Below are 144,179 nucleotides of genomic sequence, written 5' to 3'. Positions count from 1 at the left end.
AAGTGAGGGAGTCAAGTGGTGTCTTCTATTCAGATACCACTGTGATTTTGCCCCTCCATTTGTTTAGGCTGAAGTCAGGTTGTTAATTTCCTGTTGCTACATAACAAATCACCACAAACTTTGAGACTTAAAACAGTACAGACATCTCTGATCTCATATGTCTGTAGGTAATATGTAGATTAAGAGTCCAGGCACAGATTATTGGGATCCTCTTCTTAGGGTCTCACTAGGCTTTAATTTGGGTGTTGGCTAGGCTATACTCTCATCTGCAGGCTCAGTTAAAGGCGAATCTACTTCCAAGTTCATTTAGATTGTTGGAAAAATTCATTTCCTTGCAGCTATATGACTGAGGGCCCTGGCTTCTCACTAGCTGTCAGCTTGGTGCCCTTAGGCCTTAGGTACCACCTGCAGTTCCCTGCCACATGGCTCTCTCCAGAGGGAGCACACAGCATGGCCGTTTGCTTCTTTAAGGCTTATAGGAAAATCTCTTTTTCCAATCTGCAAAAGCAGAATGGTAGATAGGAGTGACATACTATCAAGTTTACATATTTTATTAGCTAGAAGTAAGGCAGAGTCCTGCCCACACTCAAGGACAGGCAGATCGTAACACCAGGGCACGGAGATCATGGGACCACCTTAGAATTCTTCCTACCACACAAACCAAAGTACACTGAAAAGTCTCTAAGAAAAATAAGAGAAAGAGCAGGAAAGATGGACTTCACTGTAAAGCCCAGTCCCTTTCCTCCTCAGGCCTTTTCAGGTCTTTTCATACCTACTTTTCATGTAGGGGCTGCTCTTCTAGGCAGCCAAGGAGAAAAAGCTCTTCAGTCTTCAGAAGGCAGGAATAACCAGAAAGGGACCATAGCCAAGTGTACAACAAAACCACCAGGGCTTAGGAGAAACAGACACACAGCATCCTGTGGCACTCCTTGGGAGGTTCTGACAGAAAAGTCTGGAGGGCGACATTGGCATTTCTATTTGTTCAAAGTTCCATAGTTAGTACTGCTGAGCTTCTCCATATTTCTTAACATGGGAAAGCCTTTCCTTTTCCATTCACATATTTAGAGCCTATACAAGCCCCACTCGGCTTCCATGTTCACATGAAGCCTTTTCTGATTGTTGCAACACATGCTAATTTCTCTGTACCCCAAACTTCTATATTTGAATACTTACTTATAAATACTACCACATAGGCTAGTCACTTTGCAAGGTCTCTTTCACATCTTCTGGATTTTTCTTCGCAACCAAAGTGTTCCCTCTTCAAGGACAGAGTTCTTATATTACTATAAAGCAGATTTCTGAGTGTATCTCAAGTATACAATTTAGTTTCATTAATTGGCTAAACTCAGAAAGTAGGGATGGAGCACAGGCACTTCCTTTCCATAGTGGTACTTAACTTGGAGTCTGAAAACTATTGTTTTGGAGGAGAATATAACAGTATGTGATAGTGGAGTATTCCTGAACTCAAGATATTCATGTACAATGAGTTGATTTTTTTAATATGAAATTTATTGTCAAATTAGTTTCCATACAACACCCAGTGCTCATCCCAACAGGTGCCCTCCTCAATACCCCTCACCCACCCCCCCATCAACCCTCAGTTTGTTCTCAGTTTTTAATAGTCTCTTATGTTTTGGCTCCCTCCCTCTCTAACCCTTTTTTTTTTCATCCCCTCCCCCATGGTCTTCTGTTAAGCTTCTCAGGATCCACATAGAAGTGAAAACATATGGTATCTGTCTTTCTCTGTATGACTTACTTCACTTAGCATCACACTCTCCAGTTCCATCCACGTTGCTACAGAAGGCCATATTTTATTCTTTCTCATTGCCACGTAGTATTCCATTGTGTATAGAAACCACAATTTCTTTATCCATTCATCAGTTGATGGACATTTAGGCTCTTTCCATAATTTGGCTATTGTTGAAAGTGCTGCTATAAACATTGGGGTACAAGTGCCCCTATGCATCAGCACTCCTGTATCCCTTGAGTTAATTTTTTGGCCATATTTGTATATTTTGTGTACTACATTTTACATAGTATTTTTCTTTAAATTGAATCTTACTTGACCTCAACCCAAACAACAGTACCATGAAACCCTGTACTTCATATGCAACTTACACATTTTATATTTTTCAACATCACATGAAAGGATTTAATATTGAAATAAGGTATTATCCACGTACTGCCCACAGTTATTTCCTGTACCACCAATAGTGCCTGTGCGACTTGTGGGGAATTACTTGCATAGTGCAGAACATTCTATTCTCAGAATGTGGCTCTATTTCCTTTAGACCTTGGCCCTCAGAGCCATAAAATATAGGATAAGGACAATAATAGTAACGATTAATATTTCTTCTTAAGCACCATGTACCTGGTAGAGCTCTAAGTATTTTATACATATTCATTAATTAAGCCCGCCAAACAATCCTATGTTATTATCCACCTTGTTTTTTTTTTTTTTTTTTTTTTTTTTTCAGACAAGGAAATGAAGGCACTGAGAAGTTAGGTAACTTGCTCAAGGTCACACACCTGGTAACAAGGATCAGGGATTTGAACCCAGACAGTCTGACACCAGTGTGTTCCCTTTACTTCATGCACTGCTCCCCCGGTTTAATTGGTATTATGAAGATTAAATGCAAAGCAAAATACAACAACAACAACAACACACACGCACACACACATACACACACATACACACACACCCCTCATCTAGCACCAGACTTAACGTATGGGAAGAACTCAGTACAAATGATCTTTCTAGAAGATATATTTTGTTTCATCCTTACATAGGGATCTCAAAATGATGTCATATCAGTCTTTAAATCTCAGACTGGATACGTCTGTTGCCTTCTCCTGGAGGCAACTCAAGAAACTTCAGACAACTTTCCAGCGGGGTTAGAGAGCAGAAGTACATCTGATTTGAGGGATTTTACATTGATCCCTGACACAACAAAGGTGGCTTAAATTGACCTTCCTGAAAGTTTGCAGGTCATGAAGACCAATTAGTTGCTATGGTGGCAATAAGTGCAAATTGCTTTAGATTGTCGGTGAATGGGGAAATCTCCACTGGGTCAGTGCCCAGGGCAATGAGGTACTAAAGGCTCTGCAGGTGGTTTGAAGGCAGACATTAAACAAAAATCCACAAATGTGCTGGGCTTTGGCGCCCACTCCTGAATGGTGATATGCTCTGGTTTCTCCAGCCTGTACAAGGAAATCGAGGTGCTGATCTCAGCCTGTCCATCACTGTGTGGCCTAGATCAATTTTATTTTAAGGATTATACTGTCTTTAGACATGGTCCAACAATTTGGAATAGACAGAAGTGTTTATTTTGTGGAACTTTCGATTATCAGTAAAACATCAAGATTTGACTAATTAATGATACTTCCCCTCCAAACAGTCTTCATTTTTAAAGGCCTTCATTTAAATTAGCAGCAAAGAAAATATATAAATAAATGTCTGGTTGAAATGTGGAAACCAAATGTTCAGCCTTTAAGAAAAAAACAAAACCTAATTCAGAACTCAACCTGGAATGCCATTATGTTACAGTAACAGTTAAAAAAAAAACAACCAAAAACTTCTCCAAATTAATGATGCATATACTGTCACAATAAACAGAGTTAAGTGAGATAATTAAAAGTATTTTTATTCGGTTAATAAGATAAAATGTCACAGTTGAGAATGATTACCCTGAACTTCTGCAGATAGGGTAGGCAGAACACCTTGTCTTTGTAAAAACATAACTATATCCAACAATTGCAACATGTTTTATTCATATGGTGTTTATGTCTGGATATGTCCAAGCTATTTGCTAGGTGAACAGTCACACTTGATAGATCCAGGAGGGAATTTCTTGGTACAATGAACAAAAAGAGCTATTTTGTTCTTGTGCTCCAACCTCAGACCAAGAGAAAAAAAAAATCTGTCATAAATATATGGTCACCTTTCTGCCTTTAAAACTGTGCTGGGGCCTGGGGAAAGATTCTCAGAATGTAAAAAAAAATTGGTGACATTACATGGGAAACTTTCTGTTCTTCCTCTTGTAATAGTCAATCTTGTTTAGACAGTAGCCTCTGAGTGGCCTGGGAACAGTGTATTATGAGTGATAGCAAGGGATTCAGGGACAGGGGATCCACAAAACTATTATACAGTGACCAAGAACTGAGTTTTCTACTAAAACTTTACTATTTAAGCTTTGTTTTTTGGATGCAGTGATATACTCAAATGTCAATGTCAAGTGCCATATTCCAAACTACCTATGATAAAAATAAATCATTTAATACATCTACTTAAAGCTCTTTCACTCTCCCTGCCTTTCCTATGCTGCAAAGACAAAGATATAGTCTTTATAATTGGAAGGGAAAACAAGCAACATGACCTTTAACCATAAAGCTTTTTGTTACGTAGCTGTAAAAATTCAGCAATTGAAAGTAGAAGAGGTCCATAACAGAGGGGAAGGTCCATAAGCAACTAAGGTTATGCTCTGGGGTGTTGCTCCCTTCCACATTTCAAGGGTAATATTAGGTCACGATCAGAAACAAGAGTGGGTGGAATTTTTTCGTTGTTCATTTTAGTTGCAATGACCGTGGCAAAGGGCTACTTACTGAAGTGTGTTTGTTTGTGGAGGTAACTCCACAGGGAATATCTTAGATTATGCTTCAGGAATGGAGTTTGCAATGAAAAACACCATTTAAAGAAACATTGACATAGCATCTGAGCCCTGCTACCTTCTTGGTACAACTCAGAAGCTAAGTGTGTTCTTGAAAAGGAAAAGGTTCTTTTGTGTAGACTGTGCACCCCATATCAACAACATACTTGCAAATCCATGGTTGTTCACATCCCAGGTAGAGATTAAGTACTCAAGAGCAAAACAGGAAATGAAAAACTAAGACTATTACCAAAAGCTAGTACAGATAGTTGTTCTGCTGGTCATTTGGGACATTTGCAGTAGGTAACCCAAGTGGAGGATGTCTGTAAGTGGTATTGCCTGTTATCTTTCCAAGTTCTATAGACTGATGCTCAATGAACTTGACCACAGAAGTGTTTGACCTCTTCGAAAATGAGAATTGGGTACTAATGCGTAGGATCCTCAGAAAGTAAAAGGGTTCACAGTGCTAAAGACTTGGAAGGAGTAGTGTAATAAAATAGAGCACTTGAGGCAAATTGACCTTAAGGAGTGAACGACTACAAAAGTACAATTTCTCTGAAAAACGCTTCTACCTCAGTGAGCTAAATGTGAAGGGACAGGACCTGAAAAGAAGAATATGAGCCCAGATAGGCAACCACAGACCAGAAATAGCCAGACTTTGCAAAATTCCAAATATAGTAGATGAACTCAGACCTGCCTCTTGCTTAGGGCAACTGAGGGAGCTTTCTTGGGTTCTCTGCTTCTTGTCTATTGGATGAGAGACGGAGGGAAGGGGAAGAATTATACTTTATTCCTCTTTCCTGAACTGCATTAAAATTCAGTTACAAATTTTCTGTTGGGGGAACTGTAGGAGTTGTCTACAGTGTGGCTTCCTCTTACATTTGATGATTTGGGGTAGGTGCCCTGTATTGGTTTAGATGCCCAGGCTCCGAACACTTCCAAAGGATGGCTTTGTAGGTGACTATGGCACCAGTGAGTAAGGCTGACTCTATTTCAGGTCTTGATTTCGGGTGGAGGTGGGGAATTATCAGGTGTGGATATGCAATAAGATAAGGTATGGGTTGTAGTGGAATGAATAATTGGCATATGCTATCTGAAGCTGTCTGCTTTGGAACTCCCAACTTCATTAGGCAAAAGCATGTCTAAAATAAAATCACTCTCTGAGATACCATTTTGGTTATGGGAAAAAATTTAAATGCACACACACACACATGCACGTACACACACACACACAGAACTCTGGATTGCTTCTCTCTAGTCATTCTTCCTAACCAGACTTAGCTTCCTAAAGATAGAGACCAACTATTCTTCATTTTTCAATCTTGATTTTTCAATTTTTTGTGGTCCTTAGAGCACACACTAGGCCTAACACTTAGCTGGGGCCTCAAAAAATATTTGTTGAAGAGCTGAATGGGAAGGCCAAATTTAGTATCCAAGATAAGAATGATCTGCAATATTCTATGTTTATGTTTACTGCTTTTTTTACTTACTGAGATCTGTTTTTAAATTTTTTTTAACGTTTATTTATTTTTGAGACAGAGAGAGACAGAGCATGAATGGGGGAGGGTCAGAGAAAGAGGGAGACACAGAATCTGAAACAGGCCCCGGGCTCTGAGCTGTCAGCACAGAGCCTGATGCGGGGCTCGAACTCACAGACTGTGAGATCATGACCCGAGCTGAAGTCGGATGCTCAACCGACTGAGCCACCCAGGCGCCCCTGAGATCTGTTTTTAGAATTGTCTCTTGCAATGGAGACAGCCTCTTCTCTTTCCTTACACCATTTCTTATGCCATTCTAGTATGCCCACAAACCCTGGCTCCAACTTCCTAAAGAACTAGAATCTACGAGTAGGACTGGAGGTGGACTTGAAAGATGTAGAGACAGTGGTGGCTGGAATGCTTAAGATGTCTGCAACTTATTTCTGCATTTCTAGATTTACATAAAAAAGATCTCTGGGCTGATGGGAAGAGTCTTGGCTTCTCTGCAAAGAAGAGAAGATTTTGATGCCATAAAATCTGGCTTCAGAAGCTCATGTCCCCAAATACAGACACAGACACAGACAAACACACACACACACACACACACACACTCCTCAATCATTGTCCTGTGGAATGAAGATATTGATTAGGTCTTTCTATTAAGACATTTTTATTGAAGATTATACTGGGTAAGAACCCATTGGTTTACATGTGCGTCATCAAGTAACATCTTTTTTGGACTCCATATATGTGCGCTTGTTTGGGATTAAAGCAAGATGGCCAAAGCTCATAGGACCAAGCTGGAGGGCCCCAGCCTTGGCCTAGTTAAAGAGAAAATATCTGCCTATCTATCTTGTTCATAGATATGGACTGGAGTGTATGTACTAAGCAAGTTTCAAGGAGTTTAGAAGTATTATGTCAATAGCAATCAGCATATTGAACTAGGTGGAAATGTTCAGGGAGGGAAGTGCCAGAGGCAGTGATGGGTCTGGTTTTATTTAGCGCATTTAATAATGATCTGGAAGAGGGAGAAAACATTAAAATCACAGATTATACTAAATTGACAGGTGGTGTAAACACAAATGAGGGCAAACAAAAGGATATAAAGAATTTAGAACAGAAATGAGATTCCATCAGAAAAAAAATGCGCTTTCACATCTGTGCAAAGTATCTTAAATCAGCAATGGAAATTGTTTTAAAAGTCATTTAGCTCAGAAAACGTTCATAGGCATTGCTCACATTTATAAGTGCTAACCCCTCCCCACTCCTAAGCTATTTTTATTTCCCTGGATTATATTGTTTATTCTTATCATTTAAAATACAAATCTGATCATGTCATTCTTCTGGCTGAAATCTTTTAAAGGCTCTGGGTTTTCTATAGGAGGGAGTCAAAGCTCCTTAGCCTGTAGGAGACCCTTCCTTCACCATTTCTGTCCATCTTCCCAGCCACTTTCGCATGTCTGTCTGCTCTGCACTCCTTATTGCACCCAGGCTGAATTATTTGTAGCTCCCTGATTGCATCCCACCTTATTACTAACTGCACCATCTGCTCGACGCTCCACTCCTTTCTGTTTTCTGGGTTATCTCCATATGACCTTCAAGATTTAGTTTTGGCCTCTCCTCGTTCACAGGCTTTTATGCATAAAAACCACTTCCACTCCTGAGTTTGGTTTGGTGCCTTCTTTGCCATTGCCATCACCCATGCTGCCCACTTCAGACGTAACATGTTGACAGTGACGATGGCTGTGTTTACTGAGCACCTAATCATGTTCCATACTCAGTGCTATATATTTTCATGCATTGTCTTTGTAATCATCACTACCATCGTAGGAGGCAAAGACAATGACCTCAGTTCCATACGTAAGAAAATTACATATTTGGTTAAGTGACTTGCCCAAGATGGCACAGCCAGTAAGTGGTACAGCTGGGATTCAAACTGCTTCCCGAGTCTACACCTTAAAAAATTGTACTATTGGAATAATTTGGGTTTTTGTCTCTTTTCTCTACTTGTGTAAACTTCTTGGTGCCAGGGACCCTGTCGTGATCACCTAGCAGCTATAGTACCTGGCATGGTACACACAGCTTAGCAATAATACTGATGATAACATGGACAAGGATAATTAATACTTAATGAGTGCTGATTATGTGCTAAGGAGTTTGCATGTATTTTTATGGGCATTTTCCACAAACGTTGCCGAATGAGTAACATAAGTTTTAGCTTATATTGGAGAACCTGAGGCTTAGAGGGTTGAGAAACATTTTTAAGATTAGGGAGATCTGTCTTTAAAGTCCCCACTCTATTTTGATGTACCATTTTTCACTCTCATCTGACAGAAAATAGGCATAAAACAGTGGTAGGATTCTCCAACAATTGCCAGTAAACCCCAACTGAAGTGCATGGGAGAGATCACGTACATGCACGCACGCAGGCTCTCTGTCTAACTTTCGTTACGCCCGTTGATCTACTTTACTTGAGCCCGTTCTGATTCACTTTAAGCTTTAGTCTCAGGGGTACTTGCCTATCTTTATGGTTAAATGAAACAGAGATCCGTGCACCAGAGAGAATTAGCTCTTACTATTGTTACTGCTCAAAGTTTTTGTTTGCTTTTTATTTAGAAGGATCAGCAAGACCCAGGCCATGCATGGTGCCCATGAGATGCAGTGGAAGGCATGTTGGTCTAGATTGGAAGAGAAGGCTCTCAATCCAATCATGTTATTGGGGTAGTCACTTTACTTGTCTTCATTTCAGTTTTCTCACCCATAAACCAGCTTCCCAAGTGTTAGATTGGTGGCCAGCTCTTATCACCATCACCAAGGGAGTATTTGATAAATATTGAGTCCTGGGTTCCATTCACAGATTTGAACTCTGCAGGTTTAGGGCATGTGTTTTTGAAAGCTCCCCAGGTGATTTTGCTGCAGTGAATTTTTGTATACCACTGAAATAATGATTTTTGCTAAGATGTAATGTCATTTATTATCTGGGCTCACTTCTTGGAGGCTCCGCAGAATGTATTTTTGGTAACATTGGTAATTTATACATAGCAAAGGCGTATAAAGTGAGGGCTTTGGATGTAGTAGGTTCAGTGACAGAGTTTCATATTTATTACATTCACAAAAGAGGCCTGTGTTATTTGGAATGTTCTTTTTTTTATAATAATAAAAGTAATGGCTAATATGATATAGACGTTTTAAATTTTTTCACATACATTATTTTATTCAGTGCTCATTTCATAGATTATTTCCTTTTTACCAGGGAGAGAATGGACACTTCAGGTGTCCAGTGTCGTAGTGTAAATCAGGAGCATTGTCAGAATTTGATCTCGTATCTCCTGAACCCCAAGGCCAGCCATGATGTATTCAGTTCCTCAATAACTACTCTGTGGCCTATGACTGCTGCGGTAGGACTTCTAGTCTTCACATGAAAAGGAACTACATTTCATTTTCACAAAGCTTTTAGATTTTTAGATAAGAAGGATAGGATTTTTGATTGCAAGACGGCTGAAAGGAATGGATGGCATAATGCTGCTGAAGGCTTTAGTATGCCTCTAGCAATTTCCACAAATCTAAAAAAAAATTTGCTAGGCTTAGTGGAAAAACGTGGCTTGAGAACCACTGGTTTAGAATATGTGCCCTTACAGGCAAATCCTGATCTACGTGTTGAGGATCTCATTCTATGATATTGATTCTGCTTCCCACCTGCTCCCCAAAAGATTGTGTTTCTCCCTCAGCCCTTCCCATTTGAACAAATGGAACCACAAGCAGCCTAGTTGAACAGCCCCAAAACTAAGGGACTTGCTCATTTTGCTTTCACTCTGGTTCCAAATTCCTATTAATCACTAAGTCCAATTGGCTCTAGGTCCAAATATATCCTGCATTTTTGCATTTCTCTCCACCTCCCACTCTCCATCTTCCCTAATCCCTCCTCAAATTAGACCTCCATAATCTCTTTCAGAAACTGCAAAAGCCACCTACTGTGGTCTCTCAGATTCCTCTTTGGCCCCCCTGCAGGCCATTCTCCTCACTTAGCACAGAGACCTCTTTTAAAATGTAAATCCCGTGTCTTTCCCCTACTTAAAACTCTGCCAACAATTCCCATTACATTTGGAATAAAGTTGAAATTCCTTAACATGTGGCCTTCCCAGATCCAGTTTCTCCTGGTCCTTCTGACCCCATGTCTCCTTCTGAACGGCATCTCACCATGCTAGTCAGCTTCCTGAATATACCGAGCTTTACTTCTGCATCGGAAACCTTGTACTCCTTTTACCTGTGCCTGGAATGCATTTCCCCAAGATCTTCTGAAGTCTGGCTGCTCTCCTCATTCAGATATTAATTTGAATATCTTTAGATATCACCTGTTCTCCTCCCAGAGACCTTTGCAAATAAACTCCAAGTCACTAATTTTTTTCTTCTTTATAGGACAGAGAGAGGCCATGCTGTAATTTACACAAAATGTATTTGAATAGGTCTTGCGATCTAGGGTGAGTTACTTGAAGTTACACTTCAGGTGCAGAGAGCACTCTAATCAGGAAGTCCCTCCCCCAGAGGAGGGTAGGAGGCTGTTAGCTAGGGCTGTTCAGAAAGGCCACATTCCAGAGGAGGCTACTACCAGCACTCCACTATCTTTATCTATGCTAAAGACGGTTTGCTAATTAGCATAGTAAATGTAGGAAGGGGATTTTCATTGGTGAAATCAGTGCCTGTTATTTAGCATGATGAATGATAGAAATGGACTCTCACCGGCAAAATTAAAAGTGCGTGTGTCAAAACCATTTGGGGTTCATCCCCCAGTCTGGCGTGGGCAAAGCATAGAAAACTAGAAAACACTTTCTTGGGATTGGAATGTAGAGCTTGATCTTGAAATTTCCCATGTCTAGCTATTGTCTTAGAAGACTTCATTGCCTGATGCTGATCATGAGGATGGCAGAATCCTACCTCTGAGATATTGCCAAATCCATCTTGAGGAAGCCTTTCATGTAAGATGGTGAAAGGAATACCTAAAAGGACAGAGGTGGCACTCCATCAGGCCACAGAACAGGCTTCATTAACTGTGTGAAGCCTGTTTGCTACTACATTTTATTTAAGAAAGTCCTTATTGTGTGGTAGAATTTAGAATGAATCTTGCTTTCATTTATAACCTAATAGCAAGGTTGTAGAGGGAGTAGCTCACACTTATCTATCGCAAAGCCTATGACAGTAATTGTTATCTATCAAAAAGAACCCAAGACATGTGCATACCAAATGGGCTTTGGCTTGATTTATAAGAATTAGTAGATAAAATACGCCTTGCATGTTTGCTTCCTTGTTTAGTATCTCCTGCATGCCCTCTGGTGACTCCAGTGTAAATCTCCCAAGAGCAGAGGTCTTATGTGATCTCTTCCCAGAGCCTTGACCAGAACCTGGGATCTAGGAGGCACTATTTCAGTCACTCAGTAGCTATTTTAAATTTCAAAAAATCGAATAAAGGAGAGGGAATAGGAACGGTAAAAAGAATTGAACAGAGAAACAGGGGTAAGGAAAACTGGGGAGAAGAATGAAGACTAGATGTATGGAGAGGACAAAAGAGTCCTTAGTCTTAACTAGGCAATGGACAAAAGTAGTAGGGCTATGCTTTCTAGCATGTGTTGTAAAACGGGCCCTATGAGTTGCAATGAGGAAAAGCATAGTTAGTAGTTAAACAAGATTGATAAGGACTACATAAATCTCTCCTTCAAATATCCACAGTGCACAGGAGCATATTAAAGGCTCTGAAAGGCATTTTAGGGGACACACACACACACACACAGAGATCAAAACACCTTGTTAACTTTGTTTTGCCCAGTATTTCCCAAACTTATTTGAACATAGGGGTCTTTTTTCTCTGTGACATTTATTAACAAATTCTAAAAAAGGCTTTAGAAAAACATAAAGGTTGTGGATAGGAAATTGGCAAAGAAAATACCCATGGTTTCATTATGTTGTGAAGCTAGTTCTGGGGCAAGGGTCTAACCTTTCCTTCCCATGCGCCTCATGCGTGGAGGGCACCTGCAACTGGGTTCTGAAGCAGCCAGGGAAACAATTCTCAGTCTACTTCTACCTTCTGACCCACCCTTCACCCAGAGAAAGGAAGATGGGTTGCATGGCTGAACCCTCCTGAAGCAGGAATACTGAGAGATAACTAGGAGCAATCATGCACTGAAAATCGGATATGAACGTGCTACCCAGTGTAGCAGAAAAAATGAACCCGTGAGAGTTGCCAGTACAGTGAAACCCACTTACTACATCCTTTTAAAGATCAGTCTAATGCTCACACATGCTCAGTGCTTCCTTTTCTTGGCCCTGGGAGAAATATTATGAAGGTGTTTCACTTTAGTAGGGTTCATGAGTTTATGGCCTTGAGAATGCCCTTGAGAATAAACTCTAGGGATTGAGAGAGAGGAAAAGAAAAGCTACTTTTAATGGATTTTTTCTTTTCCATAATATTGCAACAAAAACATTTGAATTAAAATTTCTAAACTCAGTAAGTACCAAAAAAGAGATGACTGTTTTCCTTCCTTTATTATCTTTAGTTAACTAAACATCAAGTCATGTCAGAGAATTAAGCAAATATATTTTGGGAGAGATTCCTAAAATATAAATACTTCAAAATGCATATAACTTCATCATTAAATGTTTGAATAACACAAGAGACATATGAATGTGTGCAAAGGTAAAACGATAACAGAGAAAGTGTTCTTTCATAGCCCCTGAACTTCATATGTGCTTTTCTTTCAACTTGGAGCTCTTTGGTCTCATGTTGGCCTCACTAATTACCATTCATCCTTCAGTCCACAGTTTAGATGACATTTCCTTTGACAAGTCTTTCCTGAGCCAGCCACCTAGTCTAGAAGATTCTGGGCAGGTGTCTCCATTGTAACAACCCTTATCCCTTCATCCTCTATACAATTTACCATTTATAAACTCCATTTATCCATTTATAAACTCCAGAATTTTAGGGACCACATATATCTCATTCACTAGTTAGTCCCCAGAGCCTAATGAATTGTCTGGCAGAAAATAGATGCTTAATAAATTGGTTAACTAGACAGTTTTGGTTTAACTAGAATATAACCTACATTTTGATATTCAAAATTACATTTGGGGAGACTTACATCAGCATAAATATTAATTCCATGTTCATATATATACTAACAGAGAAAGATATATTCCTGGGATTGGCTCCAGGGTAATTTAACCAGAATTCAAAGAAAAGTTAAGTTTAAGAATGATAGAAATTAGAAATTAAAAACTTAAGAGATGAACTTTTTGAAGTAATCTTGAGGTTTGCAAGTTTGTAGAAATTTATTCACTTCATGAAAGCATTGCTTTTGGTTATAAAGTCTACAGATGATTGAAAGGCATTTTATTGTTTAAGATGTTTGCTTCATTGAAATGTACAAGAGTTTGCTTTGCAATTTTCTAGTCACATGATTGTAGAGGTCAAATACTTATGTGAAAGCTACAGAATGAATAGACAGATGAAAGATCTAGCTTACACACACACACACACACACACACACACACACGTTATTTTTCTTGAGACATTCATTTGCATGTGTGTTTCCATGGCTATGGTAGGGTGTATAGAGAGGGATGAAAAGAAAGAGAAAGGCAGGAAGAAAAGTAAAAATAAAGACATAGGCAGAGAGAGGAAAAAAATTAGGTTCATACCCAAATTCTTGAGTTCTAGGTATAAATAAATTAACCAAACAAAAGCAAATAGATATTTGATTAATATAGGCTACACCGGAGCCTCAGGGGTGTGTGTGTGTGTGTGTGTGTGTGTGTGTGTGTGTGTGTGAATTTATGCATATAGGAGTCATTTCTTGGTAGTCTACTGTATTCATTGGTCTATACATACATTGTGTCATAAGCCTGTAATCTTTGATAAAATTCTCCTCTATCCAGATAAAATAAATACTAAAGCAATTTGCTGATGACCAAAATTTGGTCGCACCTTGAAAAACAATCAAGTGAAATGAAATAGTTTGGAAATCTTACTGTAACTGGTTGCTATGTGGCAAATAAATCTTTACCAGCCAATCAAGATTATACATACAGAATGGTTGTATAGTAGTGAAAAACTGAAAACAAAACCAAGGATACGTAAAGTGGGAAAGTTGAAAGAAAGAGTAGGCTCCTATAGAATATGGATGATGCTGGGGCCAGAGAGAAGGAGCACAAACTATATTTTGGGGGAGAATACAAATTTTTGAAAGTCAAGTCTCAGAATGCTCTGCATGAGCATAGTACAAACTATCTTCACTCTATTCTAAAAAAAGCTGCTTGAGCATTTGGAGAGGTACAAAGAAGGAACAGAGAGATAGAGGAGCTCACGATGAGCTATAAATCTTGATGCTTAAATTGAGTGGGGGGAGTTGAGACAGTACAGTGCAGTACTTGTTAAAAAAAGTGACAAATGGTGTTTCCATTTGCGAAAGTCATTTACAATTGGCCATTAATAAAAGGGTTGGTTGGGATAGGGGGAGTCTCTTACAGAAGTTTTAAAATTTCAGTCATCAGATTTAGCCTATTTTATTTAATTCCACTTAACAGCTTCAAGTTGATTTTATTCAAATACGTATAAGGTCTCAAATGGAAAACACTTTGGTAATTTGCATGGCTATTTTCAAGACTGCAAAATCTAATCGTCACAGACAATAGAACCAGACTGTCGGCATTGGAAATAAGGGACAAAAATGACTGATGTAAATCAGCCCTTGAGAAGTTAGGTTTCTCCCAAGATAACCTAAATCAGTGCAATGTCCTTGCTCACAAAGTTGATGTTCACAGAAGTAGCTGATGACATTCCCAGAGAAACTGCAAGTCCTGCCTGGGGCCATGGTCTACTCACGACACAGTCTCCCTGTGGTGCTGTCTTCTACTATGAGGAAATAAACCTTTTCATCTTGTTGAAGAAGGGTCTCGACATGTTTTATTAGTTGGGGTTTAGTTTAAACTCCTTTTCCTTTAAGTGTCTTTGGGGTGACTGTTAGATTCCTTGCTCTCCTGATATCCTGGAGATCCACTGGGTGCTATAATTATTATAATTGTGGGCCATAACTGTCTTGTTTTGGGGCCATCTGCTCTTCTCACTTGAATAATCTAGTTTGTCATTGGGCACACATAAATCACAGACAGGATAGTTTTCTCTCTTCCTGACTTGACAAACACCAAGCACATTTAGAATTCAACCTTGTAATTAAGCAGAGCCCAATCTCCACAGGCAGGGCTGATACAAAAGGATTTGCAGCTTGGGGAAAGGCTCTTTGTGTTGACCTTGGATGGCAGACATTATAGCATCTGAGGGAATTGCTGCCCCTACGCTGTCCTCATCAGTGACCCTAAATCATATCCCCAGGTTATGTGGTTAGTAGGACAGTGAGCACTAAATTTGGAGTGAAAAGACCTCCAACTGGTCTTTGGGGTGTGTGTGTGTGTGTGTGTGTGCACGCGCGTGTGTGGTGTGGGGTGGTATGTGCATTACAACACATTTACTTATTACTCATTACCAATTGTTATCAATTGGTGATAAGAATAAACACATTAAATCTTTCTCAGTGTATGGGTATGTATTTGTATACCTGCCTTCTGTGTTGTGGTTTATAACAGGGGTACTTTCTCATTGTTTCCCCCATGCCTTTCTCCGTCAAAAACCTAGAGCTCTCCAATACCAACCGCATATAGCTCAGCTGACTCCTAACGGGCTATGTTTTCTGGGGGAAGATGTTGCTGTTTCTACCCTCTCAACATCAGAGGACAAGAGTAGACTTGTTACCTGGGCTGTCACGGAGGGTCCCCTCATTAGGGGGATAAACTGTCTTGATTTGCCCAAGACTGTTCCAGTTTTAGCAATGGGTGTTTTTTATTCCCAAACCCACAGTCCTGGGCTTGATGGCTCCTCAGTTCCTCGTACTTGGTCATGAAAACGGGAACAGTGTGAGGTGGTTGCTTGCAGTTGGCGCTCTTGCCTGGTGCTCTGACAATCTGCTTTGCCCTTAACTATTTGATTTTGATTGGAATGCAACTTGTACTTGCCTTTGTGCTATGCTCTAACCTGAGGGTTTTCAAGCTGTACCTCGTTGCACTCCAGGAGTCTATGGAGAGCCCGGCCCACAGGAAGTCAAGGACAGAGAGCTCTAGATTTCCTCTATTTCAACCAAAGTAGCACCTCCACACTTCATGTAAAATATTGGGCTCTATGTAAGATTAACCAGCAAAAAGATGTTCCTTGGGGGGCCTCACTGGCTCAGTTGATTCAGCATGCAACTCTTGATCTCAGAGTTGTGAGTTCGAGCCCCACATTGGGTATAGAGATCACTTAAAAATCTTTAAAAAATGTTCCTTAAACAAAATTAAAAAAAACGTAGCACTAACCAAACTGCTTAATTTATTTAGACTTTAATAAATAAGTCAGACTGCCTTTAAGAAAAGTGAAGGAATAGGACTAGCCTTCAATAAAATAGCTTTTGCTTCCCCACCTTCTTTTGTTGGGTATAAAAAATACTGCACTTGTAGTCAAATGTTGGTAATTGTAAACTATTTTCCCCAACTGTTCTTTCTTCCTGAGTATCTTTCGTTTTCTCTCTATAGCACAGGTTACCATGTAATAGTCCACATGTTAGCATTCTTCAGAATGTCAGGGATTGATTAAGGGCTAGGCCTGTCAAATACAAGAAAACAGTTTTAAAAGCTTGTAATTTCTAAGTTCCTTTTAATATGTCAGAAATGAATGGTATCCTGTGGGTCAGACTGGGCATTGGCATTGTTATTATAGGTTGATTTATGAAAGGGCTTTATTGCATAGATAACACATCTGCATTTTCTGGAGAACAAGTAAACATGTTGTAATGCACATATCATTACCCAAACACACACACACACACACACACACACACACACACACACACACACGCACACACACACCATCTTTGAAGAGAACCAAACCTTGAGTTAGAACCTGTATTAGAAGCAGAACAAAGTGCTAGCTCAAAGAATAAATAGCCAACTGAGATTGGTGAGCATTTCTTGGGTTTGGGTTATGAGAGAAAGGCCTAAATTCAGCTTAGGTTCAGGTTTATTAAAAGAGAGAAACTATATTTCAGGTCAAAGGAAATATATTCTAATGAAAACTCAAAGACATAGGAATAGCTATTAGAAACACAAGAGTGAGAGAGACCTAGCTCTAATTCATTGATTTGGTTCGTTTTTCCATTCATTCATTAACTTCCCACCATCATGTGATGATATTGTAACACTAGCCTTCTTCACTTCACCACCAAGGCTTCCTATGCTCTGTCATTCAGCTGGTTTCCTTCTGTGTTGGTCACTTCATTTTCAGTTTTTCAAACCTATATATTGGGAGATGTTGATTTGAAACATGAAAAGATGTAAGTGTTTATTTACATAGCATGGCTTCTAGATTGAAGTTAGAATTTGGGAATGGAAACTTGATGATGCTCTCTGCTTCTTCAGTCCTGTCATCCAGGCACTCTTTCCTCACACATTATCTCTTGAACTGTTTCCTCTTCCTTTTTCTCTCCTTCTGTTTCCTTTTTCCTCTGTGTGTATGCTTTTCTGGCTCTCATGTTCACTAAATGGTTGCATAGCTCTTTCCTTACAGACTGAAAACACAGGCAGCACAGTGAGGAATGATTTCTGAAGTAGGAGAGGGTCACTATCGTCACACAGTTGTGGAATGATGAGAAAACATCTGATGGAATCTGTGAAGTACATTATTAACTGGCAAGGGATCTACTACATTCCCAGATGAATCTAGAATATTTTAGTGGCTTTCCTGGTGTTGTAATCTGTCAGTTTTTAAATTTTCTCTTTTATCTATTTTTTTTTTCTTGCAAACCCAAAGGGTAGTCCCGGGCGGAAATAAAATGGCCTTTGTTAGGTTATGCTTCCAAAAGAACAGGGGGAAAAAGGGTTGTATGTGACTGTGTTATGATTCTAAGTGCTTTCAAACCATTCTGTTTAATTCTCTTTGTGGCATGTAATTCCTGAGGGACGTGCACCAAATTGATAAGCTCAGTGCTAAAGTGAACTGTCTCATCTAGTCCCCAGGAGCCTCTGACTGAAGTGTCAAAATACAATCGTGCACCAGTGGCATTGCTGTCCCGTAGAAGAAACACTTCAGCACACTGTTGACATCACAAGCAAATTAAAAGACTCGCCAAAGTTAATATTCTCACATTATAACAACATCTCCTATAAATTATTAACGCCCACACGATTTATTACCCATGTTAGGAAAAAAAAAAAGCAAGTTGAATCACGAGCTATGCTCCTTAATGATTTATTTTTTTGGTCTTCAATGTGTTGAGGTTTATAAATCATCCAGCTCAACTCTACACTGCACCAAGGAGAAAGCAGTTGTTAGTCAGGCCCTTCCCTCACCGATGATCACCTATGCACGGGGTGGTAGCATACTCATTATTTTAGCATCTATCATCAGCCTCTGTGTTTCAGACTGGCTGTTCCTTTTCATTACTATAATGCTTAAGCCTGGCATTGAATGGATATGATTTAAGGCTTTAGATGATAGATCTAAGCCTTTTCAGAAATAAATATTAACCTCATTATTTAGGCAGGGAGGCCAAACTGACTGGTTCTATTCCATCTCAAGGCTTCTAAGTAAATCAAGATTTACTTGGAAATCTTGTGCTCTTCACTCTGGCCCACGAGCTTCACCCCTAGTCTGCCTTGATTATAGTTCATGTTTTGAAACAAATAAATGTATTTTATTTCACTCTGAGTGGTGTATTTTATCTCTAGCTTTGCCGTTGACTTGGGTGAGGCATAGAAGTTCTCAGAGAACTTCCTAATCTAGTCAATGAGTGTATCATTTTAAATAATCTCTAAGTTCTCTTTCAGACTTAAAATTCTGATAGTCATAGTGTATAACTGGAAATCAGGCAGTGATTTCCCCTGCTGTTGGAGTTCCTGAGAGTCCTCTGAATATTTGCCTGAGGCATCTGTCTGCCTTTGCCCTAAATTAGCTCTAAGAGGCCTGGGGTCTATGCTGGGCCTGTCTGTCCCTAGTTGTCTGTGCTGGCCATAGAGCAGGAGAAAAATTTCAGGAGAACATGAACGTTACTTGAAAAGAAAAAAGTTACATATGGGTTAGGACGACTGAGGTTTTTCTAGAACTGTTGGGAAAAGGTTGTAAAAACTAAAAAAAATCTTTTGAGGTTAGTTGACAGTTCAGGCCTTTGGTGACCATTTAGCCTGACTTCTTTGCTTGTTGCACATGAACCCTTAATGAGGAGCCTCTAACCTTGGTATCTTCTCAGCCCAGCCTGGACACCCTTGGTGTGCAAGCACTGATCTGTGCTCCAGGAACAACAGCTCATATTTTGAAAATAGTGTCATGTCATATCACTGTCCTAAAGTTAGCGGTAAAATAAATACTTGAGTGTAAACTAATAAGGCATGTAAATACAAGTTTTTTTTAATAGTTTCTCTTTTAAAGGCAATTTGATACACATACTTCTTAGGAATTAAAATAATAGACATCAATAATGCATGGACTACACATTTAATTTGCTTTGCAGAAGTAAATAAACATGTCTGCATTTTTTTATGTGGCATCTTAAAACTTAGGAAACATAGTTTGAACCTCTAAAATGTGCTATGTTAGATTATGTATGAGAAGCTTGCACCAGTATCCCAGTTTCTGAGGTCACCTGCATGGAAGTCTGGCTTTTTTCCCATTTAAATATGTAAATTTGGGACCATCACTTAAGCTTAATGACTCAGTTTTCTCATCTGAAAAATAGAGAGTAATCCTCAGTCACTTCATAGGGCTGACGTGCAAGGAAAAAGACCTCATATATTTGTGAAAGTTCTTAAAAAAACTGTATAGAAGGAAAAATTACTGTTCTGATTTTAATTAAAATGAATGATGACTACACCCAATGGAATTCTCCATCCCTAATCCAAGTAGAAAAGTGGTATTCTGGGGCACTTGAGTGGCTTACTCGGTTAAGCGTCTGACTCTTGATTTCAGCTCAGGTTATAATCTCATGTTTTGTGAGATCAAGCCTTGCATCAGGCTCTGTGACAGCACAGAGCCTGCTTCAGATTCTCACTCTCCCTCTCTCCCTTTCCTGCTCATTCTCTCCCTCTCTCTCAAAATAAATAAATAAACTTTAAAAAATACTAAAAAAAAAAAAAAGAAAGGTGGTATTCCACTCATCTACCATGAACACCTATCTGAGATAACATTTCCATATTTCTTTCCCTGCTTGAAAAGATTTTGGGGGTGGCTAAGGTAAAGGAGGGTCCTTGCTTTTACCTTTCATGGTTCAGAAACTAATATGATGTTATAGAAAACTTAGATCATACGGTGGCCAAGGCTGATAGTTTTGCAACTTGCTTGTTGATTAAGTTCATCAAGCATTTATTGGGTTCCAACTATGTGCTATTCACACAGTCAGAGAGATGAGTGTACTAGGGGTTTACCATGAAAACAATTTTCCTGTGTAGGTATCTTTTTCCCAAGTGTTTGAGTGTTAGGATATGGTGAGGATGGGATCTATCTATCGATCTATCGATCTATCTATCTCTATATCTATAGATCTCTCTCTCTATATATATATATAGATATAGATATATCTCTATATCTATAGATATAGAGATAGATAGATCGATAGATAGATCGATAGATAGATATAGATATAGATATTTGGGAAAGTTAAGTTCAGACATTGGTTGTCTAAGATCTTTGTGCAGACATTTGACTTATTGTAGAAGTTGTAGGATAATGCCCCATTGCAGAACAAAGGCTTCAGGAGGCTTTGCTAAAATGTAAGTTTCACTCTGCTGATTAGATAGAATCATTGAACCTTATGCTACCCCATATATATACAATGGAATCTATAAGCACCCTCCTAAGAGGGGAGGCATTTAGATGAGGTCTTTAAGACTTAGGTATTGTATACCATGAATGAACATGAAAGGCTGGTTGGCATAAATAGCCATTCATTCTGTCAACAACATTAATTGAAAACTCAGGGGTGCATAAAGCCCCATTCTGGTTTATTGAGTAAGCCGCAAGAATACCTTCACATCTGTATGCAAATATTTCACAACTGTGAACACCCACTACTACCAGAGAGTGAGTGATGCTGGTGCGAAGAGGCTATCAAGTGGTGGCACATACGCGTTGGCCATGACTTGTCTACATGATGTTTGTCATAATTTTCTGCAATATACATGTCCTTTAAATATATTATGGTGCTTGTAAATACTAAAATTGTTCCACTGTCCTTGGCAATATGCCTCAACTGGACTGAAAGCCTTGGCGATGTATTTTGGCAGGATATTAGCATGTTTGCTGTATAAAGGATCATGGATTGATATTTCTTTGCATTCTATAAAAGCTGCAGGTTTTGAATAATTTTACTATATGTACAGGGCAAATACATCTCCAATTACTGTAAGACCTTTTCAAAGAATACTTTTCCATGGTTTCATATATTCTCTCTTCTCTCTCCGAATGTACGCTTTGAGCACAAGGAATGCCATCTATTTTACTGTATCAGGGTACCTACCCGCTCGCTTCCTGGCCTTGCCTACATTAGATGTGTGACTTTGGATTGATGAGTCCCACCATTGCTGAGGCTGGTCAGCCGACTTCATCTGGCCCTACCTACATTCACTCAGCATCCACCTCCGCACCTGAAGACTGACACCAGTGACTCTGGGGCTGAGGGTTTTTTTTTTTTCTCTGAGAATAAGCTCACTTTGCAAATAAAGCAAGCCAGAAATGCCCTAGAATTGTTTTCTCTGGTGGCCAATTTCAACCAAAGATGAATGGGGAGTTGGTAGATAAATACACCAGCTTGTTTGCCCCTTGGCTGGGCTGATACCAAGTTGTGTCCTACACCATCTTTTAGGGGACCCCAGCAGGATTGAGCTCCAGTTGCCAAATTGGAACTGCCTCGAAAATGCACTTTTTACTGCCTTTTTTCCACTCCCTGTCTCATTTCTCGCGCCTTGCCATTGTTTCCTGGGATCGGCTCCCGAATAAATTTCAATAGTCTCTCTTTATCTGGGTTTCACTTTCCATGGTTTCAGTTGCCTGCAGTCAATGGCAATCTGGCAGCAGACATGCTCCTTTTGAGGTGTTGTCGGAAGGTCAGCAGTAGCCTAGCCCTTTGTCACCATGCCTACGTCATTCATTTCACTTCATGTCATCATGGAAGCGTTTTATCTCACAGCTCCACAAGAAAAAAGGTGAATACAATATAACACAGTATTTTGAGAGAGAGAGACCACATTCATAGAACCTTCATTACAGCATCTTGTTTTGATTGTTCTATTTTATTATCAGTTATTGTTGTTAATCTCTTGCTGTGCCTAATTCATAAGTTAAACTTTATCATAGGTGTGTGGTACAGGAAAAAAGTCTCTGTAGGGTTTGGTACTACAATGGTTTTGGGCATCCACTGGGGATCTTGGGAACGTATCCTCTGCAGATAAGGGGGAATTACTGTGCCTTCTGTTAGAATACGCTTCTGAGGGAACCCAGTCAAAGTATTGAAGTTTCTCACATGTAAAAGAAAAACAATATACCTGCCCTACCTATCCACACAGTTACTGTGAGGATCAAATGAATATATATACATACATATATATGTGTATGTATATATATATATACATATATATACATACATGTATATGTATATATATACATACATACACATATATATGTGTATATATATGCTTTGAAAATTGTGCAACACTAATAAATTCATACATTTTAATTGTTATTATTGTTGCTGCTATTGTGTTTTACAAACTTTAATTCAAGGGCGTAAAATATTTGCAAATAAAATTCTCTAGCTGTGAGCTAAAGAGAAAAATATCTGAAATTAATAATGTAAGATAGGAAGTTATTGACAAAGGGTAAAGAATTCGCACCACGAGGTGAAGAGAACTTTTCAACTGCTACTGTAATACCACCCAACACCCACATAACCCTCTCCCCAAAATGACAGATGTCAAAGACAAAGGATTAAAAAAGAGACGACTGGCTTTTCCCTATTGTCACTTACTTTTCTAGGGAAGAATATCTTTCCATCTTTTCTTTGTTTGGAAGGTGCCTTTTCATTCTATTATAAATTCACAGGGCAGGGACCGACTTTAAATCTTTATTTTGTAGAGTGCTTTTAAAAGTTGATCACATTATTCAAATATTCAAAAAGATTAAAAAAAAAATCTTGCTGACCCAAGCCAGACAGTTCAAAGACAGACAGAAGGAAAGTTTAAGGAGCTGAAGTTTTACATGGTAGTGTCCTCTTACCAACCAAAAAAGCAAGTTGAACATTGAGCAGAGAATTAAAGACTATTCAACCTTGTGTGATACCTCCCAAATAAAATGTGTGGGAAATTTTTCAGGAAAAAAAAATGCTTTTTTTCGCTTCATACACTTTAACCTCCTTACTCAGAAACCTGTCTAGAAAAAAAAAAGTAAAACCTATGCATTCTGGAAGCAAAATGGGGGAAAAGATAAGTCAGATAAAGAACCGTGGTTGGCAATATATTTAACAGCCTAAAAAGATATGAAAGCAAATGCCAAAGCAATACATTCACATTGCAGGTTCGTGTAATTATATCTTGCCGACTAAATGAGTTTTATTAACTGAATGAAGAGCCGAGCATTTCACTTTTTGTCACACCATAATTTTCTTAGATATTAATCGATTGTGACCACATTTACTCCAGAACTGAATAGACCACAGTGCAAGTTTAGTTTTAGCATGTGGTTGACTCTGCCATGTTGAAATAATGATCTTTTGTAATTGCTAATGATTTCAGTGAAATTTAGCACATTCAGAGTTACAGGGATACTATTGCACAGAATGAGGTCTGTCATTAGAGTCACAATTGAGTTCCCATCAAAAAATTCCTGAGATGTTAAAATAGGGACAGTGCTCGCAATCTTGTGGCTCTTTAAACGATTTTACTCTCCTGCTTTTCCTGGGAGGTTACAGTTAAGTGTTTTCCTCTCTATTTGTTCCCAGGAAGCCTTTTGCTAATCTTCATTCATGTACTGGCCACTTTTTTTTTTTTTTTTTTTTTTTTTTTTTTGGTGATCTTTGGTTCTTAAAAGGTTCTTATTGCATTTCCCAATTTTAAACCACATTTGGACAGTCACTTTTTCCCCTACTCCCATAATACTTAGCTGATGCTGCTAGTACAGCACTTGTCATACTGGATTATAGGTAGTTGGCACAGTGGCTGTCGCCTGCATTAGACTATGAATTCCCTGAAGGCAGTAACCACCATTTCATTTTTGCATCGTTAGCACCTGTCACAGTCCCTGGCATTTAGGCGGTGCTCAATAAGTGTTTGGTGATTGAATCAAATAGACACAATGCAGTGTGTTGATGTTTAATGCATTTGTTGGCTCACATGACACCAGTTGTTCCTTATTATATTATACTTAAGTCCTCATGAAAAGGAGTTTTTAAACCAGAAAGGCATAATCACGTTTGAGTTGAAATAATTTAGTTCTTTAGCTTAGTTATCCTTCAAAAGTTGTTTGCCGTCCAATAGCTTATTGATTTTAAATATTTTCCTTCTGAAGAGCAGGATTTCAAAAAGATTTCTAATTTTTTAAGACAGACTTTTACATTGCCAAGGAAACGGCAAGACCCCATAATAGGTGAGACCAATCTTTCACCTGATAAGTGAATTCCTACTACATTATGATTCATTCTATTTAAGCCACTAATTTTAAATCGGAAAAGGAACTGAACAAATGTTTTTAAGAATCCCAACTGTTGAAAAGTTCTGCAATATAATCTAAAATAAATACACCAACTTAAATTTTCCTTATAAAAAGGAAGCTGGTTGGTTTAAAAACTATCTTCAGAATAAATATTTATGGAGCAGAATGACGACTTATCCACAGCATTGGCGTACATTTTCTTAGTTAATGTTTGATGAAGTACTTCCATTTACAATTCATCAGTGAATGAAAAGAAGAGTTTCATTAACTATTTTTGAAAGATAATGAGGCCATGATCCCTTTCCAGATGTTTCACTCGTCAAATAATTGTGATCTTTCTTCCAAATCTCCCTGTTGCTTGGTTCCTATTTTCTTGTTTATTGAGCAGTGCTTTATGAAGATGAAGAGAGGTACTGATTTATAAAGATGAAGAGAAGTAGAAATGCCAGACAGACGATGAAGACTGGGAAACGAAGGCATAATTTTACCTTCCCCAAATTGGAGGCTCTTGAAGTTTTATTACTAAAGGATAATTATCTCAGATGTGGAAAGAGAAAAAAAAATTTTTTTCTTGCTTTTCGTTTAGAAGCATAGGGACACTTCCGACTCTTTCTCCACAAAAGGGACTCAAGAATATGGCTCTTTGCAGAATTCCCTTAGGGGTTAAAAAAAAAGAGACTTGGATTTTTGCTTGAGAGCAGACTAATCTATTTTCTAGCATTCTGAAGTGCAGGGAAAAGAAATAGGTCCCAAAACACACAGTGAAATTAGGGATACACTGCAAAAGTTACGTGAATATAACAATAGGTAAGTTAGTGGTCACAATCAATATAACACCACCAATAATAATAGTAAAGCTAACATTTACTGAGTGTGTACTACATACCAAGTACTGTTGTAAACACTGCATGTAATAGTTCAGTTATTCCCCTACAATGACCATATGTGCTAGGTAGTGGTATTAGCACCATTTTACAGATCGAAAGTGGAGGCAGGAAAATTTAGGTAACTTGTTCAAGCTCACACAGCTAGTATGGGATGGAGTGGGAGAGAAACTGAAGCAGCTGGTCTCCATGGTGATTGCCATTATGCTACGTGAAAGCGAACACAGGATGATATGAGAACTTTGAGCAATTTGTTTTGCATCTTGGTACTGCCCATGTTTTCCTTAATTGCTCCCCAAACCATCATTTCAATTTTATCCACCTTGACTATGTTGGTTGTAGTATGACAGAAGGCCAAGGAAAGTGATAATCAACAACACCTATAGAATATATAACAAAAACTAACAGAAAGGGTTTGCATCCCTTTAAGCATCGTTAATATTCTTTCTATTTCAACCATCCTGTTTGCATTTAGAAATTAATGAAAATGTTTCACAGCTATTAAGAAGAGTTTAACTGGGGTAAAAGTTGCCCCACAGGAGGAATAGAGAAATACCCATTCTCCAGCTGTTGTAAGGGGTGGTTACTGAAGGCTCACAGCTGCCTTTATCTTCTGAGAAGGAAGCTGCCTTGCTTGGAATGTACCCCCATGGGGGCAGCCAGCAGCCAATGATTAACTGATATATGTGGAGTATAAAAGGTGGATTGAAGGATGGATTGAACTCTGGTGCTCCAGAGGATGAGGTTCTCACAGTTTTCAGCTGAGCACACATCCTTACTTGGCTTTTTCCCTTGCCCTCCTTTTTCTCCTCCCGTTGACTTCTCCTAAGAGCACTACCTCAATAAATCCCTTTTATAAGAATCTTTTTCTTCAATTTTGCTTTTAGAGAACTGAAGCCAAGATGGATTGTATTAGAACAGTCCCAGGAGGCAGAGTCTAAGACGGAATCCTGGAGGAAGATGGCAGTGAGTCCTCTGTGTCGCTGGTGGTAGGTACAATATTGTCAGTCCCTGACATTCTGTAGTAGTGTGATTAAGATCAGAGGTCAGCAAACTATAATCTTTGGGCTAAACACAGCTCACTGCTTTTTGTAAATAAAGTTTTATTGGAACACATTCATTAGTATTGTATTGTATCATTAGTATATGTATTGTCAGATAGAGCTGAGTTTTGAGACAGACACTATGGGGCCTGTAAAACCTAAAATATTTATTAGCAGTTCCTTTTTAGAAAAATCTTGCTAACTCCAGGCTAAAATTTTCATCCATGGTGGTAAGTTGGATTGAGATAGAGGTAGAAGGGAAAGCTGTAGTTAGTTTAAGGTCTTTGTTTTGTGAGGTATAAAGAAATTGAAACTGTAAGGACTGTGCATTTGGGTGACTGTGAGTACCATTCATGCACTGAAGAGAGAAAAAGACATGCTATTTGTTATTACTACTGTGTAACAAATTAGCACAAATTTAACAGCTTAAAACAACACACCCTGATTATCTCCCTGTTTCTGTGGGTCAGGAGTTGAGGGATGGCTTACTGGGTCCTCTGCTATAGGGTCTTTTAGAAGGCTAAATAACACGATCAATGTGTTATTTGGGGCACAGTCTCACCTGAAGGCTTGACTGGGAAAACATCTACTGGCAAGCTCCTGTGATTATTGACAAGATTCATTTCCTTGTGAGCTGTTGGCTGAAGGCCATCCTTAGTTCCTTGCACATGGGCCTCTCTAATATGTCCTATTAATTCATCAAAGCCATCAAGAGAGGGATTTTGCTAGCAAGAAGAAAGTGACAATCTTATGTAGCCTAATCAAGGAAGTGACATCCCATCACCTTTGCCATATTCTGTTGGCTAAAAGCAAATCTGAAGGCCAGGCTATACTCAAGGGAGTAGATTATACAATGGCGTAAATTCCAGGAGACAGGGCTCATTGGGAGGCATCTAAGAGTCTATCTGCCATATGGGCTCAGATCTGTTATTCAGACTTTAAAGCAAACTGTGGGAATCAGAAAGATTCAGTAGAAGCATTTAAAGAGACAAGTCTTTTAGGCCAAAGTCAGAGCCCTGAAAGAAAAGGAGTATCATCTTGAAGTTTGAGATAAGGGTATTTGGGTCATTGAAAACCCTAAATCTATATGTTCTTCTGAACACTTTTGGTCTGTCTCAGTGGCTAGTAAGATCTTTCTGTCTTGTTGGAAAAGAGATCCTCTGTGTTGAAGGCTATAATGAAGTCTCAGATGAGGCAGGCTCCTTACCAAGCAATCTTCAGGGTCTGTCTGTACTTTCCATCGCAGGGTTGCATGTCAACATCTCTCGACTAGGAAAGTAATGACCTACTAAGGGAGGAGAGGAGCTATATACCAAGGAAGTGCCAGGCATCGGCTGACATGTATGCCTAGGAGGGGACTCAGAAGGAGCTGGATCAACATGGGCAGAATATAAGCGTATGAACTGTTCACAGATATGGGGTTACTGTGTTGTGACACAGAATTTAACACCATAGCAAGGTCCTGGATGATATGTCTAATATAAGACTGGGATAGCTCTTGGTTTTTTGGAAAAAGTGATGGTTCACATGAAACAAATTACAGATCCCAGCACTGTAGTAGTAATAGATAGTGGAGGAAGGAAAAAACAGATAAGAAATAGAGATGGAAAATGGGTCCATTAAGTAAGACTGAAAAATCCATATTTGACTATGTTCCTCAGGAGGGCTTGCAGAACAGTCTGTTTATTAACATGGTGAAGAATCTGCTGATGAAGGGGATTCCAACACTAGAAAAATATAGTTCTTTTTAGACCAGGGATAGTTGGAGATGATGTTATAGGACTGGAGTCCGTTGAATAGCAATGGGGATGGTAGGTTCCAGATTACAGGGCAACACTGACTATTAGAAGCAAAGTGGGTGCAATCACCACAAAGGGAAGCAAGGCTGGAATGGCTGTCCTCTGGGTGAGGGTGGAGGATGTTCCAAAGTACCTGTGCAAATGGTTACCTTATGAAAGAGAGATGAGCAGACAATCAGGGTATTATTTGTATATATAATCAAGAGAGTTAAAAAAAATAGATGAGCAAAAGGCTGAAGATCAGGCCACTGAATGAAAATCTTAATCTCTTGCTCTGTCTTCAGACCTGAGCCAATTCTCAGACCTAGAACCCACTGACTGAAGGAAAGTCTGGGTCCCATGTGAAAGGAACTGCAACATTATGGGAAGTATGACTCCCTAGTCCTTCCCCCAAAGGACAAGAGCTATTTACTCAGGACACTGTACACTAGGGGAAAAGGGATATCCAGATCTGTCTGGGACTATCAGATAGATACAGGTATGAGCACCTAATGGATCCCTGTTAAAGTGGGGATATATAAATTTTGGGAAATAAATAGAGTCCTGACCCAGGTTCATTTCATGGTGGGTCTATTGGATCTACATGCTCACCAGTGGTCATTTACCTAGTCCTTGAATGTATAATTGAATGGATCTATTAGAAGGTGGTAGAATTGTACCATTGTTTTCTCAGTCGGCTATTGCATTAGCAAAAGCCATGTGGAAGTCCTTGAAACTAACTTCCTTGCCAAGTTAGTAAATCAAAATCAATGATTACATCCTAAGGAAAATTGCACAGATTAGTGCCATTCTCACAGATTTAAAGAATGCAGGGATGAGGATCCCCATGCTTCCTCCATGTTATTCAACAGTCTAGATGATACACAAACTAGATGGATCATGGCAGATGACAGTGGAATACTGCCAAGTTAACCAAGTTGTAGTTTCAATTGCAGCTGCCCTGTGGTATGTGATATATGCACTAGGGTAAATCAACTGGATATAAGGTATGTGGGTATTGTTCTGGCAAATATGTTATTTTCAATACCCATCAGGAGGGAGGATCAGAAGTTGCATTCATATGGATGAGCAACAGCAGTCTTGGGTCGTCTTAGTGTTTTTTAATTCTCCAGCTTAGTAAAAATATATAGTCTTCAGGGACTGGAACTATCTGGACATTCTGCATAACATCATGTGTGTGCACTATATGTATAACATCATGTTAATTGGACCAAGGGACTCACATTATGGCAAAGGGAGTATGGCAGTGGACACATGAGCCTAAGGTTCATTGGCCCTATTCTACTCTGGTACACTAAGGGACCAACATAGAGATGATCTCCTTTGAGGATGAGTACCATCTTTCAGGGTTTTGTATACACTTTACTTTTTTTTTATTTGAGAGAGAGAGAGAGAGAGAGTATGAGCTAGCGAGAGTAGGACAGAGAGAGAGAGAGAGAGAGAGAGAGCGAGCAAGAGAATCCCAAGCAGGCTCCATGCTCACCACAGAGCCCAATGAGGGTCTCGATCCCACAACACTGGGATCATGAACTGAGCTGAAATCAAGAGTCAGATACTCAATGGACTGAGCCACACAGGTGCCCTAGGTTTTGTATACACTTCAAACCAGTAGATATTATACAGTGCTCTATCCCCGATATGTATGTACTATATGAGTCCAGGAATCAAAGGGTATATATAAAATGAACCCACTCACTATCACTTCCAGTGAGCCATCTCTGCAACTTTATTCTTAGGTCTTAGGTCCCAGTGGAGGGAAACTCCCACCAGGGGATAGAGCAAGAGTCTCAGTAAACATAAAGCTATTGCCATATTACTTTGGGCTCTTTGTGCCAGTAGACTAGCTGGCACCACAAAAAATGTTACTATATTGGCAGAGAAACTGACCTGATTATGATGAGGAGGCATCAGTGAGGCCGCATATCAGAGGCAAGCAGCAATGTGTTTGTCACTCAGGTGATCTGTTGGGATGTATTTTGGTGTTCCCATACTTTGTTTAACTGTAGTAGGCAAGTACAGCAACAACAACCTGATCAGAGCACAGTAAGCTGGAGCTCAGATACCTAGAGCTGATGACTTGGTTTACCTTTAAAGGCAATCTATGTAGACCTGCAGAAGCACCAGCCCATAAGGAGGAGTATCGAGAAAGGGGATGGAGGAGGACGATGATGATTACGTCATAGCCTTGGAACAAACTGCAGTAGGGGAAGCGAAGCCTCTGCTACCTCTTCTTTTCTGCATCAGCCCAGAAAATGTGGCCAACCAGAATCTTGAAGCAGCTGTGCCTGGAAGCAGCAAACTTGATATAAGAAACAAGTGGGTCTGGGCAGCCTGAGGGATGGAGTGCAGGGCGGTTGTTGGTGTCTCTCCCATCCACTAGTGGCTGTGTTTGGCTGCTAACAGCTCATGGCTGTACTCTTGACGAAGCTTTGCCCTCAGTGGAACATTTCCAACTCAGCCGAGAGTTACCCTTCCTGGGAATGAGAGGCATTAACCTTGTGGTACAACTTATGTTCCAGAGTCCTCCAAGGGACCAGACCGAGCTAGTTTTCAGCAGAGACCACATCTTTCTTGGCTAAGTGCTTTTATACTATTCTCCTGTTCCTCTTCTGGAAGCACTCCCCTAATAAATCATTTTCAGAAAAATTTCAATCTCAAGCCCTATTTCTAGGAATTCTGACTTAGGATACTATCTTCTACTATTAAGTATACTGGAAAAATCTTTTATTCACCCATATCATTGTGACCCAAATTTGATAGGATGCACTTGGAAAGTTGTATAGATTGAGGTTGCCACCTCCTAAGATCTCTCCTTAATTTATTACCATAGCAGAGGCTCTTACTCATTTTGAATGCTCAACTTTACTATAACTGATGACCATTATTCTATTCTTGTTACTTTCCAAGACTTCAGTACTGATGTCGACTATCTTTTCAGATACAATTCTGATCATGTTACTCCCCTGATTAAACATTTTGGTGACTCTCCACTGTTTCCTGGATAAAGTCTCAACCCTTTAGCATGGCATAAAGTTTTGTTTATTGGGCTGCAATTTTGAGCTGAATTCCAGTAGACTCTTCCCCCACTCTACAGCCTATACACCATGTGCTGCAGTCAGACCGAACAACTTTTTATTCCCTGAATTAGGCATGCTCTGGTTTGAATCCATGCTATGCCTTCTGCCTGGGATGGCTCTTCTCACCTCTTTTGCTTGTGAGTACCTGCTTCTTTTTTGACACAGATTGTTTATCAACTTTTCTGTGAAGCTGTTATTGACCAACTTCTGAACTTTTTTCCAAACTTCAGGAAGAGTTAAGAACTCTTTTCTTTGTGCTCTTATGTCATTAAGTACTCACCTGTGCTATGATGTTTGTCTTATTTTTTGTGATTGTTTATTAACATGTCTTCTCCCCCAAACATAAATTAAAAAGGACCATATAATTTGTTTTTGTATCAGTAATAGTGATCACATTGCCTATCATAGTTCTCTCTCTCTCTCTCTCTCTCTAGATATGTATATATGTCTGTCTGTCTATCTATCTATCTATCTATCTATAAATTGATGAAGAATTTGGCATGTTCTTAGATAGCTCCTCAGTCTGACAGGCTGGTCAGTTCTATTCTAGTTCTTGCCTTCAACCATTTTCCTCTTGTTGGAGACTTAAACACTGAAGAGAGTCTTTGGACAACTGTCTGTTCACTTAAGCCAAATGACAGACCGACCTTTAGTCCAGTATCACATGAGTTTATGTAAATTTACCTGCTACGAATTCACATCAGTTCATATTCCCTGTGATTTGCAGCAAAACAGGGGCTAAGAAATAAGCTTTCAAGTAGCGATAGCAAGCCTGAAATTTAGCTCAGTGACATAAATGCAATCCTATGTTTGATCTCTCCTTCAGGGTGGTAACAAGCAAAGGAGAGCTGAGAGAAAACTGCTTTACCAGTGTAACCCCTTACCCCCTTCATAACTTCTCTACATTGTAGTCACTCTGGAGGCCAGTTTGTTGGGTGAGTGTTTCTGATTCATCTAGATTTCCATATAAGAAGGAAATGGTGTGTTCTAAGTTTTCAGATTTTTCTAAAAACATTTATTTATGTTTGTGAGGGGCTGGCTTGTGGATCCAGCCCTAGGAAGTTCAAATAAGTATACTTAAGAAAATCCCCAGTATACTATTAGAAATTGCATTAGTGATCTCGGAATAAACCAGAAGGTAAAAATGATAATAAAAGGCTCTGCTTTATGGGAAACTCGATGGTTAATGTGGCATAAAACCTGGTTATAAGAATCTGACCCGATAATATTCATTCTTTTCCTCCAGCCACATTTCTCAGCCTCAGCCGCTCCAGCTGCCTCTGACTTCAAAAGAAACTGAGTGAAGAGGGAGGGCACACAATAGAAGAAGTGGTCTGATTATCCCCCTCTGTTTGGAAATGAGTAAAGATCATAGATATGTTTTCTTCTTTCTGTGCTTTGGACTATGTAATGTCAATTACCTCAAGCAAAACCCCCTGCCTAAGATAATGCACAGATTTGGATTATACCAAAATTGCATAAAATTGGAAACAAGATATTAATAATAATCCATAATAGTGTGACAAAGTGGAATACATGTTTACTTTTATTGGCTTTAGCTGAGACAAAACAAGTAAATTGGTTTAGAGATTTAAATTTATATTTATTACACCCTGACCTTTTTTGCTCTTCTCTCACCACTTTTATATTACGAATGAGGTGATTAAAGAGACTGCTTCTCTTTTGTTCCATTATGGCACATCTTTTGCCCCTTTAAATGTCTTTGTATGTTTGTGAGTGAGTGTGTGTGTGTGTGTGTATGTGTGTGTGTGTGTACTGATTATTTTAACCAATGTTTGAAAATGAAGTTGGCGTGCTAGAGGTCAAGTGAGTGAGTTAGCCTGAGCTGGTAATTAAAAGACCATGTATGAAGTATTAACCAGAAGCCACTCTTGGACTTTCCATTCTCAACTCAAAATGAAACGGCAAGCATAATAATCCCATATCACCTGTGAAAATGATGTCAGGAAATGTTTTCTCAGAGTCAGCTACTGGTCAAGACTTACAAGTTAAACACAATAATGCAGGATCAAGATTCTGGAAAGGCCAAAAGTTCGAACAGGAGACCTTTAGCCTCTCTGCCTGCAATGCATAATAATACTTCCTGTTTGTTTGATAGGTGCTTACCATTCCCTGAAAACAAAAGCATTTATAACTTTTATGTTAGGAACTAAGTGTGTGCTCTGGTCCCGTTCTTCCTGTTTAGGATTCCTTTCCACAGAAGTGAATTAATATAATTTGAACTACTAAATGAAAATAACAAACAACAACAAAATCCCCATCGACTAAAAGCTGTCTTATTAAGCTTCCAGAATATTTGGGATCATCCAAACTATAAGAGAGTTATATATAATTATGAATGAGTTTCATCAAGGTTGGCTTGCTGTTTAAATGTCTTCAATAAAGACTCTGTTTCTTTACAAGAGTCTAGATAGACCATACGGTTCTGTATTAGCCAATCAAACCTTATAGCAATAACAATAGTTGGGGATTTGACCTAAAAAGTGCTTCAATTTGAGCTATTTCTGCTCACAAATAGAGAAGATTTCAGGTAAGTAATGTGAAGTAATGTTCGTTACTAAAAGAGTTTAGAAATATATAAAATATAAAGGAGGCTTTTTAAGGAATTGAATGATTTAGTAAGCCCCAAGCTTTAGTGGTTTGTCATTTTTTTAGCCAGTTTTTAGGTTTGACTGACCAATGCCCCAAGAAAGCAGAGCAAAAACTTGAATGCAAACCTTTCAACCAGGTGACTCTATAGTTTATAAGTGGCAGTGAATGACATTTCCTCAGGAAAATCTTGGAAATTACCAGTGTTGCACATTTTATTAATCCATGTTTAACCTGAAGCCTAGAAACTAGCACCCCTTTCTTCCTGTCTTCAAAATTTCTATTACCAACTGTACTATGTTGAAGTTTATATGACAGGCTGTTTCAACACTTTTGTTTAGTTAAATGGAAGTGCATCACTTTTAAAGAAAAGCCCTATTGCCAAAAAATATAAACAGCCCTAACTTTGATTAATATAAATATTTAAAAACCAGAACATTCTGCTACATCTTGCAAAAACAATTCTGATGTTGCTGATGGGAAAGAAAAAGTGCTTTCATGCATTAGACGAATCCAACAAAATACAGCTGCAGAACAAAATTTTAAGTAAATATGAATTGTTTGCCTTTTCACAGGGCTATGGTATTTACCTAAATGGAGTTATTTTAGAACCTTTTATGTTTTATTGGTAAAAATGAAAGGTTTTTGTTTTTGTTTTTACAATTTTAGTTCTGAAGTATTTGATTTAAATTTGAAAGAGCTCTAATTAAAAAACACCACTAAAATGATTCCTCCCGCCCAGTTCAGGGTTTTGCTAATAAACCACCGGACAAGAGATGTGTGAAATGAATAGATGAAGAAAAACGTTGACAGCAAAAGCAGGGTCTGGGGGGTGAAGTTAGTTTATTAGGCCCCGTTTGTCACGAATGGGCCTGCTGCACATATAAAAGCAAATCCCTCTACCTTAGAAGATTAATTCTGAAGGAGGCACTCTTGGGTCAAAGTATACATAAGCGTGTGCCTAATCTCAGAGAAATCAGGCTATTTTCTCACAGCAATTAAGCAGAGGTCTGGGGTTTCACCCACAGTGTATTTAAACACAGGATACAATTAAACCCCAAAGTATTAATATCTTTGCTCTGCAAAATTGCCCAGGAAATAGATTTTGCTCTCTTTCAAATGAAAAGCAAGGCAAATGAAGAGAATAACTTGATTCTTAGCTAAGTTGCTGGAAATAAGAGTGTCGTATTTTCTTCTAATTGCCAATGTCTTATGTACATAAAGACGGTTCTTACTCTACAATAGGGCAAGCGTTATAAGCTTTCTAGTTTCCTTTAGTCTGAATAACGAACCTTAGAAGTTTGCATGAAAATATATTGTTTTAAACTGTGATTAAATTTCTTATTTAGCGTATGTTAAAAACCAACTTCTTATAAAAATCTAAGAGCTCATTGTTTACCACCAACAAAATGTCACAACTAGGGAGCTTTGCAACCTGTGTAAAGAGTAAAAAAAGTAAATGTAATTCTAAAGCAATCAAGTGTTCAAAGGGATTGCTTTCTGCAGAGATTTTTCTTGAAGTTTTTTTTATTCATATACTCATCTCAGGGCAAGAGCTGATCTTCTAGAGAAAAGTATTGCCAGTTTAAAACACTGCTTCGAAAATGCTAACTATAAAAACAACAAAATAACTTTTATTTCTTGTGCATCAGTTCCCTGAAGGCAAAGATTTTAATAGTACAAAAGCTATATTAAATAAACCACTACCTTTGTTCAGCTGTTGAAAAAAAAAAAAAAAACCTCTGGTATTAAACAAATTTTACCCATATTATAATTATTGTTACTTCTCTTTTGTCTGCTTATGAGATTAATATTCCATTTCATTGCCAAACCCCATTCTCTTTGTCTTTTCTGAGGAAGGGTAGGGGAGGGAGGTTGCTCTTAGAATAGGAAAGGATAGAAATAGTTTTTCATTCGTGTAAGAGTTTCTAGCAAGACAGTTATTGGTATAGGACACAGTGAGAAATCTTATAATCCATGGCATATAGGCATGTTCTTAGAAATTAATAAAACGGAAAGAATGAAGCAAAATAGAATGAGTCAGGTGTGGAATGGGGTGTGTGTGTGTGTGTGTGTGTGTGTGTGTGTGTACTAACATATTTTCCCACTTAATACTTCTTTGTTACTTTTAAGAGGAGATGAGTACTTAAGGTAAAGTGCAGAAGGCAATGTTTCCTTGAAACCACATGATAAATAGCTTAGGCACTTTTTTGATGTGTGCTGGGCTCTGTGAGAAGGCATGCAATCTGAATTTTACGAAGGATTGTTTTAATAGGACCAATGACTTTAATAGTACTTCTTGCTGACATCACTGGCAAATTGGTCTACTCTGTAACCTTTAAAAGTGCAGCATATCCCAAAATGAGTTACTTATTAAACAAATGTTCTCTCTCTTTTTTTTTGAGTGCAACTGACCTTTAAATGATTATTTCTCAGCACTTGCAACAAAGAGAATCTCGCCTATCACCTTTACACTTTTGACGCTACGGTGAGTAGATCCATAACCTTTTCACAACACTTACCGTGCCACACAACATGGGATTACAAACGCTAATGAGCACCTTTTCTTTCAAGGAGAAGTCCTATTACTTTATTAAATTGTTGCAGTACACAGAAGCCATGGAAAAGTATAACAATAAATCGTTATTTTGATCAATCTGCAACCATTTTGGAAAAGATAACTCCAAAGCACCAAAGAGTAATTGGCTGCTGATAACAGTTTCTACTGACGCTTTCTCTGTTCAGCTTCGGAGGGGTGTGGGTATGGGGGAAGGGGATGAGCGATTTAAGTAGTTGTATTTGATTAAAACATTGTCTTTAGGTTCAGGCACTTATACAATTTTTGCAGGCAATTTGAACTAAACTTACAGACAACTAGCATAGTCCCCCTTTCACTAACTAGAAGGAAAAGCTTTGCAACTTCAGAAGTATCTATGGATGGTATAGATGATATAGATATAGATATAGATGATATAGATATAGATATAGATATAGATATAGATGATATAGATATCCTGCAGTGTTAGGGATTTTAAGACTATGCTATCCTCAGAAACAGACACTTTTGTAAAGATGTAATGGGTGCAATGAAGTTATGGTTTTCTTTACTTAAATAGAGATCACATATTCGGAAGAATTGATGTTTTCTGAGATCTCTTTACTAATGCAAGGAGTTCCATGTCACTTTAAGTCCCAATGGTCTTTCCTTGAGCAAATCACCTATTTATCCTTTTGTAAAACTACTGAATCTGATAACAGTTTCATTAATCTAAACATATTCCCCTCTTAAAAAGAAAAGCAATATTCCAATACTGAAAAAAAATCTGAGAAAAAGTTTTTTTATCTGAAGGATTCGAATCCTCGAACAAGCTAGTATATCCATACTTTATTTACCTATATTTTACCTGAATAGTAAGGCACAGGTAGTAACTTATGTTCACAAATAAGCTCTTTTTTTCTTGCAAAGCTGACCTTATTTATAAAAATACTGTTTTAAAAAGATGTTGGAGTCTTACGATTTTTAAATATCAGCCTCCATGGAATAAAAAGGCATTTTCACAAGGGTATTCTCTCTCCCTCCTCTTTCCCCACATTGCCTACAAAGTGAGCATATTGGGATGAATTACAGAGAAGTATGAGAAAATTTTTCCTAAATAATGAAAAAGAACTGTTCTTGAAATAACATTCACTTACGGTTTTCTTTTCGGCTCTGACTTGGTAGTATTTCGTAAAGCATGAGGGGCGCAGCCACAAGCCTTCATCAGAGAAATCAAAGTTAATGTCCTTTGGAAACATTGGGCTCTGAAAAAAAAATAATAGCAGAAATAGGACTTATTTGGTCCCCCAGTTTAATTTACGAGAAGGCAAATCAGTTATGTTATTGGCATGTAATCACAAAGAAAAATACACAGACTGAAGACTAAACCGACTCATTGTCAGGGCTTCCAGGATCTTATTCATTAATTATGGTGGCTGCCAACAGACAACAGAGGAAAATCAACAATGCTGGATAAAATAATCATCAAGGGCTTCTATGTCTGTAAACTATTTAAATTCTTGAAATTGAATATTTATGATGAGTGATGCTTCTTTAATGTATACCATATTGCCATCAGTTCTCAGCTCTGACTGCATTCAGAAAGCCCAGACGCACCGTCTTTTTTTTCACACCCACCTTTTCACTTGGCTTTGTCCCGGCCCCCTCTGCTAACACCCTTCCGTTAGAAACCTGGACGCCGGGAGTCACTTGCTGTTTCTCAAGTGCCTGCTCATTTTGTGATACCCCTCTCATCCTTAACAATGGTGCGGTTCAATATCCTATCCGCCTGTTCACAGGCGGCTCCCGTGTGAAATGATCGTGAAGTTTCTTTTGCACCCATCAATGCGAGGCAAACCAGAGTGGGCTTCCCTCCTTGGGGTTAGTGAACCCAAGTTGTCTGTGAGCACAGACAGCACTATGGCCCCAGATGTGACTGGTTAACTGTACAAGCAGGGAGGATAAATCCACATAACAATACTTCATTCACCAAGGAAATCTGCAATGGATTACAGCTTCTCTATGGTTAAGTCTGGTCTTAATTTACTGCTTTTATTCAGTTTTCAACCACAAACGAGCCCCTTATGAGGCATTCACTATGCAGAATTGACAACTCTTTTTATCTACTTGAAAAATATTTTTGGATAATAATTTATGGTTACAAAATATGTTAAGCAGTTTCAATAGTTATATTATATTCTTTCAATGCTTAATGATGCAGTATCCCCTGTAAAAATGGAATGCCAGGAAATCTGGTAATTTTACATACAGTATTTATCACAACAGAGCAATTTGGCCATATAGAAACACAAATTTAAAAAAAAACCCTGCATATTTCATAGGAAGTCTTTTAAAGACATTTTTAAGCTCTTAAATTGTATCTCAGGAGAAAATCAGGGTTCAGAACAGTGTCTAAAGGCCCTATATATATGGCTAAAAAATTATTTTGGCAAGCTCTGTATTTTATTTATGGATTATTATGTTTAAAATAGCATATTTTGAACACCCTTCAGAAGGAAAAAAAAAGCTGCAGCTCTCTCTGAGGACACAAGAGAGAGTTCATTTGCTATTTATATTTTATACATGAAACCAAAATGTGTGGGTAGGTTTGTACTTTTTCACCATCAAACGTATTCTCTTAATTTATATTCTGAATTAATGCCACCTTTTAAAAAAATCCATCTGAAGGTGCTCATTATTATTGGGCATAGAATGTTTTTCAAGGACTGATTGCCAGTCTCTGAAACCACTCTGGAAACCCCAAACAGGCCCCAAATCATCATATCCCTTTAATAAGTGGCAAGTGCCAGTAACAGAGTTTGTCAGTTAGGAGCACATCTCCTAATATTGCCAACCAGTGACTTTAGAACTGCAAACGGGACCGACACAGATAGGAAGGTATTTTATAAATGGAGACAATGGAAACGATGTGAAGGATGTTCTCTGGGATGATAGCGTTCCTTTTCCATCGCTTTGGATCAATTTAAACCGCAGGTACACAAAGCTTTGCAACTTCCCTTTTGGCAGTATTTGAGCACTCTCAGACTCATTGATACTAAGGGACTCTTCCCATGGCAGAATGAACTCCCTGTAGATAAACAAAGGAAAACATTCAACTGAGGTACTCGCCGTGTTTTCCTCATTAGTGGCTACACTGTCTTGAGCTTGGGGAAAAGCATCCTTGGCATTAACAGGAAAGGACATTGCTTTTACAAGGAAGAAAACTTTATGGTTTTCTAAAACATCTCTCCTCAAGTGCCATACGTAAATCATATTTAAAAAAAAAACAGAATTGTATGTGCTTCAGGGGGTAAAACTACATAAACGTGCAATAGAAAATAATGAACTGTATCACTTTGGTTAGTTAAGCAATTATTGCTTCTTTATAGACCCAAATGCAGTTTGGTTTTCATCATAAAAATGGGGGGGGGAGTTGGTTTTGTTTATTGTTGGTGGCGGTTTGTGATTTTGCTCGAATGTTATCATTCTTGTTATTTTAGAACGCGGCATATTCAGCCTTTAATATGGTAGCTGGGTTTCACTGCTTTCATAGATGTTCTGGATGAAGGTGTAAAATAAAAGGTTAGAAAAGTGATAAATTAGACAATAGAAGCGTCGGATTCAAATGGCACTTACTATAATTCCAAAATCATATATTAGAATAGTTTCATTAACAATATTATAGCTACTTCCTGCTGTTTATCTCAAACATATTAACATATAGATAAGAACACATTCTGTAACAGAATATAGAGCTTTGGATTTATGACAAACAACAGCAATGACCTAGCCTCATTAATCTGGGCAAAAATAGTTTCTGATCACCAACCATGGGTCAACAAGCACCAGATTCCGAGGAAGACTTTGGGGCATTCCCACCGATCTACTTAGTACGCAGACCCATAATGTTCCTGCACCCTTTACATTATACCCTGTGTACCCAGATGCTAGTGGCCTTTCTCCTTCCTCTTCCTGCCAAGTATTATATGTGAAGTTAGAGTGGGAGGGTCATTTAACAATGAATTTCCCCATTGTATAACCATTACGAAGCTATCCAGGCTAAATAACTTGTTGTTTTTTAAGTCACTGTGCAATTTCAAGGTTTTAATGGTCCTTAAAATATAATACCGTGTGTCATTTATTTCCTGAAGTAAAAGCTAGTGCCAGCCTTTGGAATTCATGTAAAACAAGTGGTTCAATATAGTTTGAGGAGAGAATGAAAACTTGATAAGCAATTAATCTACCCTGAATGCCTTCCTCATGGTTTGTGCCTTTTCTTACTGATTTTTTTAAAAAGCCAGATGTATTCAAAAGAAAATCAAATAAAATATACATCTAGATCTTTCTATAGTGCATTTGTTAGAATGAAACCCACACACAGGGAGGCAGGAAAGATTGAACATTTAAATAATTCAAAAATAAAGGTGTTTCTGGTTGAGTAGTAGAAACTTGAATTTTTTTTCCCCCTGTGCCTGGAGCTATGGGAGAAGGGAAAGATTTGAAATGGGAAACTGCATACATAAGCATAGAGAAGGGACTAATTTCCTAACAGGATAATCCTGCAAGTGACACCTGGTTGGGGAAAAGAACTTCTCCGAGTCTGGCTGCTAATTTGCAGAGGCCCAGGCTTAAGAGTTAAGGCAGGCCAGAGACTTTGAGACTCAAGACTCAACTAGAAAACAGAGCTGAGTCTGGTTGATGTGTCTGCCAGCCAGTGTATTCCCAAGGAGCATGCATGGTGAGACTACAGAGACTTGTCAGTAAAGTCGTATTGCCTGAGATGTTGTATAGGCTGAGGAGACCCTTGTCAGGACCGTGTGTAGCAAACAGATTGAAGACCCAGGAATCCAAGAGGAGGAGGGAATGCATCTCAGTGGTTAGCGGGGCCAAGAGAATGGCACAAATTCATGCAGGGTGTCAATAGTTGAGGGCTGCAGGTGAAAGGATAATGACTTCTCCAACTCAGTAGAGAGTATGGTTTGCTCCCTTGGCAGCGTGGTACAGGGAAAAAATAGCAAATCCAAAGATATAGAGATCAATGAAAGGCTGAAGAGTTGCCTGAACAAAATTAACAGGGACAGTAATAAAGTCAGAGAGCTTGCTTTTGAGTGAATGCCACAAGTGTCTAGGAGCTTCGCAAGGTAGCATACTTCAGAAGATATTCCTTGTAGGGAAATGATAACCATGCTTGAAGGGACAAGGACGGGATCCAACAGGATGGTGTGTATGTGTAGGACTGAGACTGAGACCATGCCTCTCTATCTCTTAGTGAGGAAGTACCTGGAGGCTAAAGAACTCTATAATACCATACTTATTGCGTAAGTATGACGATCACCTATGTATCCATATTACATACATCCCTATACCTAAATTAACTGCCTGGTAAAACATATAGGCTTCACCCAAATTTTTGAGTTAATCACGAACAAGAGTACTGGTTGCCAAAGTCCCGAGGTATAGAACACTTATTCGGGCACCAGGTAGAAACACCTGCAATGTGGGTGTGCCGGACTAAGCATTCCATCATATTTTTGGCCCCTAGCGAAGACCAGCCTGGATGGAATCTGCACACATTCTGTAACCCGGATGAGTACTACATGCCTATCATCTGAATGGGGTTAGTCTCTGATTGGAGTATTGCCAAGTAACCCAATTTTAGAATAGCACAAATTTTAATTATATGTTTCATTTAGCTGACACCTGTCCTTGGAGGCTGTCATTAAAATCTAACAAGCTATGATGTGGGAACTATTATTATCTATGATTTATAGAGAGGCAAAAATAAATAAGGAGAGAAATAAGGAAAGGCTGGGAGGTTTCGAGAAGCGGTAGAATTTAAAAGGCTAGAGATTCCACTGGTGAAAAAGAGCATCGTATCAACTCCCTTGAAAATTTATAGAAAATGAAAACCCAGATCACTGAATTTCTCATGTTTGAGGCATGATTTCACTAAATATCCACCTCATCCATCATTTCACGTTGTGGATATAGTACACCACTCTTTCCCTGGGTAAATTGGGGGAAAAAGTACATTTTAAGTAAAATGGTCGAAACTGAGAAGGCATCAGTTTTAAAAATAAGTTCTACCAATTGTAGCATCCCATACCATTTGTCTTGCACACCTAGTCTGCTCAGGAGGAAAATGTGGTGAGGGAAGGGTTGGGGTACAGATGAAACAAGAGACATAATATGCTGATAATCATAGAATTTGGACAGTGAGTACATGGGGGTTTGTTATACTATTCTCACTTTCGTGTAAATTTTGGAATTTTCCATAATAAAAATTTAAAAGAAATTCAGCTTAGAGAGGCATTTAGATACTTGCACACATTTATTTGGGAAAATTAATTCATTTTATACCCTGAAATTTGAGCGTAAACAGAAGAACAGAACATCTTATATTAATTATATTACTGTAGTTATGTTAATGATCCCACGGTAACTCTACTATTCTCCTAAGAGTGGAGAACCAAAGCTCCGTATACATTTTTCTACTCTCTGCATTCACAACCAATCTTTTTATAACAGCCCTGGGTTTCTAGACTGAATGCCAAATATGCTTCCCGTTTAGATCAAATTTAGCTTTAACTAAAATAATTAGCCCTTGGTCCTAATTCTAATGGAAATGTAAGACTCTTAATATTCAGTAATGGTAGCACTATTAGATACTGCTGCTAACAGTGATTTATATGAAATAATTAGCACACTGTTTCTGTTGTAGATACATGCAGAATTTGTCCTAAACCAAAGGCAAAACAATAATAAAAACTACTGCCTTTTAACCTTTCCACGAATTTAAATAAAAAACGAGCGCTGGGATTGCACATTAATAAGGCCTGTTAAGCTTGGAAGAATATTTTACATTCATCTGTAGTTCATCAGACAGGTTCATGACCTCAGAGGAACTGCTGTAGCTCCTGCAGGTCTTAAACCGGCATGGGAGAAGACACGAAATACTATTTTATGATTAGAAAATTCTACTAGAATTGACAGAAACAAGGAAACACACTCCAATATTGAGTATATGCTCTGAAATGAGCACATAGAAAAATAAAGATATTGAATGGATTGACTTTTATTCCTCCAGGCACCTTAAAAAGAAGCAACTAAAAAGACCTTTGAACATAATGCCGTAGTTTTATTCTTAATGCAGGAATTGTTAAGGGCCAGCCCCTACTGTGTGTGTGTCTGGAGGTACACGCGAAGGGGGATCACCGTCTTGTTTCCCAGTTTTCTAAGTTATATGATAATCACACACAAAAAATCATGTTTCTCATTAAAACTTTTTTTTGAATTCTCACCAAGTACATGTTTGAAAGTATCCTAGCGTTCGTTTATCCTGCCTTCCCTCGAATTTCCTGTTGAACGAACCGCGTTGTGTGAAAGCCATTGTCATTCGGCTACCACTAATAGCAGAGGCCCCACTAGAAGCAGTGGGGTTCGTGCAGTTGCATCCTCATCACTCAGCCTGAGAAAATTCCATCCACCGAGCTGATTCATGCTACTTCTTTGGATCTGCTACTGGCAGCACAATAAGGGATGAATGAAATAAGCACTCGGCAGCTGAATGCCCTTAAAGACCACTTGGGAACTTTATTTGGTGCCAGATAAAGTGACCTGCCAGTGTCAGCTGCGGGAAGCATATTGTACTGGGCTCTGCAGTCTGTCCCAGTTGCCTATTCATTTCTGAGGAAATTTTCAGGTATTGAATTTTAATCCATGATGCCCAATTATAATTTGGGACCCTTTTACATTAGAGACTGGGCTTCACCCCATTTGGCAATTAAGTCAGAGCTGCCTAATACATGATTTTAATTTCCGGAAAGCAGGTGCTTCCTTTGGTCAGTTACCAATCTCAGATTTTCCTTCATTCTTTAGCTCAAACTATTTTGATTTTCATACCCCCTGACCCCCCTTCTAGAAGTATTCACTGCATGTTAGATGATTTTCCTACTTAAGCCTGTAGGGATTCCCATAGGCTTCTTTTAAAAGTGTTTATGACTTTTTCAAAAATTCATTTTGTAGGTATCCATTTGATCTCCATTTTATAATAACTTGTTATATTGCCTTTTAAAGTAATCTGAATAAAGGTTTGTTTACATTGCCTAACACTTGCAGTTATGAAGCAAGACTCCCCAGAAATAAATATTGTCTGCATTAACTTTCTTTGTCTTCTATTTTTACCAATGTAGTTAAAGGCTTCCCTAACAATTCAAAAATGATTTTTATTTGAGTTATTTTTACAACTACGTGTCTTCTCCAAACAATGATTTATTGTTCAAAATAAATTTTTGAGAGAGCACCTTAAAATGGGAACAACTCACATATCCAGTGCCAGATTTGGAGGCAAATGCTCTATAAGTCAAATCCTATCCAAGAAGAAGTTCCCGACCCTCCACACACATACATGAAGATGGTGCAGTCTTATCTTCCAAAACTACTTTGTGCAAGATAGAGGTAGTACCAATAGAGCCGCAGAGAGGAGATTGGGAAGCCAGATATCGGTTTGTGCTGATAATGACAGCATTTTTATCCCTTCCGTTGCTGTGAATGAGCTGCCTACTTCACTACTTGCTTTGCCACATACGAATTATAAACTACTGTTGAACTATTGTTGCTGTGGCGGCCATCATAGGGTTAAATTTAACCCTTTGGTGGCCATAGATGGACCTGTCATTGGTAAGGGAAGTGAGTAAAACAAAACAAAGAAAAACAACAGAGTGGGAAAAGAAAGAAAAGAGGCAAAGTAAGAAGGAGAGAGAAAGTTGGAAGAAAGGAAAGAAAAAGGGGACTTAAGATGCGGACACAGTTGAGTGCTACCCTTGGTTGGCTTAATCTGCTCATCTTTTGGCTGTCCTCTGCAGGCTGAGAGCACAAATGCCTCCTACCTACAGGGACTCCCTTGAATACTGTTGCATAATTAGCTGAGGATTAGCAAAATTGATAGTCTTTAATGGGACCATGAGCAAATGTTTCTTTTTTTTTTTTAATTTTTTTTTAACTTTTTTTTTTTTTTTTTTTTAGAGACAGAGGGAGACAGAGCATGAACGGGGGAGGGGCAGAGAGAGAGGGAGACACAGAATCAGAAGCAGGCTCCAGGCTCTGAGCCATCAGCCCAGAGCCCGACGCGGGGCTCGAACTCACGGACCGCGAGATCGTGACCTGAGCCGAAGTCGGACGTTTAACTGACTGAGCCACCCAGGCGCCCCAGATGTTTCTTTTAAAAAGAGACAAGCACCCAAATACTGGATCTGAAAGATGCAAAATTAGAGAGATTTGCAAAAGCACTCAGTTACCTAACAAAAGTATTCATTTAATATTTCTCTTAAGGAATTAGCTCTCCCAGAATGTAATAAATGTGATTGGATTAAGACATGTGAAATGGTATGTGGTAGTGTTTCTCAAACTATGTTCTAAGAAACGTTAATGCCATGCTGGATACTAAGTGATGCTTCCTTAAAAAAAGCATGCCCTCATCAAATACATTTCAAGACACTAAACCATATTTGCTCTCTGAGTGGGTCACAATGCTTATTGCCGTATTATAGGCACTGAGAATTCCTGCAGTGCAGGGGCAGGGGGCGACCCATTTATGTTGAATGCAGCATTTTACAAAAACAAATTGGCTATGAAATTTTTTTTCTCCTTAAAACACTTAATGGTTTGCACTTTCTGGAACACCATTACAAAGCAGTTCATTCCAGGAACCGTATTGCTTTGTTGTTGTTGCTTTTGTTTTGAAGAGTAAAACTAGCTGAATTACAGGGTTAGTATTGACTTTGGGACGAAAATATTAAAGTTGAATACATCTGTTTAATGTGCAATTCATTAAGGTGGATATGAACCTTATACCTTATGCCATTGTTCTTACCATGCCTGTTTACTTTTCTGTATTCAGCCTCTAACCATATTAGGGCAGGACCCATGTTTTGTTTTCCACTGTATCTCTAAGAACTTGCGTAGTGCTTGGTACAGTGTTCGTATTCAATACATATTTGTTTGAATAAATAACACTGTAGTAGACATCTTTTTAAGTTATAGATGTAACCATGGTAGAATGTGGGTTTTAAAACAATAATTTGGGCCTCAAAGTAAAAATAATAGAAGTAAAAGTCAGAATAACTAAATTTCCCTGGTCTTTAATAGCTTTGTCAGAGGCCAATAAATTCCTCACCAATTACTCTATTGTCTGATAGATAGCTTCATTGCTCCTGTTAGCCGGTCTGTTTGGAGTCAATGTTCATTCTGTTCTATAATTTTCCAATTTGTTTTTAAGTCTTTATATCTTCAATTATATTCCAATAGCCATTTCTTACCTGCCCTTTACTTTTTGTTGAATGAATTCTTAAAAGCAAACTAATACTGAACATCATATATCACAATGTGCTCTCAGAAACTTACTGAAGAGACAAGAAAAGGCAGTGAAGGCCTGGGGGTGAGGCGTGTGTGGTATAGAAGGGGTAAAAGACATAAGATGTTTAATTCATTCAACAAATATTTACCGAGTGCCTATTCTATGCTGGGCACAGTGTATAGTCTAGACAATTCAAAGTCAGACAAAAATATGAAATATTCATCAGACAGATATCACCAGAATTAAGAATTTTCAAAATTTCATCACCCCCCCAAGTCAGTTTATATTCTAGAATGACTTGATATTTTTAGAGCAATGATTTCATGTGCAAATTGTTTGTCTTATCTATTTTGTTCTGTTTTTACAGCGGTTCACCTTTTCTATCTTGACAATGCCAACTTGCCTGAAATTGTACAATATTTTATGGGCCAGGACAAACCACTTAATATGATTCTGTTGCATAAAATTTAAAGTCCTTTTAGTTACCTTCAATCAAAGTAGTAACCGTTCAAAAGTCTACTTCAAGAATGGTGTTGACCAATGGTTGGTAAACTATGTCCTGTGGGCCAAATATGTCCTATCAGACATGTTTATAAGTAAAGTCTTATTGGAACACAGCTACACTTACTCACTTACATATTGTCTATGACTGCTGTTCTTTTGTTCAGTATTAAGTATAGACATGAAAAGCTGGAATGTCTAAATTTTATGTCTAAGTTTTTACATTCTGTGCCGGGATTATAGGGTTTGTCTCCAGAAGTATTATACTTCCAGAGTATATATTGTAGGCAGGCTCCAAGCTGATCTATTTCCTGATATCCATTTTCTTGTGTTCCCATCCTACACAGAATAGGGCTGACTTGTATAATCAATAGGACATTGTGGAAATTATGGAGTGTGACGTGACTTATGAGTCTGGGTCATAAAAGGCATTGTGATTTCTGTCTTGTTCTGAAAGAACCAGCTATTATGTCTAGGGGACACTCAAGTAGCTCCCAGGAAAGTCCATGTGACAAGGAACTGAGCTATCTGCCAACAGCTGATGAGGAACGGAGGCAATCCATGAACATCCAGTGAGTGAGCCATCTTAGAAGCATACCCTCAAGTTGCAGTAAAACCTTTTGATGATGGCAGCTCCTGCTGACATCTTCACCACAACCTCCTAAGAGACCTGGAGCTGGAACCACTCAGGTGAGTCAGTCTTGAATTCCTGACCCTCAGAACTATGAGATAATAAATGTTTACTGTTTTAAAGCCACTAATTTTTGGGTAATTCATTATACAGCAATAGATAACTAACATGATGTAAGAGAACGTGGGCTCTGATGTCACACAACTTGTGTTTGAAACCTGGATCTACCACTTGCTAAGATGCATGACTTTGGGCAGATTATTAACTCTAGTACTTAGTCTTCTTCTCTAGAAAAATGGGAATATTATTGCCCACATTTCACAGAATTGTTGTGAAGAATTCAAGGAAGTAATGAGTGAAAAGATTGTTACATAAATGTTAGTGATTGTTGCATAAATGTTAGTAGTTATTTTCTTTTCATTATTGTCAGAATGGACTCCCAACTATCCACCTAAAGATTCTTCAAACCTCTTTTGTTTTTTTGGCAACTAAGTGAATACATAGAAGTTTGAAGGACTTTTATCCCATGTACTAGAATTCATACAACTTAGAATACCTCAACTGAATGTGGGGGGTCAGTAGAGCAAGTAATTAAGAGAAAAGGCTATCGTCAATATATTGGAAAACAAGACATATATTAGTACTGCATAATATTTCATATAAAAATAATAGAAGGTGAAGAACACGCTGCTACCCAAGAAAACAGGTAAAATTATATAGCCTAACCCCAGCCACACATTTTCAAAAACAAAATGACAAATGTAATTTTTGGCCTTATTTGCTAAAGCCTAAACTACACATATTGGTTTTTGGTAAAAAATAAAAGATAAATAGCCAAATACTATGATGCTTTGCAGGTTGCTTGAGTTATCTAACCCTTCTTTAATCCAAGGGATTATTGAACAAAACCGATGTTCATTCAAAAACACTTATGAAATCTGTTGTGGATTACCAATATCATCAGTTAAACCTGTTTCAAATTTATTGCTTTCATTCAGGTTAAATAATAAAAGGGTCCATTTGTCCCACCACATGTATATACACGAATTCAGCTTTCATCATTCCCTACAAGTTTAATCCAGTGATTTATGTTTTTTAACGCATGTTCAAGGAATCTGTTGAAGAAACTCATTCAGACAGACAGAAGAGTTAGATGGGATTAATAGGGTGTATGCAGGATTTAAAACTGGTTGATTCAGTTCAGAGTAAGTTAAAAAGAGAAAAAGAATATAACACTGTAACCCTCCTTGAGGTTCTAATCATTTTAATGACTTTAGCAAAAAAAAAAAAAAAAATACAGAACAAAACAAAACAAAAAAAAAAACAGGCTAAGGTCAAGAAAGTTCGGAGACAAGGATCCCTGTTTCTAGCAATACATTACATGAAGAAGTCATTGCTTCAGCTGTTCCTTTTTTTCTAACAGTGAGAAACACTGCTATATTTTTCTTAGAAAAAGTCTGCCTTCTATATAAGTCATCATATTAATGATTAAATCTGAGGTTTCAGAATTCTTGATTTCCTTGGTGAAACCATTGTATTTCACGTAACACCACAACCAACAGCAAAAACTAGGAAAAAATCGGGCGTGCTGACTTTATTTTTAAATGTTTATAGCCAGGCAATGTATTACTTTTGAGATCCTCAGATAGCAACTGCTCAAATACAAAAAAATACTATGACTTAATCTCATTATTGATGACTTGAACATTTAAAAACATTCAATTTATGTCTTGCAAGAGCAAAAATATTGGAATATGAGGAGGAAAAATCTGTTTTCCCCAGGAAAGCGAAGTCCATTCCACGCTTTCAGGTATTTTTTTTCAGTGATATTCTAATCTTTATACACATTAAGAACTTCCTTTGATAATATTGTTTCATTAGTGTAAAATGTATTTTAACAAATATGCCCTTTTCCATTAACTTCTTGCCAAACACAGAGGACAAATGGAGACTTGATAAGCATATTTTAGTGCTTCATTGACCCCGATATGTATTTCCAGCCCTCATTTTGTTACAACTTTCATAGTTTAATGGAACACCTTGGGCCATGAAGTGTTTTGTGTTCATTAACTTTTAAAGAGGAACAGATACGCTATCTGATTATTAGCATTTGGGACAGAATATCAAGTGCTCTTCATATTTTTCTGATTCTACCCACATCACAGACTGGATATAGGGACATGGCAAATGGGAACTAGAATTCGGTGTGTCCAACCGAACTTTGTGCGATGGGGAAATGTACTATACCTGTGGGGTCTTCACTGTAGCTGCCGCATGTGGCTGTTGCACGCTTGAAATGCCATTAATACAACAGAGGTGCTGGATTTTTAATTTTATTTGTACTAATTTGTTTAAATTTAAATAGCCACATGTTACTGGTGGCTGCCACCCTGGACAGCACAGGATTCGATGGCTTATGGTCAGATTTTCAAGAAGAACAGCTGACTCCACAACAATTGATGATCTTAGTTTGTAGCTTTGGCCACTCTTATTCCTACATTGATAATGTCTAAAAAGATCAACCTTTGGTTGTTTTTAAATGCCATAGACTTAAATTTGCTAGAGAATGTCTGCTCTTTGTAGCATTTTGCATATACAGACACCATGAGATTTAACTGCTTTCTATGAAAAGTTGCACTGCTCAGATAAAATTTATATTTAATTGTTTTCAGTGTATTATTTATTAATACAACTGGGGTTCTTTCTTGTTCAATATTATCGTTAGTTTAAAATTTCCTCAAATAGGGGCCCCTGGGTGGCTCAGTCAGTTAAGCGTCCGACTTCAGCTCGGGTCATGATCTCACAGCTCGTGGGTTCAAGCCCCATGTTGGGCTCTGTTATGACAGCTCAGAGCTTGGAGCCTGCTTTGGATTTTGTGTCTCCCTCTCTCTCTGCCCCTCCCCCGCTTGTGCTCTGTCTTTCAAAAATAAAAACAAACATTTAAAAAAAAGAAATTAAAAAAATAAATAAAATTTCTTCAAACAATTTACAAGAATTATCTTCAAAATACATACAATGCTATCAGATCTTAATTTCCTACTTATATGAAGAGGTAAAATATTTATCTCAGGCAAAATATGCCTGGAGATACCTAATATCATAATTATTTAAAATGTCATTTGCATGATGTCTTGAGTTCAAGTAAATTTGTTGAGTGAAAGGAAAGAATAAATATGAAAGTTTCAACAGACTCCTGCATTTTTATAATGGGTTGGGGTTTGACTTATGTTAATATACCTTTGATCCTTATTACTTTATTTTTTTATTAACGTTTATTTATTTTTGAGAGTGAGAGAGACAGAGTGTGAGCGGGGGACAGGCAGATAGAGAGAGAAAGACATAGAATCTGAAAAGGCTCCAGGCTCTGAGCTGTCAGCACAGAGCCCAACGTGGGGCTCGAACTCACAAGCCGTGAGATCATGACCTGAGCTGAAGTCAGACACTTAACCGACTGAGCCACCCAGGTGCCCCTTATCCTTATTACTCTAGTTGTGAAATTTTTAAATCATCATTTCATCTTTTGTTTTTAGTTTCTACAGTGATGTATTGCAAGATTATGGGCAGGGCATTCAGCTTCAAGTTTTTTGTGTATTTGATTTCACTTAAATGGGTAATGACATTATGATCTGCTGGCAAGTTATTTAAAAACTCTGATTGACCAAAACTAGCTAGGAATAACCTAATAGCAACCAATACATATTTGTGGGAGTAGGAATATTTTTTAAAGTTCATTGAAATGCCCTGGAATTTCCTTTCTTGTATAACTCTGTATGCAAAATCCTTTCTTCGTTTGCTTATTTCTTTGGATTTATATATGCAACCAAATTCACAGAGTATGCTGTATCTCAGTACTCTAAATTCCTTATTTTTCTTTCTCAATTTTTGTTATCTACAGATAAGCTCTGTCCGTGTACCCCACAAAGGGCTGCAGTATCTTAACTATTCCAGCCCCCAATCTATTCTGCACTGTCAATCACATCACCTCCCAAGGTGCTTCACTGCACACAAATCAAGTTTGAGTCAAGTTTACTTCTAATCAATAGATCCTTATAGATTGTTTTAGTATACCTAAATCACTTCCCAGAAAATATCTTGCCATCTCATTTCTAATGGGAAAACATTAGATGTGATTTCAATCTGGGCCACTAAAGAAGAAAGGCTAATGTACTCTTCTGGTCCATCAGGGCCCTAAACTCCATGTAGTTCTTACATGAAATGGGAAAATGTTTTCTTTCAAGTCAAAGACACACACAACGGGAACATTGTAACTGGGGGGCAGTGGAGAATGAAAAAAAGGGCTGAAGGAAGTGCCTGCTGCTAGATTGTTTCGACACTGTGGAAAGCTTATGCATTGCCTTGAAATCTGCAATGTGGTAAGGCACGCGAGTTCTAAAGTGAAAAAAAAAAATCTGGAAATCTTTTTTTTTTTTTCCTTTTAGTAAATCAACAGCAAATGTAGCTACTGATGCTACTTTGAATGTGATAAAAACACAGTCCATTTATTATCCATATTCCAAAAATATTTATTGCTCTAATAAGACAGTTAAATAGTATGCTAAGCAGCTGTTCTTAACAATCTGTCCTGTTCTAGAGCTAAGGGGAGTACTGAGAAAATTTGTATTTAGATGTTGTGCTTTCCAGTTAACAAAATGCTCTCATACAGATCATCATATTTAATCTTTGTAGCAGCACTGTGAGAGTATGTCCTTGAACCGCAGTCAGGAAACTGAGGCTCTCATAGAGGGAGTTGCCTGTGTTCAAACAGCTGGCATTCTAGAGATGTATCTTTAAGCATGCACAGAAGATCCCAGAAACTGCCTTCTTCTCATTATAATGTACCAAAAAAATGGTTACTTATATTTACCATTTTACTTTTCTGTATTTTATTTTTTTTTGTTAACGTTTATTTATTTTTGAGAGTGAGAGAGACAGAGTGAGTGGGGGAGGGGCAGAGAGAGAGAGAGAAGGAGACACAGAATCTGAAGCAGGCTCCAGGCTCCGAGCTGTCAGCACCGAACCCAATGCAGGGCTCAAACCCACGAACCATGAGATCATGACCTGAGCCGAAGTCAGATGCTCAACCCACTGAGCCACCCAGCCACCCCTACTTTTCTGATATTTTAAATGAATATTTAGTTCTGGAAAGAAAAAAAAAAAAAGGAGAGAGAATTTTGGTCTAGAGGACTCCTGGGCAGACCTACACTGTTTCCTACGCTATGATGGAGTTACTATGCTGCAATCTGCATAATGTTAAGCTCTGTGTGAATTAGGGTGGAGGCTACTGAAGGAAGTTCACTGCAGAGGTTTTGCTAGAGCTGGGATGTAGACCAGAGTCAACTGAGCCCTTAGTACTCCTCTGAGAACACTTGAGTATGGTGGGCCACTTCTAAGATGGCTCCCGGTGATGCCCTCCTCCTAGTATTCATGTAAAATCCCCTCCCCTGGAGTATGAGGAGGTACCTAGTGACTTGCTTCTTATGTGTCACTTCTGAGATTAGTTTACAAAGAGGTGACTTCGGTTTTGCCCACTCTCTGTTGCTTTTTTGCTTGCTCATCTTGATGGAAGCCAGCTGCCATTCTCCAGGCTGCCTTATGGGAGAGCCTATGTGGCAAGGAACTGAGGGAGGCGCCAGCAAACAACTAGTGAGATACTGAGGCTTCTAGTCCAACGACACATGAGGAACTGAATCTTGTCACCAACCATTTGAGGGAGCCTCTTGTTGAATCTTGAGGTGACTGCAGCTCTGGTGATCACTTTGACTGCAGTCTTCTGAGGACCTGATCCAGAGGATCCAGTTAAGCTATGTCCCATTCCTGGCCCACGGTATTTGTTGCCTTACACTGCTAGGTTTGGGAAGTAATTTGTTACACAGCAATACATAACTAATACATGAACAGAATTCCTTTTCCTACCCTTTAGGTACACAATGCCCTTCCCACTATCGAGAATTAATTTTGGAAACGGATTTGATGTCAGTAAGTGAAAACTGCATAGTGGATAAAATCATTGCTTTGGGATTAGAAACATCTGGGCTGTGTCTGGATTTGCCATTTACTACTCTAAGACCCTAGGGAAGTTATTTACTATCTCTGATCCTCCTTTTCCTCATTTGTAAAACTATCTATACTATCTACTTCTACTTCGTAGGTGCTTCTTTAAGCGAGATCATGAAAACAAAACAAGAATATTTAGCATCTGGTAGGCACCCAGAAAGTATTAGCTATTTTATGACAATTATTCCTTAATTTGAATTTAAATATATTAACTGCATCTACTCATTTGGTTTTGCATTCCTAATATTCTTATTCCTATGGAAAGGACCATCAATGCCATTTTTGTAAATACCAATGAACAAACATAAGCCATTCCTTTGGATAGGAGGAACCTAGGTAATCAAAAAACTCCCACTAAAAATGGAAATCATAGTGTCCTAAACATCAGGAAACTGTCGAGGAATAACAATAAAAGCCATTCTAAAATATTTTGCACGACACAGAAATAATGTAAGTGCATGATAATAACTGGCAGGTAATGTCTTAAAATAGAAGCCAAGCTACAATGATTTTCACTAGATGCTTCTCAAATCCTATGGGTGACATGAACCCATTTCTTCTGTCACATTTCTGAAGAGATAATTGCAGGCAACAGTGTAAACAGCTTAACATTCACAGGTCGTATTGAGAAATGTTTATAGATATTGACAGCTAAATACAACATATCACAGCACCCCACACAATGTGGCATCTACCTAACAATGAACTTCCACAAATCAAAGTCAAAAAGTCGAGCTTTGCTTTGGTAAAAAGGAATATAGAATTATTTGTTGAATATGAATAGATGAATAATGAATGAAATGCTTTCCAGAATTATAGGTGTGTATGAAATATTACAGAAATAATATTAATGAAAAAAATAAAATTTTCTTTTATAATACTTAAATTTCTAGGCATTGACCCCTTGGATTTAGCAATTAAACAACAACCCAAAATAAGAAAAACAATTCTCTAAGCAATCTACTAGACAGGCAGTAAGCATAAAAAACATTTCCTAATATTCACAGAATGTTAGTATGAAATATTTTTTTTTTTAACTGAAAAACTCAGAGTGCCTGGCTGGCTCAGTTCGTGGAGCACATGACACGGATTGTGAGTTCGAGCCCCACATCGGGTGCAGAGATTACTTAAAAATAAAATCTAAAAAATAAACAAGAAAACTGACAAACTCATACAATTTACAAAAAAAAATTAAAAATGAAATTTGCTAAAATCGTAAATAGAAATATCTATTTGGAAATGGCAAATAAACAAATTCTCATATAAAATTACGTTTTCCAGCTGACAGTGTGTAATTTAATATTTGTGGCAAAGTGGAAACAGATAAAATTTACTTACATTTATGGGGCATGAGAAAAATTTAAGAGTAGGATGTAGAGAAACGTTTGCATTAGGAAAAAAGGGTTAGTTTCTCAATCTTTGTTAGTTATTTAGTATGTTAAACATACACAGTCTGGGTGTAATTGTTTCTAGTCTTCTAATGAAACTATGTGTGGGTGGAGCGGATATATTACACACACTTGAGAATGTATATACAGAAAAAGTTACTGGTATTTCTAATTATGTTATATTTCTTAACTACCTAAGAGCTTCAAAAATTTTAAATTACTGTATATCTTATTTACACACCCCCTCCTAAAGTTTCCGTATTCTGCTCATGTTTATCCTGTCTTCTCATTATTTGTTAAGTTGTACTTTACTTGACAACCAGAAATACATATTGATGATTGCGAATGTTGATTAGTTTCTTCGGAAGCCATTTATGCACTTGTTCTTGTACCTTGAAAAACTATGCATTGAAGAAATGCATATTTTAGCTTCTTCAAGAAAGATTTGAATCAGGAGTATTTTTATATAAGTGCAAACTTTTTGTCTTTTGTGATTTTCCCAGAAAGGCATGAAGTTTGAACGTCACAAAGCAAAGCAAAGGAAAATCTTGCTCTTCTAAGCTCTGGATGGTCTTTGCTCATATTAGAACTAGGCCAGGATTGGGGCGCCTGGGTGGCGCAGTCGGTTAAGCGTCCGACTTCAGCCAGGTCACGATCTCGCGGTCCGTGAGTTCGAGCCCCGCGTCAGGCTCTGGGCTGATGGCTCGGAGCCTGGAGCCTGTTTCCGATTCTGTGTCTCCCTCTCTCTCTGCCCCTCCCCCGTTCATGCTCTGTCTCTCTCTGTCCCAAAAATAAATAAAAAACGTTGAAAAAAAAAATTAAAAAAAAAAAAAAAGAACTAGGCCAGGATACAGAATGTTAATTGTCTCATGGAAATCCTATAACCAAAGTAATATCAGGTGCAAAATGAAGATTTTTATTGGATTTCAACAGAAAGAAAAAACAATGACAAGAGAGAAGAGGATTTAAAAAAATGAGAAATCTTGCAACTAATATTTATTTGGCACCTATTATGGGTCAGGTACACCAGTTCCTTGGGTTATATCAGTGAATAAAATCAACAAAAAACTCTTCCCTCTTTAGGCTTACATTCTCATGGGGGGAGGGGTGCTTGGTGAAGGGAGAGAGACAGTAAGTAACAAGCACAATAAATAAAGATGTGCCAAAGGTAAAAGAAAAAGTAGAGTTAGGGAAGAAAGCGTGTATGGAGGCAAGGTAAGGGTAGGGTTGACATAGGTGATATTATATAGGAGGGTGAGGGTACATAGGTCTTACTGAAAAAGTGACATTTGAGCAAAGACTTGAAGAAAGAAGGAAATTATCCCAACCAATATCTGAAGAAAAAGCATCTGAAGCAGAGAACATAACTTCAACAAAAGTCTTAAGACAGGAGCGTGTGTGACATACTCAAGGAACGGCAGGAAGGTAAATGTGGCTGGAACAGAGGGAGAGAGGGAGGATAGGTTTGTGGATAAAGGGCCTAGGAGACTATAGATAGGGTGGTGGTACACATCTTTGAGGAATTTGTAAGCCATTGTGAGGACTGACTTTGACTCTTGACTGATCAATTTTTTGTCCTTGCCTTTTTTTCCCTCCTCATTCTCCTCCTCCTTCACCATGATCTCTTTCTTTCTTTCTTTTTTTAATGTTTATTTTTGACAGAGAAAGAGAGTGCTAGTTGGGTGGTAGAGAGAGAAAGGGGGTAGAGGATCTGAAGCGGGCTACGCACTGAGAGCAGCAAGCCCAATACAGGGCTCGAACTCACGAACCGTGAGATCATGACCTGAGCCAAAGTTGGAGCTCAACTGACTGAGCCACTCAGGTGCCCCCACCGTGATCACTTTTATTGCCAAGGCATTTATTTACTGAATACTTGTCTTGATTTGAACAATAAGATTCTAAACTTTTAGGAGTGTATTTCCACAATTTTCTCCTTCTCATCATTTCTATTCAATCCAAATGTATGTGTTGGATTCCTAATATGGGCAAAATTGTGCATTAGGCACATTTAAAAAATAGACTGTAGGGGTGCCTGGGTGACTCAGTCGGTTGTGTGTCCAACTCTTGGTTTTGGTTCAGGTCATGATCTCATGGTTCTTGAGTTCATGTCCCCAGGTGAGCTCTGTGCTCACAATGCAGAGCCTGCTCCCCCTCCCCCCCTTCCCCACTCCCCTTCCCCCCACCTCATGCTTGCACGTGAGCACACACACACACTCTCTAAATAAATGAATAAATAAAGGACTATAGTCTATATACTCTGACTATAGAATATCGTCCTCTGGACCACTATTGCACACGACACAATACTAAGTGTTTTATATGTGTTAACTCATTCAGTCCTCTCAACAACCTATAAAATGGGTGCTATTATATTTTTCATTTCAAAGACGAGAAAAATAAAGCACGGAGAGATTAAATAACTCATCCAAGATATGCAGACTGCAAGCTAAAGAACTAAAACTTGAACTCAGGTATTTTTGACTCCACAGTGTGTTCTTGACCGTTCACAATACTGCCTTCTATTGTTATAATCCTTTACAGTACTCGTACTCTTTGAAATGTTTTCTTTACCCACTTGTTCATTCACCAAGTATTTATTACAATTCTACTGTCTTCTCAGTGCTGTTTGGCATTGTGGAGATAGGGCAGCTACAAGCCTCTATGGTAGCTTTGTGTGAATTAGAAAAAAACATCCTATTCCTGAAGGCATTTTACTTTCTTCTGGCAGAAAATTACTGTAACACTCTGATCTTTGAAGAGCAAGATCTCTAACCATCATTGCTTGAAAATTGTCATAATAAATATACAAATTTATTTTCAGGTCTAAAGGTAGACTATATCTGAAAGCCAAAATATTAGAGGTGTTTATGATGTAAATAGTATCCCTTAGATATGATGCCCTTGTAAAGTGCACAACCTGAAGTGCTGTACATGACACCACCATATGAGCCAAATAAAAGAAAACATTGCTCCCCAGAGATGAAAAATAGAACACTCATAGTAGGTCAGAAAACTCACTTCTTTTCTATAAGACCTTCTGGGTTCTTATTGATAGACTCTTTCAAAATCTTCCATAGGAACTCAAAAACTCAGCAAAGTTGCAAATTATGATTTGAACACTAATAAGACACTGAAGTTTTAAGGAGTGTATTCTGGCCGTTCTTTTAAAATCATCTCTGATTTTCATCAATTCTATTCAGTTAAAGAAACACATGTTGAATTCTGAACAAGTGCAAAACTGTGTGGTAGGCATATTTTTAAAAATATGGACCATAGCCTGTTGGGCACAGACCATATACTGTGATGCACCAGAGGGCTATTGAACTCCACATGATGCCAACTTGGTGTAGTATTTATATCCATCACAGCTGACATTAATCAGTTAGCTACTTAGAAGAGGATTTTCTCTCATCGAGATCAGAGCATACCTATGCCATTACTTTTATATTAATTAGCACTTATCCTCAAAAGATTTTAAAGTATGACTGGTTATTAATTGCATCTTCACAAATAATAAAAAAGGAGGTTTGGGGAGGCTAATAGTAGGGCCAGGTTCAGTCAGGAATTTCTGACTCCAAAGCCCACCGCGCAGACTGCCTGTCAGCATATGGTAGGAGGCTGACCAGCTCCCAGGCTCTTGCAGGTTGAGAGAAAAATAGCCGGTGAAGATGATGGAAGAGAGAGCACACGGATCTTACCTGTGCCAGTTTCCAGCTTGCTTACGCCTACCCAGACCACGCACAACTCCTATTGTTAAGCAGCCAATTCAGATGACTAAACCCTGAACTGTACTTTCAAATGCATGAAATAGTCCCAGAGTTTGCTGCAAGGTTCCTTACATCCCTTTTCTTCTCCATGTGTCTTGTTTTTAGGCTTAATACTGTGCTTCCGAAAGAGTAATTTGAAGATATCAGGGAGTATGAAATAAGAAAAACAAACACACATTCAAAGTTAACCGGGTGCCAAATACTATTATGAGTACTTTGTTATATTCTCTTTTAAGAAGTGAGAATGAGGGGTGCCTGGGTGGCTCAAGTAGTTGGGCGTCCGACTTCGGCTCAGGTCATGTTCTCACGGTTTGTGAGCTCGAGACTTGTGTTGGGCTCTGTGCTAACAGCTCAGAGCCTGGAGTCTGCTTTGGATTCTGTGTCTCTGTCTCTCTCTGTCCCTTCCCTGCTCATGCTCTCTCTCTCTCTCTCTCTCTTTCTCTCTCTCTCAAAAATTAAACATTAAAAAAAAAATTAAACAACAACAACAACAAAAAAGAAGTGAGAATCAGGTGTGGGTTTTTTTTTTTTTTTCCTAAGAAGAAATGTTGAGAGCTTGAACTCAACTTGGAAATATATCTGGAGCTGAAACTTTGGGTAAAGGAATGAGTAGAAAGGAATTTTTGTACCTCAAACTCTCCCATGTAGCAACATGGCCCTGGAGGCATTGTCAACAAAGCAGTGGATGAAACATTTCAGCCACAGGAATCAGTGAAAACATGCTTATGAAATTTGTTATGACTTCATAGAATTCCTTCATTCAAATGGCCATTTAGTTTTTACTTATTCATGCAGTCTCTAAATGACTTGTTTGAGAAATAATCTTTTGGAGATATCATCACAAAGAAAGCAAGAGTTTCTCAAAACTGATAAAAATCACTTAATTTTTTTCTCAGCTCCTTTTCTTCTTCTTTGTAAAAAAATCTGTGCCTATGCTCTGTTTTCCCTATCTTGTTGTCAGTCCCTATAGAACAAGGGCTAAGTTTTATACCTCTTTGAGACTTTTAGTATTTACCTTCTACTTTGCACACGGAAGACTTCATTCATTTACTCATTGATGATTTTTGTGAGCACCTACTATGTGCCAGGCAATGGATGGAGTGAGGGACAACAATGGCAAATAAGACACAGTTTTTACCAAAATTGTCACTGTTATGGAGAAGCCACACAATAAATTGGCAATTGCACTAGGTACAAATATAGCATGGGGCAATATAGTGCTCATCAAAATAGAGGGGTACTAAGCTCAATCTAAGTTGGTCAGGGAGGACTTCCCACAGAAGGTGACAAATATTCTGAGATCATAAAGAAAGTAATAGTTAAGACACAAAAGGGCAGGACAGGTGAAGGTCACTACAGGAGCCAAGGCCTTGAACCCACCAGCAAGAGCTCAGTCTGCTCTGGGACCTTTCAATAACTCCTTATGGTTAGAATGGGGAGCTCTTGCTTGATGGAGTGGCATGGCAAGCAGGAGACAGCTCACAAAGGGGATTCCACCAATATTTGTTTCCCGTGCTCCTGAGGCCTTTGGTAGGTGACACAATAACAGCTGCAATCCCTACAGGTGTGCCTAAAAAGCAGGTGTCTACACAGGCCAGTCATCACGACAAAGACCAAGTGCCACTCTCACAGAGGACAAAACAAAAGGTGTTCTCATTACCAGTTGAGTCAGAGAGCAGTGCGAAATGGGGGAAGAATCCAAGGCGTCATCTCTTTCTTAACCTGCATACTATAATTGAATTTTAGAAGAAAAGTGGCATCTACTCAGTAGATGGATATCTTTCAGATTCTGCAAACTTGTCTGGTTATCATGTCTGTGACCTTTAGATAAACGTAACCTGAATCTTATAAACCACCTATGCCTGCATAAGCCAAATACTTTTGTTCTATCTGCATTTTGCAAATCAAGCATCATCTGAGGGGATATATTCCCTCGCAAGTAACTTTTGCTTCTCTCAACCTTTCCTGGCTCTGAAAGCGTTTCTCCAATATGAGCTAGGTACTGAACTTTGAAGAAGAGTCCACTGTAATAACAGTAAAGTTTAATGATGCATAACTTTGAGAGACTGACAAATTTCCAGCCAAAGTATTGATTCTTACAGAATTTATGAAGCACATGCTGTATTCTGTGTCATTATGGTCCATTTTTGGCTGAAAGAATCATGTAAAATAGATTTTTAAATGAGTGGTAATAGCCAGACATAAAGAAGGTATTGATGTGTGTCATGAAGGGTGAAATAGCATGCCAGATTAAGGCATATAACAAATCAAAAACAACAGTACCTTCTACTACTACAAATATAAATTTGCTTTTCCTCTTAATCACCCCCTCCTGTGTACCACTTTGCACATTTACAATTTCCTTTCTTATAGACCTCTTCTGAAGAGCATTAAAAATGTGTAAAATTTTTGCATAGTTGCATATCTTGCTTCGTGGGATACTAAAAGTTCAGAGACTGGTTCCTAAAATTTGGCAAAGTAATTGCTCTTATATGTAAATACTGCCCTTTGCAAATAACGCTAAAAGCCTGTAATCTAAGCCTTATTACATGCATATAAATGGACTATTTAGTAGATCAATATTTAAATACCTTTATCAATTCAACAATTTTAAAACAGTACTGGAAAATTTCATTTGTCTTTCAGAAGCATGAAAGTTTATTCTTCCTGTATAACTTCCAGCTAAGCTCCTTTTTGTCCTCAAAAGATCGCATGGATGACATCCCTACATCCAGCCTGTTTTGAAAAAGAATAAAATTTAGTCCTATGGTCCTCTGCCGCTTGTTTTTGCCCTGTTCATCTCAATGCCTGTTATGAATTAGCTTCTCAAGAAACAATTGAAATGCAAGTCTTATTTCCCCCCAGTGTACATTTTGTTTTGACATACCGGGGGAAAAAAAGTAGCTTTCAAAAAGAGTAATTTAAACTTTGATTTTACGCTTCACTTTGGAATACATGTTTATTAAATGCGTATCTCACCGACAGAGTAATCAATACAGATTGTGTAGTACATTAGGAGGAAACCATGTCTGAGATTATTAGAAAAATTAAATGCTTTTAGTTTTGCTTACTTGAGCAATATGTGAAAATTAACAGTTTAAACCCTTTCAGTCATCTGACCAGGCTTAGCTTTAGTCAGAACTCATGCTACTGTGGCTGAGCTGAGCACTTTCTCTCGTTTTTTTTTTCTTTTTCCGTCTCCTCCCCTCGCTGCTCTCCCTTCCCCTGGCCTTCTCTTTTCTCTTTCCTTCTCTTTTCCTTTCTTTCTCTTAGCAAAGCTGCATTTACCCTGTCAGGTTAGCATTCTCCTGGTGAACATCAAATTACTAAAAGCCTACTTTTAAAGACTAAGATTTATACGAAAATATCTGCATTGAGATGGGAGACAGAAAGAAAATTGATTGAGCGGCTATGACTCTCTGAGAGGTGGTGCTGTGTTTCCATCACATTCCAGAAACCTCGTTAGAGTCAGAAAGAGAGGTTGCACAGGTCTAACCGTGCTAGGGACCAGTGGGTTCCACTCACAAATATATCTCCCCCACCTCCAGAAACCCCATGAGAATAAGCTAAGTCCTTTCTTGAACAGCTGCTTTTCAACAATTCAGGAGTTTATCAGCCTAATAAAAAAAGTAACTTGGCAGTAAGAAAAAGGCTGAAAGTCTCAATAGGCTCTCCTTCAGCCTAGTGGAGCCTGAAGAACTCTTCAAGGTCTTAGTCAACAGTGAACAGAGGAGTTTGAATGAGCACTCATCTATACCACAAACTAGCTGCTGAGACACCCAGAGAGAGGTCAGTCTTTACATAAACATTTTTCCCAGGCCACAGGCAAGTAAATTCAAAAAAAAAAAAAAAAAAATAGGCCAAGTCTAGATGGAGGATTAGAACAAAAGCTCCAGGAACAGGAAAGCAAGTCCCTTGCTCAGGACCATATCCCACAACAGTGCCCATTTATAAACTGCATTTAACCTGAGGTGTTTCAATTCATGATGTTTACATTCATAGCTTTTTCCACTGGACTTTTTTTTTTTTTTTTAAAGAACAATTTCTAGTTTAATGGATTGATGTGCTAGGAGAACTAAAATTTTAGAAAGCTATGAATTTTGGATTGTTTTAAAAGGTAGCTATGACTATACTCAAAGGTATTTGAAATGTGGAGGTTGCTCTTCAAATTTGGATCTTTATTTCCTTTTTTTTTTTTTTCAAACCCCTGCATTTGTTAGATACACCAGGCCGACTATAGACATATGACATGTCCATAAGTGTACACAATTGTAGCATTTGGTTGTGACAAACTAGTTTTACTAAAATGGAAGATTTAATAGATAAAGTGAGGAACTATGTCAATGTGATAGCATATTCGATTTTGCAAATGAGCTATTCCTAAGGCAACATGAATTGCTTTGCTTTTATGTTTCCACGATCGTTGATCGTTCGTTTCATTTGACAACTAACATTCAGAATCCATCTTTGATCTTGGAGGACTTGTACAAATCAAAGTACGATAAATTCTTACACTAGGGAACGTAAAACTACACGGACAGAGTCCTTGGCCTACAGCATCTGCAGACCCACCCAAGACCTGAGGTCAGGACTAGCTTTAGGTAGGCTTGGGAGGTGCTCAAACTTGTCTTCAGGCCTTTCAACACTGCTGTTTGCCACATTTACCACCGAGCATCAGGGATTCCAAAATTCTACTCGTCAGTTATGGAGGATTTGTTATGTGCCATACATTTTCATTTATTGTTTCTGATGCTTACATCAACTTGCAGGATCAGTATGTTATTTCCATTTCACGGATATGAAAATGAGGCTCATTAAATCTAACCACTTCCAAGGGGCAGAGCCGGATTTCAACCCCAGGTCTGACTTCAAAGCCCCTCCTTAAGCTCCTGACATCATTATGGCTCATCATGAGACCTGAGACTTCCAGGTGGAGTTCACACCCAAACTTGTTCTTCCTGTTTTGAGCTCCTTATTCCCTTTGGCTTTCGGGCTTTGGGGTTTTGGAATATAGACAGTAATGATTTTTTTTTTTTTTTTTTGGTGGTGGAGGAGGGTGGGAAATGACTCCACTTCTATTAACTTTTATTACTAGAATTCTATTTAGTTCCTGACAGGGACCTTTGGAAATGATACCTTTACCCAGAGGACTTGTAACAGGATAAATTTAAAGCAGCGTGGCATATTGTTGATCACGCAGACGACATGACTGCCAATTTAGCGTGCTGTTAAGATTAGCCATTTGTGTTGGCTCGACAATGTTGTGAAAACTCCTGTTAGCTTCTTGGAACTACAAAACATGTGATGAGAAATTTTTCTTATTTTGCTTTGTGACTATCTGCCATTTGATTTTCACTCTAAAACATAAACTGACATCTCTCGCGTTTGTAACAGAATTTTCCCTTTGTGAATAAGTCCCTCAAAACACACTTGGTTGGCAGAGCAGCCCATTGATCTGTTGAAAATCATCAGAAATCCATATTTCCATCAAAGACTCCCTCTCTGAAATTTACTGTGTGACTTTGGGCAAACCACTTAACCTCCATAAACCTTCAAATATAAAGTGGTCATCATGAGGATCAAGGGAGATAATTTCTACATAAAAGGGCTTTACAAATGGTTAACTATTACACAAACGTAAGGGTATTTCTGGACATCATTCTCAACCTGATTCATTCCTTCCGAAGAAGTAGTCCTGCAATATAAGGCCTTGACTTGAGTCTTCCGTGTGTGATATCCTTTTGACCCTACCCTATAAAGGAAGAACCAAGACTCTTAGAATTCTCTCTGCAATTTACCACTGCTCTGCCGATAATCATATGTCATGAGCACTGAACATTTTCTCCTTGGATTTCCTAATCCTGATTAAATGGTAAATCCTCAAGTTATTAGGTAGCAAAGGCTCATTTATCAAATCCTTAGAAAGAAGCTACTCTTTTTGGAATTTTTCCCTTTCCTATCAGTTCGCAGTTTATCTTTTATAATCGCAGATTGCTGTCTAGGCAGTCTACTTGAGATAGAAGGCAGGGAGTAACAGAACTATATGAGGAATGATAAATGATATCTCTCTGCTCCTTTCTTCTTATTTGCCTCCTTACATTTGGGGTAACAGGTACCTCTCCTTACCATTCATGATTCCTTCTCTAAAAGTACCTTAGTGCCCCCTGCAGGTTACATGAATTTCTCCTCCCACAATCTTGTTCATCCTTTTTGTTTTTTTTAACCCTCTCCTGAAACAGACTGGTTCTTCGTTTTTCTCAATGTGCTAGAATCTAGGACGGATGCCATTTATGGTATCCTCTGAAGTATTGAGAAAAATGACCCAACCGTGGTGATTTTGATCTCATGTGCAATATGACTGTAATAATGGATCCCAAATATTGGGTGTAACATGGGTCGCTATGAGACCATTGACAGGTGATAAGTTATGGAAGGCATTTCCAGGTGGGAAATCTGAGGTTTAAAAGGCTGAGTGACTCCATAGGGCTCCTCAAACTAGCTTAAGGTGGTTGCAGGGCGAGAGCTCAGGTCTTCCAGAGTTTACTCACTCTTTTCTTTACTGTGTTTCGAACAGTTCCTTTTCTGTATTTGCAAAAAGCATCTGTTTTGTCTTCCAGTTGTATATCTCAAAAACCTAACCCTAAGAGCTACTAATGTCATCCATCTGACTTCAGTAGATAACTGATGGAGTGGGGCTTCCAGTATGCCAAAAGGATCTGCGTGGCAATGCTAATCCAATTTGGAACCACAGCCTGGTGCTATTGAAAATGTCTCCGAGGTCAAAGATATAATTTAGTGAGAACTAGAAAGTGCAATAAACATGAAGGAAGGCTCATTTCTTGATTTACTTGAAAGTTGCCTAAAGCAAAGTACTCCAACACACAACCTTTTAAAGATCCTTCTACTGAAAAGACAGAAATCTATTGGCTTTTTCTAGGTTTTATGATCTTGAACTTCTTGAACATTTTCTGAACCTTCTGTTTCCTGAGCTGTCACTCATGTGTCCCCAAATTATTAATTGGCATAATCAATTCTGTGTTTATCTTGCTTCTTGCCCATTGACTCAAATTATTTATCATCTAAGAATTTGGAGCTCAGGAAAGTCTGTCTCTTTTGAAACTTAACTATTTTGGGATTTTGAATACAATACTGAATTCTACAGTACTGAATTAAAACGAATGCTACATTTTAATCTAAATCCTTGGAAGAAAAAGTAAAATTCTGAGATATAATAATTAAGCCCTGTAGATCAAAATGAAGGGTGAAAATATCTAGATATAAGTTCTGAAGGCCAAATTAAGGAAGACTTGGTGAAAATGGTAAATGTTTAAACCACAAATCTATGTTTGTTCAGCTTCCGGATTTCCTCTTACTAAATAGTTTTAAAGCTACTTAACAGCATTTAATTGACATTTTACTCACTATTTTACTTGCTTTAAGTCTTTCATATTCAAGCTCTCCCAATTACGACATGTACACAAAAAATTACCTTCGCCTGTTTCCAAATGGCTAAATGTAGTCTGATGTAATTTCTATTAGAATTCGGTAATATTGATACCGGAGGTGGTGCAGCAGCATTTGTCAAGTGTCAATTATGACTCTTCAGTGGGTTGTCAAATCAATTTTGTTGGTTGTGACCAGCATTAAAAAAAAAAAAAAACAAAACAAGAAAGAAAGAAAATGAGAGACAGAGAGAGGGAATGGTGTGGAACATAAGGAAAAGAGTGGATGGTAAGTATTGATTGTTATCTGAAACTCTGCTTTTGGTATGTGTGTACTTTGATTGTGAAATAAATTGTGTTTCTTACCTGAGTTGTAGTCAAACTGAGAAACACTATTCTAGACCACAGTGGATAAGGGCAAGAACTCCTCACCCACTGCGTGAATCCTTCTGTGCTTTGGTTTTCTTCTCTGAAAATATGTGTGAAAGAACTGTCACAACAGGGTTGTTGTAAGAGTTAACTAAAAGATAATGTTGGTGCACAGTATCTGACATGGTAAGAACCAAATATTGTTGTTATTTTAGTAGGAGTTATCATATTTGAAATCATATTTGAATCATTTGAAAGAATAAATCAAAGTGCTTACACTTCTCCCTCACATCAAGATCCCTTGCAAACTTCTACCTACTGAGCATATAGCCCCAGGAAAGAAGCTGGGCTTTCCCAAGGTTAGAACAAAGAAGCCATTGATCAGTTGTAGATCTCATAAACTGACTCTTCTGAAACAACAGTCATGAAATTTGGGTTGTAAGAAAGAAAAGAATTTTTGCAATTGCCTCCTGTCTTCTTTAACATACTGAGAGGCTGGCTGGACAAACAATAGTAGAGTGTCTTAAATGAGAGGAGGGTAGGCTAGGTTAGGAAGAAGGTAGGGAATGCCTGGCTTCTCCGTTACCATCGGATTCTGGGTAGAAGAAGGCAGGGAGGCAGGAATAAAAGGATGGCTTCAATTTTTCTTCTCTTCACAAATTCCTGGAGGTGAGGGTTGAGTGGGAGATTGGAAGTATAGAGATATTCTACAGAGGTTGAGGGGAATGACAAAGAGAAAGTGGCTGCTGCCCTCCAAGAGACTATTGGAAGCTATTACCTTATAGGTTTCCGCTTAAACATGGGGGCTGTTAGACCAAATTCAATTCAATGGCCTAACATGGCTTTGTACACAAAGGTCTAAGTTTAAGGCTCTTAGAGTCTCCCTCAGCTCCTGTATGGTATGAAGCTTTCCAGATGTTCCTGAGCATCCTGGAATGAACTAGAAGGATCTGGATCAAAGTAGTCGAAGGACCTGCCTGGCAACTTTGCCGAAGGTGGTTGCCTAAGAAGAATGAAGCCATCCACCACAGACCAAGGTCCAAGTGGAAGTCCCAGTCCTGTGTCAGGGAATACATATTGTCAGCGAAAGTGGAGATGGGGCCCAATCTCCAAGAGGAAATGGTGGCCCCTAGCGTTGTCAGAGTCGAGTGACCAAAATATGAATGATTATCGCTAAAGGCAGTTTTTAGCAATGGTGCATCAGAGTACCCAGGGTGTGACAAGTCCCTCCTGAGATATTACCAGCTCGGGGACTAGGCCAAACCAGGAGAACTTTGAAGATACCTCATGCACTCCAGAACTCCACCTCCCCTAAGATTACACATACCGCAGTCATTCTACAGATATCCAGGTGGAGAGGGCAAAACTCTGACAAGTGTTTCCCTGACTCATCTAAGCAGAAACTGGGTTACATAAAGAGATGGGTTGAATTACCAAGTTAGACTGAATTGGCAATTTAACTAAAACAACTTTTCTAAACTACCTGGTGGGTGTGGGATTGTGAAGAGAACCCAATCGTTTACAAAGAAATAAAGTATGCTCATTTCTTTGCACATCTGAGCATAGTCGGTATACCTTTCTGATTTTTCTGATATATCATCATTATTGTGTTATGTCATTATATCTATGGGAATTGAATTTTTCTAAGTCTTTATTTGCTCCGCTCTTTGTATCATAGAGTATTTTGAGTAATAACTCCTTTGACATGAATTAACATCTGATGTTGATGTCTCTGATGATGGTGGTGGAGATGGAGGGGATACAGTAAAAAGGACTTTCTATGTTCAGGGCACTGATCTGTCCAGAGCTACTTACTCCTCCTCTCCCATAACTGTCAGGATCAATGGCTGGCCGGGAGCGTTGACAGGCAGGGAGAGTAACGGGCTCACTGACTTCCAAGGCCAACAGACCCTCATTCAGGTCAGAGCCAGGCCCCTATGTGTCCTTGCGGCCTCTGCTTTTCATAGCACAGGAGGCAAGGTGACATAGCGGAAAGAACTGGAGTTTATCGGTAATATGCAGGTAGGACTTCTGACTCTATTTAGTTAGAATGGGCTGTAGTGATTAGAATCACCATCTCCTAGCTTCATGAACTTAGACAAATTAAGAAATCTTCCTAACTTTAGTCTCCTGTAAAATGGGGAAAAGAACTGAAGCTTCTCATGAGGCTGTTAGAATTGAATTGTGACAATTTATGTAAAGTGCACATCATACTACCTGGAACTGAGAATCGGTTCATCAGCCAGTCTTATTTTTTATCCTCTGGGGCAGCTGTAGGCATGAACCTCCCTACCTAAGTGAAATTCTGTAGAATACTTACGTTTTTTGAACAAAGTTTCTCTCATTTGTAAAGTGGGACTAACTTGCATTATGTGAGAGCATTCAGAGATTATAAGAAACACATGTCTTGCTAATGTCTTTCCCCTTCCTCCCTTGACCTGTGGCTTCTGGTCAGTGGGGGTAAGAAGTCCAGAAGACCCCAGCAGAGATGCAACGGGGATGTCTTTGAGCCTGTGTCTTTGTTGCATATCCAGACTCTTTTGGAGAACTAGTAGGTCTGGGACATGAGTAGGTGGCCTCAGAGAAAACAGATGAGAAACGGGGAAAGAGCATCACAAGAAGGGAAACAGAGAGTTGGTGCAGAATTAGAAATGAGAATCCCGCTGACCTCCAGGCCATTTGATACATCACTGTCAAGATACCTTTCTAGAAATTCAGATGTTTTTAAAAATTCTCCAAATAGTGGGTCTCTATTGCTTCCCATAGAGAGTCTGATTGCCTTGAAGACCACCTATGATAAGGTTTCAGCCTGCTCTTCAGGATTATTGCCAGCTGTCCCCCTTCATGTGCCCTTCCTAGTAGGGAAGGAGGGCAGGAAATTAATGAGGAAGTTATTATTGAAATAGAGTTGGAAGGGCTTCTTCACAACTTGGAAAAATTCATTTCAGGTGGAGGAAGGGGCGTGCTGAAATTAGAGAAAGAAAAGTCATGAATGACAGTAAGCTGTTTCTTACCAGATATTAAATTAACTCTGGCTGCAATGAGTTCAAAAAATGCAACTGTCCCCTGATTTATATTCCCTAGAGTCTAAGATATAACTGACTGTAACATACATCGTAAATCCTATAACAGAAAAAAAGAAAACATATCATTTATAGAACACATCTTGATTTTTAAAAAATACAGAAAATTCTCTTTTTTTTCTTCATTCAACAAATATTTACTGAAAACCTAGTATATGTTAGTCCCTATTCTAGGAACTAAAAGTAAAATAAAAGTAAAAATTCCTATCTAATGGAAGGAGTCAGAAAATAAATATAATAAATTACGGAATTATGTACCTGATAAATACAATAGGTAAAAAAGCTGGATAAGGGGAATTAGGATTACCAAGTGGGTAAGGGTGGACATTGGCCTTTTAAATAGGTGAGTGAGGGGCACCTGGGTGGCACAGTCGGTTAAGTGGCCAACTCTTGGTTTTGGCTTAGGTCATGATCTCACGGTTCGTGAGTTCAAGCCCCCATCAGGCTCTGTGCTCACTGCGCGGAGCCTGCTTCAGATCTTCTGTCTCCCTCTTTCTAGCCTTCTTCTGCTCACATACTTTCTCTCTCAAAAATAAATAAATGTCAAAATTTAAAAAATAAAATAAAACAAATAGATGAGAATAGTCCCAGTGAGAGGGTACCATTTGAGCACATGACTGGAAGGAAGTAAGAGAACAAACCCAGTGGTCGTCAAGGAAAGACTCTTCCAAGCAGAGAGAATAACCAGTGCAAATACATGCCAAGTGTGGGACCATATATCCCAGGGTTCTGTAGTCACGTGAACTGGGGACAGATAGTCCTGCCTACCGTATCTCCTTTCTTAGAGGCCAAAATAAGCATTAGCACATTATTTACGCATTGCGAAACAAAACAAAATGTTAACTTTATTTAACCCAGCATATCTCAAACTTGTTAGGTAACCTAAACTGTTGTGACAGACATCTAGGAAGATCTCCAAGTACACCAGTTTTTGAGTTAGAAAAGTATGGTTTCTCTAACCAGTGTTATTTTCTGAGAAATATCTACTATAAAATGTGAATAATCCATTGCTGATCTGAACACCCTTCATATTTTTTTGAGCTTTGGAGTATTGCTGTATGGTTATTAACTAGGCATTCAATAGCAATAATGACATGATTCTATTTATTGAATTGATAATCAAAATAATAGGCCACTATATTCTTGGATTTTATACCTCTTCCAGGAGTAGAAATGTTATATAAATGTGTTATTGACCCTACTGTTCTGAAAATGTCTTGCAAATTAGGACCTAAATGTTTAAATTATATCCTTGCCCTTGCACAGGTTTGAAAAGTTGGTTCTAGAGGAGAACACCCTTTTATTCACTGCTGAAGCAATACATGCTGGCTATAACCATGCCTCGCCTAACAGCAGAAGAATGTTCAGAAGCGTGCCCAGCTAATTGAAACTACAGGGGGCATTTAAGTAGGCAAAGTGTTATTACTCAGTTTCAAATGTTTCCAGGATATCAGAATTACCCTTCCCTACTCCTGCAAAAGGCATTCCGGGAATGGTAATGGTCACAAGTGTTAGACTTCTGGCTTCTTTTTATTTCTCTTATTCCAGTTGCTTCTGACATAGTCAGAGGGCCATCCGTGAGAACTGGAATTATCGTGAGGAAGGCAAAAGTCTGGTAGTTTCTGGACCCAGGCCACTGGCATGAGGCTATTGCCAGAACATCTCCGATGTCAGTAATTTTTGAAAATTTGCCTCAAAGATTAATTTAAGCAGCAAAAGGACCTTTTCCATCTACGACCTTTGAGTCTGAGCCAAGTTACTCTCAGTTTCTTTCAAGATACTGCTCTGAAAGACATTCCTAATACAGCTCACTGATTATTTTAAATGAGACCATTTGGTACATTGGATCATCTTTGCTTATTTGAATTAAGTCAGTGTTTTATAATTTCTAGAAAGAAAATAGCTTATGTTGGCCACCAGTCTCCTAGTTAGGCAGAAGTATTTGCAAAAGTGGGTCCTGTGAAGAAGCCAGAGTTCAGGATCTCTATAGACAGGTGTGAGCGAGAGCTTGGAATATACTGGTAAAGTCTAGATTGTTCTTTTAATCTTCTCACCACCTGCTGCAATCTGGGACCTACCCCATGTCCAAGACCTGGTCTAAATGAGGAAAAATATGATATGTGAAAGGAGCAAAATAACCTATTTGGTCATTATTCACATTCTGGTTATTGGCACAGGAAAATCAGGCTGTAAATACAATAAACGATAGCGATGATTTAACACAAAAACATTACCTTCAGATTTCTACATATTTTCCCTGTTAACCTAAAGAAATAACCATTTATTAGGTGTCAGAGGGTGGTTCAATGAGACTATTAATATAGTTTTTTATATGTTAGTTTTTCCTCCTAATAAATTATTAGTTCCCAGAAGGCAAGAACAATGCATCATATATCTTTACATTTCCATGCTGGACATATGGTGGGACCTCAAAATATAATTATTTGTTGGTTGGTTGATTGTATGTAGCATTAGGTACAATTAACCATTACAATTGCACTTTGTAAAGATTTTTCACTCTCTTATTGCCACCTCTCTGTCCATTTCTGCCTAGATTACTGGTTTCTCTGCTTTCTCTTTTGTTTCTTTTCCACCAAAAGCAAAAATGATGTTAAACTGAAAATTGACTCACATAATTCTGTTGTTTGAATCCCTTCAATGTCTCAACCCTTCCTTGGAAATAAACTGGAATACATCCAAATTTCTTACCAGGGCCTATTAGTATCTGTATGATCTGCTCCCTATTTATTTTTCCATTCTTGGGTCACTTTTCCTCTTCTTCACCCCTCACTAGTCTTGGGCCCTACTGGTCCTTCTTTCTACAGTCTCACTCCCTCCTCCTAAGTCTTATGACCTTAGCACAGGTTGTTCTCTCTGCCTGGAATGCGGTCCTTATCCCCACAATATGCATAGCCAGCTCCTTCTCACCTAAATGTCTCTGTTTAGGGGCACCTGGGTGGTGCAGTCGGTTAAGCATCCGACTTTGGCTTGGGTCATGATCTCATGGTTCATGGGTTCACCCCATGTCGGGCTCTGTGCTGACAGCTCAGAACCTGGAGTCTGCTTCGGATTCTGTGTCTCCCTCTCTTTCTGCCCCACCCCCCGCAATAATAAATAAACATTAAAAAATGTCTCTATTTGGTCTTTTGTGATTGCCCTATATAAAGCTGGTGACCTCTGTTAGTCTCTTGTTTAGACATTTTAACATTTCTTTCATTGCATTTCCTATAAACTCTAATTATTTTCTACCTACTTATCTGTATAAAGAAGAGGTTGTGCCGATCTTGCTCACTATTGTATCTCCTGTGTGTAACTTGGTGTCTGGCATATGGTAAGTGTTCAGTACATACTTATTTAAAAGAAAAATGACAAAGACAAAGTGAATTTTTTCGCTAAATTCTGTTACTCCCAGAAATAAACCCATGCATACGTGGTCAATTAATTTACAAGGGAGGCAGAAAATACAATAGGGAATGGGGCGCCTGGGTGGCTCAGTCGGTTAAGCGTCAGACTTCAGCTCAGGTCATGATCTCACGGTCTGTGAGCCCAGAGCCCCCCGTCGGGCTCTGGGCTGATGGCTCAGAGCCTGGAGCCTGCTTTCCGGTTCTGTGTCTCCCTCTCTCTCTGCCCCTCCCCGTTCATGCTCTGTCTCTCTCTGTTTCAAAAATAAATAAACGTTAAAAAAATTTTTTTTTAAATAAAAAAAAAAAGAAAATACAATAGGGAAAAGACAGTCTCTTCAATAGATGATGCTGGGAAAACTGGATAGCAATGGGCCCTATCTTACACCCTAAACAAAATGGACTCAAAATGGATTAACGTCTTGAATGTAAGTTCTGAAACCATGAAACTCCTAGAAGAAAACATAGGTGATAAGCTTGTTATATAGGTCTTGGCGATGAGTTTTTTAATTTGATACCAAAAGCAAACACAACAAAAGCAAAAATAAACAAGTGGGACTACGTTAAACTAAAAAGCTTCTGCACAGCAAAGGGAACTATCAACACAATGAAAAGCCAACCTATGGAATGGGAGAAAATATTTGCTAACCACATGTCTGATAAGGGTTAATAACTGAAATATGTAAAGAACTCACAAACTCAAAAGCAAAAAAAAAAAACATACAATCTGATTTTTTAAAATGGGCAGATCTGAATGGACACTTTCCCAGCAAGACATACAGATGGCCAACAGGTACGTGAAAAGATGCTTAGCATCATTAATCCTCAGGGAAATGCAAATCAAAACCACAGTGACGTATCACCTCACAGCTGTTAGAATGGCTATTATCAAAAAGATGTGTTGATGAGGATGTGGAGAAAAGGAAACCCTTGTGCACTGTTGGTGGGATTGTAAATTGGTGCAGCCACTGGAGAAAACAGTATGAAGTTTCCTCAAAAAATTAAAAATCAAACTACCATATGATCCAACAATTCTACTTCTGGGTATTTATCCAAAGAAAACGAAAACACGAATTCAGAAAGATACATGCACCCCCATGTTCATTACAGCAGTATTTACAATAGCCAAGATACAGAAACAACCTAAGTTTCCATTGATGGCTGAATGGATAAAGAAGACAAGGTATATAAATACAATGGAAAATTATTCAGCCATAAAAAAGAATGAAATCTTAGTATTTGTGACAATGTGGATGGACCTCAAGGGTATTATGCAAAGTGAAATAAGTCAGACAGAGAAAGACAAATACTGTATGCTCTCTGTTATATGTGGAATCTAAAAAAAAAAAATACATGTGGGGGAATGGGCCAAATGGGTGAAGCGGAGTGGGAAATACAAGCCTCCAGTTATGGAATGAATAAGCCACCGAGACGAAAATTACAGCATAGGGAATACAGTCCATAATATTGTAATAGCGTTGTATGGTGACAGATGGCAGCTACATTTGTGGTGAGCACAGCATAAGGTGTAAACTTGTCGAATCACTACGTTGTACACATGAAACTAATGTAACATTGTGTGTCAAGTATACTTCAATAAAACAGCACCAACAACAAAACAAGCCATTAGATAGGGAGAATGGATTGCTTGTTGCCAGAGGCAGGGGTGAGAGGTGGGATAAATGGGTAAAAGAGGTAAAACGAAAAAAAAATATCATTTGGACACTTTGGGCAGTGTGTATTAAGAAGATCCAAGAGTAGGAGCAGGAAATCAAATAGGAGATTAATGCAGTAATGTAGAAAAGAGACAGTGGCCATCCAACCAGGATTGTAATCGAAGAGAGAAGAGATTGAGTTTGGGAACAGGTCTAAAAAAACAAAAACATGCCCTTATTGCAGACAAATGGCAATTGTATGGTACAAACCTGTGATGACATCAAAGTGTATTTAGTAACCCCGTCAGCATATCACTGACCGATCAAAATGTTCTTGGTCAGTGGCCATTAAAAAGCTCAAAACTTCTGTGTTCCTGATGTACTTCGTAAAACGACTTTTGAAAATACAAATCAATCCCCTGCAATGAATGGACTAGAAAATATTTAGGTAGGAAAATAAAGTTTTAAGACTGAGATGAGTCGTAAGATGTCCTCTAAGCATTATAGTATACTCTAGATTTTGGAAATTTGAAATAGTCTATTCAACTCCTCTATTTTCATTTTGCAGCTGAAGAAAGAATCATAGATGTTAAATGATCTGCCTGGGATCTCGAAGCTGGTCAGAAGCACAACCGGAATTAGAATGTCTAGTTTGGGGTACATTTCATCATGCCACCTGTCTGATAGAACAATATCTACTAGATGCTTAGAGTTACCAACAATTCATAGTTTTGGAATCTCAAAAGTAAACATATTAAGTTTTGGGAAAAGCAGAAGTTGTCTGTATAGCTTTGGGGATTTACCTTTGAAGGGAAGGATTATTTATGTCTTTTTTTCCTTTATCTTTTCCCTTTCACTGTTGACATACAGATGTAATGGCTAGAGCTACAGCAGCCATGTTGGATCCATGAAATGAAATCCACTTATATTGAAAATGGCATAGTAAAAAGAGAGCAGCATCCTGGATCCCCAAATAATCAATGATTTAGCCATCCTGGCATGCCTGGGAAAACTTTTACATGAGAGGGAAATAAACATCTGTCCAGTTTAGGGTTCCTTTGTCTAGCAGCCTAAACTCATAACAAGTATATGATTTGGTACCTTTAAGCGGCATGGTGCCCTTAAAAAAAAAAAAAAAGGCTTGAATGTGCAGCATTGAGGTGATGGGTGGAAATGATATTAACGGTTAGAAATTCAATGATCCTTCATTAGACCATTGCAAATATTTGGTAAAATTGTTATCTGTGATATGTTGGAAATTAGACCAGGCACCAACATAGCCTGTAGTTTTAGAATTGTCTACATGAGTTGTCCTGTTCCTGGGAGACATTTTGGAAAATTTTTGGAGCTGTTTTTGGTTGTCACAATAATTAGAGGAGGGAATTTTGTGGTCAGGGATGGTAAATTTCTTGCAATGTAGAGGAAAGCTAACACAATAAGAACTGATCTACATCCCTCATGACATCCCTCATGATGGTTTTTATTTTTTTTCCCAGAAATGCAAAGACACTGTAAATTGAGGGAGGCTTTTATGTTATCTTATTCCAAACTTTACTAAGAGTTGCATACCATTTCGAAAAATCACCCACTGTAATGCTGTCTCAACATAACTCAATATCCTGGCATGAGGCTGCATTTGTAGCTATTGTACAGAGATTCTGTGTATAGGTATGAGCATCTCAGTACTTCATAATGTCTTCTAGGGTGGTTGTGCCTGATCATGTGCTATGAATCATTTCAGAAGTTATGTGTGAAAATTTCAGATTATGCCCTCCAAAGAAAGCATGAATTCCCTCTATCCTTTTCTCTTTTCCTTCTGGCTGAAGGTAAATATGATAGCTGGAGCTGGAGCAGCCATATTGGGTCAAGAGACAGAGCCACAGTTGAGGATGACAGAGCAATTAGAGACAGCCTGCATCCCTGATACTATACAGCTGCCATACATCAACAGTCCTGCCCATCTAAATTGTCAGGTGAGAGAGAACAAAGTTTTATATTATTTGAGCTTCTGTGTTTTGGTCTTTTTCTTTTTCTTTTTTCATTATAGCAGCCTGAGTAGATTTTATCTAATATAGATGTGAAGAACAAAATATAAGCAAAATGGAGCACAAATCACACAACTTGTTGTTAAATAACCAATCCCAGAAATACTTTCAATGACAAATTAAAAAGCCAGCATAAACAGAATGCCAACAACTTGAAAAAAAACATTAAATTAATTAATTTTCTTTTCACTGTAACCAAGAATACAGAACTGACATAAAAAAACACTTGAGAATAGAAAAAATAACAGGTTTATTCAATTCATAATTTAAAAGGTATAGACGTATGTGTTTTAGGCATAAGCATGATACTTTTGTTCTTTTTATATACATATATAAATATATGAATAGGCATCAAAAATTTCCAAATATATACGGTATCATGCCAAGCTTCCAAATGTATGCAGTAGATAAATTTCACAAATTTAAAAATAATAATTTGAAAGCAGAATACAAGCAGGTTAAAGATTTGGAATTTTTAATGTGTTTAACAAGTAGTTTAAAAAATAAACTTCTTTTGTATTTAAAGTGCACGGTGATCTTTTTTTGGATCATTATCCTTAATTCATATAGTTTTGGCCTACTGGGAAGTTTCTATTTTCACATAATGACAGTTTCATAATTTTGTTGTGATTTAAGGACCAACTATATTTACACAGTTCCTTGTTCAGTGACTTGCATTCAGTAAGCACTCACTGAATGTTTGGTTCCACGAATCTTCAATGATAATATTCCTGAATGATGGGCAATTCTATTGGCTCCCATTTTATCACTATATCAATTATAGAGCAGACCAATTAAAATATGCCAACAAAAGAACTCAAAGAATTCTATCTATAAGTCTGATCTTGTCCGTTAGAAAAAAACAAAAAACAAAAAACAAAACAAAAGAACAACAACAAAAAAAAAAAAAAACACCAAAGGAAACAAAGAAAGAAATGAAAAAAAAAAACTGGAATCTTGGTAATCAAATGAGTTTCCAAGAGAGCAAATTCTGAAGACAGAGATGAGAATAGAAGTCGTGGCTGTTGATTCCCCATTTCAATGCTTTGTTTTAGCTGACCACACTTCCTCCCTCTGTAGAGAAAATCGATGCACAATGAAATTATCTGTATTCATCTCTGGTAAATAAATAGCAGAAATCTTTCTTGTTTCAAGACATCAATGTGAAAGAGTTGTTCACATGAAGAATTTGGTTTGTTTTCTTCAACAGCTCTTCAACTGTCCATTTTGCCAATTAAAAAAAAAGTACCACTTTTTCATAAAGTGAACACACAGCAGCAACCACATAGATGCAATGCAACATTTAAAAATTAGTTAGAGATTTCATTCAAATACGTTTGACATATATTACTCAGAAACAAAAAAATGTTTGCATGTTTATGCAAACTTGTAATTTAGAAAGGAATTTGGAAGGCTTTTAAAATGTAAGGTAGATGAGCAGTAAAGATAGCAATTATCAGGTGGGTGCCTGTATTTAGCAGCTAAACGTACCACCCTTAAATTGCATATCTAAGATCCATGTGCTTACATCTGTGAACAGATCAAATCTGTGAAAGTATGACTCTATTTACAGTGTTTGTATGGGTAGTTAAGGAATTTTACAAATTATGTCTGCAAGTACACTTAGAATGCCTATGATGATGTTTTTACATGTGTAGAGTGTTAGGCTTTTTCTGGGTATTTTATACTCTGCCTCTCCAATTTGTATTTGGATTTCAAACCTACTTTGCAGGAACTGTATCTAATTCAGTGTTCTTTGCACCATGGGCATACTACTTGTACTAAATAACTGTTTATCATCCTCGAGCGCCTTAAAGTAAACACAACACAATTTCATCTGCCAAAACCCTGCTATGCATTTATATGTTGCTTTTAAAAACACATAACCCCAAGTAAATCACTTAAACATGGTTTGCTGTACAATTTTGGTCTGCTGTCTGTTTTTTCGTATTATTATTCTTCCAATGTTACATATATTTTCATGTCATCTCCATCTTTATGTTGAGATCAAGGCATTTTTACTACAAATTCAATTCTTTGAAAAGATAAGAAATTTTTGGTCTCTGATAAACCTTTTGCCATTCAGAGAAAAGGCTGAAAGAAAATATAAAGAAAGGAAGGGAAGGGAAGGGAAGGGAAGGGAAGGGAAGGAAAGAAAGGAAAGGAAAGGAAAGGAAAGGAAAGGAAAGGAAAGGAAAAGAGACCCCCACATTTACACACTCACACACATGTACAGTAAAGAAGGGTCATCTCATTACAGAGCAACATTCCAAAGATAGAGGCATTTAGCTATGGAATGGTTAATAACAGAGCTTTAATTTGAAAGAGATTGGAAAACCAAAGAGATATTTAAAATATTTTAAAATCACTCTCACATCTTCCTTTGTTGCTTCTTTTCAGTTCTTTCAAAGAAACTTGACAGCTCTAGGAAAACAAAACCCTTCAACAATTCTTGAAGCTTAGAGTCCCAGGCCTTAGAAAAGAACTCTTTCTACGTAGTACACATTTAGAGCTGACTTGAACTGAAGTACTAAACAACAGCTCCGTAGCAGCTATTTCAAATTACTGAGATTCATCCAGAAATGCCAAAAATCTTAGAACCAGCAAGCCCTGATTGTGGTTGAGAAACAAACAAAGGGGGAAAGAGAGAGAGGGAAACTTCTCAAAAGTATGCTTTTGTCATTGAATTTTTTTAATCACAATTTTCACCCAGTATCTGAAATAATAATCTTTACGATAGCTTACTGTTGATTCTTTAACCTTCGAAAACATTTTAAACAATAGTGGCATTTTTCTGTTCTTACCAGACACCGAGTATTCTCAGGCATAAACCATGTAAAGAATCTCCAAGATGGAACCTGATCGTTAGAATCCTAGACTTATACAAATAGGGTTTGTGGCGTGTAGCCAGAAACTCACGAGTTCAAGAATCAGAAGACCTTGCTAGGTATCCGCCTCCAACACTAATTCAGTCTAACTTGGGTGAGCTATTTAATCTCTAACCTTACTTCTCTTATCTGAAAAATGGGAATAGTATTATTTGTCTTGTCTTAGCTCAGAGTTGTCGTGGAGATCAATTGAGATAATATATGTGAAAGTGCTTTGATGCTGCTAAACCATGCTGTAGATGAAGACTATTATCCTCTAATACAGCTTCAATCAAAAGATAAGGTAAATGAAACCCACTGTGCTCTGTGCTCAGGCGACACCTACCTGTCAATGCATGGCAGGACCAGAATTAGAACTTGGGTTTACCCAAGTTTTGGTCTGTAAAAGGAGATTTTCCTCACATTTTCATGGCGAGGCTTTGCCTGAAAAGCCCATGACCTGAAAGTGCCTCATGTATTCCCCTTCTCTTCTGAACTCATGTGACCATCTCTTACGCTAGGAAGGAGTCAAGGCCTGCAGAAGGAGCAAAGACATTCTGCCCTCTGATTCTAAAGTGCCTAAAACAATGACTCCTCCTTGGTGTCCCTTAGACGCCTAGGGTGAAGTTAGGTGGGAGGAGGGATTGGACTCGGAGCTATTTCCAGAAGAATGTACGCCAGCCTTGGTAATGGAATATATTATACAGCTCACACACATTTCTATTGCAATGCTTCCAATGTGTGTAGCTGCTATTAAGATTATTCAGATAAAATTCATCTGAAAGCATTACGGAATTCAGAGTGGCTTCTGGTATTTTATATTTTTTAATTAAAGAATTAAAATATATACAACTACTCAAGAAAGGACAGCCCAGAGTTTAAAAAATTGGGAAAGTTTGGCCTAATCCATTTCTTCCTATGCCAGAATAATGTAATTAGTAGGTATTTGTTGGAAAACCAATTCAGGGGAACATATTTAAGGGCAAATGTATGTGAGAGCTCCCTCCAACAACAACAACAACAAAAAGTGTGTGAGTCCACTTTTCTTTAAAAGATGATTATGTAAATAATTCTAATCACTCTTCAGTTGGTCATTATTGTGAAACCAATTATACTCTTTTAAAAAAATTTTCATTTTTAGAGAGAGAGTGAGAGAGGGGGAGAGGGGCAGAGGGAGAAAGCAAGAGAGAGAATCTCAAGCACGCTCCACGCTGAGCACGGAGTCAGACGAGGGGCTCGATCCCATGACTCTGGGATCATGACCTGAGCTGAAATCAAGAGTTGGACACTCAAATGACTGAGCCACCCAGGAGCCCCTAAATGATACTCTTTTATTCATTGATTTCACATGGCTTTTTGGGGTTTCCAGATGGTAAGAAGGACCACTAAATTATTATCTGAATTTAGTTTTTGTTCAGGCTGAAAAATTCCTTGGAATAACTTGGTGAGATGATAAATATACAGGCCAAATTATTATTCATAACAGTTTAATGCTTAACCTTAGACTTACACTCAGTGGAGGTGGAGATGGCAAAAATTTTAAAAAAGGAAATATATGTTCTGAATTTGGTACATAGCTCTTGCAGATCAACATATCCAGAAACTCTCCGAGCAGGAGAACTTACAAAGTAAAGGAAAAGTTATAGTAGTCTTATTTAATAGGCTTCTAAGGATTTGTAACAAAATGTCAATTATGTATAAAATTTTAAATGGGAAATGGGAAAAATGAGGATGAGAATCACTGGACTAATTAGTAATAATAATAGAGGTACAATTTATTGAACTCTTATGCACATTTAGGTTTTATAATAACCCTGAAGGGTCACAGTATTAGCACTAGTATTCCCATTTGCAGACGAGGAAATTAGAAATAGTGGACCAAAGCCATGGAGTTTATAAATGGCATAACTGGAATTCAAACTCAGTTCTAACTCAACTCCAAGTCTAGGGTGTAAACTCCAGGTCTCTGGGATGAGGAAATGGCAATAGAGAAATTCAAATAGTTTTTTTGCATCAGCTGAACCTAATATGTGGCTGTGGTTCAAAGATGAAGCTTATAAAAATTTAAGAAATTAGATGTAGGGGCTCATGCACGTGAGGGGTTCATTGACCTTCCTGATAAATCCATCTTGCAGTTGTTTCGTTTCAGGAATTCAGCCAACACCTAACACAGGCCTTTCTTTCCAGTTAGGATTCTCCTTCTAACCTTAAATCAAAGATACCACTAAGCATTTGTGCTAGGCCTTAGGGTAGTGGTACTCAAATTATTATTATTATTATTATTATTATTATTAATTATTCTTTTGCTTTTTTCTGTTTTAACTTATTAAGGGATATAACAAAGTCCCTTCCATAACAGTGGTTCATTAAGACATGGATTCCTGGCAGGAAATGTCATTGCTCTGAAGTGAGACTCACACCGAGAGGATACGAGAGTGCTTTTCTTCTCAAAACTAGTACTGTGTATAATTTGTTCAACACCCTAATTATTTATTGCCTGTCCACTATTTATTAAGTATGCTGCTAGTTCCTAGATTACAACAGAGAACCACAGAGATAACTCCTACCCTAAAGAAACATTTAATTCTTGGAATTTCTGTTCATTATATCACCTCCTCTCAAATATACAGGTTCAAAACCTTAGTGAGACCCATGCCTCTTTTCTTTCCTTCTCCACATATCTAGTCTATTGTGTTGGCTTTTTCCCATGAAATGTCTTTTGATTCCATCCTAATTCTCCTCTTCTGCTAGTACAAGTCTTTGTTTCTTCAAACTTTGATGATCAGAACATCTTCTTTAAGTTTCCTTCTTATTTCAACAAATATTTATTGTGTACCAGGTCTGCATCAGGGAAAGTGCTAGGTACTTATGCTTCTACACTCTGTTCCTTTCCTCTCTGATCCATTCCATACATTGAAAATATACTCCCCTTGGATCCCCTCTAGAGGTTTTGTCCCAGCATAATAAGACTGAACGCTGTGAGGCTGAGTGTGGTGAAGAAGATTGCAGGGATGTTTTTGAGGTGGTACCATCCAGAGAAAGGAGCAGCTTGAATGGATCTGAAATAAGGTGCTGGACCTCATCCTGGGCCCGCACTGATATGAAAAGCTGAAGCCCAGGAGATGGGAGAGGGAGGCCCCTTCATTCTGAGCTCCTGGGCCTGTCTCTACTGGAAAGATGCCTGGTGATCAGTGAGTATTTATTAATTGATTGATTGCAGTGTGTGCTGAGTCACAACTCCATTAGCCCTGCAGCAGTCATGCAGCCCCGATTTACACCTTCTGTCTCCTCTTCATTACTCACCCTCATGCAACAATCAGGCTGATCTTCCCACTTCCATTCCCTTCTGTGTAGGTGCCTATTCAACTTCTCTTGTAAGCCCTGTCTTTCTCCTTCCTGCCCTAAAACAAAATGCAGGATACTGCAGGTGTTCCTCAATTGTATCCAGTCTTCTGTCATCCATTAGTGACTTCCATACATGGTGAGACTGCGGGCTTTGGGGTCACAACTGCTGGGATTTTATTCCTGACTCTATTATCTTCTGGCTTTGTTACACTGGGAAAGTCAACCCACCACTGTAAGACATAGTTATATATATACATACATATGTACATGTATATATACATGTACATATGTATGTATATATATGTATGTATATATATGTAGGCATATATAATTTCCTACACCCAACATGGGGCCTGAACTCATAACCCTGACATCAAGAGTCACATGCTCTTCTAACTGAGCCAGTAAGGTGCCTCTTAATATCCTAATATTCATCTTTATCAGTATCTTGAGGACAGCTATGCCATTGACTTACTTCCTTTATATTCCCCATGGCACCACGTACAGACTGGACAAAGAGTAAGCATCCAATAAATACTTAATTGTATCCAATATGTATTGGGTAGTTCATTTTAAAACATAATGCAGTTATTCTCAGAAGTGTGCCACCGGGCATCTGAAACACGCTGTCTATTCTTGCTACAGTCCATTATTAGCACCAACTTTATCCTATCTTCCTGGCCCCTCATCCTCATGCCTCATGTTACAAGTCACTAAACATTCTGGATTCATACTTTAGCATCTCTCCCAAATCTCTTCCTCCCTTGTTGCTTCCCCTGCCCTTCACCTCTACACCAGCTGTTTTGCTGCATAGACCTCCCCCTGTGGATCCTTAGCTCCAACTTCCTTCCTGGATTCCGTCCCCCCATCACTGCCAGGTTAACTCCCTAAAACAGCATTTTTCATCATGTCTTTCCTCCACTGCTCATTTACTTACCCAATAAAGCCCACACTCCTCCGCTTGGTTTTTAACGCTCTTCATAAATCTCTTTTCACCTTTCCTAGCAATGTTTACATTTACCTCCATGTGCTCTCAGTTCTAGTCTGGAAATCTTACTCACTGTCCTCGTAACACTCTCTTCTCGTTTTCTGTCCAGAGTTTGGCTCCTGATATTTTCCGCATTTGTAATATCCTTTCCTATTCTCCTCATCAATACAGATCCTGCCATCCTTCAAGATGGAGTAAAAATTCTGTTTTATCCATGGATTTTCTTTCTACATCAACCAATAATGAACGGCTGGTCACTGGAATCCTGCAACAGCTGAGTGCTCACTGTATGCCAGGCACTATGCTGAGTGCTTAAGTTACCAATAAGAACAAGAGTCTGTTTCTATTCTAAAGAATCTTCTATTCTAGGAGTGCCTGGGTGGCTCAGTCGGTTAAGCGTCGGACTTCGGCTCAGGCCATGATCTCGCAGTCCGTGAGTTCAAGCCCCGCGTCGGGCTCTATGCTGGCAGCTCAGAGCCTGGAGCCTGCTTGGGATTCTGTGTCTCCCTCTCTCTGCCCCTCCTCCGCTCATGCCTCTGTCTCTCCCTCTCTCTCAAAAGTAAATAAACATTAAAAAACTTAAAAAAGAAAAGAATCTTCTATTCCAAAGAATTTCTAATCCCCATAGTACTCACTGGGTCATTCATTTTTGTATGCCCACTGCCTATTTTATCACACTAACGCTGCTTTGAGATGAGGAAACTGAGGTTTAAGGAGGCTATATGGCTTGCTCAGGCTCATACAGCTGATAAATGATCAACTTCATCTTTGATGTTCCTAAAGGCAGATACATGTTGGCAATTTTTTGGTGACGTAACCATATCTGGCAGATCAAACGCTCAATTTGCATTTCTTGAATAAAAACATTTTGATTTTTATATATGGATTTTTGTTTTTGCTTTAGCAACTTTTACAGCTAGAAGTGATTTAAAGACCATTGGCTTTTGATTTTTTATACCCCTAAAACATATCCATTAACTTGGTTAGCCAGAGAAATGTCGCAATCGGGGTCATCTCAAAATGGTCAATACAACTCTTGCAAATAAGGTAAATATGCTTATCAAGCTGTCTAAACAGGTGGACTTGTATTTGCTTTGCCCCTAGCAAACTCAGAATTTTAAAAACAAATCGGGGAAAATAGTCTGATTTAATTTTTATTTCCCAAATATGGAGAATTTGTATATTTGAAATAGCTTCCTTGGGGCAGTACTGATGCAGGTAATGGTAAGGTAGGCCATTTACATCAGCAGGAGCTGGTTTTGAAGCAGAAAACAATATAAACACTTCCCCAAGACAGACAACATCTTTTCCCTCTTGAACATATATTCACTTCAGAGAAAAACCTTAGTAGAAAGGAGTCCTAACTGGGGCTTATAAAAGTTTAACAGAATAATATTAAACATTACATTTCTTTTTTTACAATTCAAAGTAATTTTCCTTTGAAGATGCGTATGACATTTTGTTTTCTCTTTCATCATGTTTATTTTAAAAAGGTTAATTTTATTTTATGGCCACATATCTATTTGCAAGTAGTTTGCTACTTATCAAGCTATTCTATCTAGATAAATTTGTACAACTTCCATGTGAAGGGGGGCATTCTTGTAAGGAAAATATCTACAGTACATAAAGTGCAAAAGAGCTGACCAGGGTTTTTATTATCATAACTCGTATCATTTCTGGACCACTGTCACTAGACATTAATTCCCATAGGGTCAAAAGTTATTCTGCATGCCTATGTGCTGCAAAGTTGGTTTCAATTATTAATAAAACAAGCAAATATTAAATGAGATGCACTATATGATACAAGGAAACAAAATAAGCTTGCAAATCTGTTTAATTTTATCTCTTTAGCTTTTATATACTTGTTTAAAAATGAGACATAGAAAATTCTCTGTACATTTAAACTGGGAAGATACAAAGGTATCTCCATGGTCTCATCCTTTTCAATGGGTGCCACTGGTTGTACATCAAAGTGAGGATATACTGCTCATTATTAGCTCGCCATGCTTCTTTCCTTCTCATTCATCTCTTCTTAGCTTCACTGTCAAGTAAATATCAACCCATTTATTAGGAAAGGATGTCAAGTAACTCGAAAGTCAAAAAGAAATCATGGCAAGAGTTAGAATATTTGAGTCAGTGCTGTGCTGGGAACTGTCTAATCACTGGCTCCACCCCCCCCCCCCCACCCCGCCACCAACCCCCACCCCCGCTCCATGGTGCTAATAAAACCCTGGTTTGTAGTGTTCACGGATTTCCTTGGTGTAAATGTCTCCATCAGCCAATTGCAAGCTATCAACACAATGCCACTGAAACGGAGAGTTGGGAAGACATTTTATAAATTACGTCAGAAAGTATACTTAGGGTGTCCATTTTGACATTTTCCCACATGTAGAATATTAGGCTCTTTCTGGGTGCTTTTTTTTTTTTAAGTTTATTTATTTTGAGAGAGACAGAGAGAGTATGAGCGGGGGAGGAGCAGAGAGAGAGGGAGAATCCTGAGCAGTCGCCACACTGTCAGCTCAGAGCCGGATGCTGAGCTCGAACTCATGAAACTGTGAGATCATGACCTGAGCCAAGATTGAGAGTCAGATACTTACCTGACTGAGCCACCCAGGCACTCCTCTGGGTGCTTTTTAAACGTTGCTTCTCTAATTGGTATTTAGAGTCCAAGCCTACCTATTTGAAAGGAGCTGACTCCAACACACCATTAAGCCATTCTCCCTTTAATTAGAAAATACATGCTTGAAACCAGTCACAACTGTTAGTCACAAACTAAGGTATTTAAAGTTTGTTACAGTTCAATTTATTTTGAATACTAATACCCACAAAAGATTCTGATTCAAAAGATACAAAGGGTGTGAGAAGTCTATCATCCCTGTATCCTAGCCACCAAGTTTTTCTTCCTTGAAAATAAACAATGTTGTCGGTTACTGTATCTGTGTTGTGTATCTATACAAAAACATTCTATTCAGTGTATATATCCCATCCCCTATTTTTAAAACATAAATGGTAATACACTATACATACTATTTCTCACCTTTTGTTGTTGTTGTTAATACATATTGATAAATGTTTTATATTTATATAAATTCTTTTTATTCTTTTTAAAACGGTGTAAATATTACATTGCTGGATTGTTCCATTATCTCTTTGAACTGTCTCTGATTGATGTGGATCTATTAAGTTATTTCCTGTTTTTTGCTTTTATACACATACGAAGTTCACATTATGGCATTTTATATGTGTGGTTTTCCACATGCATATGTATAGTCTTAAATACGTCCTCAGGTCAATTCCTAGAAGTGGAATTTCAGTTTCAGTGTTACCAAACAGTTGTATCTTTGCTAATGTTATACATGGGAAAAAAAAATCTCCAGATGACTTTGATTTTTATTTCCCAGATAATGAGTGAGATTGACCATCTTTTATTTTATTTAAAAGGGCTTGCTTTTCTATGAAGTTTCTATATATTTCCTTTACCATGCGTTATTGGGCAATTTTTAAATCTTGATATATGGTAAAGATAAGTTATGGATCCAAATTATTTTTCTTCATATGACTATCCTACTTTTTCAATGTCCTTTATTAACTAATCATTCTTTTCCCCACTGACCTAATGTGCATCCTTACATATTAAATTCTTCTATGATTTTGTATCTTCATGGACTTTATAAGCTATTCTATTCATGTTTGTGCATGTCCATGTATTTGTGTAGTAAACATGTGCATGTCAATATTATATTGTTTTAGTTAATAAAGCATTACAAGACCTTTTCATAACCGGAAAATGTAGTTCCCCATCATGATTTTTCTTTCTATGACTTTTCATGGTAGGGGGTACCTGGCTGGCTCAGTTGGTAGAGTGATGAGTTCGTGAGTTCTAGCCCCAAGTTGGACATACAGCTTACATAAATACATACATACATACATACATACATACATACATACATAAATATTTTTTAAGGACTTTTCACGGCTGTTTTTTGTGTATTTTTTTGAAGGAACTCTGGCATCAGCTGATCTTGTTTCAAAGATACTTAGATTGATATTTTATATTAGGATCAATATTTACAGGTAAACTTAGAATAATGGACATATTTATGATGTATGTCTTCCTACCATGAACATTCGATTTTATGCTTCTCTACTTATTCAAGTCATTTCTGTTCCACAGAAGCTTTTAAAGTTTTATCCTACAGTGTTTGCTCATTTTTTTGGTTAAAATTTTCCCCAGATTTTTTTTTTTTTCTGTTGCTATTGAGAAGCCAAACTCCTATTGTCCTACAATTTACAGCTTCTGAATGACATAGTTGGAAAACTGAAGCCTTCCTCAGAACATATTCAGAGACAAAATTTCTATGGAACCTTTGAATATAAAAAAACGACTAGAAATGAGCCAAAGACTTCTTGTTGAATAAGAGTTAGGTTTGTCTACTCAGTTTATTGGACTCGAAAATGGTGACAAATCCCACACAGATTAGCTTTATCACTCTTACAATTTAATAGGTAAAATATTGATTTTATCTGTCTTCCCATAATTACATGGTAGCTCACTGGTTTCATCATTTTAAACGTTGAGTTTTTTCCTCAGACTTTTTGGTTTGAGATTCCTTTTCTTCCTCAAAAACTCAGCAAGCAAGCAAACACAAAAGATAACAAAATTACTGCTTACACTATGCATACCTCTCATTTTTGAGGTGCGTCTCACTTGTATTATAGGTCAGCCTGGGGATTCTATTCCTCCTTGATATGTGCTGTTGGCCACTCCTGCTACCACTGAAGCAGGCTTGGGTGTGTGCTCACTGGATGCAGACGAAGTTGTCTTGAATGGACATATTATATACATAGTGCCCCTCCAATAATGATTCTTCCTTCCCCTATTTCAACATGCTTCTTGATCACAAGGAACCAGCCATTTTTTGCCCCCTTTCCTCAAGATTCTTGGTCCTTACCATTCCACCAATTCCTAGCATTGATTTTATTAAATCAGCACATAGTTTATTTAAAAAAAAAAAAAAGTTGTATCTCATCTCGATGCCGATGACAATGTCTTCTCAACACTGCCCACGGCAGACAGAGGTTAATACACTCAGGGGAAAGACTACTAAATCATACTGCGTATTTTGTATACTCAGCCAAAAGAAAAGAAGAATTTAATTCCTCCACATCATCTTTTCTTATGTCTCAGTAGCCTGACACCTTCCTCAATCACCTAACTAATGTGCGGAAAGAATGAAAACTCTTTGAGAAATCAGTGACCCAGAAAGTTACAAACCAAAAATTATGAAGCATCAAATGACATGCTATTTATCATTTTTCTTCTTCATAAAATTCACCACTTAGACACTCTGCTTGGTGGTTATATATAAAAATGTTCTCTGACTGTGTGGTTCATATGATTTTAATATGGTATATACACATAAGTGTAAGATCTTTTTATTATAAAAGTATTACTAGCTTATTAAAGGAGCCTTAAAAACAGAGAAGTGTAGGAACAAATCCTGGATTCATTCGTGTTCCTAAATTCAAACACAACCTCTCCTTCAAATATTTTGAAAGCATGATTTTACCCATATATATTCTATGTAAAACTTTATCCTGCATAACACATTAAAAGCATTTTTCTTTTTATAGTGTATTTGAATGGTAAAATAGTTTTAAAATAAAGTAATATGGGGGTGTCTGGGTGGCTCAGTTGGTTAATTGTTTGACTTCAGCTCAGGTCATGATCTTGCGGTTTGTGGGTTCCAGCCCCGCATCCGGCTCTGTGCTGACAGCTCAGAGCTTGGAGCGTGCTTGTGATCCTGTGTTTCCCTCGCTCTCTGCCTCTCCCCCACTCATGCTAACTCTCTCTCTCTCTCTCAAAAATAAATCAACACTAAAAATATTTTTTTTTTTTTTAATTTTTTTTTTTAACGTTTATTTATTATTTTTGAGACAGAGAGAGACAGAGCATGAACAGGGGAGGGGCAGAGAGAGAGGGAGACACAGAATCTGAAACAGGCTCCAGGCTCTGAGCTGTCAGCACAGAGCCCGACGCGGGGCTCGAACTCACGGACCGTGAGATCATGACCTGAGCCGAAGTCGGACGCTTAACCGACAAAGCCACCCAGGCGCCCCCTAAAAATATTTTTTTAAATACAGTAATATGACAGACTTCTCCCATCATTATATAGTCTAATTAGCTGTAAGAGACAGTAGAATACAGCAGTAAGTGCATGGCTTCGGAGTCAGACAGATGTGGGTTCATCAACCATATGTGTCTTCCTCTCTACATTCTTTGCTTTTCCCCCAAGGATTGAATTGCTGATTTTTGGCTGAGAGTATGACCTCCCAGGATGAAGATGTCATGTCCTTGGCTTCTTACAGCTAGTTGTTCTATCCAATGTGATGTGAGTGAAATGGTGTATGAAACTTCCTGGCTTTATCTTGAAAGTAAGGGAATATGCTCTTCCTTGCCCCTTCCTCCTTTTTGCTGGCTGGAATGCAGATATGAAGGCTGGAGCTCAAGCAGTCATCTTGATCCCAATGGCAAAAGCACACTCCTGGGATGAAGCAATGGAAAGCTAAAAAAGCTTGGTTCTCCAAGGACTTTGTGGAATGCCATATTCGCCCCAAACTGTCTACTATCATGGGTTTTTAGGAGACAGAATTTTATACATGTGATTTTTTTAAAGTCTATTTATTTTGAGAGAGAGAAAGCACGAGCAGGGTAGGGCAGAGAGAGGGGGAAGAGAAAGAATCCCAAGCAGGCTCCATCCACGCTGTTAGTGCAAAACCCGATGCAGGGCTCAAATTCACTAACACCGAGATCATGACCTGAGCCAAAATCAAGTGTCAGATGCTTAACTGACTGAGCCATACAGCTGCCCCAAGACTTTTATACATGTTTAAGTCTCAGTTAAGTTGGGGAAATTCTAAGTCACTCACAGCTTTATGTAATTCTAACTAACACAATTCTGTTAGTACCAAATATAGATGAATGGTGGTTTCTGCCGAAAGGGTGTGTATTTTTTTCCATAAAAACAAAATAAAACAAAAAGTCCTCAAAGGCAAGCAATACGAGGGTAGCTTGGCGGCTTACTGCAATGGTCGGGAACCTAGATTATTTTCCTTGTTTACTTTGTCATTCTCACTTTTTTCTCTAATCCCTTCATGATCCCCAAATGGCTCTTTCAGCCTCTAGCATCATCTTCTTACATAAAAATGTATAAAGGCAAGAAGAAAGGGAGCAGGAAAAGAGAAAAGGAAAGGTTGTAGGAAGCTGTTTTCAAGAAATCCCCAGCATATTTATTCTTAAATCTCATTGAATTATATCATATTCCCATCCCTCGGTTTACGAGTTGCAAAGGAGGTTGGGAGGTTGAACTACCCTAATCAGTTTAGACTGCCCTTGATTCATCTCTTGGAGCTGTTTACCTTTCTCCTCAAACAAAATCAGAGCTCCATTAGCAATAAAGAAACTAGAATGCCAGAAACATGAGTCATTAGCTGTATCTGTCACACTTGCCGTATGACCTTGACTTTGTGGCATTATCTATGCAATGGAGTGACAACGATACCCAACTCTTAGCAAATCAGAAGAGATTGCTCCTACTGGTTGCTACGTATATGGTAGGTACCATGACTATTACTATTCCCTTGAGTTGATGTATCTGACCCTATGCCAAGGACATTTCGGGTTAGTTTTTGCTTTTTTTTTTTGGCTATTATATATAACTTTAAAATTAATATCCTTTATACAAGGTTTTCCCCCCTCTCTCTGCTTAGGATTCTTTTCTTGGGTACATTCAAGAAGTGTAATTACTGGGTCATTCAATATTAGTGGAATAAATTATGGCCCTTCTGGGATACCACAAAAATTGCATAGAAATCAGGAAGCCACACACTCCTTATACCTTCCTTGGCAAGGATACTGGGCTACACATAAAGAACACTCAGTTTTTGGAAACCATTAATACACACAAACAGAATCAATCCTGAGACATGTTTATTTTGCTATGGTTCCGACCCTCCTCACCCCCCCCCCACTTTTTTTTTCCAAATAGAAATCAATGTTCATTAAACTTGTCTTCAAATTTCTGGGTTGAACTTTCTACCTTGTCATTTTCTGTGTGACCTTGGGCATGAGCATAATATCTGTGACTCCATTCACTCATCTGTAAAATGGGGATAATAAAAACAGCCTACCTATCTGCAACTGAGTAAATACATAAGGGAGCACTTTGGAAACTATAAAGGACTCTAGCTATATATATGATTATTAGTATCTTTGGAAAAGTTTGAAGATTAAAAAAAAGAATGCTCTCAACTTAATAAAGCAAGTACTTTTGTGTTCCAGACATAGTTCTTAGTACTCAAATTATATTGCCCCATTTAATCATCACCGTACCCTTAGGAGATAAACACCATTATTATGGGCACTTTTATGAAGAAACTGAGGTGCAGAGAAGTGAAATACCTTTCCCAAGTCACTCTAGATTTGAACCCAGGCAGTTTGATGCTAGAAAGCCTAAGCTGAACCACAATGCTACACTGTTTCTGCATGTTTTTAAAAAACACTAAGATGGGGGCACTTGGGTGGCTCAGTCAGTTAAGCTCCCGACTCTTGATCTCTGCTCAGGTCATGATCTCACAGTTTGCAGGATGGAGCCCCGCATTAGGCTCTGTGCATTAGGCTCTGCGCATTAGGCTCTCCCTGCTTGGGATTCTCTCTCTCCTAGTCTCTCTGCCCCTCTCCTGCTCGCGCTCTCTATATTTAACATCAGATTGGAAGACTTCTGCCTGAGTAACAGCCTGTGTAGCCAACACTTCCCCTTCCCCTAGATAGATGGCCCTGAGTACAGCCACGTTAGGTTACGCGTAATACAAACTTGAAGCAGGAGCTAACAGGATATCTGACTCAGGTTGGGCTACTTCTCTTCTTGTGTGTGATCAGACATGTTCACAGGTGCTGAGGACTAAAGAGAAAAGAGCAATCAATCTATCCCTAGAACCAATGGTGGAGAAGGTGACATTTGTGTTTGATGTGCTTCTCTAATATTTTATAACCGCACGACTCCCTCTGTGTCTTCACATCTCCCTCCCTGCTCTTCATTTTCTCTTACCTGTTCTACGCCTGCCCGGCTAGTGCCTGTTGCTCAGAGCTAAGCTTTCCATCTTTCAGCTAAAAACCCAGTTTCAATTAATTTCTTCTTTAAAGGAGTCTAATCAATGAACTTCTGGACTAAGGTGTTAATAACAGAAATGAAGCAATGTGCTGATTTTCTTTCCAGAGAGAAATGCATTTGAACATATAAGGGTGATAGCTGAATTCGGAGATGATAACAGGGCATTGACAGCAACTGGTGGATGAGGAAGGGACTGTTGGGTGGGATTTGGAGAACCTTTCAACTCATGCAACTGGACCTACTCTGTCTCAGACAGGAAACAAGTAAAAGAAAGCTAGGGAAAAAAAAAAAAAAAAAAAAAAAAAAAAAAAAAAAAAAAAAAGGAGCAGAAGGTGGAGGGGAGAGACCTCTCTGGCAGGCAGAGAATTATTCTGGTTTTCTTTAGGAAAGCAAATGCCCGGTCTTCAAACCTCCCTTGCAGTGAGGAGTGACAATGGCCAATGAAATATTCACAGTCTGCTCTGGATTTCTCACGTGGGTGCTTCACCTCCCTCCTGGTCACTTCCTTCTTCTTTTCAGAAACGAGGACATGGGATTAAAGAAGCAGCAGCAGCCATATGTTGATGGCTGAAGGAAAAGGCTAAATTAATCCCAAACAGCTTGGTTCTGACATCCTTAAGCCACTAATCAACACCAACAAGGCCTACCCCTGAGTGTGGGATTATGTGGGGAAGAATAAGTCTCTTATTTATTTAAGTTACTCGTTTTCTATTATTTGTAGCAGAACACAATTCTTAATCAATATGACCTCTGGCTGAAATGGGCTAAAGGCATTGAAAGTGGCCTTCAATGACTACCTTGCACCTTCCCTAACTATATCTAAAGTATCTACTATTGATTAAGCACTCACAGCGCACAAGGTGGTTTGCTAGCACCACTGACTTCTTCTACGACAGCATGAAGGTGATATTATTAGCGTCTGACAGAGGATGCTGAAACTCAAAGTCACATAGTGAGTAAATGGAGGGTAGATGGGAAACACTGGGTCTTTTTCTGAAAGGTATATGTATTTTTCCACTTCTCTCTCCTGTCCTGTCTCCTAAGCAGGGATAGAGTGACCGCATTCCCTAGTCACTTCGTTCCTATTCTTCCACAGTGATGTCACAGAGGATTATGCCCCCAAATAGAAGCTGGTCAATGCTGGCCTTATAAGAATTTTTATGAACACTGAAAACGTTCCTTACAATTAACTTACTTTATCAAACCATCAGGGTTTGCTATAAAAATGATCTGTATTCATGGAAAACACATTGGGCTCATGGGTAGGCTTAAAATAGACCCTAAAGGTCAGGTAATACTTTGAAGGAGTGATAATGGTCTTGAGTAAGATAAAGGAAAATAATAATGCAGGAAGATCAAGGAAGGAAATACCGGAATCTAAATATGAAGAAAGAGTGTTGGAACAACACCATTTTAGCCCCTTTGGACTTATCAGCCTACTTTTCTTTCATGGCTACCCACCACATGCTAACTTCCCAACCTTCTGGCTGTCTTGCCAAGGTGGCTGACTGGTCCTGACAAGGATCAGATGAAGTCATGAAGACAGGGCCCCACATCCATCGTCATTTTAAAAGAAAAAGAATTTAATGTGCGTGCTATTTTTGTAAATATGCTTCATAAGCCTTCCCATTTTGACTAATCATTTCAGTTCTGGACATTTATCCTAAGGAAATAATTACTGAGATGGGCAAAGATTTTAAGTTAAGATGATTATTTGTCATATTGCTTATGTAACCAATATATCGGGACAACCTGAAAACTAGTATTTTGAATCATCAAATTTGAATGATTATATTTGAATGTTTGGATGATCAAATAGTTCATTCCAACAGTGCAACATCACAGAGTCATTTAAAATACAGCATAATCTTCTATTACTCTGCACTGCCAGTGAATAAGGCAGTATGCACTATGTGATACCATTTTTGTAAAAAATAGAGTGCATGCATGTTTATGCACAGAAAATACAATAGAGGGACATATATATGGCAAATGTAAATGATAGTTATTTGGGGAAGAGAGGTTGCAGGAATTTTTATTTTCTTCTGGTTGCATACATTTTATTTTTCCACATTGAAAAATAATTTTTCCACATACCAGTTTTGCTCTAAGAGAGGAAACATTGAAAGTAAAAATAATGAAACTATGAAAGACGGTGCCCATGTAGATCACACAACAAACAAAGCGAATGGTCCACTCCTACACTGTCTGTAGACACTGCCATCAGGAAACACCAGAAGATTGTTATTTTCTGCTAACAGAAAACACCCCCCACCCCCCACCCCCAGGTGCTTGGCTCCTCAGAAACATAATGCCTCTCTCCAAACAGAATCTGGTTGGAAGACACCACTGCCACGTTCTAAGCAGAGGCAGAACCACATTATTAGCCATGAATAAAGGGAAGCAATCATTTTAGAAGCCCTTAAAATAGCACTAACAGCCACAAATGCAGATTCTTTTAGACTCCCTTCCTTAAGACACTGATGCTGCAGTTTAAATTATTTATTTTCATTCTTGCCTCTCCTCCTCCGGCTGTTGTCTGTCTGGTGATGGGGAGGGACACCACTGACCAGAAAATAGAGCCTCTTCTGCACACTGGCAATCAGAGACCGAAGGAAGCTTGTTGGAAGGATGGAAGAAAGTTAGAGGCTGTCACCACGCATACCGTTTGCATTAGATGAGAAACGATGTACTGTTAATACTTAAATCGAGAAGGAATAGCAGAGTAAAAAAAATATTCGACCCTGTTTCTTTTCCTTGTCCCACTTTCTTTTCACCACGCCAGTATCAAAAGTCTATCTATATGCTGCATATTCCCAGGAATATCTGGCAATATCTGCAAGTGCACAACTTTGTAGACATGGCAAGACAAATGCTTTATTAAATGTTATGCCTGATGCCGAATTTTAAGTTTGTTCTCTTCCACCCAAATTTAATATTTGGAGGTTTCGGTACATATAAGCTTGACAAATCAACTTTCTGTTCTTGAGTTAAAGGCAAATAAAAAGCATTCCGAAAACTTCATGAACATCAAATGTCAATTGCAGCACAAGATTTTGATACGACTGTACGTAAATCTGAAACATATGGATTGAATTTTCCTTGCAATATTCTAGTGTTTGGAAGGAAAATCTGTGCAAAAATGTGTTGCGGGTTTTCTGAAACCCCCAAAGTTGAAAAAACATTTTGATTTATTTAGATTTAGAAATGGGATAACCATTTTGCACCCCAGGAAACTTAATTAGGTACCACATTCAGTTCTGCACTGCATGGCACAGGGGCCTGAATGAGTGATCCCCTCTTTTCAGTTGTATTGAACGGTTTTAAGTCCATTTGAAGTATGGAATCTAATCAGTGGAGGAGCCAAGAGGTTTCCTTGTGGGGCTCTAACTACCCCATGTAATCTCCATCAGCTTCCCCTCAAGTCACCTCCAATAAACATACAATAAATAAACAATAAACAAACCTAAGATGCAAACCCAAACAACCACACCACTTAAGTAAAAACTGCAAGGTTGTTACACAAACTAAGCCTCCAGACAAGTTTCCCTAGCCTACAGAAAATTCCTGTGTCTCCACTGCCTGAAGTACAGAGAAACACTGACGACCACCCTGATTTTGCTTGGCTTTTTCGGATCTTGTCTCAGACCTGAATCCTTTAGCTTGACTTAACTGCATTCCTCTCCAACCCTCAGCAAAGTTCCATCCAGGAGCCCATGTCCCAGCAGGTCACACCATTCTGTTACTCTGCTGGGTCACGGGGATTCACAAAAGGTACCAGGAAGAAGCCGGCTAACATAACATTTACAGGAAGGTTGCACTGCCACGGACTACTCTACCTGATCAGGATGCGGGTTGTCCTTCAAAGACATTGATTTGCAACTGCATTGTAGACATGTCTCCTTTTCCAGGTTAGAAATCTTTTCCAAATTAGAGATTCAGTAAATGGAATTGGGTTAAGACTTCCTTTTGCTTGCCTTTCTAAAGATGTTACACTTAAACACAAAAACCAACACACAAGGAAACAGTGTAAGCTTTTGATTCAGGAAGTTTTGCACATAGTAGAAGTTCAATTAATGTTACTTCTTCCTTCTTATTTCCCTGAATATTCTAATAACCATATTGCCTGGAATTTTGGTTCAAATCATCAAACAAATAATCAAAGCCAAACAAAATAGAAATCAAATCATCAAAAACAACACCCACAGTCTGTTAACAAAGTTCTCAGCTTTTTTTGATGCCCAGGGATACAGAGAGACTCCAAATTTCCACTCCAAAGTCGTGACCGTTGTGCAGGTTTGTCCTCAGCAAACTGAGAGACTGTTCAGGATTAATTACGAAATGGAAGGTCTCTCTCTCTTTTTCTAAAATCGGTAAGCACTAAAAAGAGAAAATGACCCAATAGAAAAATTTAAGGAAGATAGATATTTTAATTTTCACACAAAAACATACATTTTTCTAAGACCACAATTACATTACAAAATGTAAAGATTCATGCTTTTTTTTTTCCTCTGTCAGTTATCAAACACTGGCTTGAGAGATACTTGCTGTTACCAGGCATTGGGGAGTAGGTAAAAAAAAATTAGCCAAGAGAAAGCAATGATTCTGATTAAGTAAATTCCATTGAACTCTTTCTAGTAAGCATTATTCAGGTCATGAATGCTAATTTGTCCTGCAGGGGGCTGTGGGTAATTACCCAGAAAAACTATCAGCTTTATTGAGTTGCTACAAAACAGTATAACTGCATGGTACACTGTAAAAGAAGACAACCTTGATGTGTACTCACAGAAGTGGGTATTTTTCCCCCCCACTAGGAAGATTTTTATAGCCGAGAGAGAAATGATAATAAATGGCATTTCGCTTAGAAAAATAAAGCCACGTCAGCGTCACTTCCTGTTTAATAGTCAAATAAAATTCCTGACATGCATAGACATGTATCTGAGAAGTGCCACCAAAACACCCAAACACTTTTAGCTTTCTGCATATTTAAAATTGTGTAGAATCAGAACCATCTTAAAAAATGAAGCAAATATGGCACATTGGCCGTGTTCCAGCAACTACACAGAACTGCTGACATTACTAAAATCTAGATAATTTAGTCCCATATGGGAATCCATACCACAATTATGTTGTCCCTGCTCCGACACAGCCCTGATTTTGCACTTCTTTAAGCCTGGTTTTTTATAATCTTAATTCCCTTCACCAATAAAGCAATTTGCATTCACATAGTCTTCCTGGCTAAGACAAAAAGGAGAAGAAATCTGTTACATGACCTTGGTCTCTTTACAGTTGATTACAAGGAAACAAAGTCTTCAACTAACCCGTTCTCTCATCTTTTTTTAATTGATGTGAAACATCACACTATAAACTGTTGAAGGCTACCCGCAGCAGGCTGGAGACTCACATATTAAGATGTAGGAGGCTCACATGTTTAAAATCACTTGGTTTGCTCATTTAGCACGATGAGGTAAAACTCATGCTAAGTTCACGCAGATGTGCATCACGGACAAACACCTACGTATTAAAGAGATGGCATTCCTCTACGAAAAAAGGCACAGAGCTATTACCAAATGTTGAGATTTAAAAAGTTGTTTTTACAACTCTCCATCCTCTACTGAAATAATTTGAAAAATGTGCTTGCTTGGTTCACTAAGGCCTACCCTGACACTTCATAAGTTTAACAAAAAATAATCATTTCCAGAACATTGTTTTCTCTGTAATTTGGTCCAAATAGTGTCAAAGTCAAATATTCACATGAAATGTGTTTTTCTTTTTGCCTCACCTTGCCTGCCTTAAAAGACGAAGCAGCACAGAAGAACCATGTGGCAAGTATAATCATATCAAACAATTAAACTTCAGTGGGAAAAGTGAGATTACTAATTTAAAAAAAAACTCTTTTGGTCACCCTTTTTCCCTACACAAAGAAAATAAAAGGTGCAGGTTACCTATACTTATTAACAGCAATGCTTTTGGAGGACTAAAATATTAAAGGAACAATCCTAAAGGTCCCTAGTCATCTGTGTATCGAGGAGTCTGTGATCTTCTTTAGTTGTGGTCTTAGTTAAAAGGGCGACAACATCCCTCGAGGTACCAGTAGGTACCATTGATTGCCAATGATGATTTATTTGGGAAGGATGTTACCCCACATTCGAAACAGTTGAGTGACAGTAGTATCTGGCTGTCGCTACCTGAGATATTTCATATTATTTTAGATTTAATATAATGTTTACTCTGAAGGGTAGGGATCTATTTTGTTTATTAAAACTTTTTTTTTTTTTTTTTGGTCCAAGACCAGGAACTATTTCCACACGGTCTTTGTTTAACGTTCACATTAAGCACCAAGATGTAGTTAAAAATGTGAAGCTTTGATTGTGTCCCTTGCTAATATGATTAAGCTTGCAGGGCATGCTCTTCATTTACTTTCTTGTGAAAACTTGTGAAAACTTGTATATACTCACATATCAAACCCAGAAAGCTATTTTTTCCTTGTCAAATAGTTTTTTAAAAGGAGCCTGAAAAAGGCACTGACTATGAAAAAAGACAACCCAATAATGGAGAGTTCAAACTGTTCATGTGTACTAATAATGAAATCCACCAAAGTATTTTTCATTCTTGCTACACCTTGACAGTGACAAAAAGGAGCCAACATAACTTTTCCCCCCCAGCGGATTAAAAGCAGCTCTCGGTTTTCACTGTAACTATAACCTATGTCTAGTAATGGCCTTTCAGTAGAATTAAAAAAAAAAAAAATCAATATTATCACCAATGCATATCTTCTCTGGTTCTAGCCTTGAGAATATAAAATTGTTTTTTATCATGGCTCATTTTAAGGGAAAATGAGTACCATATGTATTTCATATATAGTATTAAAGAGTTTGAATGAGTGTGTTTGTCAGGTTAACACTTCTGGTTTTAATAAGGAATTTTGTTTTTCAGCCCTCTTTTCATTGCTCACCTAGGACCTAATCTGCCATCCATACTCTGAAAAAATTCCCTCCAGACTGCAAAATCGAGCCGCATGAGGACTTGTCAAATGTGCGTTCAACTGGAGGATAGACACCTGAGAAATATTATTATATTCAGCTTTCACATTATCGTTATCACGCCCAACACATCTAGCCCAGCCCTGTAAGTAATAATTATTAACATGAATGTTAGTTCAGTCTAATTTAGTTCATTAGCAGGATAACTCCTTTGATTTCCAAAGAGGCATCAGGACACTTGAATCAGTGGGTGGTACCGGTGTGTTTATTACCATCATTCATGTAACTTTTGCTCCTGACGGTGGTGTTTGTTGAGTGAACAGACGCTGAATATGTAGCAAAGCTCCACAAACTTCCTTTTCTGGACTTGAATGTGTGCAGAGAAAGCCTCGGGGTCTTCCTTCATCCGTCACCCTGGAATTCCCTCTGTCGGGCGGACTTGCAAGGATTAAGAAAGTTGTCCCCAGCATGTATTTCACTAAATCCTCACATCCCATTCAGCACGGCTGCTGCCCGAACAAGTTCCTCCTGTTTGCACACAAGAAATGGCTGGTGCAAACAACTCAATAGAGAGCCTGCCTGGCACAGTGAGGCAGGTGTCAGTTCAGCTTGGTGCCAGTTGTTAATCCATTTGCTTTACATAAAAGATGGAAAAATAGGGCTTTGTTACTTGAACTAGTTCTTCAGGCTCTGTGTAAAGGAGGCTTTTTTCATTCATGGTTTTTTTTTTTTAACAGTTTCTAACATCATAATGCTTCTTGTTAGGAATCTGGTAATATGATTTCTTCCACAATGCAGACAGGCACCAGGTTTACAGTAAATTCATACGAACTGTCTGTCAAAAGGCTGTGTATTCCACTTGGGTTACAAAGCACGTACGTGAATAGGGCAGGAGGTCAAAACAGTGTAGGATGGCAGATAGAGTGCTAAAGAATGAGCCGGGAAGCAGCTTTTTGTTTCTTACTAATATCGGCGGCATCGTTTTTGGCATGTCACTGATGTATTTTTTTCTAAGTGATTTCCCACGAAAAAAAGACAGTACACCTTGAGCTGAATGAGAGCTGTATTGTGCCCAAGAGAAACAAAGGCCACTAGACCCTAAGATGCAGTTAATGGGGTATCAGAATTACGAGCAGGCCTGTTGGCTTTGTGTGTTGTTGTGCATTGATCTCCGATTCATTTTGGCAGTTGTGGTACTCCATTACTCTAGATTTTAATCATTCTGCAAGACAGGGATTTGATGGGTGAGGAATGTGGCAGTGGTTGAAAGAAAGGAGGAAGCAAAGGGCGACTTTAATCAAAGTGCGATTTTAGCATGAGAAGAGGGAAAGAGGAGCTACGATATTGCATTGAAAGATGGAAGAACAGTTCCTCTGGTGGATCGCACACTTCTTGAATGGAGCCTACAGAAAAAGGGCACATGGGCTGGGAGCAGTTTGAGCTTAGTTGTTCAAACTAAGTCCTGAAGCTATTTTCAAACTAATATTTAATATATATTCTTGGTGAATATTTCACCTTCTAAAGGTTATGTCAGAGGTAGATCTGGAAAATAAATGAAGAAACAGAGTTTGTAACATTTCTTGGGAGATGGCAATACCTCATCTGTGGTCCCCACTTTGTGCTGTATAAAGGTGATATTCCGCATACAACCCGGGCACAGGGCCTCAGGATTTAATGCTCTGCTGCCACAGTCTCGAAATTCCTATTTTTCAATAATTGTGGAGTATGCTTTATTATGAGCCGTATAATCAGATGGATATCATGTGACACCAGCCAGTGAAAGTCTTGTATTGAAACAACTTCTTTCTTCTCCCTTTCTTTAATCCAGATTTGATGCTGTTAATGAATTCCATTATTTAAATTGACTAGTAAGATTGGAATCAATTTGATTTATCAGACTATGTTTCCCACTAATTAGGCCTTCTTTTTAGCCTCCTTCTGTGAATTTCATTCCTCCCCCCAGTTTTTCCTGATACATAATTGACATAGAACACTGTGTGAGTTTACGATGTACAATGTGGTCATCTGATTTGTCTACATTGTGGAATGATTATCACAATAAGGTTCGTTAACACATCCATCACCTCACATAATTGTACTTTTGTGTGTGGTAAGAACATTTAAAACCCATTCTCTTCGCAACTTTCAAGTACAGAATAGAGTACTCTTAACTATAATCATCATGCTGAATATTAGATCCCTAGGACTCATTCATCTTATAAGTGGAAATTTGTACCCTTGTCCAACGTCTCCCCATTTTTTCCACCCTTCCAGCCCATTCAGTCCATTTTATTCTCTATTTCTATCAGCTTGGCTTTTTTTTTTTTTTTTTTTTTTTTTTTTTTTTAGATTCCACATATAAGTGAGATCATACAGTATTTGTCTTTCTCTGCCTAACAGAGTTCACTTAGTATCATGCTTTCAAGGTCCATCCCTGTTGTTGCAAATGGCAGGATTGTATTCTTTTTTTATGGGTGAATAATATTCCATTATGTATTCCAGAAGTGGAATTGCTAGATCATGTGGCAGCTCTGTTTTGAATTTTCTGAGGAACCTCCATACTGTTTCACATGATATATGTACCAATTCAGATTCCTATGAACAGTGCACAATGGTTCGCTTTTCTTACATCCTCATGAACACTCGGTGTCTCCTGGCTTTGTTTTGTTTTGTTTTTTTGAGAATTGTCTAGAATTCTAACAGGTGTGAGGTGATATTTCATGATGGTTTTGATTTTAATTTCCTTAATCATTAATAATGTTGAACATCTTTTCTTGTCCTCTTGGTATTTGTGTGTCTCCTTTGGAAAAATGTCTAGTCGGGTTTCCTGTCCATCTTTTACTCAGATGATGATGATAATGACCATGATTGCTATTGAGTCACACGAGTTCCATATATATTGTGGATATTAACCCCTTACTGACATATTGTTTATAAATTTTTTTCTTTCATTCCCTAGGTTGTCTCTTCATTCTGTGAATTATTTCTTTTGCTGTGCAGAAACTTTTTAGTTTGATGTATGACATTCTTAATATTTTTATCTTTGGATTTGTGTTGTATGAAGTCTAACAGAATGGTGGAGCATGGACAAAAACCAAGGAGATACACGCAATACATGTGTCTCTTGTTCCTTATCTCCCATGAACAGAGAGCATCTGTGGTACCCAATGAGCACTGAATTCCAGTGGACCCATCATGTGTGTGTGGAAGCTCACTGAGTTTCAAAGTGAGCACAAGGGAAATGGGTTATGTCTGTTACTGAGATGGTGGTGATATGATGACATAGAAGGGAAAATGTAGGGCAACACCTAGGTCTTTCCTGTTCAGCCTTCCTACTCTTCTGTGAGGTGGAGAGTGATGGTAGAATGTGCATAAATCAAGAAGTGAAATAAAGCCAACCGAGTTAGCTCTGTGTTGTCTTTCCACTATTCTGGTAAGAATAAAATGCATATACATATCTAATATACAAAATAGGAGTTGTGTGATTTCAGTGATTCCGTGTGACTTAAATGCTCTTGTAAAATGGGCATTGCGTGATATAAAATTGGCAAAATTCATGCTGATAGCTTAAAATTTACTTAGTACGGCATGAAGTAGCAAATAAACACGAACATAAGTCACACGTATGAGACTATGTACAAGAGGAAAAGAAATCTGTGTATTTTAGGACCTTTAATACCATCCCCCGCCCTCACTTTTTGAACAATATGACCCACATTTTAATTTTGCACTGAACTCCACAAACTACGTAGCTGGCTGTGCAACTAGGAAATATTTCTACCAAGGAAGTAGAAAGTGGGATGTGTCCCCAAGTACCATAAGGTAAACTTTCCAGATTTCTAAATGACTTTACCTTTGAAGGAGTCATTCAGTACTGATCACAACGATAGTAAATGGAACCCCTTCTTGTGATATCCAGAATCAACTCAGGCAGCAAACCTGTCAGTCCCCTGTCATTGCTCCACTCATCACAGCTCAGCAACTTGGTAGCTACCTTTCTGGTTATGACAAATAGTGTATGACCAGTTCCTACTGGTCATGCTGCCTTCTCATCAAGGAGCAAGATAAATGGCCATCATACAATTTGAAACGGAGGACTTGAAAGTAGCACATTTCCATAATACGTGGCCACGGAGGAGAATGCCACTAATTAGAACCCAAGGAGCACACAATTTATAAATTAATTAGTAAATGAACAATCCCCTAGAAGCCCCAAATAGTTCATTTGCCACTAGAAGATGAGCCATTTCCCCATCCACATGAGTAGAGTCAATCCCTTATTAGAATTGCTTAATGCTAGTGTGTCTATGCAGAACTTTGCTACCGATGTCAGCCTTCTTCAGTTGAAGAGAGAGTGCTGAGGGGCTCCCTCTCAAGGGGAGTGTTAGCTCTCACATTCCCCTGGTGCTGCCATTGGTCTGCCAGCAACTGATCAAATCAACACATGTCATCAGTGCCTCCTGTCATCTTAACCCAGACCATTTTCTCTAAAACAGCAACGCTCTCCCCTTGCTATTTGAAATGTTTTCTTCAGTTGCGCTTAACTCTTTCTGACACATTATGTACAGCACTGTCTTCTCATTGTCTGTCTTCTCTTAATCATACAGTTGGCCAAAGAAAGTCTTTTTTTTTTTCACTGCCATGTCCCCAGGGCCTAGAACACTGCCTGGCTGGAGTGCGCCCTCTGTGAACACTTGTTAGATTGATGAATGGGGGTGGGGAGAGAGAAGGAGTGGTTGAAGGTCACAAACAAGTTTGGGAAAGACTGGATTAAACGAAACTCAACTATCTTCTTTATCACTGGACTTAACAGGCCTTTGATAATAGCTCAGTGTTGCTTGTCAATCTCCAACAGAGATCTAATGTAGCAGTCAATTGGACCTTGGGACTCTCCCTCCCTCTTCCCCCCCCCCCCGCCCCCGCCCCCCCTGCTTAGAACAAGTATTCTTTGGAACACATTTTGGGAAATGTCATCTTAAGTGGTAATTTATTGACCTCACAGAATTTTAAATGAACCTTTTACCAGAGTAAATCCACCTCTTTCCTTCAAGTTCTTAATATTTTATGAAGCAGCCTTTCTTGGGCTAATTAGAAAGGTGCTGCCATTTGGGTCCTGCTCTTTCCAGACTCATCATATTCTTGGATTTCACACTAAAAGAAGTTTACTCTTAACCTGTATTTGATGCAAGTGCCACAGTGTTGGTTACTTTGCCCTACTGGTTTCTGCATTCCCTCTAATTCTGCATGCTCATCAGTCTGTGTCTCTCAGAATAGGAACAGAAATTCCTCCAGGCAGAAGGAAAGGACCCAATTCACCGGTCATGATCTTTAGCACAACATTCAGGCCCATCTTGTGTATAATGCAGTGCTTTCTAAATGATACTAACGAAAATGATGTAATGATATTGATCCCACATCAAAAACTGAGGTAGATGTAAGAAAGTAAAAACACAACAGAATAGAAAGTCAGGTGTTTCTCAATTCCTGGTTTCAGGATCCTGCTGTTGTAATTGATGTTAATGTTGAAACAGAGACATGCTCTGTACCTAGATGAGTGAACCAGAATACACACATGATCAGGCATAAAGCACACTTTCAAAACTGGGTCTAAACTATTACTAAACAGGATGTCAAGTTACAGCAGCCGAAATAAGTTGTACTGTACCCCGAACACACACAGAAGCTGGCCCAGACAGCTAGTAAAATCTCAGAGCAGGGGCACCTGGGTGGCTCAGTCAGTTAAGCATCTGACTTCGGCTCAGGTCATGATCTCATAGTTTGCGAGTTTAAGCCCCACATTGGGCTCTGTGCTGAAAGCTCAGAGCCTGGAGCCTGCTTCGGATTCTGTGTCTCCCTCTCTCTCTCTGTCCCTCTGCCACTCACGCTCTGTTTCTCTCTCTCAAAAATAAACATTAAAAGAAAGGGGAAAAAAATTACAGAGCAGAAATATTCCAGAACAGTCTACCAATACATTATTAGGAGGTACTTCTGGACAAATCATCAGATGTCCTTGGTAAAGCTCATAAAAGTTTACTCATAATTTGAGCGCTAAAATGCCGTGTTTGTATAAAGAAGCGAACAGAGTAAATTTTATAAATGTAAACACTTTCTTACCGGCATTTTTCTAATACGGGCATCGAATCTATCGTTACACAATGAACTTTGCAACAGCAGTGAACTTTGCCCCAGAAACTAAGGGTACTGATGAGCACCTCGGGTCTCTATACCAAAGGGTATCTATGTAATACATAGGAATTTTTGACCTAGCTTGAACATGTGACATCAGTTTAAAACCCACGACTTTGAGATTTTACTGTAACTGAAGTTAGTACATTTATATTTGTCCTTTCTGATAGTTAAATTATTAGTTCTAGATATCATCTAGCTTTGGGGGGGCGGATAAGGACTTTATTTTTTTAAGACACTTTTTTATTGTGGTAAAATATATATAACACGGGCACCTAGGTGGCTCAGTCGGTTAAGCGTCCAACTTCGGCTCAGGTCGTGATCTCACAGTTCGTGAGTTCGAGCCCCGCGTTGGTCTCTGTGCTGACAGCTCGGAGCCTGGAGCCTGCCTCGCATTCTGTCTCTGTCTCTCTGCCCCTCCCCTACTCGCTCTCTGTCTCTCTGTCTCTCTCTCAAATATAAAAAGTAAAACATAAAAAAATTAAACATATATATATATATATATACACACACATAACATAAGATTTACCATTTTAGCCATTTTTAAGTGTGCAATTCAGTGACATTAAGTGCATTCACTGTTTTGCAACTATTGCCACTAACCGTCTCAAGAACTTTTTTCATCATCCCAAACTGAAATTCTGTACTCATTAAACTATAATTCCTCATTCACCACTCTTCCCAGCCCCTGGTAACCACTATTCTACTCTTTGTCTTTATGAACTGATTATTCCAGTCACCTTACATAAATGGACGCATACAATATTTGTCCTTTTGTGTCTTGTTTATTTCACTGAGCATAATGTCTTCAAGGTTATCTGTGTTGCAGCTTGTGTCAGAATTTTATTCTTTTTGAAGGCTGAATAATACTCCACTTTATGTATATACCACATTTTGTACATTTCTCTGTAGATGAGCATTTGAGTTATTTGCATCTTTTGGTTATTGTGAATAATACTACTATGAACAATGGTGTACAAATATCTATTCAAGTTCCTGTTTTCAATTCTCTTGGGTATGTACTGAGAAGTGGGATTGCTAGATCATATGGTAATATAGATTTAATTTTTGAGGACTGCTGTACTGTTTTCACTGTGGTACGTCGTTTTACGTTCCCATCAGCAATGTACAGGGCTTCAATTTCTCCACATCACTGCCACCACTTGCTTTCTGTTGTTGTTTGATAACAGGGAAAATTTGCTTTACCTATATGTTTCATTAATATTTTTTCTTCATTTTGTTTAAAGCTCTAGTGATATCATTTCTAAGTTACTGAATTGAGATTTTTTTTTCAGTCCACAAATATATTATTCCTTCTTACTCACCAGATCTATTAGTTTTTCCTTTTTAAAAAAATTTTTTTAATGTTTATTTATTTTTGATAGAGAAAAGGAGAGAGAGAGAGAGAGAGGGAGGGAGCATAAGAAGGGGAGGGACAGAGAGAGAGGGAGACACAGAATCTGAAGCAGGCTCCAGCTCCGAGCTGTCAGCACAGAGCCCGACGCAGGGCTTGGACTCACAAACCCCAAGATCATGACCTGAGCTGAAGTCAGATACTTAACTGACTGAGCCACCCAGGTGTCACTAGTTTTTTCAAGACTGAGCCACCCAGGTGTCGCTCCATGTATTTGTAATGGAGATTATGTACATACGTGTGTGAATATATATGATATATATATCATATATATAATAAACATATAATTTATTACTGTCATGTTATTTGTTTTTGGTATGTCATCAATACTGCCATAGAATGATGAAAGTGAATACAAAACTCCTAGCAGAATTATAAAAACAATAGTACAAATACTTTCCTTTGACAGTTGATTTTGTATGTGTTTGTAGAAGTGGTGGGTTTTTGTTTTGGGACTTGCTACTGATGTCATTAATATATCTCTTTTTAACTTTTTGCGTTCAGGTCAACATTATGCTGCCTCACACAAGCTTCATAAATACAGATGCTTTCTGCCTGAGAGGTTCTCACAAGGGCATAGATTCTAGGCTCCAATGATGAAACATTACTTTTGTTAGAACCAATACCAGCAAGATGCTCCTATTAAATAAGACAAACAGGTAGCTTGACGTTTTGTGATAATTTTAACAATCGGGTTCAAGTCCATTCCCTCTTCTAAATTAAGTGCAAAGAGATTCATCACCTGGGCCAATAATTTCATGGCAGGTCGTGCAGACCTCACCATATAGGCTCCTGTGATCACGTGTGTGAATCATAGCATTTATGCCGCCTAAGGCACTGGCGTATGAAAGCGCAGCCTAGACCCAGCTGATTAAGCTGTAGCATAAAACAACACTTCAGTAGTCAGGAGCATGACAGCCCACAATGGTTTATTGGACCAAAGAGTATAACATTGTAATTTACTTCTCTAATACATGTCATGTTCTCTCTTATTGTTTCCCCTTATGGAGTGAAATATGTAGGTAAGAGATTGCTGTACAAGCTTCATGTGTTATGCCCCTCCAAAATTAGAGGGTAACAAACTGTCTTTATTATCCTGTGCCTTTGGTAAGCTGCCACAAATCACAGAAACCACTGCAGGTGAGCATCTAGTGGTTTAAAAAGTCAAGGCAAACTAAAAGACTTCATGTCTCTGCCTGAAGCTATTTTTGAACACTACAGTACAAGCTAGACACAATTATTATACTTCCTGGCCCTTCTTTTTTATTGTACGTTCCGAACCATTTTTTTTTTTCTTTCTTATTGACAGGAAACCAGGATTTATGAAATCTGGCTCAATGCAAATATTTAAAGACTTAATTTTTTTTTTCCTCTCCCCAAACATAACAATGTAAGTTGAATGGTGTTTTGGTGAGTTTATTTTTCTTTTTAAACTGGAATTCATGGCTGTTCTCCAGCTGAAAACGGCACTAGTCACAGATAATTTAAAGAGAATAGCTTGCTTGTTTGTCAAGCAAACATGTGTAATCTGATGAAATTATTAATGTCATAGTGTTAACTCTCTTCTCATAAATACAGTTAACAGTGCTGACACTGCAATTATGCTCCAATGTTCCGGCTCTTTGCTTATTCTCTCAATCTGTCAGTCCAGTATGGGGAAGACAAATTGTGGTGGGCACTTGACAATGCACAAAAGAGATATAAACCTCTTCTGATTAAACCTTGATGAAAGATTAAATGGTTCTGAATGCTTGCCAGATTCTTGTGATATGACATTTTTAACCAGTGGTAATAAAGTTCTATTCAACAGAGGTTTTTGAAAAAAGATTATAAAGATGACATATATACATATGTCCATATATATATCATACGTACATATGCATATGTTAGAGTAAGAAACAGCACAGTCATCTCCTACTCTGGATTCAGACTTTACAAACAAGATGATATCAATTCTGATACTGGGCAGATTTTTATAGCCTTCTTCTTTTTTTTTTTTTTTTTCCTAACAGAAAAGAAACAACACATACTTGAACATTACCAGGGTTATTGTCCTCTAACCATCAAATTGAGTGGTCCCTACTTTTATTCTGTAAAATTCTCATTAGAATTTTTACCATACCTATTCTGTTAGCAGTCAAGAACGAATAAGATTTAGTGTATGCACTAAAACTTAGTTCACATCTTTACATTTTTGGCTTTGGATCAAATGAAAATGGGCCAGTTCATAATAATGACCAACAATTATATAGCACTTACTATGTCCCGCTAGGGGTCTAGGACTTTATAGACTTCAAATCATTTAATCTTTATATGATGTAGCTACTAGTATTTTCCTCTTTTTTAGATGAGGAGACTGAGGCAGAGAAAGGTTAAACAACTTGCCTGAAGTCACACAACTAATCACAAGTAGAGCTGGAAATTGAATACAGATATATTACAACATAAACTTGTGATAAACCTGTAGATTGATTCATTAAATTCATAAAATAATTATAGCGCATATTTTAAAAACCTATAGCATCATGGACCGATCATTGTTAGTATTCATATTAAAAAGTACGCTCAATCAAAAAGTCTCTTTAAATAAAAAACAAAAGAAAAGCTCTTGCATTTCAACACTCTAGTGCCTGGAATAAATGCATGCATTAAATGTGAAAGAAATGGGGAACCCAGACCAGTTGAACCTGGCTACCTAGACCTTTTGGTTGACTTACTTGGAGCAGATAAATTGAAATAATAAAGAAAACTGGCAGCTTTCTACACTGTGTTATTGCTAAAAACCTTGTTGCAAATTCAGAAGGAACCTATGCGTATCATTCCTGGCCCTTTTGTTCTCTGTGTTTGTGACAGAAATAGCGTAGTTGTGCTTTCTCTTTTCCACTATGCACAACGTACTGCAAAACTCGTTTGAGAAAAGATCACCTTAGGAGGATGGAGAGGGTTTTAAAGACAGTTAATAGAGGAAAAAAAACTTTGTGTCAGGTAGAAAGACAAAGGGGGGAAAATCGTTTTCTTTTTTAATTGTGCTAAACAGTTGTTTCCCTCTCTGAAAGTTCATTATATTTATTTGTCATCAGGGTAATTGAGCTACACTTGTTGCTAAGTCTGTTGCTTGCCTTCTGATGAACGGATTCATTAAGTTCATTTCTAATCTCTGTCTTCTAAATTCAATAAGCACTATAAAATTTCTTTCCTTGTATGGGAATTCTAAGGTCTTTTTTTTTCCTCAACAGCTTGAATTCCTGTATTCTGATTAAGATAGATGAAGTATTTGCATTCTATCCATATTCATAATCCTCTTTCAGAGTCAACCTAAAATACCACATTTGTTGCCCAGGCAGACACAGGCAATGTGTTCTGATTGCTCTGCAGCTTTTTGTTTAGATGGATAAGGACCTATCCCTTTTCAAATTCAACAGAAGAGGTGGTCACTAGGTGAATTCAGGCTGTTAAGAAACCAGACCAATCACTGTTTCTTTTGTGTGTGACAGAAACTGTAATTAATGATTTCCCCCCTTTTTTGCTAAAGAAAAAAAAAAGAGAGATGTGCAGTTGACAGACATTTTATTAATAGTTTCTGCCAACTTGCCATGCATAAAAGGTTTTATTGGTTGCAATGCCAGTGTAAGAAAAGTTCTTTTTGATGAAACGTTCAAGATGGTTGTTTTATGGATGAAAAATGAAGGCAATCTGTCTACTGCCAGTGAAATTTGGGTTTCAATAATAAAATTAAAACTATTGTGACATTTCCTATTGTGTTATTTAACCATCTGCCTCCTACTGGTCCAATCAATGATAACATTACCTGGGTCCTCTCTTTTTAACAAGAAGACCTGCCAATATTGTGTCTCATGGTTAATTTACGAGGAGATTTATTATTGATTAAGGTGTTTATATATTTGGTGACCGCTGTTCTTCCTATAAAGGAGAAATACTTTAGTCTCATGGTTGAGGGTTAAATATTCAACCTCGACAAAATGGATGTTTGTGTCCCTTCAGGAACTAGAAGTGTAGGAACCATACACGAGGGCAACAAGAGATGTATGCCGATGACAAACTCTCATCAGGTGTGTAATATATGACTCTAAGTCATTATTTTCTCGTTCAGCATTTAATTTAAAACACATCTTCCAAAATGTTTTCTCAGTATTGACACATTAAATTCATAGTTACCTATATTAGAATTTTTCCCCTTTTGAAATTGTTTCATGCAAGTTTTTATTTAGAGTAGTCGGGTCGTTTCAGTGATTTCTGCTCATCAATCAAGAGGGGGAAAACACATTTTACCACATGGATTCACGATAAAGCAGTGAAGGTGTCTCACTGTGACTTATTTAATCTTCCGTTACAGTGGGGTGAGAAGAAAAGGGATATTCAATATTTTAATAAGTCTTTGGACTTTGTTGCAGCCCAAGTGGAATTTGATCAAGAAATGTGAAGGATAAGATACTAAAGCATTCTAATCATTGACCACCTGCAAATATACCTGCTTTATTTTGCTTATAATAATCATCATTATTAATTTAAACAACACTCCAGTATTTGCCCATATCTTTTACAAACTTTAATTTTTAAAAGTCTTAAATAGCTCACATTTTAGAAGAAGGCAGGCAGCTGGAAATGTGCTCTTTGCACATTGATCTTCAAGCAGTCATTCCTTTTCTCTGGGAATTTTTATGTAAGCTGCCTTATTGGGAATATGCTAATGACATCCGCCATGATTACTGATTTTCTTTGAATCGTTATTCCTCTGTGGGCAAAGCAATCAGAAAGGGAGAACAGGAGATTTCCTTCTTGCTTGTGTGCCTTCTTCAACCATCTGCTCTATCCTGATTCATTTGAATACGATCTGCAGTTTTTAGATCCTTTGCTCCAACATTTCTGAGGCATTTGAAAGCTTAAAAGGAGTTAATAGTTATCTATCGATGTCACAAATGTGGTTCTCTGTTGTGTTCTAAGTGCCAACTTGCCTACCCAGGGTTTACATGGGCAGACTAATTTTGTTAAGTAAAAAAATGGTAGTGTAGATTAGCAGTTTCATTTTATGGAATGTGTAGTTCTGAACACTTTTGCTATTGATGGCCTTGAGCACAGGCATTGAAAAAAAAAAAAAAAGGTAACTAATGTATTAAAACAAAGTATTCCAGGAACAGAATTGTTGATTCTAACTCTCAAGATGAAGAAAAACTAAAACTGGAGAACTAGAGAGAGAGAGAGAGAGAGAGAGAAGAGGGAGAGGAAATTTGTAAAAGAGAAGTTGTGATGTACACTTTTTAGAGTAATGTTTGTAAATGTTCAGATAAGAATTCTGGATTAAGGATGAAAACTTCTGGGTGCCATCCCGTCCCCCCCACCACCAAAGTGTGATTTACTCTCTCTTAGGAAAGTTACTTAATTTCTCTGAGCTTCTGTTTCCTCTGCGGTGACAAGAAATGAATGTCATGTTCCTCTGCGGTGACATGAAATAAATGTCATAGGTGATATTTAAGGTTTTCTCCACCAGTAAAATTGTGTGACCATATTATTTATTCCCATGAAACACATTGCAGATGATGGGGAAGTTACTTTATGGATTTGGTTTGCGCATGGGCATTTGATCTTGCCCAGGGAAAAGCCATTTCAAAAGTAAATCATCCACCTTTAGAAGAGGGGCTCAGAGCCTCCAGATTACGCTTTTAAAAACGATGAGTATAGACAAAATTTTAAAAATGGGACACCATATCTTGCTTCAGTTTACACGGAATGGATAAATTGCTAAGGATGTTGCTGATTGATAGAAGCAAGTCTTCCACATCAGTGAGTGAAAATCAGCAAGATTCTGACACCCTAGCAAAACAGAGCTAACTTAATATGCAGAACTGCCATTTAGGCAAGAGAGTTTGCAAAACTTGATGCTATTAGGTCAGGGAACATTGTCAAAACACGAAGGAGAAGTGAGTTGGGGAATGTTGACACTCCCTTTCCCTATTCAGCTCATTTAAAAGTGAAGAGAGCTATTAATGTAAAATTGCTTCAGAAAGTGCCTCCATCTTGTCCTTCGCACCCAGTAATTCCTCCTATTTTCTTCACATCAAGAACCGGATTGAGAACAACCCAGCTGCCACCATCTTTTACACAACTGTGAGATTTTTGAACAAGTGAATAGCATCTACCGACCCTAACTTCTGATGAGGCTGCTGGCTTGTGCTGTGAAAGACCACTGACCACTCCCTCCACCTTATAAATGTTATTCTTCTGATGTTCTGTGTCTTCTCTGGCAACCATTAGGGATTTGTGTTCTGATTTCCACGGGATACTTCTGGCTTATTACAAACTGAGTGGCAAAGCCAAGACTTAAATGGAAATTACTTCACTGCTGTGTTTCAGCTGACCAGAGACAAACTCACGCCCAAAATAACTTCCACTCCCTTCCTTCCACATATCCCAACAAAGGGAAGAAACACACAGCCACTGTCTTCTTTTTTGATGTATGATACAAATAGAACACTTTTGAGAAACAGGCCTAAAAATAGCAGAGAACAAGCGTATCTTAATATTTCATGAGATAAAATTTCAAAAGGCCTGAAATTACAGATAGGCAGGTAGCCAGTGATATATAGAGAGAAGTATTTATTGCAACCATCGGCCTACGTTTGATAGACAGCAAATACTCTTTCACTAGTAGTTTAGCCAGTGGTTTGGTAATACACAGTCCTGTGTTGTGACATCCAGGGAAACCTGATACTTCATCTGCTTGGCTATCGCATTTATTTTTTTTTTTAGGATTTTGTTTGTTTGCTTGCTCCTGAAATATAGTTCGCAGATCTCCTTGAGGTTCAGTGGCTTTGCCTCTTGTAATGGTTAGAGGAGCATATAACAATTAGATGTGGGTGTTTCTCACTAGTATTAGTGTCATATATATATATATGTATGTGTATACACACACACACAGACACACACACACACACACACACACACATATATATAGTTTAAAAAGAATTTTTATTTTTTTGCAGGCTTTATCACTTACATATATTTTCTGTTTCTTTCTAGATTAAAAAATATGCATTACATGCTCGATGGCCGAAGAGATCATAATCCAAGTAAGTCATCTCGTACTACTCGCACACATACTCTTCGGTCCCCCCAGCCCCACAAATGACCTTCCTGTTCTGTTTCTGGATGGGGAAGAAATCCAGAAAGGAAGTGTGCTCACCGGCTCCCGCATCAGCAAATTTCGGATCTACGTGCACTCAGACATCAGAGCAGTATCTGGATGGCAACATTAAATGCCTTGCTGTTTAAAACATCTTTGTGAACTCAGATTATTGAACATTATATCCAATTTTGAGGACGATTTTGTTCACATGAGATCAGTTTTTCCAAGTTTAGAAATGCAGCATTCTTAGTTTAAATATTGCACGGTGATGATTTTCAATGATTAGAAACACATTCATACTATAGCAAGTCTGGGCCCAAGAATCCCTCATTTATAGCCCATTTTTCTCTAGCTACAATCTAAGTATTTCTAGGTTGTATTACATTTCTCATTCTCATGCGCTCTCGGTCAATAGACTGTCATTATCAGAATAAAGTTCTTTACATTTAACTGAATTTTGAACTTATGAAACATACACAAATCTACTTGAAAATTGATATGAAAAAAGTGAATGGAATTTAAAGTGTTCTTCACTTCTTTGGTCATTTTACAGAGACATTTATGTAAAAATGCCTTTTATGTGTGTTCCACATTTACCTTTTTCTTTTCTCTTTCTTTCTTTCTTTTTTTAATTAGTGCAAACCACCTGTGCAAAGTCATGGGAGTTTTCAACCTATTAGATAAATATAATCAAAATATTAGATTAGAAAAAAGATGAAAGGAGTATCACTGGATATTGGCAGTTTTTTTCCCCCTGGAAACAAACAAAACACACGTACTCTTTACTGAACTATTGCACTGCATTGAATAAAGATATTACCATGTGTAGCTAAAACAACAACAACAACAAAACCCCAGCAGTTTCTAAGTATTTGTGAGGAAACATACTTTAGACTGACATTTGTGTACATTTTTCTGTATCTCCTCCTCAGTCTGTCCATTCTTCAAGTAAATGTGTATTTGGATAACCTCTGCCTCAAACTCTGGAACATAACTTTGAATACTCGTGGGAGTTGACAATGTTATTGAGTATACAACTTTAGTTCCTTTGTACTTCAGCAACATTCCCCATTTTAGTTTTTTATGTTTTTTTTTAATCTATTTTGAGAGAGAGAGAGAGTATGGAGGAGGGAGAGAGAGAATCCTAAGTACTGTCAGCATAGAGCCTGCTGGGGGGCTTGATCTCAGGACCTGTGAGATCATGACCTGAGCGAAAATCAAGAGTCAGAAGCTTAACTGACAGAGCCACCCAGGCTCCCGTCCCCATTTTCAAATATATCTTTAAATGGACTTTTACTGCTAGAACTTCAGTGTGATTAGACCCTTTTTTTTTCTTGACTTTAAACTGATACAACCATTAGCCTGCCTGTTAGTTCTATCTGGTAGTCTTATCACTTCCTGCCTCCTTTGTAAAGTCTTAAGACATTTTCAAACAGGTGTCCATTTAGGTGCAGTTACTGTTCCCCTGTTGAATCAATAATCACAAACTAGAATTAGAAATTAAATGAGAATTAGAAATGGAATTAGAAATTTCTCATTCATAAATCTGCCAAATGTGAGGTAGATTTTCCAACTCATATATGCAGAGCATGAGAAATACACTTCCACGTGTTCTCCAAATGAACAAAAGGCATGAAGGAAGGTTTCTTTAACTCTGGAAGTGAGAGATGAGTTCAGAGTTATACATGCCACTCGGGGAGAAAAAAAAAGAAATAAGGATATATAACACGACATCCATTTTAAAGAATTTGCATCTATCAGCACTGTATTGAAATTTTGTCAATTTATAGTAGATATTCTGCATTGACCTATACATAAAGGGATTTGGCTTTTAAATTTCAGAACATGTATGTTTTTTTCATCCAAATAGTTAATGCTTAACACAAAGATATTCATGTTTTATTATTCTCTTTTGGAATAATACCTTCAGAAGCAATTTATGGACCATACAAAAAAAAAAATGAGTTCTTTTCAACCAATGAGCAATGTGCTAGGAGTTGAAATAGAATGATGGCAATAGCTTGATTCCTGACCTTGAGAAGCTTGTGGTCTAGTGGGAAGATCAGCCTTATAAACAGATGATGTCACTAAAGGGCGGTGAAGGCCAAGGGAGTGCACACATGGGTTTTGATCACATGTGGACTGTTTGGTTTGTTTACTCATCTGAGTCACTGAACAAGGCTACAAATAACTCATGCCTGTTTTCAAAACCAAACTCCTCTCAGAAATTACAATTTCCTGTTGAGGATGTTCAAAGGAAAGATTTAGGCACGTTTTCATGAGAAGGCTAGCTCAGTGGCTTAAATATAGAAGGTATTAGAAAACTACTGATGCTGTACTGCACACAAAGCATGAGGAGGGGTGTTGTAGGGAGGGCAGAGGCGCTGGCTCAGTAGATGTCTAATCTCACGTGGAGGTTAACTCTGAGTCTTTACTTTTACGTGCTGATGGTCTTTGATCTTCAGTCGCTCACTTGATTCATCATTTATACATGATTCATTGATAGGTGAATCAGGCTGGACTGCTAATCAATGTTTCCTTGAGTGGATCTGATTCTCTCTTTCCCAAATGTTTGTTTATTCTTCGTGGAGGCAGGGGCGGTGTTCCTCAGCAACCTTCTAACGCGGAAAGGTCACAAGACTCTTTGGTACGTGTTGATACTTGTGTGTACTCTATACCAATGTCATCTAAAAACTTATCATTTCCCTAGGGGACTTGTGTTCATTGATCTTGAGGCATCCTAGAAACTTATTTTTAAAAATAAAACATTGCATTTAAAGCAAGGCACAGACATAGCATTTAGACCATATCAAGGAACATTTCAATGTTTTCATTCTGCTTTGATATCAAATACACTTCAAAGTATACCATTTTAATAGGTGACAGAAAACTTATATCATAAACACATTTCTAAAATCACTTAAAATCTTAGAACAGGAGCAACATGGAGACTCCAGGCTTTTTATTTGGGTTAATTATGACTTTTCACGCAACCGTTTCTTGTAGACCTTTATATTTTTCCTCTAAATTCTTCTGATATTGAAAATCCCCTAATGATTTTGATTTTTCCCCCAGTTTCTAATTACTGTACGCCACAAAGGTAGGTAACCTTATTTTCGCTCTTCAAGTATATTTTCCCTCATTTCAATTCCTTGCTTTTCTTCCTTAGACTCAGGTTCCCGGTCTAAGCTGAACTAATACTGTTTTATAGAGAGACATTTGAATATTATAGTTTGTCATATCATTCAAGGCATATTGTATATTTAGTGTTCTGTGAGGCTTTTTGTTTTCTTTCTGAATTTGTCGTCTAAATCTGGTTTCTGGCATAATTTCTTAAAAAAATTTTTTTCATGTTTACTTATTTTTAAGAGAGAGAGGAAGAGACAGAGGGTTAGCAGGGGAGGGGCAGAGGGAGAGAGAGAGACACAGAATCTAAAGCAGGCTCCAGGCTCCGAGCTGTCAGCACAGAGCCCGACGCGGGGCTCGAACTCACAGACTGTTGAGATCGTGACCTGAGCTGAAGTCGGACACTCAGCTGACTGAGCCACCCAGGCACCCCTGGCATTATTCTAAAGTAAAACAAAACTGGATTTTTCAGGCATTTTCTGGGTATAATCTGTTATATGCTTATACTAACTTTACTCAGATTTCTGTTATGGAAAGGGTATCTGAGATAAGCAAGCTTTCTAGTTTTAAAGAACAAATAAATGATATTTGGGCGTTTCACAGTTTCTTCCTTTGTATAGTACATGGAAAGAAAGATGGAAATATCATTGTAACAGAATACATTTTCTAAGGTGGCTATTTTTTTTTTTTTTTCTTTTAAAGAGGCTTTGTGCCAAATCATCCTGTTTGTGAAGTAAAGAAAGAAAATGCTACCTACACTGTGGACAAGATAACCTACTGTACAGAGATCATAATGGAAATAAAACTGAACCACATCATTGTTTAAGGAAGAAAACTAAAAGTGGCTCTTCCTGCTACTGGTTTTATCCAGCAGTAAAGAGAAATCCCTGCACGTGTTGTTTACACAGTACGAAATCCTTATAAAGTCATAGTGGAACAAGTCTGCTATCTGACCCAGCCTTTAGGGCTCCTTAAACACCTGTGGATTTATGGAGTTCAGATGTCTACAAGGGCATGTATGGAAGTTCATTCAGAAACCTGGAGCCCAAATAAAATGATGTGTTGACGTGGGCAAGCTGTTTTGCTCCTCTGTGGTCCAATCAGTGTTTTGAACTAGAAAAGAGATTAAGATTTAAGCAAGTGCTATTAAAAAAAAAAAAAAAAAAAAAAAAAAAAAAAAAAGAAAGAAAGAAAAGAAAGAGAGAAAGAAAAAAAAAGAATGCTCTTTAAATAATTAGGTTTCACAAGGCTAACAAGGAAATGCAGGTGTAGTTTTTGAATTTTGTTATGTGACTTAGATCAATTAGTCTTCAAATTTATTTTTAAATTTAAATTTATAACAGCCAGATCATCAGGGGATTTATTCCCCTACATTATGCGTGTATAAGTAGCCCCTGGCAGGTATACAAAAACATCTGGTATGGGGAACTGGCCCTTTCATAGTGAAGACCCACACAATTTAAAACATGAAAACCGATACCCTTTAGAAACTTATACTCCTTAAAAATGATCAAATATAGCCACAAAGTTGTCTTAATTAACTCCATCACAATTGCTTTCTTTGGGGGATTTGATTTAGTCTTTTGAAAATCAGAGACACCATGATTTAGAAAACTTCAGTCTTATTCTAAAGAGTTTCAAATGAACTTATCTTATAATTGTTAAACATGTGTCTCCATTTCCATATGTCTTTTAAACGTTTTATGAAAGGAAATATGCTTGAAAATACCTTGTTTAAACTCAAACTTCAAGTTACATCCAATGTAAAAAATAACCTGGTCAACATCTCTCGTATTTTTGCACTCTAATCATCCTGTGATTGACAGTATGTATGTGGAAATGTGGGTAAGACTTCACTATGCCTGGCTTCTTGATTCCATTTATACATTGCTAAAACTTAGTTTTTTCTTCTGGAAAAGAATATATATTCCTATGCAGGTTTGGGTTTTATTTAGGATTATCACTAAAAGAATGGATTATCCTTAAATAGAAATAGTTAAATATCAGGTAACAGTTGGCATATATATATATATATATGCATATATTTTTAATATATATATGCATATATTATATGTATACATATAATATATGCATATATATATATATATATATATATATATATATATATATATATTTCTGCTCTTCCCCCACTTTTAAATTTACCCCAGGAATACTCTGTTATTTGTCAATATACTTCAATGTTTCTAAATGCGCAAAGGTGCTTGAGCATTTCTTTTGGCTGCTTTTTACTCTTCCTGACTGATTCATTTATTCTATCATGTTAGGATGTAACAACCATGATTTAAAAAAAAATGAGTTAAAGAAGATTGAATATGAAAGGCACTGATTACTCCTAATTTGAACTTAAAGGTCTAAAGAATGTTCCACAGGAGAACAGATAGTTGACATAGTTTTAGGAGTAACTCTATGCCATTCCCATTAGATTTGTGTTCAGGTTTCTTAAAACACCTGATGGAGGGGCGTCTGGGTGTCTCATTCAGGTAAGCCTCTGCCTGAGCTCAGGTCATGATCTCATGGTTCCATTAGTGAATTACAGTCCCACATCTGGCTCTCTGCAGTCAGCACAGAGCCTGCTTTGGATCCTCTGTTCCCCTCTCTCTCTGCCCCTCTTGTTTGCTCTCTCTCATTTTCTCTCTCTCTCAAAATACATAAATTTAAGCATTAAACACACACACACACACACACCTGACGAGAGTTGTTTTATTGGTGAGTCCAGGTCCTGGGGACAGTCTGTTCCTCCTTGTGGTGTCACACGATAGTCAACTTTCTATAGTAAGTTTGGAGACAAGCCAAATAAGAAGAATAACCCACAAACTTAGGTAAATTCAAACATAGATATAAATATAAATATAAATAGAAACAGAAATAGAAATATATATGTATATATATATACATATATATATATAATGATTAATTTAGATAAAAGAGAGTGGTATATAATAAGTCTCCATGTGCTTAATATAAAAGACAAGTTTGTGTATGATGTAGGTGGTAGGTGTAAGGCTTAAAATGATAATTAATAAGAAGGAATTACTTACATCACATCTAGAAAGAAAACACTAGCTAATATCTGCTGTGCTCATAAATATGAAGCAAAGATGTATTCATGCTATGATATATTTTAACAGTTTTATAATTGCTATTATTCTACTAGCATAAAGCACTGACAGTGATAGAAACATGAGTTTAGGGGCGCCTGGGTGGCTCAGTCGGTTGAGTGTCCGACTTCAGCTCAGGTCATGATCTCACGGTCCATGAGTTCGAGCCCCACGTCAGGTTCTGTGCTGACAGCTCAGAGCCTGGAGCCTGCTTTAGATGCTGTGTCTCCTGCTCTCTCCACCCCTAACCCACTCATGCTCTGTCTCTCTCTGTCTAAAAAAAAATAATAATAAGTATATAAAAATAAAAAAAGAAAAAAAAGAAACATGAGTTTAAAGGAGCAGAAACTAATATGACATTGCATGTTAACTATACTTCAATAATAAATTTGTTGAAAAGTAAAGGGAAAATAGTGAATTCTTACAGTGCGAAGTGGAGATTTCTGGCTAATTCAGGCACTTTGGGTTCATCTTCAGAATCAAACACACCAAACAAAGTATAAATAGCTATTTGCCTCATTTCTTTCTAATAATTACTATGTGCAAGTTCAAAACAAGAAAAAAAAAAGATAGTGATTATGTATTTTTGAATTATTTTTTTCTCTCTAATAAACATGTATTACTTGGGTAGTAAAAGAAGAATATACATTTTTAAGGACATACTGCAACAAATCCTCCATTAGCATTTTTCCAAGGGAAGACAAGGCAGAAACGTGCAATACTTTATTCCAACTTTTCGTTTGTTTAGCGCAAGCCGTGTTCTGTTCTTTACGTCAGAAATAACCAGTACCTGTTTCTACCAAAGCCCAAATAATTAATGCACTCATAGCACTGCTAAAATATCAAACAGCTTGATATTTTTAAATAATACAAGCAGTATGTTGGTTGGATTTTTTTTTTTCCCAAAGCAACATTTAACCTTGTGCAGATACAGTCTTTGCAGGCCAAAGGAAGGATTAGCAAGGACTGTTAGGAGTCAAAGAACTGCAGAAAACAGAAGTGTGGACACTGTGTGTCTAGAAGCATCACGGGACACATCGATGTGGGAGGGTCCTAAAAATGTGCTGATAATTGGCTTGGAAAGATGGGAAGTGGATATGGGTGAGACGGAAGGAAGAAACAGGGAAGGACTAAATATCTAGGGTGGAGGGTGGAGTGAAGGAGGAGGAGAACAAGAATGTACATAGGCGTAACTATGAAGTAGTTGGATGCAATCTGCCTTTTTCAAAGTGTTTTCTGACCCTCTGAAAACCAGTCCATACTGTAAATGGGGCCAAAAGTGGGTTAGGGAACACTGTAACCTCATTTCACCTTATTTAGCTATGTGCCAGAGATCTCAGCAGGCAGTTCAATTAACTCCCACTAGTTAAATGAGAAGAAAATGAGGTTACCCAGATTAACAAAACACAACTGTTGGTCCTCCTCCAGCTCAGGGGGAGGAAGGCTCCAGGCTGACAGAGTTGGTGCAGCCCCAGGCAATTGCCCATTTGCCCAGGGACTTCTGAGCTAAGAGCCGAGGCACACCCTGCAACCTCAACCAATGACAGTAGAAACAACATCAAAGGGAAGACTAGAGTATTAAAGGTGATGTTGAGGGGCTTCTGGGTGGCTCAGTTGGTTAGGCGTCCAATTTCAGTTCAGGTAATGATCTCATGGATCATGGGTTCAAGCCCCCATCGGGCTCTGGGCTGACAGCTCAGAGCCTGGAGCCTGCTTCAGATTCTGCCCCTCATCCCCTCCCCCTCACATTGTGTGTGTGTGTCTCTCTCCCAAACATAAACATTAAAAAAAATAAAGGTGATATTGAATATTGTGTTCTTCCAATTTCTTTCTCTCTCTTTATGGAATTAATGCATAACCTTCATAGGGAAAATATTTCTCATGGAATAATCTCATGGGATTTTACATCTCATAGAGTTTGAATTGGAGAGTTTTGTTTTCTAAAGCTTGACTTTTGTGAAATTATTTCCTTGCTGACAGTTTGTTGGGTTTCCTAGTTTAGAAGTCTCAATTAGCTCCTTTATTATCTTAACAAATTATTTGCCAATATCTACAGTTATTTTTAACATGTTTAAAATAATTGTCACCAGACACTGATAGAAATAACTGGAAAATACTTAATGAACAAATATTTTTAGTGTTATCCAAAGTTCAAATTAAATGTCTTCAATTTGTATCTATTTTCAACTTTAATGAGTAGTTTTATTGACAATGACTGATTTTTAACAAGTAAAGACAGGACATAAATGCTGACATACACAAAAGTTCTAATCTGGGAATACAGAAGTTCAGAGCATCTCTTCATTACTGTAATCTGTATGTTGACAAATAGTTACTCTTGGAAGTGATAGTTAATTTATTTTAAGGCAATATATTGCCCTGGTTGCATGTGAACATTATCAACAGACTGGTATAAATTTCTGCACTGGATGGCCTTGACTCTGTGCCTCAGTTTCCTCATCTGCAAAATTGGTTTAATAAAAACTATTTTATTCATAATTTTATTGTGAAGATAAAATAATTTTATTAAAAAACCCTTAGTTGTTATGTAAGAAGGGTTAGCTATTACTTCTAGCCTATCATTTTCATTATGAATTATGTAAAGTTTTAAAAACTGCATACTTCCTTTCCCCAATATGTTTACCTATACCTTCTTCTCTTTAGAAAAATATTTCTCATCTGTTTTATACAGAGGTAGGGTAGTCTTACACTATATGTTGTAAAATAAAACTTATATTTGAAATAGTATTCTGCTTCAGGACGAATTGTCAAGTTCAACATCATATAGTTCTTAACTGAACAACTGAGACTATTTCAGCCTCACCTAGTAACATTAGGCCAGGCATCTAGATTTCCAGTATAAATGAGAAATGAAGTTAATGAACAGTTACCAAGCTACATATTTGCCCTCTTATGCGAGTGCGGTATGACTTTGTATGTTTTACAAATACTAGAGTTGGAGAAATTCAATTACTAGGCCAAGGTGTCATGGTTGATAATGTCTGGGGCCCTTGCTAATGCATAAGAGTTCCTAGTTGCCTTTGTTGGTGGTTTACTAGGCAAGAAATTCTGGATGAAGGTAAGTAGGTCAGTCTAGAGCCGCTTAGTGGGGTTCAGCCTCGTGTTGTAGAACAGGCACTGGGCTTGGGATCTGACAACTCTTTCATCAGCCGGGTGACCCCAGCCCACAACTTAGTTTGTGTGAATTTCAGTTTCCTTGCCTATAAAGTTTAGAATTGTCATGAGAACCAAATAAGATAATGTCCAAAAAAATACCGTGCATACAATTTAAGGTATTATTAGGACACATAATGATAATTTTAAAAGGGTGATCTTGAAGTTGAGAGAATCAATAAAGATACCTGGTAGGTTGCCCAGAATATTATAGAAAAATGAAGTAATTTTAATTTGAGCTACTTCATTCCTAATCTCCCAATTTTAGTTACCAGATGCCTAAAGACCATATAAAGAAGTTTATGAAGAAATCGAAGAAAAGGCAAATACTTTCATCAACAATTCCAACCCTGGGGACCAAGGCCAAGAGATATACAAATTGGTTATAAAATAGATAAAGATGTTATTTATATAATAACTTTCAAGCACAATGCACATCCAGATAATTTATAAAGAAATGAGGTAAATACTGATAGTGGGTACTGGTTAGAAAAACAGCAGACATGAAGTTCTTGCATGTTCATTGTGCAGCCTTAGATACGAGCACCTGTGTTATTGAAGAACTACACTAAAATGTAATGCATCTAGTAAGTCTCCCATTTTTGTCCCATTGAAACGAGGAAAAACAATCTCAAATAAATGCATGCAGATGCCAGTATTTTTCTCATACCTTGCACTGATCAACAAGCACCACCAAAGATGCTAAAAGCAATCAGCACAAACTTTGAACCACAGAGAAACAGTGATGCCCATGTAGAGACTTCCTTGAGGTGCATATCATTAAGGAGAATCTGAACACTGCTACTATTAATAAGACTACAAATTGTAGTTGATCAAACCAGGAGGAGCCTTGAATGTATTTGCTGGGAATTGCTTAAGGCTTAAACACCAGGGACTTGAAACAAACTGTTCTTATCACCTTTTTCCAAACAGAGATTTAAATTTACAATGAAAGTGCCAGCACCAGCTGCACTTGAAGAAAGCACCACATGTCTCCAAAAGCCCCAAGAAAATGGAATGGAGCCCAGTTCAAGCTGGAGGTGTCATCTTGCTCTAGCCAGCTGGGTGACACCAAGCTGCAAGTGATGAGGTGCTAATTAAAGGGGATGAACAGTCTTATTGTAGGCACCTGCCAGTGGCCTCCGCAGAATCAGCTAGAGCCCTGGGCATATCGCCCAGCCTGCCTGGCCACAGGCTGGAATTCTGGCATTTCTTATCTAGTCCCTCACTTTTCTTATTTTCCCCACTATGGTTTTAGTTGGACATGATGACTCCTCTTGCCCCTTGCCCCTATTTACCAGTTCTCCTGAGTAATAATTACCACATGATTCGAAGTGTTAAGCATAGACCCTTTCCAAAAGCAGAGATTAAAACAATAAAAACTAGATGAAAGTCTGTCTTAAACAACAAAAACAAACGAAAACCCAAACTATGTAAAATGCGGATGTACTGCACCTGTGGGGAAAAAAGAAAAAATCATACCCAGAGATACAAGAAATGTTCTCTTCAATTTCACATCACAGTGTCAGATTTATTACACTGACCCTTTTCACCCCTCTTCCTGTTGAAACCACACCACATGATGCTATACCGCTAGAACTACATTACAGGAATGGGTCATTTACAAATATTTGCAGCAGTCGTGGTAGCTGTTTTTCAAAGACAGAGAGCAGGACATGACCTAAAGCAGCTGAACCACTGAAATAAGAAAAGAACACACCTTTTTTCTTATTTAAAATGGTAGCTTTACCTAAGTTTTCACGACTTGAGACTGTTCAGTACACAGTCCGTTGGTAATCCAGTAGGCAGTATATTTATTAAACGTTCTGTGTGTATCTGTTTAGTCTTTCATGTGATTAAGAAGCAGACTATTGAATTTATTATCCAAATGAGGCAGTTCCAGGGAATATTATTTTTTGTGAACTTTAGGAAATGAGGCAGTTTCAGGGAATATTATTTTTTGTAAACTTTAGGAGTTTTTGTGATCTAAATTTCCTCTCTATCCAAAAGAGTTTTCTGCAACAGTCCTGCATCTAAAGCCATTAGTTTGCCTGGAAACTTCTCTCCACAATGCCACTTTTAAAGAAGTTTTTTGACAAATTCGTTGAAATCTGGATTCACAGTGTCCATTCATTGTTCCAGTTCTGCCCTCTGTAGAAACAGAATAAACCTACCTCTCCTCATCCATGTTTCTTTCAGGATCACACAAAAATGTGATTGTCTCTCAAGACACTTAGATGTCAGTAGGAATTCTGACACTACAAATTAATAGCCTAGTGTTTTTTTTTTTTTGGAACAAGAAACTTAACCTCTTAGTGCCTCCATTTCCTCATCTGCAGAAAGGGTATCACAATCCATCTCATAGGGTTGTTGTGCCTATTATATGTCACACATAAACCTTAGCAAAATGTATGGTGGGTACAGAATATTGGTTCAAGAGCAGGTCACCAGGAATGGCTGACCAATCTAGAGAACAAAAGGAAAATCATGTCTGTGAACACAGAACATATATTTTATTTTGGAAAAATTGAACTGAAGTATGTGTAAGACAACCATGGTTATTTCTAGTGGATAGCTAGAACCCAAGGTCAACATTTAGGTGGTCCGGGCTAGGCAGGTAGATTTGAGTATTGGTGATCAAAAAATATAGTTTAATTCATGGTTGTCATGAATGTTTCTGAGGTCAAACATTTGGAATGAGGACAGAATCTAGGAGAATACTTATAGTCAGAACAGGAGAGGCCAGATGAGGAGCTTGAGGAAGATATAGGATAACTACCAGAAAGTATATGGTCTCATATATTAAAGTAACATGATGTTACCTGAAAGAAAGTATAATGAAAGATGTTGAATGATGCACTGCAAACTGGACATTTAGCAATTCTTTGAGTAGGAACTTTGTAAGATTCCAGTGGAATTAAATGGAATCACTGTAAGGAATTAAGAAGCATAGAAGAAGAAAAATGGAAGGTAAATGGTCATACTATTCTTTCAGTAAATTTGTCTTGTGAGAGAAGAAGGAAGGATCTTGGCATGCATGACAAGAGGGAGCATAGGTGGAAGTTTTCACTTTGGAGAGGAGAAAAGCCATTGCTTCCATGGTAAATACAATTCATCTTTTCCTCCTCTTTTTGAGTGCTGGAAGAATATTTGCCTTATTCCTAGATTTCTAACACTTTTTGTACTCTCTATAATTCTTTTTTTTTTTTTAACTTAGAGTAGCCCACCAATCATCTATACAAGCTCTCTTAGTAGTTTAAGATATAATAATGAATGGGGTGCCTGGGTGCCTTAGTCAGTTGAGAGTCCAACTTCAGCTCAGGTCATGATCTCGTGGTTTGTGAGTTCAAGCCTCGCGTCGGGCTCTGTGCTGAAAACTCAGAGCCTGGAGCCTGCTTCGGATTCTGTGTCTCCTCCTCTCTCTGTCTCTCCCTCCCATGCTCATGCTCCCTCTCTATCTCTCAATAGTAAATAAACGTTAACAAATTAAAAAAAATAATAATGGAGACCTCAAAGATGTAAGTGAATCTGAAATAGTCAAATGATCTTCTCCTCCTTTCTTCTTCTCTTCCCTCTGCTCCCCTCTTCCCCCTCATCCTCCTTTTCCTCCTCTTTCTTCTCCCCCCCCCTCCTTCTGGCTTATGTTCTTTCCAAACTATAGATTTGTTTTAAACTTAACTGCATAGGGGTAAGAGTTTTCTTTTCTCAGTGGAAAAAAATAAGTTTTGAGCTAGTTCTTCAGTGTTGACATAGCTAGGATTCTCTGACATTGGTGGTGAATCTGAGAACACACTGAGGGTTGATGGGGAGTGGGGGAGAGGGGAAAGTGGGTGATGGGCATGAGGAGGGCACCTGTTGGGATGAGTACTGGGTGTTATATGGAAACCAATTTGATAATAAACTATATATATGTATATATAATTATATATATAATATAAATATAAATATATATATATATATATATATATATATATATATATATATATTTAAACTATGTGGGTTCTGTGCATATCCATGCACCATGATCACAGCACTCTTTCCTATACAGGTTGTAATAGTCTTAAAATTTTTCTAAACAATCTGCTTCAGGAAAGCCACTATTAATCCAGGTTGACAACAATCTGATACCCCTACATTTTGTTCCTCTTCTATCCATTTGAATTTACTTGCCCCAGTCTTCATCCCTTACTGCTTTCCTTGTCTTTTGCATTTCTCTACCTATCTCTTCTCATAGAGTACCCTTTCTAGCATGACAGATTCTTGTTGTTTTTCTCCTTAAGAAAGATGAAATCATTTCCAAAATTATTAAAGGTTGCAACATTCTTTTCCCACCACCCATGAAATGATGGAAATTAGAAACAATTGCTCATATTTTTATTTTAAGGAATAGAAAAATAGAGTCCTAATTCCCTTTCATAAAATATTCTAAAGTATGCACAAATGCTTTAAAAATCTTTTGAGAAAGATCTCATATAGAACTTAAAGGCGAGTAGTCACCTTTTAACAAAGATGTCAGGCAATGAAGAAAGAGAAAGAGGTGTCAGGACATGGACCAAAGTGACGGAAACCATGATGGTCCACCTGTGTTCAGGTGAGGGAAGGATAGTGCATATAATCTTAGCTGATTTAGCTAGGTACACATACCCAGATAAAATAATCATCACCATCTTCTAACATACTTTGAAATAGAGAAGTCACGAATATGACATGAGTATATACTTTTATTATGTTTGTTTGTTTGTTTGTTTATTTTGAGAGAAAAAGAGAGAGAGCAAGCAGAGGACGGGTGGCGGCGGGGGGGCAGGGCAGAATCTCAAGCAGACTCTGCGCTGTCAGCACAGAGCCCAACTCGGGGCTCGATCTCGCGAACCATGAGATCCTGACCTGAGCTGAGATCAAGAGTCGGACCCTCAACCGGCTGAGCCACTCAGGTGCCCAGACATGAGTATATTGTTATGGCCATGAGTGCATTTTTGAAAAATGTTCAGGCACAAACTTTTCTAAACTGGAAGTGTAACATTTTGTCATACCCTGTTTGACTTTGAGATACAAAAAGCGATGTCGATGAGCTCTAGGAAACTAAAGAGATAGAGCACTAAAGACTTAGAAACCTAAGAACCAAGCATGCTGACTCAGATTGCTTTTGGGCCCTCGGTCTTCGGTGCAGCAGTCTCATACCACCTACTAAGGTGTTTTGTCAGAGAAGGTTAGGAACTGTGCAGATGGGAGCGCATATCTTTGTCAAAGTTACAATCTTTCTCACTGTTCCTTGAATCTACATAAAATAATGATGAAAAGTGTTCATCACATTCAAAACTCAATCTCAAACAAAATGACCAGTAATTGAAAAAACAAAGGTAATTGGCCATGAATGATGGAAGAAATTTCACTAAGGATCTTACTGACTGAAAGAAGTTCAATAACTCTAAAACACTGGAAATCTTTGAAGCACCACAAACCTTAATATGAGACTGTTGGCAAGGAAAATTTAAAAGAGTTCTTGATAGTAGAGCATCATGCGGTGATTTGACTCTACTCTATAATTTCTAAAATGGACTGCATTTGCTGAACTGACCAGCAATCCCTCACCTTATCTACCAGCCACTTCATGTTCATTAAATGACTTAGGCATTGCTTTCCCTAACACAAGTGTCAAGTTTATTGAATGTGCTAGACCATAAAGGTACAAAAGGAAGCATTTTCTCTCCAATTACTGCCTTTAGTCATATTATGTCAGATTCATATATTCATCCATTCGACCGATATTTATCGCATACCTACTATGTGCCAAGTAGTATTTTATGCTACTTAGATTATGCAGGTGAAAATAAAACAAACAAAACAACTCTGCCTTCTTGGAGCTTACATTCTAATGGGGGGAGACAGACAAGAAATGTAAAAGATCTTTTCCTCCCTCTGAACTCAGACATATTCCATAGATTTTTTTTTTTTTTTGGTCTTTTACATGTATTAGATGTGTCATTTTCAGCTATTAAAAAGTACAGTTGTATGCAAACCAAAATGTTCCTTTCTTTTTTTATCTTTTTTCAATGTTTATTTTTGAGACAGAGAGAGACAGAGCACGAGTGGGGGAGGGGCAGAGAGAGAGGGAGAGAGAATCCCAAGCAGGCTCCGCACCATCAGCACAGTCCCCGACTCGGGGCTCAAACCTACCAGCCTAAGATCATGATCTGAGCCCAAGTCAGAAGCTTAAGGGACTGAGTCACCCACACGCCCCCACAGTGTTCCTTTCACATGCAACTCAAGTTCCTTTCTCTTCCCCAATTCAAGCCTGCGCATGTGAGGACCTCCACAAGGGACAGGGGAACTAATCTCTTCCTTCTACCTCCTTGCTATCCCTTCTCCCCCCACCACTAATTCGGCTTTTGACTTCCTCCAACTGTGAGAAGCCCAGGTGGTTTTTCTGAGAGCCCTCAAACCACCGTCAGCTCCATGTACCAGGGAGACAGTTGCCTAAGAGTTTCAGCAACCCTAGCATGAGGTGTTGGTCTCCATCTGAACAAAGGGTTCTTTTTTGAAACTCTTTGCTTGACTTGATGTCGGGAAAAAGCACATCCCTTGCTCGATGGAAGGAAGATGCCACAGTGCTATTCTTGACAGGCCTAAATTTCTCCTTTACAAACCATTTTTCACTTTCTAATTAGTCTTACAATATTAAGATGGAGATAATGATAGCGTAAGGGTCACAGAACCATTTTTGATCTCTGTTAGCAAGGCCCTCCTGGGTGGTGTAGTGCCCTGCTGTCCAGTGGAAATACAACGCAAGCCGCATACGTAATTTTAAATATTCTGCTAGCCACACTTAAAAAGTCAAAAGAAGGAAGTGAAATTAATTTTACTAATACATTTTTTATTTATCCAAATAAATACAAAATTTTATTTCAAGGCATAATCAATACAAAAATATTGATGAGATCGTTCATATTTTTTCCAGACCACATCTTTGAACATTGGTGTGCATTTAATACACGGCACATCTCAGCTCAACTAGGCATACTCCCAGTGCTCCATAGGCTCATGCACCTACTACCTACCGCACTGAGCAACCAGGGGCTAGTCCCCCCTTGAAAGTGGAGTGACACTTTTTATTCTCACTTTTTGAACCACAGCTGAAAGTCTGGGCGCAGACAGGTCAGTTCAACATTCCGAACCTACACAAATCTTTCTCGCCTACATGCCATTCCCTCTGTCACTCCCTCCACCTTCCACATCAACATTTCTTCCTCCTTTCCGTGTCTGATTTACTTACACCAACCCATCACATAACAGGCACTGGGGTCCTAATTGTAAAGAGAATTTTCATAAAATGGTTGGGAAATTAATGAGTGGATCTCAGATAGACCCTCTTGACCTCAGTTTCCTTCCTCCCTCTCCACTATTTTTTACTCTCTCTTTATTCCTAAAATATTTAGTATTAAATTATAATCTTATGTAAAATATTGCCAACCTGCAGTGTAGATGGGGAAAGGCAGGCGATGAAAAATAGAAACTTCCTGATATTGTCCTAAAATTTCAGTTTCTGTCTTAAAATGTTATTACAATACAGTTTTGTTTAGGGTTGGGGGTTAGCAATGTAGGATACTACCAGAACACATAACAAGAGATATTTTGATTAAAGATTAGACTAAAAATTTATTTTAGGGTAGTAGATTTTCCAACTTTTCTTGGTAGCTTTTTTTTTTTTGGCTAAAATGAACAGATAGGTTATATCACACATATTGAGAGAAAAAAACATATAAAAATGTTTTTTTTTTTTACAAAAACTAGGCAAAAATACATTTAATAATTTTCCCAGATAAAGACAATATGGTTCCTTTTCTTCTTTGCTTGATTTTTTTTTTTTTGTATTTTGTTTTGAGGTCCTTTTCTCTCTATTTCACATATAAGTCATGACACTCTAATGTCAAAGGAAAGGAGATTTGAATTACATTTCTCTACATCAGTAAGAGGCTCCAAAAATAATAGTTATTTAGTATGTTCAGGGAAAAGTTATTGACTATAATTTGAGGGTTAAAGATTGAAGAGTAAATACTCAAGCCTTCCAAAGCTGAGTTTTGACAGGAATTTAAATTATCTTTAGCCAGATCATTAGTAAAATAGCCAATATCCTGAAGGAAATGAGTGTAAAAATACCTTAGATTATTTCCTCTCTCAGAATTACTATTGTACCTATGAAAAGTTAAGATGCTACCTTTAAAGTGAAATATAAAATGTAAGTCTTATCCACTTATGAATAATAAAGATCTCATTGTGTTTCTACAAGTAAAGTACCTGGAGAAAATCCAATTAGGGCAATTATATTCTGCCTATGTACATTTTTCTTAGCAATTTTAATTTGATTTGGGCTTAAAACTTTCTATTCAACAACTGTTTACAACTGGATGAAGTGAAGCGTTTCAGTTGTTAGTGGAGTCAATTCCATAAATAGTATGGTGAAATGTTCTGAAACCCTTCAATATTACAATATCTTGCAAAAGGAATACATTACTTAATCATTAAATAGGATACTAATGAGTCTTTATTAAACTTCCCAGATAAACATTGTATTGACATCTAGTGGCTATAGAGGCTGATAACAGATATTCTATACTGAAAGCACATGGAGTATTAATGTTTTCCATTTAAAATTTTTCTTATATGAAAAATGAGCAAAGTATACATAATACTGAATAATGCTGAGGTATTGATTTAAGAAAGATTATAAAATCTCTTTGTGTTGGTATGTTAAAAGCCAGGATGGATCTGGAGTGGTCTGAAAAAAGAATCGTAGCATAGCTGCTGAAGGAATATAGGAAAGATACCTACATATTTGGTAAGAGATATACTAAGGCACATTGGTAGTAACAGGGTCAATAACCATTACAGAGTTCCTCCTGTGTCTCAACCCTGCAATGTGTTTAACAGGTCTTCTCTCACTTAGACCTCAAAAATATCCTCCAAATGAGATAAGATTTACACCTCTATGTTACCAATGAGGAAACAGACCATGAAAAGTTAAATTGCTTGCTGAAGCTTATACCACTACCATAACTGCAGTAAGGAACTGAAACAAATCTACCCAATTCCCAAGTCTGAACTCAGAGAAACCACTCTTCTCTCTGTTAAGACACACACAACTCTGCATGTTCAGGACTTCATTTAAAATTGACAAATTAAAAATAACTGTACTAGTTTTTGAAGTCACTTTTTAAAAAAACTCACCGTGATACTTGTTAACTCATTTTGTGACAACTGAATCTTGCTTACTGATTTTTGAGCAGTTATCATTCTTGTGTGTTACTTTGAGCTTGTTTTTCCATCCGGGATTGACATATATAATCATGTGACACATATGCATTAAATAACTTAGAAATGCAGTGCATCCAGAAAGAAGGTAGGGTTCTCTTCACTGGTATATATTTCCTTGACTTAAAAAAAAAAAACTTCGGGGCGCCTGGGTGGCTCAGTCGGTTAAGCGTCCGACTTCGGCTCAGGTCATGATCTCACGGTCTGTGAGTTCGAGCCCCGCGTCAGGCTCTGTGCTGACAGCTCAGAGCCTGGAGCCTGTTTCAGATTCTGTGTCTCCCTCTCTCTCTGCCCCTCACCTGTTCACACTCTGTCTCTCTCTGTCTCAAAAATAAATAAACGTTAAAAAAAAAATTAAAAAAAAAAAAAAAACTTCTTTGGGACACCTGGATGGCTCAGTCAGTTAAGCATCAGACTTCAGCTCAGGTCATGATCTCATGGCTCGTGAGTTCGAGCCCTGCATCAGGCTCTGTGCTGACAGCTCAGAGCTTGGAGCCTGCTTTGGATTCTGTGTCTACCTCTCTTTATGCCTTCCCTTGTTCACGCTCTGTCTCTCTCTTTCTCAAAAATAAGTAAACATTAAAAAATTTTAAAACCTTTTTGTTTCTTTTCCTCTGAAAGAAGACTTATTTGAAAAGCTATCATAGAAAAGTGTCAAGGCAAGAAGTGAATTTGTAAGAGGGAGTTGAGGAAAAAACAAGGTGGAGGTGACTTTGCTAAATGAGAATGTAGAACTTGAAACAGGATAATGGAGACAAGAAAGGGAAGAGGGAGGCCAGGGAGAAGCTTGAGTATAGAATCTGATGAGACAGGCAGTAGTGTGTTCGGAGCCTTGGGGGTTAGAACCAGGATGATGATGGATTTTACAAAGCTCAGTTTATTTGGGAAACAGACCTTTAGGTGGAATGCAAAATGGCATTCATTCCTTTTACGGTTTTTCAAACAAGTCTACAATTTGCATAATCTGACAAAAGAATAGGACACAGACATAGATGTATGTAACTATCAGTTCTGTGTACTCCTTCCTGACCCTTTGGATGATCCTGGCTCAGTGTCAGCTGCAGGAATCTGGATGAAATGAGTTGAGGAAAGGAAGGAGAACAGGGGTGAGGAACAAATGCATTTCTAAGGCTTACAGGACTTCTAGGAAATCGAGAGAGGCTCTTGGTCATCGTGGAACAGTCCTCTGTGCACATTCATTTGGTATACAAGCATGTAGGAAGGGTTGCTATCAATTCTCTAGGCATACTCGCAGCCACACCTGTAATTCTGGGGTTAGCTTCGAACTGAAAGAGGTTCTGGGAAAAGAGAATAGGGAGACAAATTGGATAGGATGCGTTTAAGAAACACACTGGCGACGTGTTCATAATGAGCAGGGGAAATGACAAGAAGTCTGACAGTAGCATTTCCTACAGACCCCAATGAGCCTTTTGGGAGGAGACAGAAACCAGAGTCTGAAAGAGAGAAGTCCACTCTAATGAGATAAAAAATCACTAAGAGTCGTAACTTAGTTCTTGAATGAAGATTCAAGGAAGGAGTAGAGCCTGCCTGTGGGTTTTCAGATAACGAGAAAGAAATAGGTAACACTGAAAAGGAAACTTTTTCATGCTTAGACTGGCGATAAGATACCAAAGAGAGCTAAAGACAGGAAATTGGATAAGAACTGAAAACTCCAAGGGGTAATGGTTGGTCTGTAGTAGTTTAGGGGATGAAAGAGTATAAAAAGGAAAATAAGGAAGAAGTTGAGAGCAGATGAGAGGCAGTAAGGGAGCTTGCCAGAAGCACTGAGTACGGGGATGTGATCCTTCTCAGAAGACAGCAGATCAAGGAGCTGTGTGTCTGAAATCAACTGCAAGACGGAGAAGCATTTCTTTTAACTATGTGTAAGAGAGGACATCCGTGTCTCTTCCGACCAAATTAGAAAAAAACCGAGGCAGAAACCATCACAGCCACGTTTCCCAAATTTTGCTGCACGTTAGAATCTCCTGCAGAGCTTAGAAAAATCTCTTGATGCCTAGGTTGTGCCCCACACCAAGAAATCAGAGTGCGTGTGGAAGGAGCCACGCCTCTGCATTTTTTAAAGATGCACAGGTGATTCCGACTTGCAGCAAAGTGTGAAAACCCCTTATTTATAGAGCATGCCTTAAAATTTGGGAGGGAAATTGTAGAGCAGATGGTGGGTCAATTGGTTAAGAAAGAATGGCCGAAATCATCTCGTGCTGTGGAAGTGTGCATTATTAAGGACCCACACAAACCCTAACACCAGCCACTTACTGGCTTGTGCTTCTTTTCTTGACCCCTCACTTCCGTCGAGGCCCCCTGACAGTTTATTTCTGTTATCGTGATGCTTGGATCTTCTCTTACCATCTCAGTGTATTAACATACTGAGCACACAAATTACAGAACTTTGTATGTCAATTGAAAAATGAAAAATGCTAGGTTGATGAAAACTTGGCATAAACTAGTCACAACATATTCAAAAAATGCAGCTTGAATGTTGAGCTGCACACTGGATATGCATAAAAATCTGATGCAGTGATTATTTTGTGCACAGGGTATTGGATTTATGCTATCGTCCTTTAAATATTAACAGCTTATGAGGTATTGGAAGTGCTTCTAGTCAAATCTGTGAGGTGACTCCGAGTCACGCATTTGGCTCTGATTTGGTTCTGCTTTTTTCAAAACACAGTTTGTGTGCATTGTTGTCCCGGGAAACTTCTTTTCCCACGAGAAGTCCACTCTTACCAAAACATCCTGAGAAATGACGGTGCTCATCTTAGTTTTCTTCTTTGATTAGGCTTGTTTAATTCTGTATTATCTGCCTTTGCTTTGATGCCAAACAAGATTAAATTTTCAAGTATAGTATGCTACATTTATAAGGTGAATTTAAAACAAAATTACTTATGAGAAACCAACATCAGCACCTAGGGACGAGGCTGCGCTATTAGCATAATTTACACCAGTAAATATATTCTACCCTAATTATTTGTGGCCAATTATCAATTACTGGTCAATGCTAGAATCATTCACCGTAATTATTTCCCTAAGGAATCTTCCCTGGATATACTGGACAGCTTCATCATATTTCTTTTCTTAGAAAAACAATACTTATTCTTTTGTCTACAAGATTTTTCACCTACGAGAAAACCAAATCAAAACCTTTGCAACTGAGGATTTCTCTAAAATTTTAGATCTTTGGGTCTTAAATATCTAAAGCAAAGAGCTAAATGCATCCCTGGCCGGCATTAGAAATCTCTAGAAAGAACGCCCAAAATATTGCTATTTTATCTCCTTATTGTTTTTGATTAATTTCAATTCTGAAAAACTTTTTTGAAATTGAAAAGATTAATTTATACCTCATAAGTTAACTTTTGCAACATTAACCCCTTTCCTTACATATAGTTTTGTTTCTATTAAAATCAGTTGCAAAGCCTGCAAACACTAACCTTACATTTGAATTCCTAATGACTCCTCCTATTGTCTCATTTCTGTTTGAACCTGTCAATCAATGGTGAAAAGTGCTAATCACTCCCAGAAACCCCAATCTTGCTCACAAAAGTACCAGTCACTGAAAAATAATACCGATTGGTCATGGATGGGCAGGAAATCTCACTAGGGATCTAACCGCACAATGGAGTTTATTAAGTCCATTTTGCTCAAATCCAGCTCTCCCTCCATGCAAGGGTTTGGAACTTTAATTTCAAAGTCAGCTAAAACCAGCTAAGGCAACTTATATTCATTAGCCTGGCTCTGACTGAAGCGCTGTGAAATCTCTTGGTTAGTGCTTTTGGCTCTCGTAATAGCAGCAGCATTTATTTTTACTCTTTATTTCTCTCCCCTTCTTTTGAAAGAGGGGAAAGAGACGTAGTTGGATGCTGGTTGTTTTAAATTCTTAATTGGCCCATGTTCTTATTCAGCTGCTTATTATTTTCGAACTTCGTTCTTTTAAGTGACTAAACATCCACAAGAAAGATATTTCCCATTAATTCTCCCTAGGCAGCAGTGTCCTCTCAAAGCCACGGCCACATTTATTACTGAAAAGCAGTTATGATGTGTACATACAGCATGGGCCATAAAGTATTGCAGCCTCGGGTCACGGAAGGGGATGAAGGTCAGCAGGCTTATTGTTCACATTATGCAGAACACCAACTTTCTTTCAGCCTTTTTTTTTTTTTTCCAACTGTAACTTATTTGCTTTCTGTGAGGTGGCAGCTGCAGGGGGCTGGTGTGAAGGAAGAAGAGGAAGACGGTACTATCATTAAAGAATAAACAGTAATTACCTTGTAGAAATCTCTGGAGTGATTGATTACCTCTCCAGCTTATAAGAATAGGCCTGGGAATATACAATAATTGATTTCTATTACTTATGTGTGTTTTCCTTTTAACTTTTCCAAAGAAGCGACGTAGCTTAATTGACTTTAATTTCAGATTATGTATTTTTATGACTTCTTCTGGAGTTGGCTAGGAATGAATAGAGTTCCTGGCCCCATGAGCCTGTTATCCATCGGAAGTAGGAAGACGTGGCATTTGTGTGTGTATGTGTGTTTGTGTGTGTGACGTTGTATGTTATGTGTCATCACATACCTTGCACGTATCACTGGGCTGCCTTTGTCTTTTCATGTAGGTACTTGTTTAGGTCTAGATTGGCTCAGAGGAATTCCAGGGTTTATCAAAATTCGAGAGTGGGCAGTGGTTTTAGCAACGTCATCATAGGCACAATGGGAACAAAACCTCTTCAAGATGAAACTGACAGATATGTTGTGGGACAGTTCCTTGAGCAGGATCAAGCTGGGCACCACCAGACATTAAACCGTGCTGTCCCTGTGGTGATACCACGGGTCCGGTCGCGTCCCTCTGAAATCGCAGGGAACTGAAATTGTTTAAACTACACCTTCGACTTCTACTTTGACATTGTGAAAATCAGACATGTTTTGGAATAACTGTGTGCCTTTTGCTGGCTGGGAAATTGAGGCATAGATCGCTACATAGTGCATCCAGGAGAAAAGGAATCAAATTATAACCAGACCTTGCATTTGACAACACTGACAGTGGCTCGGGCTAGATAAAATTTTGCCATTAGACGAAGTAGAGAGGACGGTATGCTCTGAAACATCGTGTCTCCTGGCTTCTTGGCAAATTAAATTACTTTTGCCTTCTCTGACAATTTACACATTTTTGTACACTATATATTCACACACACACACACACACACACACATACATATAGTGTATATATACCATATACATAGCACCTTTCACAACAAGTTGTAAATATGGTTCATTGACCTCTGTCCCCCTTTTTAAAAATGATTGTTCTCATTTCATATTTTTGTTTCCATTGCTTTAGCCCTGTATCCAGCATACTTTAGGTGACCAAAATGTGTGTTGGGAGTCCATGACTGACTCCTGAAGGATGGATTGTATCACTTGGGCAGACGCTGAGATGCCCATTTTTCTTTGTTTGGACAAAAGTGATTAGGATAATATTTATTCTTTGGTACTGTAAACAAAGCAATGTTACAAAATAACAAAAGACAGCAGAGGGAAACAATGCCTGCGACACTTCTCTCATTTCAATGATGCCTAAGAACTGCAGATAACCGGTACAAGGATGTAAACTCCCTAGGAGCTGCTGCATCAATATTGGCGGGGTCTAAAGATGTTTTTTAGTTCTTAATATTATTGTGAACTATGATTCCGTACTGAAAAATGTACCAGATTAGCAAGCATCATGGTAGCTTAAAAGATTGAGGGTTGTTTTGAATGACTTTTTCTGAATTTTTCCCTCCTTCTAAACGTGGAGCAAAATTAATTATTTTAGTGTGACAGGCATACATGATAGGAGTTAATTTCCATTATCTTACTAATACATTGCCTTACAGAAATAAAACCATGTGCCACATATCCAAAGTACTAACTCTGATATCTAATTTATTCGTTTCCCTAAAAATAACACAGAAGTATTTTCCAAATTCAAATGTAAAGATTTAAGCTCAGTAAGTTCTCTATGACACCACCAAGTAGCTCTCTGTTGAAGGAATTATTGCTCTTACGCTGTGTGAAATATTTGTAACTCCAGGACGTCAGATTGTAGAATTTGAAGCTGTCACCTTAATAGTGACTGATTTCACAAACAATACGGTGGATCTAAACAATGCAGCTGAAATATGTGGCCACAGACATCAGGGTATCACTTGGACAATGCCACCAATAGCATGAGTGACACTTGAGGGTAGAAGAGTGGGCGACTGGTACTTAGTGGTCTTGAGCTTTGTCAAGTATTCCTTTTTCTTTTCTTCTCTTTTCTCTCCCTGGTGGCTATTTGCTATTCTCAGAAGACTACAGACTTCCCTTCCCCTGGACCTTTTTGAACTCTGCTGTCTTTGAACATCATGGATATTGCAAAAGAAACTATTTACTAGGCAGTAATTATATGCCACCCCTCGTGTAAAGGTAAATGATAATGAGGTATTGCGAAGAATAGGCAGGCCTGTCAAAGGGGAAAAGAGCGGCTTTTAAAACTTAGAGCCATACAAAATGCCTTATAGACTTGTTCTGGAGTAACTGTATCAATTAACCACGCTAAAAGCTCTAACTCAGATGGGCACTGCACACAGCATGTCTACTAGTGTTTTATTATCAAGTCCATTATGATGAGTTCTTGTCCTAGACAAAGGGAGAACAGAAAAAGAATTCAGGCTGACAAATTAGACTTGAAATCAGTTTCATTTACATAACGACTGGAAGTTCATTAATAACAGAGTTTTAATTATTCATGCTCTTGTTTCACTAGATACAGCAGTTTTCCCCCTGCTGTGCGGGATGTCTGGATTAGCTAAAATGAACCTTAGCAAACTGATAGGCTGCCCAGATCCTCAGATGCTTTTCTATTTTCACACCGCTAGAGATGGGGGGTGGGGATGGGGGACCGTGGAGTGCGTGTACAAATTGGAGCTGGGTAATGAGGGGAGGTAGACAGAAGGGGAAGACTCTGAATAGAGAGAGAGAGAAAGAGAGAGAAGCTGGCTAGCAGGTTTGCGGAAAAGAAAGAGAAGGGAAAAATGCAATTGTATAAATTTGTATTTGATGGGAGTTTTTCCACTTCCACCTGAGCTGATAATACTTTAAATATCAATCATTTTAAGATTTCCTGATGGAGCATACTACTAATAGGATTGTGTGTGTGCGTGCGTGCGTGTGCAACTCTTTTCCTTTGGATGTAGGAGCACTAATAGAGTTTCTTTCGGTATGCTTGCATTAGAAGAAGAAGAAGAAGAAGAAGAAGAAGAAGAAGAAGAAGGAAAGAAGAAACTTTTTTTCTCCAATTCCATATTATTTGGACAAATCTGAGAAACAGGCTTAAAGTGGGCTTCAATACGAATTTCTTTAATTAGAGCAGTGGCGATATTTTCATTCCTGCGAGTAATAAATAATGACACCAAGGATACTTTCCTGCAAAGAATGTGAACTGTTTTCACACACATCAATCTCCTGATACAGTCTCAGTGCCACCTCATGAAGTGGTTCAGGGCTGATCGGGCAGGGGATTATGGCATTTCTGGTTCATTTGCTGTCTGTATATTTTACTGGCTAATTTAGGTAACGATCTCGCAAAAAGAGAATCCATGACAAATAAAAACAAGACTCAGTTGTTCCCAATACCCCTCGAGCTCAGCGAGGTGGGGAAAGAGGCCAGAGGAGAACCTCTCTTCATTTTGAGATCACACAACAGCTGCCAGTTCGGGTTTCCAGGGCTGTCTTTGGAACAGCTTTGTAACGAAAGTTCTCAGTTTGGGGAACCATTGTTTATAACAGTTAGAAATATTTTGAAGCACAAAAATTTAGTAAGGAGAAATGACATTTAACAAGAGCCAACTCAGTACCAAGCGCTTTGTCTGCGTTCTGTGTGACTTAACCTTCACAAAAATTATTATATCCGTTTTACGGAGGACAAAATTAAGCCTCAGAGAGAGCAAGAATGCAGCTAGCAAAGGAGGGGGTAAGAATTCAATCTATGCCTGTCTGACACCAACTCTCCCCGCTCCTACATATGTATCAGAAGACAATGGCTATTAATATTTTTATACAAAGTTGATACAATTTGTTTTGTTTTTCTATGTTTAATGCTTTGCCCTCCCACTGATTAATGATTTTCTACAAAATAAATATAACAGCCTTATTTTCAGAATATAGATAGCTTTCTTAGATCGTGACTAACCAGAAAGCCATAAAAATCAAATATTTAAACAGTTAATACAGGAACAAGGTGCTAATATGAACAAGGCCTATTTCTAGTAACAGAATAATTGAGTAAGAATTAGACAGACTACTCTACCTGATAACTTTAAGTCAAATGCCACATTTGTAGATCACATAGGGAAAAAATTAATCACCAGAAGCTGCCACCTCTCATTACTTTAAGTTTCCTTCTAAGTGTGCATTTTGTCCACATACTGTGAAGGGCAATCATAGACTAATAAAGCTACCTTTTTCTTTCTCTCTCCTTTCACTTATTTCCTTCTTTCTTTTTCTTTCTGTTCCTTCCTTCCTCCTTCTCTCCCTCCCTCCTTCCCTCCCTCCTTCTCTCTTCTCTTTCTTTCTTTCTTTCTTTCTTTCTTTCTTTTCTTTCTCTTCTCCCCATTTCCTCCTCCCCTCCCTACCTCCCTTTCTTCTTCATTTTTCTCTTTTCTCCTCCTCCTCCTTCTTCTTCTTCCTCTCTCTCTCTCTCTCTCTCTCTCTCTCTCGGTAGGACAATGAGCTCTTCATTTATGCTTTGAAGAATTTATGTTAACTGGCTATTTTTATTTATTCCTTTTCCTGGGCAAGTCCATCCCCCAACCCTGTTTTGGCCTGTTTTACAAAGCGATCTTTATATCAGAGATTTTGAATGATTAATTACTGCTTCAGAGAGATCGGAAGCTCTCAACACATTTACCATATTTTATCTTTTTATCTCTCTGAAATATTATAGAAATATTAAGGAACAAAGAGGTCCCATGACACGCCTAAGGGGGGAAAAGTATTTTGAAAAGATAAAACAAGATCCTTTACTAGTGAGCTACCCCAAGCAACACACTGGATTTCAGAGTAAAATGCAATAAATGGATAGTTACAATATGTAAACATTAGAATCTGAGCAGGTGGCTGGGACATTATTGACATTCAGTAACATCCAAAATGGCACTTTCACAAAAGTTGCCTTAGCAATCTGAAAACTAAGCGATGAAGGATGCTCTTCTTCTAAATCTTTGACCAAGGATTACTACAAAAATCTGATACTTCTGAAAAAGAATGAAAACAAACCTTTTAAAAAGCGAAAACAACTAATTTTTCAAGAAAGCCTTAACTGCTCAATGGGTGGTATGTTTGTTAGGCTTTCAACACATATTTGTTTCGATTTTCTGGGCTCTTTTACTCCTTTAGAAACTTAGAAATGTTGCCAAAGGACAAAGAAAACAATAGAAGGTTGCATGGGAAGAGGACGAGGAGATGGAAGAGACATCTGGATTGCATTTGACCTGCCAGCTCTCTCTCTGCCCCGTTAGGCGGCTGCTGCCCTGGGCAAGCGAGAGGGGGCTGCCTGTGCTGATATTTGATTTCCAGGTGCAACTATGTACTCATCTAAATCCTGACCATATGCTGTCATACATCTGCCTAAGTACTGCTGTTTCCTTTTGAACTAGATATAAAACGTACACCTGACCGAGGCGTGCAAGATAGATGGTCCTCAAGCAGCGAAAACTGCATCAGTTTTGCAAGGGAGATTTAAGCCACGGAAATGTGTCAAATAGCTTGTGTCCTGACATGTCTTTTGCCTGGTTAGAGTGGCATCCAG

At 38.2% G+C, this 144,179-nt stretch overlaps 2 long non-coding RNA genes across 2 annotated transcripts; both read left to right on the top strand.

Moving 5' to 3' along the window:
• The first annotated feature begins 32,522 nt into the window (after positions 1-32,522).
• On the top strand, positions 32,523-33,272 carry LOC122226377. The gene is made up of 2 exons (XR_006205603.1): positions 32,523-32,625; positions 32,937-33,272. It is a non-coding gene; the product is annotated as an uncharacterized LOC122226377 (long non-coding RNA).
• Positions 33,273-48,169: 14,897 nt separating this feature from the next.
• LOC122227231 lies at positions 48,170-115,753 on the top strand. Its single transcript, XR_006205931.1, has 6 exons — positions 48,170-48,381; positions 76,050-76,138; positions 77,308-77,454; positions 100,833-101,024; positions 112,482-112,549; positions 115,515-115,753. It is a non-coding gene; the product is annotated as an uncharacterized LOC122227231 (long non-coding RNA).
• The last annotated feature ends 28,426 nt before the right edge of the window (positions 115,754-144,179 follow it).

The sequence above is a fragment of the Panthera leo genome, chromosome C1, assembly GCF_018350215.1.
Source record: "Panthera leo isolate Ple1 chromosome C1, P.leo_Ple1_pat1.1, whole genome shotgun sequence".
Taxonomy (NCBI): domain Eukaryota; kingdom Metazoa; phylum Chordata; class Mammalia; order Carnivora; family Felidae; genus Panthera; species Panthera leo.
The sequence above is the reverse complement of the archived record's forward strand: the minus strand, read 5'-3'. Positions and strand labels throughout refer to the sequence as shown.